This window comes from Coregonus lavaretus, assembly GCF_964263955.1.
Source record: "Coregonus lavaretus genome assembly, chromosome: 11".
In the NCBI taxonomy this organism is placed as follows: Eukaryota; Metazoa; Chordata; class Actinopteri; order Salmoniformes; family Salmonidae; genus Coregonus; species Coregonus lavaretus.
In genome coordinates, this window is record NC_139998.1 from 18961842 (window position 1) to 19097981 (window position 136140).

At 42.7% G+C, this 136140-nt stretch overlaps 2 protein-coding genes and 2 pseudogenes across 5 annotated transcripts; 2 read left to right on the forward strand and 2 right to left on the reverse strand.

The window, feature by feature from the left end:
* Positions 1-33902: 33902 nt before the first annotated feature.
* Positions 33903-43379, reverse strand: LOC311136927 (transmembrane protein 263-like). The gene is made up of 3 exons (XM_084171244.1): positions 43303-43379; positions 37483-37550; positions 33903-36704 (listed from the first exon to the last, which is right to left on the reverse strand). Exons 2-3 carry the CDS (start codon positions 37541-37543, stop codon positions 36406-36408), a joined length of 360 nt encoding a protein of 119 aa, XP_084027370.1. The 5' UTR covers positions 37544-37550; positions 43303-43379; the 3' UTR covers positions 33903-36405.
* A 1636-nt stretch (positions 43380-45015) lies between these two features.
* On the reverse strand, positions 45016-46998 carry LOC311137032 (tubulin alpha chain-like; annotated as a pseudogene). Its single transcript has 4 exons — positions 46981-46998; positions 46338-46560; positions 46044-46192; positions 45016-45961 (listed from the first exon to the last, which is right to left on the reverse strand). The product of its transcript is annotated as a tubulin alpha chain-like (transcript).
* A 5572-nt stretch (positions 46999-52570) lies between these two features.
* LOC311137033 (DNA-directed RNA polymerase III subunit RPC2-like) lies at positions 52571-84597 on the forward strand (annotated as a pseudogene). Its single transcript has 20 exons — positions 52571-52652; positions 52935-52948; positions 53048-53064; positions 53287-53397; positions 54501-54618; positions 65564-65665; positions 66165-66299; positions 69719-69880; positions 69985-70176; positions 70488-70650; positions 71365-71516; positions 71726-71788; positions 71997-72124; positions 73166-73365; positions 74967-75125; positions 75375-75492; positions 75755-75870; positions 80162-80320; positions 83893-84084; positions 84468-84597. The product of its transcript is annotated as a DNA-directed RNA polymerase III subunit RPC2-like (transcript).
* Positions 84598-91950: 7353 nt separating this feature from the next.
* LOC311136902 (transcription factor RFX4) lies at positions 91951-121629 on the forward strand (the record flags this gene model as incomplete). 2 transcript variants are annotated; one of them, XM_084171216.1, is made up of 18 exons in its annotated part: positions 91951-91993; positions 94327-94452; positions 94971-95031; positions 98638-98761; positions 100068-100129; positions 100550-100763; positions 102800-102877; positions 103247-103410; positions 104005-104105; positions 104224-104282; positions 104412-104556; positions 105330-105424; positions 106064-106181; positions 107474-107593; positions 107976-108137; positions 108482-108647; positions 109090-109228; positions 121357-121629. In XM_084171216.1, the coding sequence occupies 18 exons, from the start codon at positions 91951-91953 to the stop codon at positions 121627-121629; spliced, it is 2250 nt and encodes a 749-aa protein (XP_084027342.1). The 2 variants fall into 2 exon arrangements, with proteins under 2 accessions (XP_084027342.1, XP_084027343.1); XM_084171217.1 differs by having other exon boundaries at positions 94366-94452.
* Between the last annotated feature and the right edge of the window lie 14511 nt (positions 121630-136140).

The following is a 136140-nucleotide window of genomic DNA, read 5'->3' on the forward strand; positions in this document are numbered from 1 at the left end:
GGAACTCGAAAAAGGAAAAATTGAAGATAAAACATTTGAATGGATGAATACTCCACCATATGCAGAGCTAATATGATTATAATATTTTGTCTTGATGGAATGGAGGAGACACTGAAAAAGAAGATAGAGTTGGAGGGGGGAGTAGCCTACCCACCAATGATATTTTAGCTTGCATCTTTGATGTCATCAAGTGCACATTCATAACCATTTATACAATTAGAAGCATGATTTAAACCTAACTCTACTGAATTCAGACAGGGCACCATGGTTAATGATTTCCTCAGAGAAGTAATAGGCACAGGGTTATATTTTATGGATGGGATCTTCTTTGAGTTCCAGTACTTTCCCTTGGCATATGAATTTCAAGGAAACACATCAACGTTGGGTAAAAGCTCTCTTCTTGGCCATCTCTTCCGCAAACCTGCCTTCAACATCTGTGGTCCATACTTGAATGATCTTATATTCTCTTAGCAAAGACCCCATACTGTGACTCTGATATCCCTCTGCAAATAGCCTACATCTCTGAGCCACTCCCCCTCCCACACAGAGGGGCATCATTTATATCTTGCCATACCCAAATTACACCCCTGCCTAGATTTTGCTGAAATGACGCCCCTGCACAGTATACTGTACACACATACGCACAGCCTCTGGGCTTTCCACACAGATGTCGGATCTTAATTTGATCATCATGTTGCAGGAGGAACTTTCCTGCAATGCAGGGAATTTTCAACGTGTAGTGTATTTGAGATTAAAAAATGTTTCTGAAGTTTGTAATTTTCAAATTTTTCCCTTAAAAAATGTATCAACCCCTACAAAAATGTCCATTAATTATAATCCACATAATAATTCACATTTCCTGTTGCTGCAGAATTATTTTCCTGCTGAAGCAAACTGGTTTAAATTAAGATTCTACATCTGTACGAACTGTGTTGAGCGGTGACAAAGGTTGTTGGTTGTTCCATCCTGCTCAGGACTTTATTCAGCATAATGACCGTGCTGCTGGAGCACGACCCACACCATCGGCAACACGAGTCGGGAGGGCAACCGTGACTTTTCTGGAGGAGAAGCCTGCTGCTCTTCCCCAATTAGGCCACAGAGCCAGCCCAGACACCCGCTGCTCTGGAGAGAAAAGGGACTTGAAGCGTGTTTGCCACAGCCTCCTACTCATACAGTCCATTAAATGTTGAAGACAAGACAAGGGAGAAGACGAGATTGGGGGAACATGTCCTTATGCATAACAAGTCTCCCTGTAACAATGACTGAGGGTTGGTTCTCCATTACTAGTATGTGTGATGTGTGTGCTAAAGTGAAGGCTGGAACAAATAGGGTCTCCAGGGATGTCTGCACAACATAAACTGTCAGCTCTGCTCTATTGTTTTTTCCAAGGTAATCTAAAACCACAGACAGATTATTCAATGAAACCTTCGAGCAGCAGGTTGAATTAGGCCAGTTATTAGATCATTATTCATAACATGAGAGTAAATGAGACCTTTATACTGACAGGACCATGACCATGAGTGAAAGAAACTCAAATCAGTGCTATGGTACCTGTATTGTACTTTATTTTTCTCCAGATGGATATTGTTTATTGTATTCCTGGTTTGCTGGGCTTGTCAAGCAGGCTAACAGAAACAGTAAGATCATATCAATATCCTGAGAGCTGGACTGCATACAGCAGGGAAGGACCATGAATACATCAACATAACAACAACAAATAAACCTTTCAGAACATAATTCAAGAACCAAACTTTTATGATGACTTATGAGCTGTTGTGGAAATCAGATTTGGTGTATTTTCTACAAGTCTCAAGCAATCAGACAGCTAAAAGGACTCTGGGATTATCTCAGTCTTGAAATGTTATCTGGAAGGTTGTCTGAGAGAGTGGGTGCTAAAGAAATTGAATGCTGTGTGGAGTTTATACAGTGGTGGAGTCTACGTCTTCAGTTCATTTCATTGTAAAATATACAGTGAGGGAAAAAAGTATTTGATCCCCTGCTGATTTTGTACGTTTGCCCACTGACAAAGACATGATCAGTCTATAATTTTAATGGTAGGTTTATTTGAACAGTGAGAGACAGAATAACAACAAAGAAATCCTGAAAAACGCATGTCAAAAATGTTATAAATTGATTTGCATTTTAATGAGGGAAATAAGTATTTGACCCCTCTGCAAAACATGACTTAGTACTTGGTGGCAAAACCCTTGTTGGCAATCACAGAGATCAGACGTTTCTTGTAGTTGGCCACCAGGTTTGCACACATCTCAGGAGGGATTTTGTCCCACTCCTCTTTGCAGATCTTGTCCAAGTCATTAAGGTTTCGAGCCTGACGTTTGGCAACTCGAACCTTCAGCTCCCTCCACAGATTTTCTATGGGATTAAGGTCTGGAGACTGGCTAGGCCACTCCAGGACCTTCATGTGCTTCTTCTTGAGCCACTCCTTTGTTGCCTTGGCCGTGTGTTTTGGGTCATTGTCATGCTGGAATACCCATCCACGACCCATTTTCAATGCCCTGGCTGAGGGAAGGAGGTTCTCACCCAAGATTTGACAGTACATGGCGCCGTCCATCGTCCCTTTGATGCGGTGAAGTTGTCCCCTTAGCAGAAAAACACCCCCAAAGCATAATGTTTCCACCTCCATGTTTGACGGTGGGGATGGTGTTCTTGGGGTCATAGGCAGCATTCCTCCTCCTCCAAACACGGCGAGTTGAGTTGATGCCAAAGAGCTCCATTTTGGTCTCATCTGACCACAATACTTTCACCCAGTTTTCCTCTGAATCATTCAGATGTTCATTGGCAAACTTCAGACGGGCCTGTATATGTGCTTTCTTGAGCAGGGGGACCTTGTGGGCGCTGCAGGATTTCAGTCCTTCACGGCATAGTGTGTTACCAATTGTTTTCTTGGTGACTATGGTCCCAGCTGCCTTGAGATCATTGACAAGATCCTCCCGTGTAGTTCTGGGCTGATTCCTCACCGTTCTCATGATCATTGCAACTCCACGAGTTGAGATCTTGCATGGAGCCCCAGGCCGAGGGAGATTGACAGTTATTTTGTGTTTCTTCCATTTGCAAATAATCGCACCAACTGTTGTCACCTTCTCACCAAGCTGCTTGGCGATGGTCTTGTAGCCCATTCCAGCCTTGTGTAGGTCTACAATCTTGTCCCTGACATCCTTGGAGAGCTCTTTGGTCTTGGCCATGGTGGAGAGTTTGGAATCTGATTGATGGATTGCTTCTGTGGATAGGTGTCTTTTATAGAGGCAACAAACTGAGATTAGGAGCACTCCCTTTAAGAGTGTGCTCCTGATCTCAGCTCGTTACCTGTATAAAAGACACCTGGGAGCCAGAATTCTTTCTGATTGAGAGGGGATCAAATACTTATTTCCCTCATTAAAATGCAAATCAATTTATAACATTTTTGACATGCGTTTTTCTGGATTGTTTTGTTGTTGTTCTGTCTCTCACTGTTCAAATAAACCTACCATTAAAATTATAGATTGATCATTTCTTTGTCAGTGGGCAAACGTACAAAATCAGCAGGGGATCAAATACTTTTTTTCCCTCACTGTACATATATTTAACAATTCTCATATTATTATATTCCGTTTGACTAGTATTTTACAGACTTTATCAACATGAAGGTGGATGTAGATCAATCAAAGAGGGTAGAGACAATGGAGATACATTTTACATGGATACTGTGTCACAATCTGTCACTATAGCCACAGACAGAAGACACACTAAATGCACTCATTTGGTGGCAGGGTGGGATCTCTGTAACTGTTTGTTTTAATGACAGTGATACTGCGTCGCGGTCCTCTTTGACATAAATGCGTCATCCTGCTGTAATGTGTCCCAGTAACGAGGTTAACCCCTGAAACGAGCATAATGACGAGAGGATGGGGCCCCAGGTCCATTCTGATCTTTCAGAGGGCTCCTGACTCATTTTGTTCCAGAGTTAATGTGATTGAAGTCTGACAAACAAACACCATTCCCCCCAGGGAGACTAAAGGGTTGTGAGTTACACAATCCAACATCAACGACCTTGGCCCATTGGGGACTATGATACCTCACCAAATGGACAGAGGAAGGCTAAAGTTAAGGATACAGAAGGCCAGTATGTTCACTTACTTGGTATAAGGTGCTAAAAGTTTCCTTTATAAATTGAGTAATGTTTGTGTATAGCGGAGGAAAGACGTAAGCTCAAATGTCGCCGTTGGACTTGAAGGATGTCCTTTTAGTCAAATGGTTAAGACTTTGGGTTAGCAAGAAGGAAACCTATGTTTGATTTCCACTGGTAACACTGGCTACAAGACAACTCACCAATCAATGAAGTCCTAATGTCTCAAAGATATAATGTAAACTATCATGATACTATTTCTGAATCTGTATTGGATACCATCTCCATGTCTTTGCATGGAAGCCATTGTATACCTGTTCTACATTAGCTAGGTTTCCATCAAATTTTTGACAGATTTTATGTGAATATGATCAAATCTGCAAATCTGCAAACCAGAGGTATGTTTCCATCAGACCGACTAAGTTGCGGATAAAAGGCTGTGCGTGATGACGTAGTGCACATAACAAGCACTTTTGCGCTTAAGTTTTCATGTACCAAATAAAATACATGAGTTTAATGTGTTTCGCTGCATTTTCCACTCCACCACTTGTTTTGTCACACAAACTATTATGATAAATGGCAAACTTGCCCAATCTGGTTTTCACGCATGCTCTTTAGACAACAGTTTGCGGATAAAGTGGACACTGGACAGGTTAGATCATATGATGAGATGGATAACAGCAAGATCATTTTTATTTGTTAATTTGCAGCTAAGCACCGGTCATCATTTCACTAGCATACAAATTAAGACCCTTGATATTTACTGGAAAGGAGCATCAAGCTCATCACTGTGCACTTTCACCACCCTAGCCGAAACTGTGCATGCTTTTCCAATTCGCAGTGGGAGGGCCACACAACATAACATTGGGTGACTGCAAATGTACCTCGACATGATGGTTATTCTATCAACAATTGCGCAATAAATCGTTTCCACCGCAATAAGTCACATAATTAATTGTATCAACACATAAAGATCTGCCATGTCGAACGAACAAATTGTCGACATTTATAAAATTGTACCTACACTTCCTGTTTCCATCACACACACTTTTTTTTATACACCATGACTTTACTCAGATAAAAACTGTGGATGGGAACATGGTTTGTGAGGACATTCATTCACTAGATTGATTTGCAATTTGTTCTTTGTAAAAACCTATAAAGAACTGTCCAGGTGAAGTAAGCAGATACTGTACATTAGTATTTCAGGGTATCATCAAGATGTGGTAGCTGTTCCTATTAAAGCCCACAGGCAATTACTTTAATTAATATCATAATAGAAAGAAAAACATTTCCACATTGTTTTCCGAATTCACTGAAACAATTGGTCGACCGACCACTATGAATTTTGATTATCATCCCATTAATGATCCACATTTTCTATCATTATAGGACAATTTTTTAAGAATGAATATCATGTGACCACAGTCTCAGTCTTATCATGTATCACCATCACTCTGTGCTAAGAGTTTAACCTTGAACTGCCAGCAGGAACCTAAGCAGGTTCCATCTCTTTCCCTTCCAATACAAACAGTCCCTTCAAATCAAGCGGTGCACCGTAAAGCAGCCCACTCTCACAAACCTTCCCCAGAGACACTGAACACAGTCTCCCTGCTGCTGGGGGACTCAAAGCAGTCGACTGGTGGGGTGGAAATTGACATGGGGAATATTTAGGGAGGCACGCGAGTCTGCTGCTGCTTTACACTCCATCTTCCCTCGTACCCTCTGTTGGTGCTATCCACCAGAGAGCTCTGATGCCTCCTGCCTTTTGTCTCACCACTGCCTTTGGAACAGGAGTCATTTGATGGGGAAACAGTCTATTTCATTATATTGTTGTGGGGACATTTTTATGATTTAACAAGTCTCCAGGGGAAAGCAGCTTAAGCTCTTGGGTGTGTTGAGCCCAAACCTTCCAATGGAGAGGTAAAGTGTTTTGTATCATAGACACAGGGACTCTCTTTTTCTTTCTCCCTCTCTCTTCTCTCTTTCACTTTCTCTCCCTCTCCCTCTCCCTCTCCCTGAGAGCTGTGTATCACCCTTGCATAACAAAGTGCAGACCATGACCTGCTGTGATGGGACTGTGCTGTTGTCTCCTGATAGCTGTGGTGAGAAACCTTGGCTAATCACTGTCTGTGAATGTTTAAGTGAGTCCACAATCTATTTCAAATCAAATTTGATTTGTCACATACACGTGTTTAGCAGATGTTTTTGCGGATGTAGCAAAATGCTTGTGCTTCTAGCTCCGACAGTGCAGTAATATCTAACAAGTAATATCTAACAATTTCACAACATATACGCAATACACACAAATCTAAGTAAGGAATGGAATTTAAGAATATATACATACAGTGGGGAGAACAAGTATTTGATACACTGCCGATTTTGCAGGTTTTCCTACTTACAAAGCATGTAGAGGTCTGTAATTTTTTATCATAGGTACACTTCAACTGTGAGAGACGGAATCTAAAACAAAAATCCAGAAAATCACATTGTATGATTTTTAAGTAATTAATTTGCATTTTATTGCATGACATAAGTATTTGATACATCAGAAAAGCAGAACTTAATATTTGGTACAGAAACCTTTGTTTGCAATTACAGAGATCATACGTTTCCTGTAGGTCTTGACCAGGTTTGCACACACTGTAGCAGGGATTTTGGCCCACTCCTCCATACAGACCTTCGCCAGATCCTTCAGGTTTCGGGGCTGTCGCTGGGCAAAACTGACTTTCAGCTCCCTCCAAAGATGTTCTATTGGGTTCAGGTCTGGAGACTGGCTAGGCCACTCCAGGACCTTGAGATGCTTCTTACGGAGCCACTCCTTAGTTGCCCTGGCTGTGTGTTTCGGGTCGTTGTCATGCTGGAAGACCCAGCCACGACCCATCTTCAATGCTCTTACTGAGGGAAGGAGGTTGTTGGCTAAGATCTCGCGATACATGGCCCCATCCATCCTCCCCTCAATACGGTGCAGTCGTCCTGTCCCCTTTGCAGAAAAGCATCCCCAAAGAATGATGTTTCCAACTCCATGCTTCACGGTTGGGATGGTGTTCTTGGGGTTGTACTCATCCTTCTTCTTCCTCCAAACACGGCGAGTGGAGTTTAGACCAAAAAGCTCTATTTTTGTCTCATCAGACCACATTACCTTCTCCCATTCCTCCTCTGGATCATCCAGATGGTCATTGGCAAACTTCAGACGGGCCTGGACATGCGCTGGCTTGAGCAGGGGAACCTTGCGTGCGCTGCAGGATTTTAATCCATGACGGCATAGTGTGTTACTAATGGTTTTCTTTGAGACTGTGGTCCCAGCTCTCTTCAGGTCATTGACCAGGTCCTGCCGTGTAGTTCTGGGCTGATCCCTCACCTTCCTCATGGTCATTGATGCCCCACGAGGTGAGATCTTGCATGGAGCCCCAGACCGAGGGTGATTGACCGTCATCTTGAACTTCTTCCATTTTCTAATAATTGTGCCAACAGTTGTTGCCTTCTCACCAAGCTGCTTGCCTATTGTCCTGTAGCCCATCCCAGCTTTGTGCAGGTCTACAATTTTATCCCTGATGTTTTACACAGCTCTCTGGTCTTGGCCATTGTGGAGAGGTTGGAGTCTGTTTGATTGAGTGTGTGGACAGGTGTCTTTTATACAGGTAACGAGTTAAAACAGGTGCAGTTAATACAGGTAATGAGTGGAGAACAGGAGGGCTTCTTAAAGAAAAACTAACAGGTCTGTGAGAGCCGGAATTCTTACTGGTTGGTAGGTGATCAAATACTTATGTCATGCAATAAAATGCAAATTAATTACTTAAAAATCATACAATTTGATTTTCTGGATTTTTGTTTTAGATTCCGTCTCTCACAGTTGAAGTGTACCTATGATAAAAAATTACAGACCTCTACATGCTTTGTAAGTAGGAAAACCTGCAAAATCGGCAGTGTATCAAATACTTGTTCTCCCCACTGTATATGGACAAGCAATGACAGAGCGGCATGGACTAAGATACAGTAGAATATTATAGAATACAGTATATACATATGAGATGAGTAATGCAAGATATGTAAACATTATTAAAGTGACTAGTGTTCCATTTCATAAAGTGGCCAGTGATTTCAATAGGCAGCAGCAGCCTCTAGAGAACTGGTGATGGCTATTTAACAGTCTGATGGCCTTGAGATAGAAGCTGTTTTTCATTATCTCGGTCCCAGTTTTGATGCACCTGTACTGACCTCGCCTTCTGGATGATAGCGGGGTGAACAGGCAGTGGCTCAGGTGGTTGAAGTCCTTGATTATCTTTTTTTTGCCTTCCTGTGACATCGGGTGCTGTAGGTGTCCTGGAGGGCGGGTAGTTTGCCCCCGGTAATGCGTTCGGCAGACCGCACCACCCTCTGGAGAGCCCTGAGGTTGCGGGCGGTGCAGTTGCTCTACCAGGCGGTGATACAGCCCGACAGGATGCTCTCAATTGTGCATCTGTAAAAGTTTGTGAGGTTTTTAGGTGCCACTCCAAATTGCTTCAGCCTCCACAGGTTGAAGAGGCTCTGTTGCGCCTTCTTCACCACACTGTCAGCGTGGGTGGACCATTTAAGTTTGTTAGTGATGTGTACGCCAAGGAACTTTAATTTAACACCTCAATCAACCATGAAGATACCATTAAGACAATTCGAATAATGGAAATGTGGCTCTGACCTTCTTGTTGACATGTCCTGGAGGAATTGACCTGAAAAATAGTAAACAGGGACATTTAATTACCATAAGGACCATGCCAACCAATCACAACATTTACCAGAAAGAGATTATGGTGTAGGATCAATAATGACCTGAGTTGAGCTATTGAGTTGACCAATTAATTATTGGTCTGTACAGTACACCAACATGGATGGAAAAGAGTGGGACAACCATAAAAAAATCCAACCCTGTTGGAATGTCTAGTCCAGCTACCCTAGTGTCAATTAATGCATGTCGGTGTGTTTCATTTAATGAGACTTTAATGACTGTGTATAATGCACTGCACCTGGTTGCTGACGGCCTGGCACTGACCCAAACAATGAGACCGTACCAACACCATTCAGCGTCCCCCCGCCCAGAGTGTAGAACGTATTGCACTCTGAAATCAGGTTTAGAGGCAAATTCATTCAAAAGTTAACTTATTTTACCACAGAACAAGGAGGAAAAACTGATTTTCACAGGTACAACAGCCTCAGACAAACTATACTGAACTAAAATATAAACGCAACATGCAAAAGATTTTACTGAGTTACAGTTCATATAAGGAAATCAGTCAATTGAAATAAATTAACTAGGCCCTAATCTATAGATTTCACATGACTGGGAATACAGATAAGCATCTGTTGGTCACAGATACCTTTAAAAAAAAAGTAGGGGCGTGGATCAGAAAACCAGTCAGTATCTGGTGTGACCACCATTTGCCTCATGCAGCGGGACACATCTACTTCACTTCAGGCTGTTGATCAGGCTGTGGATTGTGGCCTGTCAAATGTTGTCCCACTCCTCTTCAATGGCTGTGCGAAGTTGCTGGATATTGATAAGAACTGGAACACGCTGTCGTACACATCGATCCAGAGCATCCCAAACATGCTCAATGGGTGACATGTCTGGTGAGTATGCAGGCCATGGAAGAACTGGAAGAATTTTCAGCTTCCAATAATTGTGTACAGATCCTTCCGACATGGGGCCGTGCATTATCATGCTGAAACATGATGTGATGGCGGCGGATGAATGGCATGACAATGGGCCTCAGGATCTCGTCACGGTATCTCTGTGCATTCAAAATGCCATAGAAAAAATGCAATTGTATTTGTTGTCCGTAGCTTATGCCTGCCCATACCATAACCCCACAACCATCATGGGGCACTCTGTTCACAACGTTGGCATCAGCAAACCACTCGCCCACACGATGCCATACATGTGGTCTGCGGTTGTGAGGCTGATTGGACGTACTGCCAAATTGGACGTACTGCCCCCCCCCCCCAAATTGTAAAGTGGTTATCCCACTGGCTATAGGGTGAACGCACCAATTTGTGAGTCGCTCTGGCTAAGAGCGTCTGCTAAATGACGTTAATGTGCCCTTGAGCAAGGCACTTAACCCTAATTGCTCCTGTAAGTCGCTCTGGTTAAGAGCGTCTGCTAAATGACTAAAATGTAAATGTAAATGTAAATTCTCTAAAACGACGTTGGAGGAAGCTTAAGGTAGAGAAATTAACATTCAATTCTCTGGCAACAGCTCTGGTGTACTATCACCAAGCAATTCGACTGATAAATAGCTAACAAAATAGCTACACAAACTATCTGAGTTAACCTTGTATCTTTATTGACCTTTTATTTAAATATTTGCACTGTCCCTATAAACACTCACAGGGCCCTACACACACACTGTCACCCCAACACACACACAAACACTCACTCCCTAATTTTCTCACTCACACATAATATGCACATACATTTATACTGACTCTGCACACCTGCACATCCACTCACATACAGTGCCTTCGGAAAGTATTCAGACCCCTTTACTTTTTCCACTTTGTTAGGTTACAGCCTTATTCTAAAATGGATTAAATTGTTTTTTCCCCTCATCAATAACCAATAATGACAAAGCAAAAACAGGTTTTTTAGAAATTGTTGCTAAACGGAAATATTACATTTACATAAGCATTCAGACCATTTACTCAGTACTTTGTTGAAGCACCTTTGGCAGCGATTAAAGCCTAGAGTCTTCTTGGGTATGACGCTACAAGCTTGACACACCTGTATTTAGGGAGTTTCTCCCTTTCTTCTCTGCAGATCCTCTCAAGCTCTGTCAGGTTGGATGGGGAGCGTTGCTGCACATCAATTTTCAGATCTTTCCAGCGATGTTCGATCAGGTTTAAGTCCGGGCTCTGGTTGGGCCACTCAAGGACATTCAGAGACTTGTCCAGAAGCCATTCCTGTGTAGTCTTGGCTGTGTGCTTAGGGTCGTTGTCCTGTTGGAAGGTGAACGTTCGCCCCCAGTCTGAGGTCCTGAAAGCTCTTGAGCATGTTTTCATCAAGGATCACTCTGTACATTTACATTTACAGTCATTTAGCAGACGCTCTTATGCAACTTACAGTTAGTGAGTGCATACATTATTATTTTATATTTTTTTCATATTGGCCCCCCGTGGGAATCAAACCCACAACCCTGGCGTTGCAAACGCCATGCTCTACCAACTGAGCTACATCCCTGCCGGCCATTCCCTCCCCTACCATGGACGACGCTGGGCCAATTGTGCGTCGCCCCATGGGTCTCCCGTTCGCGGCCGGCTAAGACAGAGCCTGGATTCGAACCAGGATCTCTAGTGGCACAGCTAGCACTGCGATGCACTGCAGTGGGAGACTAGTCAGGATTGAGGCAAAGATGAACTATACTTTGCTCTGTTCATCTTTGCCTCAATCCTGACTAGTCTCCCAGTCACTGCCGCTGAAAAACATCCCTACAGCATGATTCTGCCACCACCATGCTTCACCGTAGGGATGGTGCCAGGTTTCCTCCAGACGTGATGCTTGCCATTCAGGCCAAAGAGTTCACTCTTGGTTTCATCAGACCAGAGAATCTTGTCTCTCATGGTCTGAGAGTCTTTAGGTACCTTTTGGCAAACTCCAAGCTGTTATGTGACTTTTACTGAGGATTGGCTTCCGTCTGGCCACTGTACCATGAAGGCCTGATTGGTGGAGTGCTGCAGAGATGGTTGTCCTTCTGGAAGGTTTTCCCATCTCCACAGAGGAACTCTAGAGCTCTGTCAGAGTGACCTTCGGGTTCTTGGTCACATCCCTGACCAAGGCCCTTCTCCCCCGATTGCTGTTTGGCCGGGCGGCCAGCTCTAGGAAGAGTCTTGGTGTTCCATACTTCTTCCATTTAAGAGTGATGGAGGCCACTGTGTTATTGGGGACCTTCAATGCTGCAGAAATGTTTTGGTACCCATCCCCAGATCTGTGCCTCGACACAATGCTGTGTCGGAGCTCTATGGACAATTCCTTCGACCTCATGGCTTGGTTTTTGCTCTGACATGCACTGTCAACTGTGGGACCTTATATAAACAGGTGTGTTACGCCTTTCCAAATCATATCCAATCAATTGAATGTACCACAGTTGGACTCCAATCAAGTTGTAGAAACATCTCAAGGATGATCAATGGAAACAGGATGTACCTGAGCTCAATTTTGAGTCTCATAGCAAAGGGTCTGATTAATTTTTTATAAATTTCCAAAGATTTCTCAAAACCTGTTTTTGCTTTGTCATTATGGGGTATTGTGTGTAGATTGCAGAGGATTTCTATTTATTTAATCCATTTTAGAATAAGGCTGTAATGTAACTGTCACACCCTGGCTCTGGGGACTCTTAAATGTTGAGCCAGGGTGTGGATTTTCAATGTTTTGTTTTCTATGTTTTTGGTTCTAGTTCGTTTTGATCTATGTTGGCCAGGGTGGTTCCCAATCAGAGGCAGCTGTAGCTCGTTGTCTCTGATTGGGGACCATACTTAGGCAGCCTGTTTTCACTAGTTTATTGTGGGATCTTGTTCCGTAAGGTTTTGTGTATAACCTAGGACTTCACGTATCGTTTCATTTGTTGTTTTGGTTCGTGTAAGTACAAATAAAGAATGTACGCTTATCACACTGCGCCTTGGTCCGTATCTTCCTGTAACGATCATGACAGAAGATCCCACCACCAGAGGACCAAGCAGCGTGCCCAGGAGGAGAAGTTGGCGATGTCCCAGGTGGGCGAATGGTGGTCATGGAAGGACATATTCACGGGCAGAGGGCCATGGGCAAAAGTAAATGCCCAGGCAGGAGAGGAGAAACGGCTCCAACCGTGCCGACGACGGACACGCGAGAGGCAACCCCAATAAAAAAAATGTGGGGGGCACACGGCGTGGACGACGGGGCTGCTGGAGGCAGCTACAGGACTATTCGGCGGACTAGGAGAAGAGGCCACCAGGTTTGGGGGGCTGGAAGGGTGGTTGGCGGAGCCTAGAGGTAGAGCAGAGCCAACTCCCCATACTCAGGCTAGGCAGCGTGAGACTGGGCAGGTTCCGTGTTATGCGGAGCCACGTACTGTGCCGCGAGTGTTCCGGCACAGTCCTGTACGTCCTGTGGTAGCACCACGCACGTGTCGTGCTAAGGTGGGCCAGGACGGAGTGTGCTGGCTCAACGCTCGTGGCCTCCAGTACCCCTCCTCAGTCCCGGATATCCTGCGCCAGTGCCACGTGCTGTAGTGCCAGTACGAGTACACAGCCCTGTACGTCCTGTGCTGATGCCTCACACAGATTGTGTGGAAATAGGCATTCAGCCAGGACGGGTTGTGTCAGCTCTCCGCTCCAGACCTCCAGTCCATCTCCACAGTCCAGCCCGGCCTGTGGTGCGCGTCGCCAGTCCGTCTCCACAGTCCAGCCCTGGCTCCACAGTCACGCCTTGGCTCTGGGGACTCTTAAATGTAACGATCGTGACAGTAACAAAATGTGGAAAAAGTCAAAGGGTCTGAATATTTTGGTTATCTTATTTCCTGTTGCTTAGTCACCTTACCCCTATACATTTCTACCTCCATCACTCCAGTATCCCTGCACATATAAATATGGTATTGGAACTGACTTTTTAAATATTTCCTGTATATACTGTAGCTAATCAAATGGCTATCCGGACTACCTGCATTGACCCTTCTTTGCACTAACTCTCTTGCTCTGACTCTATGCACACACACTGGACTTAATCCACACACTCACACATACTTACACTGACACCCCAACACATACATACACACACATAACTGACGCCACACACACACACACCACATACGCTGCTGCTACTGTCTTATCTATCCTGTTGCCTAGCTCACTTACTTTATTGTGTATTTCATATTTTCTATTCTTATTTCTCGTGTGTTTTTTTTTCTAGTAATACATTGTTATTGATTATTTCAATATTGGGTTTCGAGTTTGCAAGAAAGGAATTTCACTGTACTTGTGCATGTGACATTAAAACTTGAATCTTGAAACTTCCTGCAGTCAGCATGCCAATTGTACACTCCCACAAAACTTGAGACATCTGTGGCATTGCGTTGTGTGACAAAACTGCACATTTTAGAGTGGCCTTTTATTGTCCCCAGCACAAGGGGCACCTGGGTAATGATTATGCTGTTTAATCAGCTTCATGATATGCCACACCTGTCAGGTGGATGTATTATCTTGGCAAAGGAGAAATGCTCACTAACAGGGATGTAAACAAATTTGTGCACAACATTTGAGAGAAATAAGCTTTTTGTGCGAATGGAACATTTCTGGGATCTTTTATTTCAGCTCATGAAACATGGGACCAACACTTTACATGTTGCGTTTATATTTTTGTTTAGTGTATTTTCCACACACACAAACACGCATGCACGCACACACACGCACACAAACACACACACCTGCACTAACAAGGTTACCCAACCCTCTTTGGCTGGGTTGTATTTCCCAAAGGCACATCCGTGCAGTTACTATGACTCCCCTCCATAAAGGAAATGACCAAGTCAGTCCTTCAGCAAACTGTTTACTTGATTTCCTAGATTCTATCCCACAGTTTCTCTAATGGGTATTTCACCATGCAAGGACTGTCTTTGTCTTTAGATCCGAGAATCAAAGTGGAGCTGTTATGTTGCTGCTGTGCTGCAGTAGTGGAAACCTGTGTTTTTCTGTGAATTAGGGTCAGAAGAAGAAGGAACAGAGGTGAGATTGACAAAGCCTTAGGGCCAGTTTTTTTTTCCCGATCAGGTCATGTGGTCAGAAAAACTCATGGGCCTGCAGATGTTACAGAGAAAATAAGGAACAAAAGCAGAGGTATCCAAGAATGTCTCAATAAGCCATGCACACTAGGGATTCATATTTTACAGAAAACCTACCAAGTTTAAATACTGGGAATAATTCATATTTATCCTGAGTCCCACAAAAATCGTAAGTGGCCATTTAAAGCGTTTAAAACCAAGATATGGTCACAATGGCAAGGTTCTCCCCAAATAAGAGGGGCGCTGCGCCACCTTGTCAGCTTGGCTGTGCCACTATGTAAAGATGTCAGAGCAAATTAAACTAATATTTAGTAATGATAAAATAACTATCTTTGATCGCCAATGACATTGTTGTGAATTGCGAAACAGGCAGTTCATAAATTCAGAGCGTTATCATGTTCCTCAATTAATTCAGCGCATTTTAGCATCTCGACACAGAACGCGCTCAGGATGCACAGAGCGCACCGCGAGCTATAGCGTTGTAACAGCAGTCAAACAAAAGTAAAATGACCAAAGTTGCTAAGCTTGTTAGATAACCTCCTTCAACAAATGACAGAACCCCTGGAGTTCCTCAAGGAACCATTGCTAATCAATGGTTCACATTTGTACCTTTGGTTAGTTGAGGGGTTCTTGGAGAAACAATTGTGTCAAAAATAGATTCACTACTCGAGGCTTTGATTAATAATGTGTACACTAGTGGCACTTGCTGGTCAAAATAATTTACAGCAGCCAAATTATTATAGATGACGTCCCACACTCCGTAGCGCGTGCGCAAGGTAGCCTTTTTGTCTTGTACAAAAACCAATACCAAACCAATCAGGTGGTTGTTCGACGAAACAAAGCTTCGGACGTCATTGATCACGCGCTTCTGATAAAGCGATACAGGCATCGGCACACTGCTTTGAAGTAAACTGCTTAGTGATTTCAATGCATGCCTCGGAGCTCTGGTATCAAACGCAACATCACTAGTAGCATGGAGCATACTGCTGTCATATCCTGTTACTGTTTAGACCTGGCCAGCCGAGTGCAGGTGGGCTCTCTGTCAACATGAGGCTCTTGCTAGTCCCGCCCCAAATACACACATGTACACACACATGCACGCACGCACGCACGCACGCACGCACGCACGCACGCACGCACGCACGCACGCACGCACGCACGCACGCACGCACGCACGCACGCACGCACGCACGCACGCACGCACGCACGCACGCACGCACGCACGCACGCACGCACGCACGCACGCACGCACGCACGCACGCACGCACGCACGCACGCACGCACGCACGCACGCACGCACACACACACACACACACACACACACACACACACACACACACACACACACTATTAGGAGTGTTCCCCTATGTACATATTTGAGTGTATGTGTGTCAGAGGAGAGGGATGATAAACCAGTGTTTGAGAAGTGGTGTCTGGTGTGTTAGGAGGACATGCAGATGCACTCCAAGTTCCTTGACAGAAAGGTGACATATTAAGTCTTTCCCTACACCCTACCCATTACCCCCTACTCTAACCCTGGCCTAGTCCCTTACTCTCAAACCACTAACCCCTAAGTTTCCAACATGACCTGACTTGTGTGTGTGTGTTACACATGGTGTTACAGGAGCACCTGGATCTCTGCACCATGATGGCCGACTTCTTACAGTTCCTGTTACTACGAAAACCGAGCAACATCATCAAGGACTTCTCCCCCTTCGCCTTCCGCCAACCCCCGGGGGGCACCTTCAACACCTCCTCACCTTGAAGACACACTTGGCTGCGTCTCAATAGTCTGGTAGCTTCCTCTCACAGACACTTTAGTGAGGACAATACTCTTCTGGTGAGTAGTTGACACTAGTATGCACAGTGGCCCTTGAGAGTAATTATGAAATATTAATGTTTTTATGGATTTTTTGTGATACTGTTTTTACTGTCTACTGTTTTGCATGAGCTGTATTGAAACAAATTCCAATCAACTCTGTTGATGTGGCAATCACAAGAGTTACAGTTATGTCTTGTATGTTTCCCATGATAAATATCTGTTAATCACTTTTTCCTCTAGTGAGAATTCCAGTAACTGCTACTTTGCTTTGGCTCTGAAGTGATTAACCCATATATTTGTAAGAATAAAGTTATAAATGAAATTATGCTCATGCGCTTCTGACTCAACAAGTAATGTTATTGTTTGTATGACTTTGCTGCCCTGATGGGAATGTGACAGCATTTGAATAACACAATTATGTGTGTTTTAATATTCCAGACCATCTTCCAAGGCAGACTGAGACAGCATTGACTTTCCATACCAAACTGTCTCTGCTTCTCTTATTTCCCCCTCATATAAAATAGCAGAAAGACAAAATCATATTTGAGAGCTTTTTGAAGGTAGAGGAAACATCTCAAACCATTTTGAGCACAAATGAAAAGCAACATTTCATCCATGTACATGTATCTACTGACACACTGGCACTTCAATGCACTTAAGAGGCAGGGTCAACTCAGTGGGGACAGGTCAGGATGGTGAGCACACATCAGATACAGCATCATTACACTCTTGCACTATACATTTTCTACATGCTTTAGTTTCAATGACCTAAAAACAAACTTGAGCCACCGGGAAAGGGACCCGAGTCAGAATGTACTGTAGCCTACACCAAAGTCTGATGAACTGTTTTCTTTTTGATTTGGTGTGATCAGGTCTTCAACAACAACAAAACATTTACAAAATCAAACACCTTTGTGATTTGCTGAATTAAGACTACAGTTCCCAGAGTACACCTGATGTTACCAAGCTATGTCTGCGTCAAGACATGATTGTTGTGATTGCGTTGTGTTAAACGGAAAATATCACACAACTGTCTTCTGAGTTGCACATATAGAGCAAGCTAGATCACAGTCCTCTTAGTCCTGAGTAACTTACTTACATACACAACATTTTCTTCATGTTTCCAGGGGTTGTGTCAAGGTTTTGTGTGTGATGGTGCTTTGTGCCTGCAGATTTCCCCTCCCCCACTAATTAAGATCCATGACCCAGCTCTAGCTAGCGCTGGAATGCATATCACTGCTCCTGCACGGCTGGGCTCCAGTGCTAGTGCGCATGTACTAATGGGCTCCTGAAACACGAACTAGCAAGATGTCAGCCCCCACGAATTGGCGTATGCGACCGTGAGAAGATTACGTTGAAAACAACGGTCGACCATCTTGGAGGCTGTATCTAGTTCTTATTATAGGTCAGTGGAATATACTCTTGCCCTTAAGAACAAATGCAGCATGCCAGTCCAATAGGAAGACAATAGGACATGATTGGACATCTAGAAGTATTTATATCTTGTTCCTTTATTGCTTTTTCAACCTCATTATGAGCTTTGGATAACAGTGTTGCTTTGAGGATTATCTCTTTGCCTTGTTCTCGCTCTCTCTTTGATAAAGACAGAAGGAGGAGTGTATTTTCAGGGGATGTTTTCGAGTTTACCATTGTGCAGTACTACGTTCCTCAGAAGTACTTTTTAATTGGCATATTTGCATAGAGCCGATACAATAACACTGAAGCTCAACTCAATTGTTAGTGATACAGAGTAACCAGGGACACAATTGATTATTTGTTATCAATTTCCTGTGGGCAACAAAGCGTATCACTCTTAGAGTGATCCTTTGGCAAAAATCATCATATGCCCTTTCCAAGATCAAAGCCAAGTGCATCCTTTGATTGTTTTACAGTTCCCTCTATCGAATATAGCAATGATTAAAAAGGAAGAAAATCAATTCAGTGCAGCTCATTGTTTTGGATTGCATTAATCAAAGTGTATGCACGCTCTCTAAATAAATTATGCTCCCCCCAATTTCCTGGCAAGTATTCCTCCCCGCTGTGTGATTTGTCTTATGAAAACAAACATGTTCAGATGCAAACTGAAATCTCTGATCTGGAACCCAGAGGGGGAATATGCCATTGTATATTCAGGGGTATTTATTTTTTTCATTTTCTGCCTTCTTACTTTAAGCGTTTCAAAAGTTTTTCCTGAAAATTATTACAGCTTCATCAAGGGACTTTCTTCACTGGGTTCCTCTATCATTTCAAGTGATGGAGTTTAATCAAACCCACACTGCGACATTCCACAGCTATGTGACATGACATTGATCCTACACTGTGAGGATGTAGGTAGGCCTGTTGTCTTCTCTACTGCACTAGGGTTACCTGTTCTCCTGTGTCCTCACAATGGCAGTATGATGCTCTCCGTCTCAGCCTGGAATACAATGAGTTTGTCATGTCTCTGTGAAGTAAGGTCACAGTCTGCCAGAGCCATTAGAATGAGCCATGTAACTCATGACAGAGCGGCAGCAGGACACAGAGTGAGAGTCTGATGCTATTTGAGGTGATCTCATTATCACAGACCTGTCAGTTAATCCCAGAGATGGAGATGGAAAGGCACTTGGCTCTTCACCTGTATGGTCAGGGTCCATATCCACAGTGTCTCAGAGTAGGAGTGCGGATCTAGGATCAGTTTAGCCTTTTAGATCATAATGAAGAATAAGATCATATGGACAGATCCTAGATCAACACTCCTACTCTGAGATGCTATGTGGATACAGGCCCAGGTTTCACTGAAGCTTCAGACTCATTGGTAAGTAGTGGGTTGACTTGGCTCTGTGAAATACTTATGACATGGAATGTCAAATACAAGTGCAGGATCCTCTGTCACCGACCATTTAATTCTGGCTTTACTGAACAACCACTTTGGAGAAGTGTTATTCCTTGAACCACATCTGTGTCTAGGGAATTGAATAGCCTTGTGGCATAGATCTCCCCTATTCTCTAGCTAGCTCTTTACTGATTTATATTCATGGAGTGGTATCTGCGGTAAGTGAATAGGGACAACAGTGAAAAGGCACCGCTCTGAATCTAGAACTAAAAGACAAAAAAAAAAAGACCACTTCATCTTTACCATCTATTATTCTTGGGCCGAAACAAGCTTCCAAGTCAGGTCAATTAAAAAAAATACGGCATTGTCTCGGACTCAGAGCATATTTTAATCAAATCAAATCAAATATAATTGAATTTGTCATATGCGCCTATTACAACAGGTGTAGACCTTACAGTGAAATGCTTACTTACAAGCCCTTAACCAACAATGCAGTTTTAAGAAAAATAAGTGTTAAGTAAAAAATAGATAAGTAAAAATACAAAATACAAAGAAATAACAATTAATTAAAGAGCAGCAGTAAAGGGGTACCGGTACAGAGTCAATGTGCGGGGGCACAGGTTAGTTGAGGTAATTGAGGTAATATGTACAGTGAGGGAAAAAAGTATTTGATCCCCTGCTGATTTTGTACGTTTGCCCACTGACAAAGAAATGATCAGTATATAATTTTAATGTTATAAATTGATTTGCATTTTAATGAGGGAAATAAATATTTGACCCCCTCTCAATCAGAAAGATTTCTGGCTCCCAGGTGTCTTTTATACAGGTAACGAGCTGAGATTAGGAGCACACTCTTAAAGGGAGTGCTCCTAATCTCAGTTTGTTACCTTTATACAAGACACCTGTCCACAGAAACAATCAATCAATCAGATTCCAAACTCTCCACCATGGCCAAGACCAAAGAGCTCTCCAAGGATGTCAGGGACAAGATTGTAGACCTACACAAGGCTGGAATGAGCTACAAGACCATCGCCAAGGAGCTTGGTGAGAAGGTGACAACAGTTGGTGCGATTATTCGCAAATGGAAGAAACACAAAATAACTGTCAATCTCCCTCGGCCTGGGGCTCCATGCAAGATCTCACCTCGTGGAGTTGAAATGATCATGAGAATGGTGAGGAATCAGCCCAGAACTACACGGGAGGATCTTGTCAATGATCTCAAGGCAGCTGGGACCATAGTCACCAAGAAAACAATTGGTAACACACTACGCCATGAAGGACTGAAATCCTGCAGCGCCCGCAAGGTCCCCCTGCTCAAGAAAGCACATATACAGGCCTGTCTGAAGTTTGCCAATGAACATCTGAATGATTCATAGGAGAACTGGGTGAAAGTGTTGTGGTCAGATGAGACCAAAATCGAGCTCTTTGGCATCAACTCAACTCGCCGTGTTTGGAGGAGGAGGAATGCTGCCTATGACCCCAAGAACACCATCCCCACCGTCAAACATGGAGGTGGAAACATTATGCTTTGGGGGTGTTTTTCTGCTAAGGGGACAGGACAACTTCACCGCATCAAAGGGACGATGGACGGGCCATGTACCGTCAAATCTTGGGTGAGAACCTCCTTCCCTCAGCCAGGGCATTGAAAATGGGTCGTGGATGGGTATTCCAGCATGACAATGATCCAAAACACACGGCCAAGGCAACAAAGGAGTGGCTCAAGAAGGAGCACATTAAGGTCCTGGAGTGGCCTAGCCAGTCTCCAGACCTTAATCCCATAGAAAATATGTGGAGGGAGCTGAAGGTTCGAGTTGCCAAACGTCAGCCTCGAAACCTTAATGACTTGGAGATGATCTGCAAAGAGGAGTGGGACAAAATCCCTCCTGAGATGTGTGGAAACCTGGTGGCCAACTACAAGAAACGTCTGACCTCTGTGATTGCCAACAAGGGTTTTGCCACCAAGTACTAAATAATGTTTTGCAGAGGAGTCAAATACTTATTTCCCTCATTAAAATGCAAATCAATTTATAACATTTTTGACATGCGTTTTTCTGGATTTTTTTGTTGTTATTCTGTCTCTCACTGTTCAAATAAACCTAATATTAAAATTATAGACTGATCATGTCTTTATCAGTGGGCAAACGTACAAAATCAGCAGGGGATCAAATACTTTTTTCCCTCACTGTACATGTAGGTAGAGTTAAAGTGACTATGCATAGATAATAAACAGAGAGTGTAAATAGTCCGGGTAGCCATTTGATTAGCTGTTCAGGAGTCTTATGGCTTGGGGGTAGAAGCTGTTAAGAAGCCTTTTGGACCTAGACTTGGCGCTCCGGTACCGCTTGCCGTGCGGTAGCAGAGAGAACAGTCTATGACTGTTAATCACACATAACTAATCAACCGCTAGTTACAGTGATCCCTATAGGCCTACTTAGATTCTGTTTCTACGATTGTCATCGCTAATACCTGTTGACCGTGTCGAGCTGAACAGTGAGCACCAGTGAGCAGTGAAGTAAAAAGACCAAGTGATTTATTTCTGCTCCAATCTCTGGGAACAGTCACCTCAGCCTTGCTCTCAACAGCCAGGCTGCCCACTACTTAAATTGGGTCTTTGAAGTGTAAAATCTCCAGCTCCTGGACTTGGCACCAATGGGCCTCATTATTGATTCCTCCAAAAGGTTGCCTGAATCACAACCTTGTTAGCAGCTGAGGAAAAGGCCGGGGCATTTCATCTCCTTTATCTGCCGAGTGTGAAAGGTTACAATCCCTGTGTGAAGCCGCCGCACGTCAATTCCTTCCAGGCACTGATAGGCAGTAGACACACAGGCCATCTATAAGAAGAACAGCCCCCAGTTAGACATTGATCTAGGTGGGTGAATTCTAGACTGTCTAGACGGCAGGGGAGATCAACTCTGAGTTTCTCACAACCTCCTTATAATCACTTATAATAAGTGAGAAACAGAGACAATCATTTTTAAGACATTAAAGGTTTGAGATTGAGAACATTCATTTGGACTTGAAACAGTTCATGTGGAGAGTCATGGACATATGGAGATTCTATGAGAAATCTAGTGCTATTTCACAGTTGTACTTTCCTACCATAATACATGTTTCGTCAATTAAAAAAACAGCTCAACCTGAACACTAGTCTTATCATAAAGCATTTGACTGTTCATTCTCCTGGAGTCATTTGTTTTTCTTTGAATGCCATATGATACAGTATATCAAATACTACAGTAAACACAACTGCTTTGGAAAGGCGTGAAATGTCTGTATTACCACAACGGTTTGCCTATGTCTATGTAGCGGAGTGAGGAATTAGTTCATTCCAGAGTGTGACAGCCTGAGACACTGGCTTTGCCTCTTCCTGACAGTAGACTGATATTACAGCTGGCCTCAGGAACTGTGTTGCAAGTGAAGGAGTGAACACACTCATTTCCTGCTCTGTTGCTCAAACACCTCAAGATGAAACGCATCACCAGTTTGTCTCTGAAAGTACCAAACACTACTATCTGTCATTGTTATCATCATAGAACCAGTTCCATTTCGGACCCTACCCACTGGGGAGACACTGGTTGAATCAATGTTGTTTCAACGACATTTGTCAACCTATTGTGACGTGGAATCTACGTGGAAAACACATTTGGATTTGCAAAAAGTCATCAACCTGGACCCAGTTTCCCGAAAGCGATGGAACTTAGGCTTGTGTTATACGATGTATCTTTCCTACAATGGCCGAAGATGTCCCCTTATCAAAACACCAAGTAGAGAGAGCGGTCGCTAAGTGCATTGTTGGAGCATGTCGATACTGATAGGATCAAAAGAAAGGGTGTGCTGCTCTCGGATCAGCTTTCTCCATTCTAAGCTTTCCTTAACATTATAATTATTTCACAATACTGACTACGGATCAGCTCCTAGAGAGATATTACCACCTACGGCTGCAAATATTGAGGAGGCTTATTCTTACGCTTACCCAATAAAAAGCAGTAAATTACCGATTTGGCACATCATTGCGTTAAAGCTACTCATCTGGAAATATATTGAGACAACTTACAGACAGTAGCATATAAGTAGCAAAATAGAACTGAATTGGTTGAACACGAAATGTATTTCAATATAAATGAAATAGGCCTGTAGCGTACTGTATTTATATTTTAATGCACTCATCTCGGTTTTCAGTTGAAATTTTTTTTGGTAATTTTAAGGGGACCTTATTACAGTGTAATTACGTATGTAATTACAATTTAACAAGTATTGTAATTCATTGTAATAATTCATAGATACACTGTAATAACATGTAACTGGTGGTAATTGCAGTCTAATTACATTTTAGTCATTTAGCAGACACTCTTATCCAGAGCGACTTACAGTTAGTGAGTGCATCCATGTTTTTTTTGTTTTTTTCATACTGGCCCCCCGTGGGAATCGAACCCACAACCCCGGCGTTGCAAGCGCCATGCTCTACCAACTGAGCTACACGGGGCCCAGCGAATACAGGGGTCTAACAGCGAATGCTTGTTACCATGCTTGTTACAAATGTTAAAGTTTCTGATAGCATCCCAATGCACCATATTTCAGCCTGCACAAACCATGTGATAAATGTTAGCCAATTGAAAACCAATCACCTCATTGACACAACTCTGCAATAAAGGGTTCTGTAGTCTGATGGCAAAAATGGATTCACAAACGGTTCATATTTTTAAAAAATACTTTAAATTGTTAAATCAATTAACGGTGCATTTGACAATGGGTCAATTACTTTAACCATCAATTAAACATTTGTAGACACATTAATAAAAAGTTATGGTTAAAATTGTGAGATAGTCATTTGCGCTTGTCAAATTGTGAGCCTATTAAGCTTGGTTGAATAATGGTTTATAAATGCACTTAAAATGGTCATAAGACAAACTCTTATTCCATCATGTCACCTTGCAAGGGTTTCACTGTTGAGGAAAATTCTCACTTTTGGATGGGATGCATTGGTACAATTATTTATTTATCCCAGAAATTCATCATGTCAAATTCTTATGGAGGTAAATCATTGACATAATGATTTACATTTACATTTGAGTAATTTAGCAGACGCTCTTATTCAGAGCGACTTACATACTTACTGGTCCCCCATGGGAATCGAACCCCATGTGATAAGCAGTTAGAATAGATTTGTAGTTGTAAACACAATTTGCAAGTGTGTAACTGATGAGTTGTGAACATGAAATAATAATCTGTAGTTGTAAACACATTCTCAAACTTATAACTTGTGAGTTGTAAATATGAAAAATAACAAATGTGTAGTTGCAATTGCATTCACAAACTTGTAACTTAATAATTGCGAGCAATAATTGCATCTGTACACCTGCGCATGTCAATTTCGCGCACTCAGACTTTTGGCAGCGCTTTAGCACCCTACCGTGACAAAAGGATTTGTATATGTGTAAACAGCAAATTGCAAGCAGAGAGCGAGAGAGAGAGAGAGAGGTGCAGGGCCTGTCGAACGACCTGTACAAGCAACTGTGGATAGTGCTGTAGCGCGCCATGGGCAAGGCTGGAGGCCACAGTGAGCAGTGACGCTGGTACATGGCCGCGGGATGATTTGGGGTGGGGGTGCTGTCTATGGCGCTCTGCTGACGAGTATTTATCTCCGTTCATACAGGAGTAATAAAGGCCTAGTAAATTAATTTGGTGGGGGAAAATTCATATTTTCTTTGTTATATATATACATTTTTTATTGTGATTTCTCAGGGGGTGCTGCAGCACCCTCAGCACCCCTACTTCCTGTGGCTATGCGCTGGTGCAGTGCTTCCCAACACATTACAACACCTTGACAGGTTCTTCAAGCTCCACCACAACACTGTCACCATGAGGGTGCAGGAACTGGCTGCAGAAGACCTGACGTCCAACAAGATTGTGTCTCTCCTCACCTGGGTCCTCAATCTGTACTGCCCTCTCTGTGACTCATGTAGTGTCAGTGATATCATCTTAGGTTGTAAACTAAATATGGTCGCTGCTGCTGTCATAAATGCCAACATAGAAATATCTTGTTTGTTTAGCCTGCCTGCATTTCATGGGAACCAATAAATTATAGATATTCTCTCAGATTTTCTATGAATGGTTGTGTTTCTGTATATACTGTAACAGTATTGCTTCCGTCCCTCTCCTTGCCCCAACTTGGGCTCGAACCAGGGACCCTCTGAATATATTGAAAATTGTCACCCACAAAGCATTTTTACCTATCGCTCCACAAAGCTGTGGCCTTTTCAAAGCAAGGGAAACTACTACTTCTAAGTTTCAGAGCGGGTGGTCACTGATTGAACACGTGTCTGCACTCGTGACGGTTTGTGAGTTTATTTGTGTGTAAAATGTAGATTCAGGCATTGTTGTGTGTGTGCGTGTCTGTGCATTGCTGTATGTGTAATTGTCCACCAGTGGAGGCTCCTCAGAGGAGGAAGGGGAGGACCATCTTCTTCAGTGAATTTCATAAAAATAAAATCTTGAAAACATTAAAAAAGTTATCAATTTTTTGATAAAAACTATACTAAATATATTCACATCACCAAATATTTGATTAAAACACACTCTTTTGCAATGAAGGTCTACAGTAGCCTCGACAGCAATCTGTAGGGTAGCACCATGGTGTAGCCGGAGGACAGATAGCTTCCGTCCTACTCTGGGTACATTGACTTCAATACAAAACCTAGAAGGCTCATGGTTCTCACCCCCTTCCATAGACTTACACAGTAACTTCCGGAGGACGTCTTCCAACCTTCCGGAGGACGTCCTCCAACCTATCAGAGCTCTTGCAGCATGAACTGACATGTTGTCCACTCAATCAAAGGATCAGCTAATGAATCTAGTACTGAAAGCGTAAGTATGAAAAATAAAAAAAAGAATGTATGCACTCACTAACTGTAAGTCGCTCTGGATAAGAGCGTCTGCTAAATGACTAAAATGTAAATGTAACGTAAATGTAAGCTACAGCTAGCTAGCACTGCAGTGCAAAGAATGTGGTGAGTAGCTGACTCAGAGAGAGAAAAACAATAGTTGAACAGTTTTGAACAAATTCATTTAAGAAGCAAGAGAGTGATTTTATTTTCTTCACTTTCAGTTTCACTTACTTAACTAGCAAATGCAGCTAGCTAGTTTAGCCTACTCAAACACCCTGCTCAACAGAGGGATGCTATGTTAGCTAGCTGGCTATGACTATCCAACACAACACTGAAACCTTTCCAAGTCAAGGTAAGCTTTACTAATTTACTAACTGCTAAACTGCTTACTGACTGACTGTACACTGTAACGTTAATGCATGATTGCAGCGGGTCTATTAACTCGTTAGTTCTATTAGCTATGTTGACTATGACGTTACTTGAGCTAATATGGTGACAATGATGTAGGCTGTGTGTAGCGGTTATGATATGGTTTGGTTTGGAAAGGTTTTTTCGAATGGTCTCCTACAGCTGATGTGTTGTGCATTGACATCCACAAGCGAAGGGAAAAGGTGAGAGGAGGAAAGCGCATAGATATGACAAGGAATACAACGAGGCTGCTATGAAAGTGAACTGTGTTTAAGCGTGGTCAGGGGTGTATTCATTCCGCCGATTCAGTTGAAAAAAAATTATTAAACGGAAGCAAACGGGGATAAACGGGGATAAACATACCTGTCCAAAAGAAACTCTCTGTTGGACTAATGATTACACCGTAGATCAGCTAGATGCAGGCAAGAGTGTGCAAGGTGGTATTGTATGTGTCACTGTTTGTTCATGTGTCACTGTCTGTCACCTCAAATTTCTCTCGACCTGTGTGCACCTAAGTTGTAAACGTTCATTCATAGGCTAGGTTGTAGAAACCTCATGATGGGTATAGGGAAAATTAGAGTATCATGTAGTAGCCTAAACCTATCTATGTTAAATTGTACTGGGTGAATGGAATATGAATTACAGTCTTATTAATATGCTGTAATAGAAATAAGGCCATGCCAAAATATATATATATATATTTTAAATCCTCTCTCATCTTAAATGGCACCGACCGCCACGGATGTCCAAAGTTCAGTACAGCACATACATAGTTCTCTCATTTATATATCTGACTGATTATGTGTTCCAGTGTGGAGATGCAGGGTCATCCAGAGCTATTATTATAGTTATTAAAGACGAACAAGTTTGAGTTGTGCAGAAAGACCAATTTATACTCGCTCACCCTTCCACAGTCCAACATCACAGAATGGCTGTACAAGGCTCTGCAGATGGACAAGACAAATGGACAAAAAGACAAGGAGCCAGAGGCTGATTAAGATGGGTACCACCAGACCACCGTCACAGCCATAGTCTTCCAGGTATCATATAGATCAGGGATGGGCAACTGATGGGGTAGGGGCCACAACAAATCTGAAGTCATCATGAGGGGCCGCAGTTGCTCGTGGGTCTGAGTACCCACATCTGCGTACCCACATACCACCTTGCGAGCTAAAGACATTTGCATCCCCCATCTTGAAAGCAGAGATTTGTAAAACAATTCTACACATTTTGCCATGGGGCGTAGAGAAAATGTTGCAGTTTTAAAGCAAGTTTGCTGCAATTCTATACTTTTTTTGCCATAGGGCAGAGAGGTACATTTGCTCTTTTACAGCTAATTTCCTGCAATTCTACACATTTTGTCATAGGGTGGAGAGAAATGTTTGGAGTTTTTAATATGATATCTGAGTGAGACTGACTAATAAAATCAATTGGGGCCCCCCGGCCGGTAATTCGACCATGATTACTAAGTTTAGATAGCTGGCCGCTAGACTAATTTACCAATCTAAAAAATGTTTGCTTACATGGCTAATTGAGTGACTATCAGTGACTGACATTAGAGAAAAACTGATGATGCACAACCATGTTTCGAAATCGCACCTTGCGCATTTTACTATTCTAACTTGCTACAGTAAGTCGAGACCCTGACTGAGTTTTGCTAAAAAAATTATATTGATCCGAGGGCCTTCAAAAGGGGGGCCGCCAGTTGATATAGATATACCATATCCCCGTTTGTCACATCAGCCTGAATTTCTTTAACCAACAACTGGGGGAAACTAAATGGTCTAGAGTTGCTGCAGTAAGGTGACACAATAAATTCCCACAATAAATTGGGTGAATTTTGGCCCATTCCTCCTGACAGAGCTGGTGTAACTGAGTCAGGTTTGTGGGCCTCCTTGCTCGCACATGCTTTTTCAGTTCTGCCCACACATTTTCTATAGGATTGAGGTCAGGTCTTTGTGATGGCCACTCCAATACCTTGACTTTGTTGTCCTTAAGTAATTTTGCCACAACTTTGGAAGTATGCTTGGGGTCATTGTTCATTTGGAAGACCCATTTGCGACCAAGCTTTAACTTCCTGACTGATATCTTGAGATGTTGCTTCAATATATCCACATAATTTTCCTTCCTCATGATGCCATCTATTTTGTGAAGTGCACCAGACCCTCCTGCAGCAAAGCACCCCCACAGCATGATGCTGCCACTCGCATGCTTCACGGTTGGGATGGTGTTCTTCAGCTTGCAAGCCTTCCCCTTTTTCCTCCAAACATAACAATGGTCATTATGGCCAAACAGTTCTAATTTTGTTTCATCAGACCAGAGGACATTTCTCCAAAAAGTACGATCTTTGTCCCCATGTGCAGTTGCAAACCGTAGTCTGGCTTTTTTATGGTGGTTTTGGAGCAGTGGCTTCTTCCTTGCTGAGCGGCCTTTCAGGTTATGTCAATACAGGACTTGTTTTATTGTGGATATAGATACTTTTGTACCTGTTTCCTCCAGCATCTTCACAAGGTCCTTTGCTGTTGTTCTGGGATTGATTTGCACTTTTCGCACCAAAGTACGTTCATCTCTAGGAGACAGAACGTGTCTCCTTCCTGATCGATATGACGGCTGCGTGGTCCCATGGTGTTTATACTTGCGTACTATTGTTTGTACAGATGAACGTGGTACCTTCAGGCATTTGGAAATTGCTCCCAAGGATGAACAAGACTTGTGGAGGTCTAAAATTATTTTTCTGAGGTCTTGGCTGATTTCTTTTGATTTTCCCATGATGTCAAGCAAAGAGGCACTGAGTTTGAAGGTAGGCCTTGAAATACATCCACAGGTATACCTCCGATTGACTCAAATGATGTTAATTATAAGTGAAATAATCTGTCTGTAAACAATTGTTGGAAAAATTACTTGTGTCATGCACAAAGTAGATGTCCTAACCGACTTGCCAAAACTATAGTTTGTTAACAAGAAATTTGTGGTGTGGTTGAAAAACTAGTTTTAATGACTCCATCCTAAGTGTATGTAAACTTCCGACTTCAACTGTATATAGTCAGCTAACTAGTTGGTCGTTAACCCTGTAGACCCCAATAGAATTCTAGAATGCTGCTGTAGATTACTGAGAATTTTCAAGATAAAGCTCATTTTCTCACACACTTCAAACAGACATAGCTCTTGCTTTCCTTTTCCAAACACAACCAATCAAAATGCTACACTTATTCACCAGGTCACACACACACTCCTCACATGTGCAAACACTAATTGCTTAACTGATCACTAACCAATCACTGCTTTACTGTAGTATAGGCCTATAAATAGGTCAAATGTCAGATTACCTGTTTTGAACAATGGATGCCAACAATGGACAGAGAGCAAGAGGAGTAGGAGGGAGAGGCAGGGGACAACAACGAGGACAAATTCAAAGATGAAGAGTTGGAGGAGTAGGAGGAAGAGGAAGAAGAAGCAGAGGACGAGGACGAGGGCAAGGAGAGCCATCTCTGATGAGATTAGGGCAACACTTGTTGATCATGTGATCAACCACGGTTTAACCATGAGAGAGGCTGGACTGAGAGTCCAGCCCAATTTGAGTCGATTTACAGCGGCGTCCATAATTCTTCAGAAATGAGAACAGGTATGCAAATATCTAATGACTATTTTAGCATTACAGTAATGTACTGTAAAATACGTATGACTTCATAGTATTGCATAAACATTTAACTCTAAGCCATCCATTGACTGCACTGCATTGAATGAATGAGGTTGGTTATTATGCTGTACTACATTTTTTGGTACATTGTTTACAGTTCCTATGCTGAACACATACTGTGTTTGAATTCTGTACAGAGTGGAAAGGCAAAGACATCATGGAGGACGCTTGTTTACAGATGTACAAGAGACTGCCATTATAAATATGGTTTTGGCCAAAAATACAATTAGGATTCGAGAGATTAGAGAGCATATCTTGAATAATGACACCATATTTAACAACATCAATGCTGTAAGCCTGTCAACCATACAACGCATCCTCCAATGGCACCAAGTGACGAAACAACTTTACAAGGTGCCATTTGAGAGAAACTCTGACAGTCAAGAATCTGCGACATGACTTTGTAGAGGTTTGTATGCAACACTACTTCCAGTACTTCAGACATACCATATTTACTCATCTGTATATATCCTTTTGTCTGTTACAGAGAGTTTTGGAGATGGATGCCCATGTAATTCGCCATTAATTTATTTATGTGGATGAGGTTGGCTTCAACGGAATAAATGTAATAGGACAGAGGGCAATTACCAATGTCCCTGGACAGCGTGGGGGTAATATAACTATGTGTGCTGCCATCACTCAAAACGGGGTCCTCCATCACAATGCCACACTGGGTCCGTACAACACTGGCCATATGCTCACTTTTCTGGATGCAATTCACACAATGCTTGTCCCTGATCCAGATCCTGCTAGATTTGTGGTTATATGGGACAATGTTAGTTTTCACCGGGCTGTTCTGGTCCAAAACTGGTTTGCCACCCATCCACAATTTGTAGTTTTGTACCTACCCCCATATTCACCTTTTCTAAATCCCATAGAGGAATTCTTCTCAGCCTGGCGCTGGAAAGTGTATGATCGCCAACCCTATGCCCGCATGCCACTTCTCCACACTGCCCCCCCCCTACCAATTCCTGGACTGCCCCCCCGGGACCCCACACACACAATTGTGTTCTTTACTGTATTCTAAAGAATATACTTTTGGTTTACATATGTTTATGGTTTTGTTGTATGCTACTGTATACAACAGTAATGTTTTGGCCTAATAAATATTTTCTGTTTCTACATTGCATTGGTGTTTACAGTGTACTTGTTACCCCTCTCAGCAGATTACTTTCACTGTAGAACATGGTATTCCAATGTAGATATAAGCCTATGAAAGACCAAAGAGCTTTAGATTTAGAACAACAGGGTTTACATGGTATATCCAAAAATTTACTATTATGAAAGAAGTGTTTGCCATTTGATGCAAATGCTTCATTCTGACATGTGTTTATGGCATTTTGAATTCAGTGTTACATTTTGCAGGAGATGTGAGGCATTTTGCATTTTGTGTGTGCAGTTTTGGGAATTGTGTGTAGAGTTTTGAAAAAAGGAGAGTTTTGAAAACGTGTGTAAGCAGTTGGAAAAAACTGTAATAACCACATGTTGAAAGGGGTAATCTCCTGAGGACCTACCAGTTCACCAGGAGCACCATCCTGTCGTAGGGGACCAAACAAGTCAGTACCCACTGCCCCATTAACGGCAGGACCTGGGGTCTAGGAGGGACAGACAGCCAGCCTTTCACGAGCCTTGGCTTGTGCGAGCTGGAACAGCATCTCCTTAATGCTGAGTGCCAAGCAGAGACACATTGGGTCCGATTTTTATTATTTGGTTAATTCAGACGGAGTTCGAAAGTCCAACCTTCCAATCGCAGGGCGGACACTAACCACAAGGCCACTAAGTTGGTAACAGACAGCCCCTACCCACTCAAATAATAAAAAACAGGACAAATTGATTATTTTACCCTTCATTTTGGCCCATTCGATCCCTTGCCTTTCATATTGTCAGTGTGCTGCTGTAACTAAAAACTAAGGTTTTAGGTTTTCTCCTGTGATTTTTACCTTCAAACAAGTTGTTTGAGGGCAATTACTTAGCGAAATTGTTAACCTAAACACAGGGCCTATACAGTGCATTTGGAAAGTATTCAGACCCCTTCACTTTTTCCACATTGTTACATTACAGCCTTATTCTAAAATGGATTAAATAAAAATAAAATGTCCTCAATCTACACACAATACCCCATAATGACAAAGCAAAAACAGGTTTTTTTGAAATGTATTACAAATAAAAAACAGAAATCCCTTATTTACAGAAGTATTCAGACCCTTTGCTATGAGACTCAATTGAGCTCAGGTGCATCCTGTTTCCATTAATCATCCTTGAGATGTTTCTACAACTTGATTGGAGTCCACCTGTGGTAAATTAAATTGATTGGACATGATTTGGAAAGGCATACATACCTGTCTATGTAAAGGTCCCACAGTTGACAGTGCATGTCAGAGCAAAAACCAAGCCATGAGATCGAAGGAATTGTCTGTAGAGCGCCGAGACAGGATTGTGTCGAGGCACAGCTCTGGGGAAGGGTACCAAAACATTTCTGCAGCATTGAAGGTCCCCAAGAACACAGTGGCCTCAATCATTCTTAAATGGAAGACGTTTGGAATCACCAAGACTCTTCCTAGAGCTGGCCGCCCGGCCAAACTGAGCAATCAGGGAAGAAGGGCCTTGGTCAGGGAGGTTACCAAGAACCTGATGGTCACTCTGATAGAGCTCCAGAGTTCCTCTGTGGAGATGGGAGAACCTTCCAGAAGGCTAACCATCTATGCAGCACTCTACCAATCAGGCCTTTATGGAAGAGTGGCCAGACGGAAGCCACTCCTCAGTAAAAGGCACATGACAGCCCGCTTGGAGTTTGCCAAAAGGCACCTAAAGGACTCTCAGACCATGAGAAACAAGATTCTCTGGTCTGATGAAACCAAGATTGAACTCTTTGGCCTGAATGCCAATTTGGAAGCTTTTATTTTAATATTTACCACTGCATATTAAACAAATAGGAGAATGGTTAAATTAGCATTCTTTAGAAGCATGTAGGGGAGCTAATGTCTCATTCAGGGGAGGTGAGCCCCCCCCTGGCTCCCCCATAATTCGTAACCTGCATGAAAGGATTGGATAGCTGTATCAGAGGGAAAAGGTGCCACTATTACCATACTGCTTAATTCAATCCTATGAAATCTACATGAAGTACCTAAGGGAAGGGTGCTAGGGGCAGATTTGGGATTAGGCATGATCTTATTTGCAGGCTAGGTGGGTCCACTGCTGTATTGGCTATACACACCTTTTAGATTAGTGAACGGAGGGGTAGGAGCTAAAGGAGGGGGCTACTGAAATTCATCTCTGCAGTGCTGACAAGCCAAACAAATAGGAACCACAATTGAGTAGCCTAGTTCTTATTCACATCGTCAAACCTTTAATGACAAACGGGCAAAACAACAGATCTGATGAAAAAGGCTTATTTATTATTAAATTATATTGATATACAAAGTTCAATTCCACCTTTAGCACATTAACAGGACACCCAAGAGGAAATCCCTTACAATGAAGCAGGATCAGCCTGAAATCCCACAGCCTTCCCTCCTGTATCCAGCAGTCAACGTGTGGAATGAATGAAAAGTTCATGAAATATTGAGGTGAAAACTGGAAAGGCAATTTATGGAGGAGACAAATCCTGAACAAAATAAATATCCATGCTGTTACAAAAGGTGTAACCTACACACAAATGTGTTGTGGCACAGAGCACTCCACTTGTAAGAATCCACTGATTAATAGTGAAATCCTTTGGTAGAGCACTATATTGAAAATATGAACATTGTATTTCTAATATCAACAATATAAAAAGGCAACACAACACCTTAAATGTATTCAAAAATGTATAATGCTAAAATAGCCTAGTACAATACACTGAGTGTACAAAACATTAAAGGACACCTTCCTAATATTGAGTTGCACACCCCCGCCTCCCTTTTGCTCTAAAACCAACCTAAATTCGTTGGGGCATGGACTCTACAAGGTGTCGAAAGAGTTCCACAGGGATACAGGCCCATGTTGACTAATGCTTCCCACAGTTGTGTCAAGTTGGCTGGATGTCCTTTGGGTGGTAGACCATTCTTGATACACACAGGAAAATGTTGAGGGTGAAAAACCCAGCAGCGTTGCAGTTCTCGACACAAACTAGTACACCTGGGACCTACTACCATATCCCATTCAAAGGCACTTAAATCTATTTTTTTGCCCATTCACCCTCTGAGTGGCACACATATCTCAAGGATTAAAAATCCTTCTAACCGGTCTTCCTCCCCTTCATCTACACTGATTGAAGTGGATTTAACAGGTGACATCAACAAGGGTTCATAGCTTTCACCTGGTCAGTCTATGTCATGGAAAGAGCAGGTGTCCTTAATGTATTGTACACTCAGTGTATGTGGACTAGAATCTAGTGGGATCAAAAAGGAATACGTTACTGTAGTTCAGGCTTTCTTGTTGGAATAAGGCACCTTGTTGTAAAGTGAAAGAACAAAAGAAAGCGAGAGAAAGGAAGGGCAGTGACAGAGCTCTGTGATTCAGCGCAGGATCAGTGAAAAACATTATTTCTATACCATTAAAGGGAAAACGCATCCTAAAACTACTCTCGGTCATTGAAAAACATGAGGGTACATAACTCGCACCAGAGAGCATTCTCTGAAAAAGATACATTTAAATGGAAAAATGTCCACGTTAGAAAATTTCCCTAGCGGATACTTTTTTCCCCCTACGGAATGAAAAAAAATCCTCATTACATCAGGAACAGGGAGTTTGAGATTCAAATCATATACTTAACAGCAGAAGGGAAAAAATGAAAACAATTTCCCCCAGCATAAACATCTAGCCAGGAACATTGACTTCCTGAGCAGAGTATTTAGTCCCCCATAGCGCTGGCAGGCAGCATTAAAATCCCAGAGTGCCGCGGTAATTCTCAGGGAGAGGAGGGAGAGTGATGAGTGTTGTTGTGGGAGAGGGCACCAAAGCTGGGCTGCTGGGCCCCAGAGGCACAGAGTCAGTAATCTCAGAAACAGAATCAATCAGAGAGATTGAGTGGAGCCATCAACTCCCCGCCGTTACCGACGCTTTTCGCAACAAGGCGTTGCCTCGGTTGTTGGAGCAGCCCGGTGCTGGCTTCTTCAATCTGAACCCCGCCACAGCCCGGGGATCACCGAGATAAACCCCCCTGTGCAGGCCCAGTACCAAACCCCCCCATGAGATCCTCTATATCTACTGTCAGAAGTGCCGGGCTAGTCATTGATCACGGATTGTCTGACTGCCAGGTGGAGTTCAAGTTTTCAACAAACACAGCAATGAACATGAACACCACCTAAGCCGGTTTCTTCAACAGCGGCCGAGAGATGGAACAAATATTACGCAATAAAATAGGCCTAATGTTTTATAAATAATAATAAAATAAATTGGTCATTTAGCAGACGCTCTTATCCAGAGCGACTTACAGGAGCAATTAGGGTTAAGTGCCTTGCTCAAGGGCACATCGACAGATTTTTCACCTAGTCGGCTTGGGGATTAGAACCAGCGACCTTTCGGTTACTGGTACAACGCTCTTAACCACTAAGCTACCTGCCATTTTCTTGGTTGGATTCTATCTACAGTAAATACAACATTCACAGTCAGTCATTTCATATTTCAACAGTTTGAGGCACTGGTTTATATCACAGACAAAGACGGGTGGGGTGGCCCCTGCACTGCTGAGCAGAAAAACCCTTATTTAATCTCCCCCTCAGTGGCCAGGCCACATAATTTGGGAGTGGTCCATAGACACTCGCGGATCAGAGCGTAGAGCCCTCCACAAAAAGTGAATACACACAACATTGTTGGATTCCGCCGTAGCCCTCCAGACTGTAGGCGGACCAGACACGACATGCACGAGCCCCAAAATGGCACCGCCGTCCGCCCCTCCTCAATCAGACTTGTCCTTTTTCTTGCCCCCTCCAATAGGAACTTTACTGGCCACCGCTGAGCCTACTGCGGACACGCCTCCGGCTACAGCACACACCCCTCCTTTCACCAGCCCCACCCCGATGCCGGGTACAGCGGCCACCGAGGTGACAGCGGTCTTGGTCAGGTCGAAGCTCTTCCCTCCTATCCAGGCCACCCCGCCCACAGTGGCTCCCACGGCACCTTTAGTGACACTGAAGAGGCCTCCGGTCACTCTGGAGAACATGCCTGGCTGTGGTACGGGGTGATCCTTGTTGCTGTCTGATGAGAGACAATAGGGTGTTAGTGTTGAGAGAAGTTAAGCAGAGGAACACAAAGTAACTTCCCCAGCTTATGGGGACTTCCATACCGTACAGACAGTGTCACCATAGAATGATGAATAGGCTACTACATGGAAGTTTGTGTCAAACCATGTCTTCTGCTTAGAATGGTCCATTATAGGGTAGTAGCCCCACTAGAACGCTAAAGCTAAATATAGGAATGACGGCCCTAAATAGCCCTCATTGCTTCGAATGACAGAATAATCCGTGTGTAGTGGGCTACAGACAAACTGTAGAACCACTAACAGTGTAGAAGATGGAACGGTACCGCCACCTGGTGGTACACAAATACAAACTCTTCAGAGAATTCTAATTTGTGAGGAAATTTAAAATCAGGTTTACTGTAGTTAGGCCTATTAGTAAGATCTTGAGTGATAGTTTAGCATTCAAGTAGCAGTTTGGAGCGTTGGGCCAGTAACCGAAAGGTCCCTGGTTCGAATCCCCAATCTAGCAAGGTGGAAAAATCTGCCGTTCCGCCCTTGAGCAAGGCAGTTAACCCCAAACAACAACTGCTGGACGTTGATTAAGGCAGCCCCCCGCATCTCTCTGATTCAGAGAGGTTGGGTTAAATGCGGAAGACACATTTCGGTTGAATGCATTCAGTTGTGCAACTGACTAAGTATTCCCTTTCCATTACTGAGAGTCAGTGTAAAAAATTATATAATTGTCCATTCAATGTTCATCAGCTGGTAAGTGGCCACTAAGGAGACTGAACTGACCTGCTGGAGGCTCATCTTTGAGGTATGCTGGGACTTCATCCTGCTGCTCACATTGATTCATCTTCCCTCTAGGCAGGAGAGGAAACAAATCAAGTCAACCAATTCCTCAATATTATCTCTTCAGTATTCCCAAATGAGGCACCACTCTGAAGGACTGTAGAGCAAATGTTTTCACTCTAGCAGTTATAATGGCTAGTTCTTGAAAAACAAGATGGAGAATGATTGCTCATAGGCCTAACCATTCCTCTGCCTGACTTCATGTGTGTGCCGCCTGCTTCTAACACCACCAAACAAGACCGACCTGTTTACTGTTGAAGCACAGAGGATAAGCAGATGTAGAACTGGGACAGGCAAATGTAACATCCATAGCGTAGTTTAGAAAATGTTTTTGTAAAACATGCACCCTAGGCTACATCGGATCAACTTGAAACTTTCTCTGTAAAGCTAACTTTCATCAAGGTTTTATATGGTTTATAAATTGGTTTCTCTTTTCATTGTCAGTATCCTTTCACGTTTAGCGTTATGATATCCGTAACATCCAAACGGTTGTGGATGTGATGGATATTGATGCATCATATCTTAGCTTTATAACTTGGTACATTCACCACATTGTGTGACTGTTCTGAGATTTAGGCTATTCTTCAGATTTTTACCACAGCAATTGTTGATATCTTGAAAATGATGTTTTCTTGCTAAGATTCTCTATGCTGAAATGCATTTCTAATACATGATAGAAAGATGAGAAGTGTGTTTACCAACAATCTGAATAGTCCTGAAGGTTTTTTTTCAAATGAAAGACCCACAAAATGAAAGACTTCATCCAGTGTCCAGAAAAGTGGATTGGCAGTATAGGCACATGTGCATATTTTGTTCCAAATTACAGAAAAATGTGTTACAAAAAACATTTTACATGTCTACATTCAACTGGTAAAGGTACACTTAGATATACAGTACCAGTCAAAAGTTTGGACACACCTACTCGTTCAACGGTTTTTCTTTATTTGTACTATTTTCTACATTGTAGCATAATATTGAAGACATCAAAACTATGAAATGACACATATGGAATCATATAGTAACCAAAAAAGTGTTAAACAAATCATAATATATTTTATATTTGAGATTGTTCAAAGTAGCCACCCTTTGCCTTGATGACAGCTTTGCACACTCTTGGTATTCTCTCAACCAGCTTCATGAGGTAGTCACCTGGAATGCATTTTAATTAATGGGTGTGCCTTGTTAAAAGTTAATTTGTGGAAGTTCTTTCCTTCTTAATGCGTTTGAGCCAATCAGTTGTGTTGTGACAAAGTAGGGGTGGTATACAGAAGATAGCCCTATTTGGTGAAAGACCAAAAACAGCTCAAATAAGCAAAGAGAAATGACAGTCCATCATTACTTGAAGACATGAAGGTCAGTCAATCCAGAACATTTCAAGAACTTTGAAAGTTTCTTCAAGTGCAGTTGCAAAAAACATCAAGCACTATGATGAAACTGGCTCTCATGAGGACCGCCACAGGAAAGGAAGACCCGGAGTTACCTCTGCTGCAGAGGATAAGTTCATTAGAGTTACCAGCCTCAGAAATTGCAGCCCAAATAAATGCTTCACAGAGTTCAAGTAAGACACATCTCAACATCAACTGCTCAGAGGAGACTGTTTGAGTCAGGCCTTCATGGTTGAATTGCTGCAAAGAAAACACTACTAAAGGGACACCAATAAGAAGAAATTTGCTTGGGCCAAGAAACACGAGCAATGGACATTAGACCGGTGGAAATCTGTCCTTTGGTCTGATGAGTCCAAATTTGAGATTTTTGGCTCCAACCGCCGTGTCTTTGTGAGACGCAGAGTAGGTGAACGGATGATCTCCACATGTGTGGTTCCCACCGTGAAGCATGGAGGAGTAGATGTGATGGTGCTTTACTGGTGACACTGGTCCTCTACGAAAGACTATCGAGAATAAATATGAGTTAATCATAGGAGAGCTGTAGCTCCGCCCACTGGTGATGTGGAGCAGAGTATGCTGAGCGATCGCTGAGGAGAAGGAAGTAACTAGAGAAAGTACACAAGCCGTGATAAGTTCCAGCCATCTCCTGTGATTCCCTTTAGTTAGCATTCTTTGTTTTAGCCATGGCCAGTGTGCGTCCTTCAGAAATGTGAGTTCATATTTCTTACAATTCATGTGTTGTGGACACACTCCTTTGCTATGCTAATTAGCGTTTTTACCACAAGCTAGCAACTGTAAACTTGCTAACCCTGTTGTTTGTCATCTCAATTCAGACATTTAGCATTTCAGTGTCTAGTCTTGGATGTATACTGTATAGATTATGTGGGTATTTTTTTAGCAATGAGCAATATACATTCAAGTTCATGCAGTTGTGTGAGGATGATGGTGCTGCTCAGTAGTGCTGTGTAGTTGCACTCCTCTGATCATTCATTAGTGAAGTCACAGCCATGTTGTTAGGTTGTATTGCCCTGTGCAGCAGATAACCTATTGTAGCCATATTATTTATAGTTTACAGTGAGGGAAAAAAGTATTTGATCCCCTGCTGATTTTGTACGTTGTAAACCTATTTGAACAGTGAGAGACAGAATAACAACAAAAAGATCCAGAAAAACACATGTCAAAAATGTTATAAATTGATTTGCATTTTAATGAGGGAAGTAAGTATTTGACCCCCTCTCAATCAGAAAGATTTCTGGCTCCCACTCTTAAAGGGAGTGCTCCTAATCTCAGCTTGTTACCTGTATAAAAATACACCTGTCCACAGAAGCAATCAATCAATCAGATTCCAAACTCTCCACCATGGCCAAGACCAAAGAGCTCTCCAAGGATGTCAGAGACAAGATTGTAGACCTACACAAGGCTGGAATGGGCTACAAGACCATCGCCAAGCAGCTTGGCGAGAAGGTGACAACAGTTGGTGCGATTATTCGCAAATGGAAGAAACACAAAAGACCTGTCAATCTCCCTCGGCCTGGGGCTCCATGCAAGATCTCACCTCGTGGAGTTGCAATGATCATGAGAACAGTGAGGAATCAGCCCAGAACTACACAGGAGGATCTTGTCAATGATCTCAAGGCAGCTGGGACCATAGTCACCAAGAAATTGGTAACACACTACGCCGTGAAGGACTGAAATCCTGCAACGCCCGCAAGGTCCCCCTGCTCAAGAAAGCACATATACAGGCCCGTCTGAAGTTTGCCAATGAACATCTGAATGATTCAGAGGAGAACTGGGTGAAAGTGTTGTGGTCAGATGACACCAAAATGGAGCTCTTTGGCATCAACTCAACTTGCGGTGTTTGGAGGAGGAGGAATGCTGCCTATGACCCCAAGAACACCATCCCCACCGTCAAACATGGAGGTGGAAACATTATGCTTTGTGGGTGTTTTTCTACTAAGGGGACAGGACAACTTCACCGCATCAAAGGGACAATGGATGGGGCCATGTACTGTCAAATCTTGGGTGAGAACCTCCTTCCCTCAGCCAGGGCATTGAAAATGGGTCCTGGATCGGTATTCCAGCATGACAATGACCCAAAACACACGGCCAAGGCAATAATAATAATAATAATAATAATAATAATAATAATAATAATAATAATAATATGCCATTTAGCAGACGCTTTTATCCAAAGCGACTTACAGTCATGCGTGCATACATTTTTTTTTTTTTGTGTATGGGTGGTCCCGGGGATCGAACCCACTACCTTGGCGTTACAAGCGCCGTGCTCTACCAGCTGAGCTACAGAGGACCACGCAGCAAAGGAGTGGCTCAAGAATAAGCACATTAAGGTCCTGGAGTGGCCTAGCCAGTCTCCAGACCTTAATTCCATAGAAAATCTGTGGAGGGAGCTGAAGGTTCGAGTTGCCAAACATCAGCCTCGAAACCTTAATGACTTGGAGAAGATCTGCAAAGAGGAGTGGAACAAAATCCCTCCTGCGATGTGTGCAAACCTGGTGGCCAACTACAAGAAACGTCTGACCTCTGATTGCCAACAAGGGTTTTGCCACCAAGTACTAAGTTATGTTTTGCAGAGGGGTCAAATACTTATTTCCCTCATTAAAATGCAAATCAATTTATAACATTTTTGACATGCGTTTTTCAGGATTTTTTTGTTGTTATTCTGTCTCTCACTGTTCAAATAAACCCACCATTAAAATTATAGACTGATCATGTCTTTGTCAGTGGGCAAACGTACAAAATCAGTAGGGGATCAAATACTTTTTTCCCTCACTGTATGTAATTGGAGGTTGTATTAAGCCTATACCTGCCATTTACTATTGTATTTAAATGTTGCCCTTTTCAGAACCACACAAACTCTTGGTTAACACAATTGTCTGTGCCGTTACTGCTCTGTGAATCAGCGTCATTAAACAACCTCAACTGGAATCCTACCGGTCTGTCATCTGTGCCCTTACAAGCACCTGGGAGAGAACACATAGTTCTAAGTAAAACCTAACCCTACAGAATATACAGTCCACCGAGTCCTCAACTACAGGCCCAAACACACCAAGACAGTCATGAAGAGGGCACGACAACACCTTCCCCCCGTTGTGAGGTCAGAACGCTCAGATCAACCCTACTCCTCAGCCAGAGCGTCCAGTGTGCGCTCTGAACACTGAGAAACGAATGGACAATCTGACAACGCTCTGAATTTACCAACGCCCAGAGCCACTCGGAGCACTCTGGCACTCGAGATTAAATTTGAGAAGCATTTTGCGTCACCTGCAATAACATCTGCTAAATATGTGTATGTGACCAACAAAATTTGATTTAGGAACACACCCTTAATCTACACAGGAAGGCTGTCCTACCCTAGTGCTTGCTTAGCTGTAAGCAAGCGGGTCAGATCTGCTGGCTAACACTATAGTAAACTATGCTAGTCTAGTTTAGTCTATTAACAAACGTTGCTCTCAATGTCCCTCCACAGTTCCACATAGCACACTCACAGATACATGATTGTGTAAACGTTTTCATTAGCTTATCCTTAGGCAAAGTACTAAACTGGAAATTAGAAATGGACCAACAAATATTTACGCGCTGGCTAAAGTACATTCATTTCACAATGAACGTGTTTGGTGTCCAGTAAGCTACAATTGAAGACCGCTTATATGGCCACCCGTTAGCCCTAGTTAAGCATATAACGTTAGTTAGCCATGCTGTCATGAATCTAGAGTCAGTAGACCCAATTTGTGGAATATCCCTCCGATATGGTTCTTGAAGTTGAAGGTGTGGAGCTGGAGTTAATTTAGTTATATTAGCTAAATATCAAAGTTGCAGTACTAACTGTCGTTAGCTAGCTACTTAAATAGTTTGGTGACCATAATAAACATCCAAATGATGTTAAATTTAAAATAGTTCAATAAGAGTTAGCTACGTTATGGATTACTGAGTAACGACGTGGCAACAGGCTGCCCAGTCCAACTGAGTTGACGTTTCACAAACTAGCTAAATAGCTAGGATAGCAACTACTAGCATAAATGGTTAGCTAAATTAGCGTTAGCTAACTATATGTTTTTGCAAAATATGATCTCTCATTCACTTCGATTTTAAACTCCACTTGTTATTTGAAACACCTTTATTTAGGAGCGCAAGGTAACGGCGAAAAACAACGTTAACCAACTTTTAGCTAGCTAATTTCACTCATCTTGACTGAAGCTGCATGGCTAACTAACGCTAATTTGTTAGTTGGAGATGGCTTAGTGTAGAATGCCTTTCTATTTTAATTGTGTGATAAATCAAAATAGTTGGAGTTTATATAAATCGATTGAAATGTTTTAGCTAAATAATATAGCTAGCGTTATGTTAGCCAATTTACCTTGCTTTTTCTGTGTCTGTTATCTCTGACGTTGCAGCTATCCAGCTGCCATCAGAAACTTTTCTTTTGAGAGTTGCCAGTAAACTAGCTTTGTCTCCACCCCCAGCCAGAAAGGTCACAATACCTGCATTTATACTGAACAACAATATAAACGTAACAATTTCAAAATGTTTAATGAGTTACAGTTCATAGAAGGAAATCAGTCAATTTAAATAAATTCATTAGGACCTAATCTATGGATTTCACATGACTGGACAGGGGTGTAGCCATGGGAGGGCAAAGGTCCTACCACTTGGGAGCCAGGTCCACCAACTGGGGAGCCAGGCCCAGCCAATCAGAATGAGTTTTTCCCCACAAAAGGGCTTTATTAGAGACAGAAATACTCCTCCGCACCCCCGCAGAAGCCGGATGAGGAGGTATGGGCTGCCGTGGTTACACATTGGTCTACGGTTGTGAGGCCGGTTGGATGTACTGCCAAATTCTCTAAAACAACGTTGGAGGTGGCTTATGGTAGAGAAATGAACATTACATTCTCTGGCAACAGCTCTGTTGGACATTCCTGCAGGCAACATGCCAATTGCATGCTCCCTTAAAATTTGAGACATCTGTGGCATTGTTTTGTGACAAAACTGCACATTTTAGTGGCCTTTTGTTCCCAGCACAAGGTGCACCTGTGTAATGATGCTGTTTAATCAGCTTCTTGATATGCCACACCTCTCAGGTGGAGGGATTATCTTGGCAAAGGAGAAATGCTCACTAACAGGGATGTAAACAAATTTGTGCACAATTAGAAATATTGTTTTGTGCATATGGAACATTTCTGGGATCTTTTATTTCAGCTCATGAAAAATGGGACCAACACTTTACATGTTGCATTTATATTTTAGTTTAGTAGTATTTTTGGTATTTCACTAGAAATTGACCTTTTTGGTAAATGTGAACACATTATAGGCTGGTGTGACCCAGAATCTGGGTTTACAGGAGACGTTGAATATTGCGATTCTCGATTCAACGACTCTTTTGTAAACCCATATTCTGGTTGGCAGTTTAATAAATTTTTTCATATGACTGACTGAACATGCTAAGTCTGGTGGCACAATTTTCCAACATAGGCCTATTAGCCATATGTTTTATGTATTGGTCTTTGAGAAAGGTTATGCTTATTTTAAGATCATTTATAATGTAGCTCTACAATGAACTGGGAAATGTATAATTGTTATTTACATATATTTCAAGATGTGCTGTCTAATGAAGTGTAAGTTCATGAATCAGAGTCAAATATTGGGCAGTGTAACACATACTCCATGGACAGGTTGTGTTCCCATTGACAATGCTTGATTTACATTAGTCAGGAAGTTGATCCTCCCCATTTACAGTTTAGATGTACCATTAGGCTTAAATACATTCAGGTACAGTCTGATAATGCACACAAAATGTTACTTACAGATGTACCAACAATTCTTGTTGCCATGTCAATTGCTAATCTTCCTTGAATAGGCTAATTTGCATACCACCCCCAAAGTTTAGAGACACCATGCTAGGACCTCCTCATTGCAATTATACACACCCACCCCTGCCAAGTTCCAAACCATCATACATTTATCAAGTAATAAATCTAAAGTAAAAATGACATGGAAGAATTCAAATGCGTGGAGTTTTATTATAGATTAGAAAAGGGGCTGAACAAGTATAAAAAATAATTGAGAGGCATATTTAGTATTCAGCTTCTTCTGCCTCACAACAATCACCAGTCTGCCCACACCTCTTCATAATCCTTCTCCAGAGCAGCCATGTCCTCTCTGGCCTCAGAGAACTCCCCTTCCTCCATGCCTTCACCCACATACCAGTGCACAAAGGCCTGCTTGGCATAAATCAGGTCAAACTTGTGGTCCAGGCGACTCCAAGCCTCTGCAATAGCTGTGGTGATACTCAGCATGCACACAGCTCTCTGCACCTTGGCCAGATCACCCCCAGGCACAACAGTAGGTGGCTGGTAGATGATCCCCACCTTGAATCCGGTGGGACACCAGTCCACAAATTGAATGGATTTGCGGGTCTTGATGTGGGCGATGGATGCGTTGACGTCTTTGGGCACCACATCACCACGGTACAGCAAGCAGCAGGCCATGTACTTGCCAAGCCTAGGATCACACTTTACCATGCGTTTGTGATCTCAGGAACAGAGAGTTGCTCGTGATAGGCCCTTTCTGCGGAGATGATGGCAGCGTAAGTGACCAGGGGGAAGTGGATACAGGGGTAAGGTACCAGGTTGGTCTGAAACTGTCAGGTCCACATTGAGTGCACCATAAAAGCACAGGGAGGCAGTGATTAAGGAGACGATCTGGGCAATGAGGCGGTTCAGATTAGTGTAAAATGGACACGCCACACCAAGATTACACTTGCATATGTCAAAGATTGCCCTTTCATGGTGGATAATGAGGCAATCAGAGTGCTCCAGAGTGGTGTGTGTGGTCAGGATGGAGTTGTAGGGCTCCACAACTGCCGTGGACACCTGGGGCGCAGGGTAGACTGAGAACTCCAGTTTGGACTTCTTGCCGTAATCTACAGACAGGCGCTCCATCAACAGCGAAGCAGAGCCAGTCCCACCCCCAAAACTATGGAAGATGAGGAAGCCTTGTAGTCCAGTGCATCGGTCAGCCTGAGGAGAAAATAACACATTAAACAGTTTATCCAAATTTCTCCATACATGGACTTGCTATTAGACATTCAGAGCCACTCACCATTTTACGCATTCTGTCCAGTACAGATTCCACAATCGCCGTACCAATAGTGTAATGGCCACGTGCATAGTTATTGGCAGCGTCCTCCTTGCCACTGATGAGTTGTTCAGGGTGATACAACTGGCGGTAGTGTCCATTCCTTATCTCATCTAGAATAAATTATTTTGACGCATGCAGAAAGGGAAGGCACAAAAGAAAACTATACAGTATGAACAAAATTCAAGACATTACATGCCAATGAACATCATGCCATTTGAGGTTGTAGATCATGCTATTCAACTATGTCTTCCATACCCACAACTGTAGGCTCCAAATCTATGAAGATAGCCCTGCGAACATGTTTCCCACCTCCAGTCTCACTGAAGAAGGTACCAAATGAGGAGTCAGCCAGGAAAGCAGTACTGGACTCATGGATTCTTCAATCTGTCTGGAAACCATGCTCCAGGCAATACAACTCCCAACATGAATTGCCCATCTGGACACCTGCTTGGCCGATGTGTACAGAAATGCACTCCCTCTGTCAAGACAATAAATAATTGGATTCAATGTCCATAGCTTCTACTTTTTTTCAAATGTGCTATACTGCATGTTGTAGCCCAACTATTGAGGATCAATGACAGGGAAAGTGGGTCTCATAACATTTTTGGGGGAGATTACCTAAATACTATAGTGCAAACATAACTCCAGAGAAAAGCTCAAAATAGGTCTCATTTGAAAATACCATTATATTTATTTTGTTATTAAACACTTCAGCTTACCATTGTTCAGCAGCTACAAATGGAATTTGATTTCAAAATGGGACACTTGACCAAAACCCTGAAACAGTTTAACAGATTCGACATGTAACCTACAAGTGCAAACAAAACAAATACATGTTCACGTCAACCTGGTAGTACTAAACGCTTCAGTCTAACGCATACCACAACAGCACACTCACCTTGCACAGATGGAGCATTGTTAATGGGCCTGGCTTATACATTATTTAGCAATCAAGTGTGGGGGTGTGGCTTTCAATTGACATTGATTTAAAGAGGTCATTTTTATTTTTAGCTACCAAATTATACCCAACAATAGGGTGATATCAGGCTATACCACAGATGGTGGATAAATGAAGATAGTTCACTCAGGCCGTTTAATATTTGAAAAAATTGTCAGTTCCTGTCTACTTAAGTGGGTGGCTCTCCTGTAGACGCCAATGCGATAGCAGCTGGGTCTGGCCTACTTAGTTAATTGACTTCCGTTGAAACAGAAAAAAATAATGAGTGGGATGTCTCGCTTCCTCTTCCATCTCTGGCTATACTATAGGGTTTTGGTTAGAAGGGATACAGCTTGTGTCAAAATTGACTTTTCGTAGCAGGTTTAGAATAACTTACGCAGCAGGTTAGGAAAAGGGTTAGGGCTACCTAAAAATAAACAACTTTAGACATCAATTTGACAAAAGTTGTTTCCCATCTACACATGACTGTACTATAGCTCAGGGGTATTAAAATCTTGCCCTACGAGGTCCGGAGTCTGCTGGTTTTCTGTTCTACCTGATTATTAATTGCACCCACCTGGTGTCCCAGGTCTAAATCAGTCCCTGATTAGAGGGGAATAATTAAAAAAAGCAGTGGAAATGACTTCAAGCGAGATTTGAATTTGCGGGATATAGCCTATCTATTTCATGATTCAAAGCCTAGTCCTGGACTAAAAGGCACTTTCAATAGAGGGTTCATTCTATGAATAGAGTGCCTTTTGGGTGGTGTATTTATTTCACCTAAAGAGCACATTTCTACCATCTCAAGAGGTTAAATAAAATCCACTTAAATCCATCTTAAATCAGCCAAACTCCCCTTGTGACAAGGGGAATGGAAGATTGAGAGGGGAAATTGAATGCAAGCTTAACAACAATATTTGAACTTCTTAAAACATGTTATGTTTACCACAAACCACCAGAAATGGGCCAAAAAGAGTAGTAGCAGCTCAACTGCTTTTACACTATAATTCCACTTCTAGATACTCAATGTTACTTTAGAAAAAATATTTTAAAATGAACAGTTTTACCATATTAAAATAAGAGTTCAGTTCATGTTACAAGGTTGACCTTAAACCGCAGGGACAAATGTAAAGTAATCACCAATCACAGAGAAAAAAGTGGGTTAAAATGTAATTCATTGAGGACAACTCAGTTATTTGAATGAAAACACACTACTAATGCACATTTTATATGGTTGTCACGACTTCCGCCGAGGCTGCCCCCCCTCCTGGTTCAGGCAGGGTTTGGCGTTCGTCGTCACCGGAGTACTAGCCACTGCCGATCCCATTCTCATCACTCCACTTGTCATGTCTTGTCAATCACACACACCTGGTGCTCATTCCCCTAATTAGTATGTGTATAAGTGTTCCCTCTGTTCCCCTTCCCCTTGTCTTTGTGAGTGATTGGTTTGTTGTGAGGGCGTGTAGGTCAGTTGAGCTACATTTCACTGTGTTATTGCCAAGGTGGAGGTTTTCCCTTGTATAGTTTCGTTTGGCGTTTGATTTATGCAAACCGATTAAACTCTGGTTTCGGTATTTGACCTCCTGCGCCTGATTCCTTCTTTCACACCTCGTCACAATGGTTTAGTTTGTAGATGTACAGTATGTGATCCAACTGTTCAATTGAGTGTTTTTTCAACATTTGCACACATGTCTGAAGGACATAAAAGGCACTCTATTGGTGGAATGAACCCGAGATTCTCCATAACAGGCCCTTACCTAACCTCCTGTCCGCCCATCTGCCAGTAATTAAAGTTGGAAATTAAAACATTGCAGATTGTCAAATGAATTTTCCATATAACAGAATACTAATCAGCTACCATTCGATTATTATTTTTTGAATATACAGCTGTCCTGTATAGACTACCTATACCTGCATGACAGGAGCGGTCCTCCCGCTCTCTCCCAGCTTGGATAGAAAGTTGTTGTGCGTAAAACTAGTCTATTAATGCCAAATAATACAGTCAGTCCACCCTCAAAATACTAGCTTACTAGGGATTGTTTTATTATGTAGTGTACTATCTATAACTATACCATCTTTAGCAGCGATTTAGGCGTTCTGTATAAACTTTTTATACAAATTTGACTACACATCAAATAGCATAACAATGAGGAAAAAGTAGTTGGCTTGAAGATAAATTCAGCCTCTATTTATTGTTGAACTCAGCGGGTTTTGTCTGGCTAACAGCCTACACAAATGGGCTGCAATATTCAAGGTAAAAATTAATTAGGCCTAAATCAAATCTAAATCAAATCTAAGTCTAATTTGAGACTCCCCTGGTGTATAAAAGGCTGTGAAGTATTTGTAGTTAATCATATCAATAATGTTAGTTCATCATATCAGAGCTGTAGTTCTGCGCACCGGTGAAGTGAAGCAGAGCATGCTGGGTGATCTCCAGCTCAGAGAAGAAGATCAAGCTCGAGAGAAGTCATGTGAGAGAAAGTTCCAGCTGTCCTTGTGTTTTCCCAGCAGTTAACGTTCATTGTGTTAGCCAAGGCCAGTGTGCGTCCTTGTTGATATGTAAGTAGACATTTCATATCTTTCAGGTGTTTATGTCTGAAGATGCACTCTGCGACAATAATGTCATATTTGTGGTCCTCTGTAGCTCAGCTGGTAGAGCACGGCGCTTGTAACGCCAAGGTAGTGGGTTCGATCCCCGGGACCACCCATACACAAAAATGTATGCACGCATGACTGTAAGTCGCTTTGGATAAAAGCGTCTGTAGCTCAGCTGGTAGAGCACGGCGCTTGTAACGCCAAGGTAGTGGGTTCGATCCCCGGGACCACCCATACACAAAAATGTATGCACGCATGACTGTAAGTCGCTTTGGATAAAAGCGTCTGCTAAATGGCATATTATTATTATTTTATTATATTTCAGGTTATGCTAATTAGTAGTTTTTACTGCGGCTAGCTATTGTCAGCTGGCTAGCTCTGTTTTGGTTGTCATATAATTTCGGACATTTAACCCTGTATTTGTATAGGATCATGTCCCCTGGGGCGTTGTTTATATGCCCTGTAATTGTATAGGTGTATGGTACATCATTATATGGGTATTACATTGTATTTCACTGTTTAGAGGTATTCAAGTTCATTGTGCAGTTGAAGCCCTGTACTGAAGATGATGGTGTTATGCTTTGTTGTACCAGTGTTGCCAGTGTTGTTTTTTTGTTGTTATTCTGTCTCTCACTGTTCAAATAAACCTACCATTAAAATTATAGACTGATCATTTCTTTGTAAGTGGGCAAACGTACAAAATCAGCAGGGGATCAAATACTTTTTTCCCTCACTGTACGTACATACGCACATACATACAGTTGAAGTCGGAAGTTTACATACACCTTAGCCAAATACATTTAAACTCAGTTTTTCACAATTCCTGACATTTAATCCTAGTAAAAATTCCCTGTCTTAGGTCAGTTAGGATCACCACTTTATTTTAAGAATGTGAAATGTCAGAATAATAGTAGAGATCATTATTTATTTCAGCTTTTATTTCTTTCATCACATTAACAGTGGGTCAGAAGTTTACATACACTCAATTAGTATTTGGTAGCATTGCCTTTAAATTGTTTAACTTGGGTCAAACGTTTGCGGGTAGCCTTCCACAATAAGTTGGGTGAATTTTGGCCCATTCCTCCTGACAGAGCTGGTCAGGTTTGTAGGCCTCCTTGCTTGCAAACGCTTTTTCAGTTCAGCCCACAACTTTTCTATAGGATTGATGTCAGGGCTTTGTGATGGCCACTCCAATACCTTGACTTTGTCCTTAATCCATTTTGCCACAACTTTAGAAGTATGCTTGGGGTCATTGACCATTTGGAAGACTCATTTTTAACATTTTTTTTTTTTTTTTTTTTTTAGTCATTTAGCAGACGCTCTTATCCAGAGCGACTTACAGGAGCAATTAGGGTTAAGTGCCTTGCTCAAGGGCACATCGACAGATTTTTCACCTAGTCGGCTCGGGGATTAGAACCAGCGACCTTTCGGTTACTGGCACAACGCTCTTAACCACTAAGCTACCTGCCGCCCTCATTTGCGACCAAGCTTTAACTTCCTGACTGATGTCTTGAGATGTTGCTTCAATATATCCACATAATTGTCCTTCCTCATGATGCCATCTATTTTGTGAAGTGCACCAGTCCCTCCTGCAGCAAAGCACCCCCACAGCATGATGCTGCCACCCCCGTGCTTCACGGTTGGGATGGTATTTTTCGGCTTGCAAGCAACCTCCTTTTTCTTCCAAACATAACGATGGTCATTATGGCCAAACAGTTCTATTTTTGTTTCATCAGACCAGAGGACATTTCTCCAAAAGGTACGATCTTTGTCCCCATGTGCAGTTGCAAACCATAGTCTGGCTTTTTTATGGCGGTTTTGGAGCAGTGGCTTCTTCCTTGCTGAGCGGCCTTTCAGGTTAGGTCCTCTGTAGCTCAGCTGGTAGAGCACGGCGCTTGTAACGCCAAGGTAGTGGGTTTGATCCCCGGGACCACCCATACACAAAAATGTATGCACGCATGACTGTAAGTCGCTTTGGATAAAAGCGTCTGCTAAATGGCATATTATTATTATTATTATATAGATACTTTTGTACCTGTTTCCTCCAGCATCTTCACAAGGTCCTTTGCTGTTGTTCTGGGATTGATTTGCACTTTCCACACCAAAGTACGTTCATCTCTAGGAGACAGAACGCATCTCCTTCCTGAGCGGTATGATGGCTGCGTGGTCCCATGGTGTTTATACTTGCGTACTATTGTTTGTACAGATGAACGTGGTACCTTCAGGCATTTGGAAATTGCTCCCAAGGATGAACCAGACATGTGGAGGTCTACAATTTTGTTTCTGAGGTCTTGGCTGATTTCTTTTGATTTTCCCATGATGTCAAGCAAAGAGGCACTGAGTTTGAAGGTAGGCCTTGAAATACATCCATAGGTACACCTCCAATTGACTCAAATGATTTCAATTAGCCTATCAGAAGCTTCTAAAGCCATGACATAATTTTCTGGAGTTTTCCAAGCTGTTTAAAGGCACAGTCAACGTAGTGTATGTAAACTTCTGACCCACTGGAATTGTGATACAGTGAATTGTAAGTGAAATAATCTGACAATTGTTGGAAAAATTACTTGTGTCATGCACAAAGTAGATGTCCTAACCGATATTCCATATGTAACTCTGTGTTGTTGTTTTTATCGCACTGCTTTGCTTTATCTTGGCCAGGTCGCAGTTGTAAATGAGAACTTGTTCTCAACTGGCTTACCTGGTTCAATAAAGGTAAAAAAAAATAATAATAATAAAAGAACAGGCCGAAAAGTAGACAAGAACAAACACTTAAAGAAAAACAGACGAAGAACTAACAAATCAAAGTTAACGAGTAAACACTGTTACTAAACAGGTACTAGGGAGAAGCGGCAGTCAAGCACGACGCCAGCAGATACTCTTGCCCGGGAAAATGACTACTCTTTCTGATTGTCCTACTAACGGTGCGTTGAACTGTATTCTACCCAGGATTCCCGTCATGCTGCGCAGCTCTAACTGTGTCCTCACAGGGAAGACGGCCATGGAGTACTCCAAACTCAACGAGTGCCCTCTGGACCCAGGTAGGCAAAACCTAGCTGAACACCTTACATGGGGGCCACTCTGCTCCTGGAGGGCTGCCTGCAGTACGTGCAGGCTTTTGTTCCAGCCCAGCACTGATTCAAATAATCAACTAGTGACGATTTTCAATTTAGACCTCCATTAGTCTAACCAAGGCTAGAACAAAAAACATGCACACAAGGTGGCCCATCCCTAGTACCCTGGAATGACTGCAGTAGTGCTGAGCATCAGAATGCATAGGAGTGTGTGTGTGTGAACATGTGTCCTTGTCTCTACATCCACAGGGGGCTACTTCAATGTCAAAGGTTAGGAGAAGGTCATTCTGATCCAGGAGCAGCTGTCAAAGAACCACATCATTGTGGAGCCTCTGTGACCATGTGCTGTCACTCATATCCAGAATGACTGGACCAGATTGTTAGTCTCCCTACTTAGGCTCTAGCTGCAGTTTGGTGTAAACACTTTGCTCCTATTGATATTTCCATACCTGCTTTCTTTCATGATTGATTCATTATATGAATGTTTTCTCATTTATTGCTTACTTTATCATTGTAAGACTGTATTCGCATGTCTGTTTATTCAAACGTCAGTTCACTTACCACCACACTCAATTCAAACAGCTGTGTAATGTGGTTATAGTTCAACCCATAAGAAGAAGAGCAGGACCAATACGATCGTTAAGCAGGGACGATTCTACCTGGACGATTCTTCTATCTGTCAGAGGACGCCCCCATTGCCAATATATTCAAGGTAAGAATATCACCTAAATCCACATGAGGGCGCTGTCTGACTAAAATATGCCTACAGAATACAGATAATGCAAGGCTCTACCATCTCTGCCCTGTTCAGCCTTGTTGTTCAATGTGTTGGTAGTGGAACCCACTTGTGCTACTCATTAAGAACTAATTTGCTAATGTAATATAAAATTAGCTAATCTAATATAAAAATCACTGTTTGTGAACATGATGCATCTATTACCATTATATAACAATTGCTACTAATTTTTGAGCTGAAAACTCTACTTTCAGTGAGTTGTCTTAGCTTTCAGTCATCCTCTACTGTTAAACATTTGGACATCTCTTTCACTCAGTAAGGTCCATAGATTAAGATTGCTATATTAACCTGTTGGCAGCAGTTTAATTGCTGATTACCTCTTGGCCAGCCCTCTACATGTCCAATGTGGCATTGTAGCATTTTGAATAATCACCAGTGTGGCGTGTTGGCCTGCCTGGTTTGTTTGCTCTACCTTCATGCATCTTGGGTGAATTTCTCCTGGCCTTCGCCGCGTTCTGCAGTGCTGCCAACCAGCACGGCCCCAGATGCATTGTGGTCCAGCCAGCCCCGTTCCCACAGCTCCTCAATAGCATTAGCAAATGTCAGAGAACCTTGTGACTCCTGCCTCACCTCTCCCTGACTTCCCTTGGCTGTACCTCTCACTTTATCTCTTCCACCTTTCACTCTGTGTACACCCACACAACCCCTTCCTCCACCCACTCCCTCACACCTCCATCTCCTGCCAACCTCTCTTTTCTTGCCCCATCCACCTCTCCCATGCTCTTTGTCACATCACATCCTTTATACCTCTTTCTCCTCCACTTAATCATCCATTCACTTATACATCTCCACCACATATCCTCCTTCCAATTCCTCCACCCCTCCATACTTCCCTGATACCTCTGCCATCCACTTCAATCCTTGCCCTTAAACCTTTCTCCTTTATTCTTTCCTTATACCTTCCCTCCATCCCTCCCTCCCACATGTAATCTCGTTCATACCTCACCCTCTAATAATGTCTTCCTGTACCTCAACACCCCCCCCCCCACACACATACCTCCCATCCCCTCCTCACACAGGCTATGGGTGGGTGTGGAGAGTGACCAGCAAATGATCAGGACAGAGGAGCACTTCATGGCTAACTTCTCCCCCAGCCTGGAAGAGTGCCAGAAAGCCCAAATCTTCACCCAGATACAGGTATATGATTCCATCTTTCTGCCCACTCTGGAACCTACTCCACCTGCGGTCTGGTGAAGCTATCGCAGAGGCACTTCCTGAATGAGAGGTACAGGTGATACATGTAGCTTAGCAGGTTGTCATCCCCAAACCAACTCAACATTAACTTCAAATCAAGTCTTTAGTTACACAATCCCTTTTGCAAGTTACTTTACAAGTTACTTTGAGAGGATTTAGGAATGAATTACATTTATAGCATGGTAATTTAGGGTACGTTGACAAAGTTAACGGTTGTTGACAGTGGCTAGGTAAACAAACCCAAAGCATGGATTGCAGTCTCTTCTCTGTCCATAGAATGCTTTCAAAGCAAGGAAAAGTGATTTTGTGATTTGGGTGAACTATCACTAGTGAACACTTGGCATTAGTAGGCCCCTTCTTTTTTTCTGACCATTTGACCTTATCAGGAAAAACTCTAGGCCCTGATTATATTCTCTGAGGACTAGGACTTTGACTGTAGAATATAACGTATTCTAACAAGAGGAGATGAGTCTTGAGTTTGGGACACAGCCTTTGTCTTGCCTAGTAATTAAAGCATAATCCTCAAATCATTTATCAATAGGACAACGTGTCCTCTTTGACATGTGTTGATGAATGCAATGCCCCAATTTGTCTGAATAAAGACCCTTATTTAGTAGGAGGAACCAGCAATGCATTGACGAGGGCCATATTAGCTTCGTAGCAACGGCCGTTGGATCAGATTTGAATGCATGTTGTTGTTGTATCTATTTAAGGTTCTCATTATACCTTTGATGTTTGATACGTCAAGCTATGCCTCAGTAGACATACAGCCTTAAATAGATATTAGACCAGGGGTGGGCAAACCTTTGGCTCGAGAGCCACATTGAGATTTGGAAATTCAACAGAGTATTTTTTGGGGGACTAATTTGTTCTTCAAAATCTATTTGTGGGCCAGGAAAAGGACATTTATTAAAACATATATAGGTCCATTATAATTTGTACAGTGAGGGGAATAAAGTATTTGATCCCCTGCTGATTTTGTACGTTTGCCCACTGACAAAGACATGATCAGTCTAATTTTAATGGTAGGTTTATTTGAACAGTGAGAGACAGAATAACAACCAAAAAATCCAGAAAAACGCATGTCAAAAATTGTATAAATTGATTTGCATTTTAATGAGGAAAATAAGTATTTGACCCCTCTGCAAAACATGACTTAGTACTTGGTGGCAAAACCCTTGTTGGCAATCATAGAGGTCAGACGTTTCTTGTAGTTGGCCACCAGGTTTGCACACATCTCAGGAGGGATTTTGTCCCACTCCTCTTTGCAGATCTTCTCCAAGTCATTAAGGTTTCGAGGCTGACGTTTGGCAACTCGAACCTTCAGCTCCCTCCACAGATTTTCTATGGGATTAAGGTCTGGAGACTGGCTAGGCCACTCCAGGACCTTAATGTGCTTCTTCTTGAGCCACTCCTTTGTTGCCTTGGCCGTGTGTTTTGGGTCATTGTCATGCTGGAATACCCATTTTCAATGCCCTGGCTGAGGGAAGGAGGTTCTCACCCAAGATTTGACGGTACATGGCCCCGTCCATCGTCCCTTTGATGCGGTGAAGTTGTCCTGTCCCCTTAGCAGAAAAACACCCCCAAAGCATAATGTTTCCACCTCCATGTTTGACGGTGGGGATGGTGTTCTTGGGGTCATAGGCAGCATTCCTCCTCCTCCAAACACGGCGAGTTGAGTTGATGGCAAAGAGCTCGATTTTGGTCTCATCTGACCACAACACTTTCACCCAGTTCTCCTCTGCCAATGAACATCTGAATGATTCAAACTTCAGATGGGCCTGTATATGTGCTTTCTTGAGCATGGGGACCTTGCGGGCGCTGCAGGATTTCAGTCCTTCACGGCGTAGTGTGTTACCAATTGTTTTCTTGGTGACTATGGTCCCAGCTGCCTTGAGATCATTGACAAGATCCTCCCGTGTAGTTCTGGGCTGATTCCTCACCGTTCTCATGATCATTGCAACTCCACGAGGTGAGATCTTGCATGGAGCCCCAGGCCGAGGGAGATAAACCGTTTTTTTGTGTTTCTTCCATTTGCGAATAATCGCACCAACTGTTTTGTCACCTTCTCACCAAGCTGCTTGGCGATGGTCTTGTAGCCCATTCCAGCCTTGTGTAGGTCTTCAATCTTGTCCCTGACATCCTTGGAGAGCTCTTTGGTCTTGGCCATGGTGGAGAGTTTGGAATCTGATTGATTGATTGCTTCTGTGGACAAGTGTCTTTTATACAGGTAACAAGCTGAGATTAGGAGCACTCCCTTTAAGAGTGTGCTCCTAATCTCAGCTCGTTACCTGTATAAAAGACACCTGGGAGCCAGAAATCTATCTGATTGAGAGGGGGTCAAATACTTATTTCCCTCATTAAAATGCAAATCAATTTATAACATTTTTGACATGCGTTTTTCTGGATTTTGTTGTTGTTATTATGTCACTCACTGTTCAAATAAACCTACCATTAAAACTATAGACTGATCATTTCTTTGTCAGTGGGCAAACGTACAAAATCAGCCAGGGATCAAATACTTTTTTCCCTCACTGTACATAGTGCATTCAGAAAGTATTTACACCCCTTGACTTTTTCCACATTTTGTTGTGACAAAATGGGCTTAAATTGATTTAATTGTCTACACAAAATACTCTGTCAAAGTGGAAGAAAAATTCAAACATTTGTAAATAAAAAAATATGCACAGTACCAGTCAAAAGTTTGGGCACAGCTACTCATTCAAGGGTTTTTCTTTATTTTTACTATTTCCTACATTGTAGAATAATAGTGAAGACATCAAAACTATGAAATAACACATATGGAATCATGTAGTAACCAAAAAAGTGTTAGAAGACCATTTTCAGGTCTTGCCATAGAATTCCAAGCAGATTTAAGTCAAAACTGTAACTCAGCCACTCAGGAACATTCACTGTCTTCTTGGTAAGCAACTCAAGTGTAGATTTGGCTTTGTGTTTTAGGTTATTGTGCTGCTGAAAGGTAAATTCATCTCCCAGTGTCTGGTGGAAAGCAGACTGAACCAGGTTTTCCTCTAGGATTTTGCCTCCATTCAGTTTCTTTCTTTATCCTGAAAAACACCCCAGTCCTTAACAATTACAAGCATATCCATAACACGATGCAGCCACCACTATGCTTTAAAATATGGAGAGTGGTAATCAAATCAAATCCAGCTTTATTTATACAGCACTTTGCAGACATGGAATGCAACACATTCACAGGAGAAAACTAATACAAAACAATGAAAATAAAAGTTGAAATATTTACTACATAACAAACATAAGATAAAAAACAAAATAATGACAAGAACTGAACGACATAACACATAAGTAATGTGTTGTATTGGATTTGCCCCAAACATAACACTTTGTATTCAGGACAAAAAGTTAATTGCTTTGACACATTTTTTGCAGTTGTGATGCTTGTGATAGAAGGAGTCAGGCGCAGGAGAGTAATACTCATCCAAAGAGTTTATTCCGTCGATAAACAGTTGCGCAAGCATGCGACAACAAAACTCAGGCACAGGGGAAATATCTACCCTGGCAACAACAAGGTAAGGGTAGCTCAACCGAGCTACACACAGCTCACTACAAACAATCACCCACACAGACAAGGAAGCAGAGGGAACACTTATACAATGACTAATTGGGGATAAGGACCAGGTGTGTGTGATTAATTAGACAATACAAGTGGAGTGATGATAAATGGATCGGCAGCAGCTAGTAAGCCGGTGACGACGAACGCCGAAACCTGCCCGAACAAGGAGGGGAGGCAGCCTCGGCGGAAGTCGTGACAGTACCCCCACTTTCACGCGCGGCTCCAGCAGCGCGCCGACCCCGGCCTCGGGGATGGCCAGGAGGACGCGGAGCAGGGCGAGCCGGATGGCGACGGTGGAAATCCCGTAACATGGAGGGATCGAGGATATCCCTCACCGGAACCCCGGAACATACCCCTCCCACTCCACGAGGTACTGAAGGCCCCCCACCCGACGCCTCGAATCCAGGATGGAACGGACAGACTACGCCGGGGCCCCCTCGATGTCCAGAGGAGGTGGAGGGACCTCCCGCACCTCAGACTCCTGGAGCGGACCAGCTACCACCGGCCTGAGGAGAGACACATGAAACGAGGGGTTAATACGGTAATCAGGGGGAAGTAATAACCTATAAGTGACCTCGTTGACTCTCCTCAGGACTTTGAATGGCCCCACAAACCGCGGGCTCAGCTTCCGGCAGGGCAGGCTTCCGGGGTGGAAACGGGCAGACCCCTACCAGGACATCCTCTGGCTGCCAGCAGGTTGTCCAACCGAATGGTCATGTCCACCATTTTATCGAAGGACAACATGGTGTCCCAGCAGGCTAGCTACCGTCGGACGTCCTCCCGCAGATGGCACCGGAAATGGTAGATCAGGGCCCGCTCGTTCCACCCGGACCCCGCTGCCAGCGTCCGGAACTCCAACGCGAAGTCCTGCGCGGCCCTCGTCCCCTGCCTCAGGTGGACCAGTCGCTCACCCGCCTCTCCGGAACTGCAACGCGAAGTCCTGCGCGGCCCTCGTCCCCTGCCTCAGGTGGACCAGTCGCTCACCCGCCTCTCGACCCTCGGCGGGTGGTCGAATACCGCCCGAAAAAGGCGAGTGAACTCCCTATAGTCCTCCAATCCGGCTCCTCCTTCGTTCCACACCGCGTTGGCCCACTCCAGGGCTTTCCCACAGAGGCAGGAAACGAGGACGGACACCTTCTCCCGCTCTGATGGTGCCGGCCTGATGCTGGCGAAGTAAAGCGCCAATTGGAGGAGGAATCCCTGGCACAGCGCCACTGTCCCCTCAAACGCCCGTGGTCGGGATATCTGGATCCCTGCTGGGGTGTAGGTGGCTGGATCCGGTTGGCCAGCTGGTCTCGACAGATCGGGTCTGCTCCTGTCCAGGCGTTGGACGACCTGAAGAACCCGATCCATCGCTTCCCCCAAGCTGGCCAGCATCGTGGAGTGCTCCTGGACCCGATCTGGATCAAATCCAGCTTTATTTATACAGCACTTTGCAGACATGGAATGCAACACATTCACAGGAGAAAACTAATACAAAACAATGAAAATAAAAGTTGAAATATTTACTACAAACAAACATAAGATAAAAAACAAAATAATGACAAGAACTGAACGACATAACACATAAGTAATGTGTTGTATTGGATTTGCCCCAAACATAACACTTTGTATTCAGGACAAACAGTTAATTGCTTTGACACATTTTTTGCAGTTGTGATGCTTGTGATAGAAGGAGTCAGGCGCAGGAGAGTAATACTCATCCAAAGAGTTTATTCCGTCGATAAACTGTTGCACAAGCATGCGACAACAAAACTCAGGCACAGGGGAAATATCTACCCTGGCAACAACAAGGTAAGGGTAGCTCAACCGAGCTACACACAGCTCACTACAAACAATCACCCACACAGACAAGGAAGCAGAGGGAACACTTATACAATGACTAATTGGGGATAAGGACCAGGTGTGTGTGATTAATTAGACAATACAAGTGGAGTGATGATAAATGGATTGGCAGCAGCTAGTAAGCCGGTGACGACGAACGCCGAAACCTGCCCGAACAAGGAGGGGAGGCAGCCTCGGCGGAAGTCGTGACAGCAGTATTACTTTAGTGCCTTGTTGCAAACAGAATGCATGTTTTGTAATATTTTTTATTACGTACAAGCTGCCATCTTTTCACTCTGTCAATTAGGTTAGTATTGTGGAGTAACTATATTGTTGTTGATCCATCCTCAGTTTTCTCAGCCATTAAACTATGTAACTGTTTTAAAGTCACCGTTGGCCTCATGGTGAAATCCCTGAGTGATTTCCTTCCTCTTCGGCAACTGAGTTAGGAAGGACACCTGTCTTTGTAGGGACTGGGTGTATTGATACACCATCCAAAGTGTAATTAATAACTTCACCATGCTCAATGGGATATTCAATGTATTTTTTTGTTGTTGTTGCCATCTACCAATAGGTGCCCTTCATTGCGAGGCATTGGAAAACCTCCCTGGTCTTTGTTGTTGAATCTGTGTTTGAAATTCACTGCTCGACTGAGGGACCTTACAGATAATTGTATGTGTGGGGTACAGAGATGAGGTAGTCATTATAAAATCATGTTAAACACTATTATTGTCCATACAACTTATTATGTGACTTGTTAAGCACATTTTTACTCCTGAACTTATTTAGGCTTGCCATAACAAAGGATTTGAATACTTATTGACTCAAGACATTTCAGCTTTTCATTTGTAATTAATTTGTAAAAAACATAATTCCACTTTGACATTACAGAGTATTATGTGTAGGCCAGTGACAAAACATCTCTCAATGTAATCCATTTTAATTCACGCTGTAACACAACAAAATGTGGAAAAAGTTGAGGGGTGTTAATACTTAAGAACGAGGGGTGTTAAACATTAAGAACACCTGCTCTTTCCATGATATAGACTGACCAGGTGAATCCAGGTGAAAGCTATGATCCCTTATTGATGTAATTTGTTAAATCCACTTCCATCAGTGTAGATGAAGGGGAGGAGACATGTTAAAGAAAGATTTTTAAGCTTTGAGACATTGATAGTATATGCGTGCCATTCAGAGGGTGAATGGGGAAGACAAACGATTTAAGTGCCTTTGAACGGTTTATGGTAGTAGGTGCCAGGTGCACCGGTTTATGTCAAGAACTGCAACGCTGCTGGGTTTTTCACGCTCAACAGTTTCCCGTGTGTATCAAAAATGGTCCACCACCCAACATACATCCAGCCAACTTGACACAATTGTGGGAAGCATTGGAGTCAACATGGGCCAGCATCCCTGTGGAACGCTTTTGACACCTTGTAGAGTCCATGCCACGATGAATTGAGGCTGTACTGAGGGCAAAAGGGGGGTGCAACTCAATATCAGGAAGGTGTTCCTAATGTTTGGTAAACTCAGTGTATATCGAAGGCTAATCACGTAACCACGGGTCTATGATCTAAGCGGCGCATTTAGTTAACCACAGTTTGTTTTGTTTTGATTTGTTTACACTAAATCCACCGCAGGCCGCTTTTAATCGGCCTTAGGTTGCACCCCTACTATATACTGTAGGTACAGTGGGGAGAACAAGTATTTGATACACTGCCGATTTTGCAGGTTTTCCTACTTACAGAGCATGCAGTGGTCTGTAATTTTTTATCATAGGTACACTTCAACTGTGAGAGACGGAATCTAAAACAAAAATCCAGAAAATCACATTGTATGATTTTTAAGTAATTAATTTGCATTTTATTGCATGACATAAGTATTTGATCACCTACCAACCAGTAAGAATTCCGGCTCTCACAGACCTGTTAGTTTTTCTTTTAAGAAGCCCTCCTGTTCTCCACTCATTACCTGTATTAACTGCACCCGTTTGAACTCGTTACCTGTATAAAAGACACCTGTCCACACACTCAATCAAACAGACTCCAACCTCTCCACAATGGCCAAGACCAGAGAGCTGTGTAAGGACATCAGGGATAAAATTGTAGATCTGCACAAGGCTGGGATGGGCTACAGGACAATAGGCAAGCAGCTTGGTGAGAAGGCAACAACTGTTGGTGCAATTATTAGAAAATGGAAGAAGTTCAAGATGAAGGTCAATCACCCTCGGTCTGGGGCTCCATGCAAGATCTCACCTCGTGGGGCATCAATGATCGTGAGGGGTCAGCCCAGAACTACACGGCAGGACCTGGTCAATGACCTGAAGAGAGCTGGGACCACAGTCTCAAAGAAAACCATTAGTAACACACTACGCCGTCATGGATTAAAATCCTGCAGCGCACGCAAGGTCCCCCTGCTCAAGCCAGCGCATGTCCAGGCCCGTCTGAAGTTTGCCAAGGACCATCTGGATGATTCAGAGGAGGAATGGGAGAAGGTCATGTGGTCTGATGAGATAAAAATAGAGCTTTTTGGTCTAAACCACTCGCCGTGTTTGGAGGAAGAAGAAGGATGAGTACAACTCCAAGAACACCATCCCAACCGTGAAGCATGGAGGTGGAAACGTCATTCTTTGGGGATGCTTTTCTGCAAAGGGGACAGGACAACTGCACCGTATTGAGGGGAGGATGGATGGGGCCATGTATCATGAGATCTTGGCCAACAACCTCCTTCCCTCAGTAAGAGCATTGAAGATGGGTCGTGGCTGGGTCTTCCAGCATGACAACGACCCGAAACACACAGCCAGGGCAACTAAGGAGTGGCTCCGTAAGAAGCATCTCAAGGTCCTGGAGTGGCCTAGCCAGTCTCCAGACCTGAACCCAATAGAAAATCTTTGGAGGGAGCTGAAAGTCCGTATTGCCCAGCGACAGCCCCGAAACCTGAAGGATCTGGAGAAGGTCTGTATGGAGGAGTGGGCCAAAATCCCTGCTACAGTGTGTGCAAACCTGGTCAAGACCTACAGGAAACGTATGATCTCTGTAATTGCAAACAAAGGTTTCTGTACCAAATATTAAGTTCTGCTTTTCTGATGTCTCAAATACTTATGTCATGCAATAAAATGCAAATTAATTACTTAAAAATCATACAATGTGATTTTCTGGATTTTTGTTTTAGATTCCGTCTCTCGCAGTTGAAGTGTACCTATGATAAAAATTACAGACTTCTACATGCTTTGTAAGTAGGAAAACCTGCAAAATCTGCAGTGTATCAAATACTTGTTCTCCCCACTGTATGTCTATTTAAATGGAAAATATGTTGTTTGTTGAAGCAAATAAGCTTTTATAAATGTCAATGTTCTATTGTACATGCATTTCATAAAGCTCACAAATGACAAGACCATGAGTTCTTTGGACTTCCCATTTACTGTTTTTACACATGATAATTGTGTTTGCCATTATTGTAGCGTAAAACACAGGACAGGACATGGTTGAACAGGCTGGCATGGTTGACTCTTCACTGGTTGTCCTCGGTAGCCAATGGTTATAGCCTGCAGGGTGGGTGGTCTGGGAGGACGCGCTCAGTCTCACTGACCTCTCTAGAGCACGACACAGACTATTGCTGACTCAGGTGTGACCGTGGTGTGTGTGTTGTATGCGTGTGTGGGTGTCGAGGGGGGTGGGGCATAAGGGCTGACACATCCCTGGTCGTGGCTTTTGTGATTCACTTGACCTGCTACAACTCTGATCCCTCAGAATGTTAATTTGTTTCCTTCTTTTCTTCTCGTGACAATGAACGTGCATCTCACATTTTCATTACTTTAGAATTACGCCTCCGGTTCTTTCTTTTAAAGTTTGTCACTTTGTGATCTGAGATACAGCTTGCCTGTTTTATATTGCTGTGCAGTTATAGATTTTGTATTCTCATATCCTTCTGTATCCATTCCCTAGGCTCTGAAATACAGTACCAGTCAAAAGTTTGGACACACCTACTCATTCCAGGGTTTTTCTTTTTACAATTTTCTACATTGTAGAATAATAGTGAAGACATCAAAACTATGAAATAACACATATGGAATCATGTAGTAACCAAAAAAGTGTTAAACAAATCAAAATATATTTTATATACACTTTTGGCATTCTCTCAACCAGCTTCACCTGGAATGCTTTTCCAAAACTCTTGAAGGAGTTCCCACATATGCTGAGCTCTTGTTGGCTGCTTTTCCTTCACTCTGCGGTCCGACTCATCCCAAACCATATCAATTGGGTTGAGGTCGAAAATTTGTGGAGGCCAGGTCATCTGATGCAGCACTCCATCACTCTCCTTCTTGGTTAAATAGCCCTTACACATCCTGGAGGTGTGTTGAGTCATTGTCCTGTTGAAAAACAAATGATTGTCCCACTAAGCCCAAACCAGATGGGATGGCGTATCACTGCAGAATGCTGTGGTAGCAATGCTGGTTATGTGTGCCTTGAATTCTAAATAAATCACAGACAGTGTCACCAGCAAAGCACCCCACACCATAACACCTCCTCCTCCATGCTTCATGGTGGGAACTACACATGCGGAGATCATCCGTTCACCCATACCGCGTCTCACAAAACCACGGCAGTTGGAACCAAAAATCTCCAATTTGGACTCCAGACCAAAGGACAGATTTCCACCGGTCTAATGTCCATTGCTCATGTTTCTTGGCCCAAGCAGGTCTCTTCTTCTTATTGGTGTCCTTTTAGTAGTGGTTTCTTTACAGCAATTTGACCATGAAGGCCTGATTCACACAGTCTCCTCTGAACAGTCGATGTTGAGATGTGTCTGTTACTTGAAATCTGTGAAGCATTTATTTGGGCTACAATTACTGAGGCTGGTAACTCTAATGAACTTATCCTCTGCAGCAGAGGTAACTGTGGGTCTGCCATTCCTGTGGCGGTCCTCATGAGAGCCAGTTTCATCATAGCGCTTGATGGTTTTTGCGACTGCACTTGAAGAAACTTTCAAAGTTCTTGAAATGTTCCGTATTGACTGACCTTCATGTCTTAAAGTAATGATGGACTGTTGTTTCTCTTTGCTTATTTGAGCTGTTCTTACCATAATATGGACTTGGTCTTTTACCAAATAGGGCTATCTTCTGTATACCCCCCCTACCTTTTCACAACACAACTGATTGTCTAAAACGCATTAAGAAGGAAAGAAATTCCACAAATTAACTTTTAAGAAGGCACACCTGTTAATTGAAATGCATTCCCGGTGACTATCTCTTGAAGCTGGTTGAGAGAATGCAAAGTGTGCAAAGCTGTCATCAAGGCAAAGGGTAGCTACTTTGAAAAATCTCTAATATAAAATATATTTTGATTTGTTTTAAAAAATGTGGTTACTACATGATTCCATGTGTTATTTCATAGTTTTGATGTCTTCACTATTATTCTACAATGTAAAAATAAATAAAAACCCTTGAATGAGTAGCTGTGTCCAAACTTTTGACTGGTACTGTACATTGGGAATAAGGTGCGGAGACGGTGCATGTGGGGAAGGCCCAAGATGGAGGGAGCCAGAGAGCTGTTGGCTTCCCTCATCCTCACTCATGTACCTGCAAGTGCTATCAGATTGACCACACCAAGAACAGCTTTATACACACCTGCCATGCCCAGTGTGGCATGGGATTTACTATGGAACTATCAGCAGTGAGATAGGTGTTGGTAGGGTTAACCACTGTGCTCACCATACCGTAAGATAATTTAGTTTTGTCACCTGTACCCTTACCTATTCTTTGTTAATATGGCTATAAGTGTGTTACCATAGAACCCATTCCATATCATTTAGTTAGCTGGATCAACCCTCTTTATTTTGTATATTGCAGTCAAAAACGTTCCTCAATGGTCCACTTAGGTTTGATCGAGTGACGTCCTACTACTACCAGGGTTGGGGTCAATTCCATGCCAATTCAGGAAGAAAACTGAAGTTCAAATTCCAATTTTCTTCATTGCTAATCTGAGAAATTGCAATTTTAATTTCAGTTTACTTCCTGAATTGACTTTGAAATGGAATTGACCCCCACCAACCCTGTATTTTATTCCACCTCCAGGTGAAGGAGTATAACTTCCGGGCCAAGTGTATTTACCTGGCGGTGATGGTGCGCAGGGTGATCCTGGCCCAAGGAGAGAACAAGGTGGATGACAGAGACTACTATGGCAACAAGCGTCTGGAGTTGGCTGGACAGGTAGCTCCATCGACAGAATCAGGGTCTGTTTTTCTCCATCCTAATATAACCTTTGTGTCCTAACATAACCTCTCTCTCCTAATATAACCTCTGTCCTAGTATAACCTCTCTATCCTAATAGTAAAATATTATTCCTGCGAACTTCCTCTGTGTGTGTTTAGTTTACTCCCTCAGTTAGTAGACTCCAGTACATTGTCTATGCAGACTGCACATTGGCCTATAGATTTACTTTATCACATTGGGATGCACAGACTTACGCTAGATATACAAAAGTATGTGGACATCTCTTCAAATTAGTGGATTCGGCTATTTCAGCCACACCCATTGCTGACAGGTATATAACATCGAGCACACAGCCATTCAATCTCCATAGACAAACATTAGCAGTAGAATGGCCTTACTGAAGGCCCTACCGTAAGTGCTGATATTGTGAAATGGAAACATCTAGGTGGAACAACGGCTCAGCCAGGAGGTGGTAGGCCACACAAGCTCACAGAACGTTGCAACACTCATTACCAAGTTCCAAACTGCCTCTGGAAGCAACATCAGCACAATAACTGTTGGTCGGGAGCTTAATGAAATGGGTTTCCATGGCCGAACAGCCGCACACAAGCCTAAGATCACCATGTGCAATGCCAAGCGTCGGTTGGAGTGGTGTAAAGCTTGCCACCATTGGACTCTGGAGCAGTGGAAACACGTTCTCTGGATTGATGAATCACGCTTCACAATCTAGGTTTGGCGGATGCCAGGAGAACGCTACCTGCCCGAATGCATAGTGCCAACTGTAAAGTTTGCTGGAGAAGGAATAATGGTCTGGGGCTGTTTTTCGTGGTTCGGGCTAGGTCCCTTAGTTCCAGTGAAGGGAAATCTTAATGCTACAACATACAATGACATTCTAGACAATTCTGTGCTTCCAACTTTATGGCAACAGTTTGGGGAAGGGCCTTTCCTGTTTCAGCATGACAATGCCCCCTTGCACAAAGCGAGGTCCGTACAGAAATGGTTTGTCGAGATCGGTGTGGAAGAACTTGACTGGTCTGCACAGAGTCCTGACCTCAACCACATCGAACACCTTTGGGATGAATTGGAATGCTGACTGCGAGCCAGGCCTAATCGCCCAACATCAGTGCCCGACCTCACTAATGCCGTTGTGGCTGAATGGAAGCAGGTCTCCGCAGCAATCTAGTGGAAATCCTTCCCAGAAGAGTGGAGGCTGTTATAGCAGCAAAGGGGGGACCAACTCCATATTAATGTTCATGATATATTGGAATGAGATGTTCGACTAGCAGGTGTCCACATATTTTTGGTCATGTAGTGTGCCTGAGTACATTAGGCTGTGCAGACTTCCTTTTACACATTTGCCTGTACAGACTTCCTCCAGCACAGAGGCCTATAGTTGGCTGCTCCACAGTGTAGATAAGCACAGCCTGGGTCTATCTGCACAGTAGGACTCACTCACGCTGTTCTGTAATTAAATTATGATGACTGTCAGCATTTAATGCTAATGTTTCAAAGGGGCTGGTTGTGTGACAGTGCTGTACATGCTCAATGCTGGTGCCCATGGGATGAATGGGTTGTATAGCTCCAAGGTAGAAGTTGCCTGCATTCACAGATCTTGGATCATTTTACCATCCTCTAATCCCAACCTTAATCTTTAGCGGTGAAACCCCAAACTGACTTTTAATCTGCTCCTCCTCCCCAGTCAAAACGATGGTCTCTATACGCAGTGCTAAATCTCTACGTACTTTCTACTTATCTGAGAACTGATCCCAGGCCGTTGGTAGTAGAGACCGACTCTGCACCATCCTCCCCATGCCCTGATCCCAGGCCTGTGCTAGTGGATATAGACTCCACACCAGCCTCCCCATGCCCTGATCCCAGGCTTGTGCTAGTGGATTTAGACTTCACACCAGCCTCCCCATGCCCTGATCCCAGGCCTGTGCTAGTGGATATAGACTCCACACCAGCCTCCCCATGCCTGATCCCAGGCTTGTGCTAGTGGATTTAGACTTCACACCAGCCTCCCCATGCCCTGATCCCAGGCCTGTGCTAGTGGATATAGACTCCACACCAGCCTCCCCATGCCCTGATCCCAGGCCTGTGCTAGTGGATTTAGACTCCACACCAGCCTCCCCATGCCCTGATCCCAGGCCTGTGCTAGTGGATTTAGACTCCACACCAGCCTCCCCATGCCCTGATCCCAGGCCTGTGCTAGTGGATTTAGACTCCACACCAGCCTCCCCATGCCCTCACCTGTGTCTTTATTCTCACCCCTCTCCCTCCTTTATTAATACCTTCATTATTTTCCTCCCGCTTTGTTGTTGCCTGTTTTTGTTTTCCTCATCCTCCCCTCATCCCTTCCTCCCTCCCCGCCTTGCTCTGTATTCCCGCCTTGACTGGCTTTGTCAAGGGGAGAGATACGCAGCAGCGGTAACAAAATCCCAGGGCCGGGGAAGCGTAGGGATTTTTCCGCGCTGTGACAAAAGAATGGCCGCCTTGACTGGAGCGATTGAGCTAATCCTGCAGGCCCCAGCTCTGATAATGTAATTACGGCTGTCTTAAGGCCTTTAATTTCCCCCCGCCCCGACCTGCTCTGGCTGAGGAGTGGGGACGAGGTGGGGGTGGAGGGGGGTACAGGGCCTCCTTTCAATAGGGGGCTTATGCACTTAGAACGCCCAGCAATCTCCTCTCTCTCCAATTATGATTCCCTGACATTCAACTAATTGGCCCGGCTGCGCAACGGAAGCTTAATTTCTTTATTATTAATTTTGCCGGTGCTGCTTGTTTGTTTTGATGTATGCAAATGTGTCGGGAGGGTTGGTGGGGGGTTGAGCGAAAGAGAGAACGAAAGAGAGAGGTTCCATAGTGAAAGCCTTACTGGGTAGAGGAAAGGAGAGAAGAGAGACCTGGGAGAGAAGCCAGGTCAGGCTTATCTCAGGGTTGGCACACCTGGTTATTAAATCTGTCTCTTTGGTCATTTTCTCTGAGCTGATAATGGAGAGGAACAGAACAGCTGGCAGCAGAAGCCAAGAGAACTGGGAGAACAGAGGGTTTGCCTTGCCTGTGGCTCCAGGGGATATGACTATCTCTCTGAGTATTGTTGTTTCACATCTAGTTTGTTGCATCGGAGACTCGGTCTGTAACTTCCAGTGTTGAGTTTTGATGTTTCCACTGTGTCCGTTTTGCCTTTTGGATCATAATTAATCAGATTGTTATGGACAGGGAGGACCTGATCCTAGATCAGCACTCCTTCTCAGAGACACTTAATAAATATGAGCTCAGACACACCAGTAGTGTTTGCTGGTCGAGACCTATTTTACAGGGTGGTCCCTGAAACACAGCGCACTGAACGATCGGCAGACGAACGCTAGAACTACATTCGGTGCGAGCCTTAACACTCTCTCTCCCCCTCTGGCTAGCTGCTGTCTCTGCTGTTTGTGGATCTCTTTAAGAAGTTCAACTCGGAGCTGAAGAAGATATCAGACCAGATCATCCCCAAGCAGCGAGCGGCCCAGTTCGACATAGTCAAACACATGCGCCAGGACCAGATCACCAACGGCATGGTCAACGCCATCTCCACCGTGAGTGCTGTATCAAGATCTGGTCCCTTATGCCAGACAGAGCATGTGGTATCCACATGGATTGACATATGGCAAAAGGGGATTTGACCTGTCTGTGCCCCCAGGGGAACTGGTCCCTGAAGATGGACCGTCAGGGTGTGACACAGGTGCTGTCCCGTCTCGCCTTCATCTCGGCTTTAGGCATGATGACCAGGATCTCCTCCCAGTTGGAGAAGACCAGGAAGGTCAGCGGACCCCGCTCCCTGCAGCCCTCCCAGTGGGGCATGTTGTGCCCCTCCGACACCCCTGAGGGAGAGGTGAGTCAGAGAGAGAGAGAGCGAGACACGGACAGACAGACAGTCACATATATACATATTGGCAAGCACGCACACATAATTGAGCAAACACACACACCATGGCCCCCATAAACCCCATAACATCCATGCACACGCACACTAATGCAAAAACGCCTACTGTGTAAAACCAACATGTCTGAATATTGAACTGCTGCTCATAAAATGATATATATTTTTAGTCCTGGACAACCCTAACCCTAATGCCAGTTCTAGATGGTGTTGCCTTGGCCTGTGTATATCAGCTTCTGACCAGTGGTTGTGTTGTGTCCTAGGCCTGTGGTCTGGTGAAGAACCTGGCCCTGATGACCCACATCACCACAGACATGGAGGACGGCCCCATCATCAAGCTGGCCTTCAACCTGGGAGTGGAGGACGTCCACCTGCTGTGTGGAGAAGAGCTCTCCTACCCCAGTGTCTTCCTGGTCTTCCTCAATGGTGACCACACATACGCACACACACAGGCGCACATGCACGCCCACATGCACACACACCAGACATCCAAAGGCATACGCATAAGCACTTGATACACATAACCAGCAGTATGCTCTCAAGCCAGGATTGTTACTGGTGGCTTTTCCCTTGTGTTTGATTCCTTAAAAACTGCTTCTCTTCTTAAGCCTTCCTCTGATTTTCAATACAGTGCCTCAAACATGAAGGGAAAGAACATGGAATGTCCAGTTTACAGACAGCATATGTTGTTCTTCATACAGTGTGTCTGATGAGCTATTAATTTAGTGCTACTAATGTGCAATGAAAAAGTCTGGACTGGGTCCATTAATTAGTGTATATGTTTTTCAAGCCACTGATAACTGTCAAATTATGTTGACTGTCTGCCACCAGGCTTAATTAATTAGTAACAGCAGGTGTCAAAGCGCCACAGAGCGTGCGCAAATCCTCCCACACACACATGGAGCCAGTTCACTGTGGCTCCTCCATTTCCTCACGTTCAATATGTACAGAACCCCTGTTGGAGTCTGTGGCTCTGCACACTGTGATAGATACAGTAGTTAGCTGGACGTTTTGTTTTATGCATTATTTCTGTGTACGTTGATCAAATAACCCCTAATAAAGTCACGTCAGTAAGAATTGTGAGTAAGAAACGCTGTGCCTTATAGTTGGTCTCTCTCTGTGTGTCCATCCTGTCCACAGGTAACATCCTGGGGGTGATCAGGGACCACCAAAGGCTGGTGTACACCTTCAGACTGATGCGCAGGGCCGGCTTTATCAACGAGTTTGTGTCCATCTCCACCAACCTGACCGACCGTTGTCTACATCTCCTCAGACGGGGGACGCCTCTGCAGGTAGGGGACACCAGCGAGGACATGACACCCATCCACTGTCTATGCACGGAGTAAAGTTATGACTCAGCCTGGGTTCTGCACCCAAAACGGTTTCAACAGATGTTTTAAAGCTAGTTCACTCCTTCATCTCGCACTAGCACCCCCCTTCAACTAATTAAAAAAAACTCTTGCTCTTTTTTCAACTGGTGCTTTTGCTCCTGGCAGACCAGACCGTACATCATTGTGAAGAAAGGACAGCCGATGGTCAAAAACAAACACATCAAGGGATACAGGTGGGTTCCATTTCATCAGCTGGGTTCCATTTCATCAGCTCATACAGCTAACGTTATTCAATACAAAGAAACTACCGCCAATGAATTTAGCTGGGATTTTAAGCTCAGCCAAGTGTACTTTTTAGGGGGGCAAAATGTTTACATTAGTGGTGGAGGTTGTGGATTTTTTAAATGCTCGTGTGTTTATCTTTTATTTTGTTGCTGTCAGGGACACTACACACTTAGAGATTGAGCCTTTCACACTACTAGGGGTCTGTGCTGGCTTGATCCCCTACCCCCATCACAACCAGTCCCTCAGGAATACATACCAGTGTGCTATGGGCAAGCAGGTCATGGGTGAGACACCTCTCCAGTCCTCTGCTACTGTCTGTAAAGAGTGGCTGTTTTAAGCTGCACCTTTGAAGATCACGCATCAGTACTCATCAAACATCCTCCACAGGAGCAACGTGTACTGCTGTGAACACACACACACACACATTTATTGTCAGAATGCATTTTGTGTGTGTGTGATGGAGTGTTTGTGTGTGTGTGTCAGTGTGTGTATGCGCATGGACATCAAACATGGGGTGCTTGCGTAGGCCCTCCTTTGTGCCCTGTGTGTGCGGAGGCCCTTTCCCTGCCAGTCACCAAGAGTGTCATTAGCAATTCATTGTGTCTGCTGTTCGCTGTGCTCAGGGGGTCAGTGTGCTCAGCTGCGAGGGAGAGACCAGAGTGCACACCCAGGAGCTCCCTGGTAACCAAAACTTCTCCAAACGACACCACTAACATTCGCAAACGCCCAGTCACCCCCATCCCCCTCCCTGTCTCCATCCAACCCCTCCTTCTCCCTTCCCCCATCTTTACACAAAAACACTGCGAGTGGAACTATATTTGGCCCAATATCCTCTGCCGTGTCTGTTTTGTGTGGCCAGGCCTATACATGTGCAAATGTGGCTGTATGGGCGGGGGCCTATTATCACAGGGCTCTGTTGCTTGTAGCCTGATTGTGAAGTAATAGCATCTGACAAATGTCAAGGCCTCCAGGGAGGGCAGCCATTATGCCATAACCTGCCCTGCCCAGCTCCTCTCCCCTGCCTGTAGCACAGAGCTGGCCCTGTTGGCCCTGGCTCAACCCCAACCCATGGAGAAGCAGGATTAAAACAACTCAGCCACCCTAGGATATTCTCTGAGACACTGCTTGGTTAAGTGGCTCAAGCATTGACATTGAGAAAAGTTTCTTGGTGAAAATGTGTTATTATTTTTGCTTTGTCTTTGCTCTGAACTGAATGAGTTTTTAAAGATTTCTCAGACAATTGATTAATCAAATACTTTGGAAAGTTTTAAAGACTTGAATAGGTATGTCCATTCTAATTTTATTTCTATGGTTGCTCCTGTCAGATATGATTGGCTACAACCAGAGGAAGCGTATAGACACTCTGATGTACCTGCTGGGTTACCCCCAGAAGCCCATGGTGAAGACTAGGACCATAGAGCTGATAGACTTTGAGAAGCTGCCTGCAGGACAGTGGCTGTGATGAGCTACAGCGGCTATGACATAGAGGATGCTCTGATCCTCAACAAGGCCTCTCTAGACAGAGGTGAGTTACTGATCTACGTTAATTTATGTCTATGGGCTGAGCAGGCAAATTGTATTGTATTCTGCAGGGGTTAAAGTCACAATTCTGTTTGTACATTTGTTTACATGGATATGCTTCTTAGTAAAAGCGATTACACTTCGTTATTATCATGTCATTTAATTATTATTATTCTGTTTATTACTTATTAATCAACACATTAAGAAATGCCAGTTTGGAGAGGATCTGTCTGTTTGTATTGACCCAACATTAACTGAGTAAAAATGAAGATATGCCTACCTTGTCTTTATCTGTTGGCTTTTCTGCATATCATTTATTTTAATACAGATTCTATTTCGATGCAAAAACCATTCAAACGAAGTCCAATGGGTTTTCTCCCACTTTTCCCGAAATATTTGCATAATGTCACAAATCCTGCTGCGGTCATTTGACCGTTCTTCAAAGAGAGGAAGCCGTAATGAGAGAAATAATGTAGCCTAAGCTACTGAAAATTGGCCTTTTAGAAGATTAAATCATGACAGGAGCGTTTGATTCTTATTAAAGAGATGGAGTCCAGACAGGCTACTTTAGGATGCTTTCTTGATGGACATATAGGCCTACAGAGAGAATCAGCGAACTCACACACGCACACCCCCGTAAAAGCACCTGTCAATCAAAGCCACCAGCATATGTCAGGCACAAGCAAACATTTATCCTTTCCTTAAAGCGTATAAAAAAAACCTAGGCCTACCTTAGGCTTTCCGAAAGTAAGCTATAAGATAATCAATTGACAAGGAAAGTATGAAAGGGACCGCTATGCTATAGTGTGAAGATGAAATTGACAATCATTAAAATAGAAACAAATACATAGCCTATTTATCAGCAACGCTGATTATCGATGGGGGAGAGTGTAGGAAATATTTTTCAAATACTGTGACGAACTATTATAATTTGAATGGGATGTTAAAAAAAAACGGACTTTGTTGACTTACTGTGTGAGGTGAAGAAAAAATGCAGAAGAAGCCCAGCTGGGCACTTTCCCACATTTGCGAGAAACAGGCCAGGTACTTCTATATGTGCTCAGGCACGCGCGCTCTGTCAACATTAACAGGACAGAGAAACCATTGCTCACATGGAGGGTGTAAATGATGGTATGAAACAATTTTCTTAGTGAAGTGCCATAGTCTATAGCGCTCTACACCCCCGCACATCATCAGTTGGAAAGGGGAGGAGATGTAGAACGTTTAATGGACAGACTTAGTTAGCAAAACAATTCCTTATAATCATTAGTAAACACTCCCGCTAATAGGTGAAGTTTATCGACATGAAAACAAAGTAAAACAAAACAAAAAATCAAGCCTAAAATGAATAAAGACAGTTATTTTATTTTCATGACTGTCTTCATCCATAACCGTCAGCTACACGGTTATTCAATTACCATCACAGCCCTAATCACCGACTTCTGAACATAATCACTGATTTCATTTTAGTGCTCTTGTTACTCTACTGAAATACAAAGAGTTCACTCTTCTGGTTCACTTTTTAGTGGCAGTCTAAAGCCATCAGACTGATACTTATTTGCGATACTGAACTCTGTCCCTCTTCTTCCATTCATTCCTCCCCAGGGTTCGGAAGGTGCCTGGTCTACAAGAACGTCAAGTGCACGTTGAGGCGCTACACCAATCAGACCTTTGACAAGGTGATTTGTCCCATGCTGGACGCAGCTACACTCAAGCCCATCTGGAGGCACAGTATCCTAGACGCTGACGGCATCTGCTGCCCAGGTGAGTAACACCCTCCAGCAGGATTTTTGGAAAGGGAACCAACAAGCTCTATTACTAGAACCTCACTGTCACCCATTTTATTGTTACAACCTGTTGGTTATATCCATCGCCATATAGAAATGTGTTGAAGGATGTATTTATTTTATGCGTGTAATATATCTGAGATTTGACATTCATACATACAGAATTAGCAAATATGGAAATCATGTGAGAGATGCATAAGTAATTGTGTGTGTTTGTGTGTCCCAGGTGAGAAGGTGGAGAACAAGCAGGTGCTGGTGAACAAGTCCATGCCCACCGTCACCCAGACACCACTGGAGGGCAGTGCCCAGCCAGGACAGCCCCAGTACAGAGACGTGCCCGTCAGGTGGGTGTGCCAGCCTCCTCCCCTCACCACTCATACACCCCTGCCTGCCCCCAAACACCACTCTCAAGTAGCAAAACCCCAAAATCCCTGAACTATTAATATAACGTTTGTTCCTCATCTACTATCTCTTCTGACCTTTGAGCAAAATACTTAGTTTCCACCATATCGCAGCAAACAACCAAGTCCTTTCAGGTCTTTTTCGCTTATTCAGCCTTGTCAGATCAGGTTAGCTGATGCCTGTGCTTCACTCTCCTCCCTACAGTTACAAGGGCTCCACAGACTCCTACATCTAGAAGGTGATGATCTCCAACGCAGACGATGCTTTCCTCATCAAGGTCCTGAGACAGACCAGGAGACCAGAGATAGGAGAGTTCAGCAGTCGGTACTACTGACCCTCCCTGATCTGCCCTCTCAGGACCATATGATACTTATAATCGGGAAAGCAACTGATCTGTTGCAGGCCTGAAGTGTCTGATGTCTGCATGAACTGCAGCGCCTCAGTGCCCCATGTCAACCTTTAGTGACGGGAGAATATACAGATGTAATCACAACACACTGTTTACTAACTGAAATGGGAGATTCCTGTGCAAGACTTTGTGTGTGAGCGTGTGCGCGCATGAGTGTGTGTGTGCACGTGTGCGTTTGTGTGTGTTGAGTCAGGCCCCAGTGTTGCCAGTAGTTCCAGTAAGGGCCTCTCTCCTCGTCTTTTGAGGGGCTCTGCTTTTCAATTAATTGGCTCTTTGTCCTGCGCCAGACTATGTAAATGTCTTACACCCCAGCAGTACACTGCTGCTCCTGGGAAAAGTGTTTACAACCGCCATTGTTTTGCTGCTGCACCTCCCTCTAGAAGTGAGGGTCTGTATGATGTTTTAATCGGAAAGCTAACTGGCGCCATGCATAATTTACTCACTTCATTAAACGGGGTCGCTACTGGGGCTGGCTGGTCAGTATAGTCATGGGACAATGTCCTCTGTCTCTTACAGGAGTGAGGGGTCGCCAAGGGGTTAGGCATAGCAGGAGAGGGGGAATGCTAGAGCTGGGGAAAGGCCCGGGATGGAGCTACAAGTCAACAACCTGATGGTAAGGCTGTACTGTAGCAATGCTGGAGTGTGTTCTAAGGTTGTTCATGTTGGTGTACTGAAGAGTTATCTGGATTTTTTTTCCTGCTGCCATCCAACAGTAACGGACTGTTGTATATACTGTAGGGATGGTATAAGTGTTGCAAATGACTTTGTTTATTGTGAAGCAGGCTATTTATTTGTTATATGTAATACAGAGAATCCACTTTCAAAAAGCAATTCTGTATTAGTTAAAAAAAATTGTTTAGCTGAGTTTTGGCAAATTTATTAAATCCTACGTCTAGCTGTTCATGACTAGTATCATAAGTTATGGTCAGAAGAGCAGAATAAGTAAATGATTTAGCGCATGCGCGCGCGCGCACACACACACACACACACACACACACACACACACACACACACACACACAGCTGCAGGCCAGGGGTGGCGGGCGGGGGTTGGTGTGTGTCGTTGTGAGTGCTGGGGGCCCATTGTCCTTGCCGCCTGTGTGGAGCTGTATAGGGGGTGATGGAGGGCTCTGTACCCTCGCTGTTGTCTTGGCTTTCTCTGCCGATTTCATGCCTCTTTTATCATTCACTTTCACACAAAACAAACAACACAGAGGACGTCTGCTATGGGAACTAGTCTCTCTCTCTCTCTTTATCTTGCCTGCTCCTTCTCTCCATTTTCCCTCTCTCTTTTCATGTCTCTCTCCTTTGCCCTCTGGTCTATTTTTTCCTGTCTGTTGCTCTGCCCTTTTCCCTCCCTCACACTTCTCTCCACTCCTGTTTGTCCCTCCAATATCCTCTCTCTCTCGCTTTCTCTCTGTATAGCCTATTAGACGTTTGCCCTTTCTTGGTTTTCTCTCTTCCTGTCCTCTCCTTCCTGCTGTTGGATGGGGCTCACTCTCGCACAGCAAGGACCTCCTTAGTCCTTAGAAAAGCACTGCTCTTGTTCCCAATCAAAACATTTTACATTTACATTTTAGTCATTTATCAGATGCTCTTATCCAGAGATAGCTAAGAGGGACAACCACATATCTCAGTCATAGTAAGTACGTTTTTCCTCAAAGTAGCTATCAGCAAAGTCAGTGCTAGTAGGGGGGAAAAGTCAAGTGCGAGTAGGGAGGATTATTTAAGATACTCTTTGAAGAGGTAGGGTTTCGGATGTTTTTGGAAGAGGGGCAGGGACACTGCTGTCCTAGCTTCAGGGGAAAGCTGGTTCCACCATTGGGGTGCCAGGACAGAGAAGAGGTTTGACTGGGCTTAGCAGGAGCTGCCCTCTTGTAGGGGTCTATGGCACTAATGCACCACTTAATGTGGCTAACACTAACAGATTTGCCTGAACTTTGCTCATGACTATCTGTAGAACAGTGACGCCAGCAGAGGTGACAACCATAGAAATAGAATGTAGACCTATGGAATACACATTTTTATTTTATGATACCACATTCAGAAATACTGCTACCCATCATCTTACTGGTATATGTCACTGCAGGGAAATGGGTTGAAGGGTAAATCCATTTGAATTCAATCACTTATTGACGGCAACACTTTTGATTTAAACAAAACGTTCCATACATGTTTGCCCATGGAAGAAGTGGTCAGAAAGTCACGTTTTGGACCTGAATGCCAAAACATCCAGGAGATAAAGTGGATTAAAGTTGACCCATTTTGCATACCCCACCCTACCATGAGACATCCATGTCTTCATCACTGGAAAAGATAAACGGTTGAGTTTGATACCATTTAAAAGGGTTGTCAAACTATTTGATAATTTATTGAAAAAAAGGTTTTTAATAGATTTTTTTTTTTTTTTAAACCTTTAACATCAGTTATCTAAAATTGCGTCTGTTGTAGCTTAGATTTTACATCATCTGAGTTTTTTGTGTTGTGCCCGCAATCGGTTGAGACACAACATGCTCCACAGGGTGGGTGTCATTTCAATCATAGAAATATAATTCACAGAATGGATCTATCCCTTCAGACCACTACAATGTAGCGGGTACACCATTGAAATTAAAATTTAATTGAGAAAAATGTACTTCTAATTACTACCACAAAGATGGCCGCCGGGCCCACCCACCGTTGAATATCAACTTAAATGGTCATGTCTAGTTTATTATCTATATTTCTATGATTTCAATAGGTTTCCTATGGAGGATTGACATTATTATTTAAAATAGATATTCCCATTCAAGTCAACATTCTCTGGTGGCTGGACCGCTAACCATCTTTGTGGTACCGTTTGAAAGTTAACATTTCAATTTGATTCCCATTTTAGTACATTTATCAGACATAACATGACACCCACCTTGTATTCAAGAGCATGTTGTGTATCAACCGATGGCGGGCACAACACAAAAACCTCAGATTATGTAAAATAGGATATAATTTGGTGGGGGGGGGGGGAGTTTACGCATTTTTAGATAATTGCTATTTAAGGTAAAATGTTTTTTGTTTTGTTTAAATTATAAAATAGTTTGACCACCTTGTAAGCTTTTTAAATGATATCAATCTCAACCGTTTGATCTTTTCCAGTGATGGTATGGTGGGGTATGCAAAATAGGTCAACTTTGACCACCCTTTACCTCTTGAATGTTTTGTCATTCAGGTCCAAAAAGTTACTTTTTGAGCACTTCTACTATGGACAAATATGAATGGAAGGTTTTGTTCAAATCAAAAAGGGGTGCTGTCAAAAAGTGATTGAATTCAAATGGATTTACCCTGAAGGCATTTTATGTCAAATTATAACTATTTTGTTATCCTCACATATAGTATACACAAAACTACAGGAAAATTTGTTTGGGTGATGTTAGGCACAGCGTATTTAGGGTTGATCATTTAGCATTCCCAATCTAGTGACCAACAGGTCCTACAGTTCCAGTGTATTGTTAGACAGAATTTTCCCACATGCACTGATTTGATTTCCCCTCTCGAGTTGAGTTGATCCCCCTCCACTTCCTCTCTGGGCTGGACTGACTGAAAGTCATGTGTGTGTAATCCTGGTCTCACTGTCAGGCTAAGCACCTCTCTCCACTTCCTGCTCCCTTTCTTTTAACTTCTCTCGCTCTCTTTTTTCATTTGCAAATGGGCCTACAATCTGTTTGCAATAGCCAGGGATGGAAGAGTGCCTCGGCCCCTAGGCAAACATTTGCGCTCACACTTAAGGCCTCCAGTCCCAGGCAGCTACCGGAGGCACGGGGCCCTTGCCTTTCACATCATGTGAATCTAAAGAGGGCCCCACCAGACCACAGCAGCATGGCAGTGTGTGTATGCTGCACTGGGGGTAACTGTTAGTGTGGGACGTGCAAGGGTCACGGTTTCCTTCAGTTAGTGTTTTTAGCATGCTCCACCAGAAGCAGCAAACTGAGGCAGAAATCAAATCCTCAAGCCACTATCAATTGATAACGCTTCAGAGATGTGCATAGAAACTCTTGAAATAAACTTGGAATGTTTAAAGACACTTCAGCATCGCATGCTTCACTCACTCGCAGCTGTAGCATGCCTCATTGATTACAGTGGGTCCTTTTAATCTCCATGTCCAGTATATAATTTGTACCTGCACTTGGGCCTCTTTAACTCTATCTCCCTCTCTGTGGTGTATGACAGGTGTGTTTGTGTGTGGCCTGATCGTTCCTCAGGAGGACATGCCTTTCTATGACTCGGGCATATGCCCTGACATCATCATGAACCTTCACGGCTACCCCTCCAGAATGACGATACGGTACCTCCACACAATTCAACATGACCTATTCTTTGCTTTGGGGGGTACAAAGTCACACTCAAGGGAACTGGTAGCTAGCAGATTGTAACAGGCTAATGTGGACGAAGATAGTATCGGCAAGTTAAGGTTGGACTAAAATTCTCTGTGCTACGCCAAACAGTACCTATCCTGTAACGGCTAATGGAGCGTCACATTAGCCCATTATATAATCTGCTAGCTAGAGAACTGGATGTGGAAGATCAGACTTATCAAAGTATCCCAAGTTTCACATGGCTTCTTCTAACTCATGAGGAAAATGAATTAACTTTTGTTTTGTTAAGATTCGATACAGTTTGAAACCTAGCCCCTGAACCACTTATAGAGAAAATGAATCAACTTTTGTTTTGTTTCGAGTTGATAGTTTGATACCTAGCCCCCAAATCCTTCGATAATTCTCACTCACTTTCTCCGCTTTGCTCTCTCTGATATCCAACAGAAGCAGAAGCCCAACAAGACTGCTGTGTTGACCCTCACTCTTCACAGGTTTCAATTGGCCCTTCTGAGACAAAGCGCTCATTATCCCCCCTACTCCATTGGCTGGGTTATCATGGGCCTCCAGAACACACGTCCATTGACAACACTAAGCAGTCAATGTTATTGTTCACTAACAGATATCTGTTGCTGTGGAAACCGCTGTTAAGGAAGTCACTAGCTTAGTAGCTACTGGAATTAAGACATTTTTTGTTTTCTGAGTTTAGAATAGAATAGAAAACTAGATTTTACAATGGACCTAAAAACGCTGAATGATACACGATGAAACCTTTGTCATATGTTGCAAAGGTATTTATTTTATATAAAGGTGTGGACTGTTCACCAGCATTAACAACGTCCCAGCCATTGATCTGTCAGTGTACTTACGGTCTCTGTTACAAATACATTGTTTTAGATACAGTTACATTTAATCCGTCTTTTTGACAGTGGTTCCTTATCATTGGCTAGCGTTGTCTGAGGTTGTCATGGACAGGACACAGCAATGTTTGGCAAGAGAGGATGATCATGTGTGCTAAAGTCAGAGGTTAGAGGTCAGAGCTCTTCCTTCCTGTGACCTTAGTGGTGGCTACTGCTTTTCAGTGGAATGGTCTGGAGTAGGGGGTGCACTGTACACTACCCTCAACAGCAACACTCATGCTGAGTTTTTGTTTCTCTCTGGTACTTAATTGATCAATCAATGATATTGATTAGCTAGAGAATGCACACACTGGTTAGCCTGTTCTAAATGTTTCTCATTTAAAATACAAGGACATAAACCACTGAATCAGTAGGCCTGTTCAGATCAAATCAAATTGTATTTGCCACATGCGCCGAATACAACCTTACAGTGAAATGCTTACTTACAAACCCTTAACCAACAATGCAGTATTAAGAAAATAATAAAAAATAGATAACAAAAAAATAACAAATAACAAATAACTAAAGAGTAGCAGTAAAATAACAGTAGCGAGGCTATATACAGGGGGTACCGGTACAGAGTCAATGTGCGGGGGCACAGTTTAGTCGAGGTAATTGAGGTAATATGTACATGTGGGTAGAGTTAAAGTGACTATGCATAAATAATAAACAGAGTAGCAGCAGCGTAAAAGAGGGGGTGGGGGTGGGGACAATGATTAGCTGTTCAGAAGTCTAATGGCTTGGGGGTAGAAGCTGTTAAGCCTTTTGGACCTAGACTTGGCGCTCCGGTACCCCTTGCCGTGCGGTAGCAGAGAGAACAGTCTATGACTAGGGTGGCTGGAGTCTTTGACAATTTTTAGGGCCTTCCTCTGCCACCGTCTGGTATAGAGGTTCTGGATGGCAGGAAGCTTGGCCCCAGTGATGTACTGGGCCGTACGCACTACCCTCTGTAGTGCCTTGCGGTCGGAGACCGAGCAGTTGCCATACCAGGCGGTGATGCAACCAGTCAGGATGCTCTCGATGGTGCAGCTGTAGAACTCTTTGAGGATCTGAGAACCCATGCCAAATCTTTTCAGTCTCCTGAGGGGGAATAGGCTTTGTCGTGCCCTCTTCACGACTGTCTTGGTGTGTTTGGACCATGATAGTTTGTTGGTGATGTGGACACCAAGGAACTTGAAGCTCTCAACCTGTTCCACTACAGCCCCGTCGATGAGAATGGGGGCGTGCTCAGTCCTCTTTTTTTTCCTGTAGTCCACAATCATCTCCTTTGTCTTGATCACGTTGAGGGAGAGGTTGTTATCCTGGCACCACACGGCCAGGTCTCTGACCTCCTCCCTATAGGCTGTCTCATCGTTGTCGGTGATCAGGCCTACCACTGTTGTGTCGTTGGCAAACTTAATGATGGTGTTGGAGTCATGCCTGGCCATGCAGTCATGGGTGAACAGGGAGTACAGGAGGGGACTGAGTACGTACCCATGAGGGACCCCCGTGTTGAGGATCAGCGTGGCAGATGTGCTGTTACCTACCCTTACCACCTGGGGGCGGCCCATCAGGAAGTCCAGGATCCAGTTGCAGAGGGAGGTGTTTAGTTCCAGGGTCCTTAGCTTAGTGATGAGCTTTTAGGGCACTATGGTGTTGAACGCTGAGCTGTAGTCAATGAATAGCATTCTCACGTATGTGTTCCTCTTGTCCAGGTGGGAAAGGGCAGTGTGGAGTGCAATAGAGATTGCATCATCTGTGGATCTGTTGGGGCGGTATGCAAATTGGAGTGGGTCTAGGGTTTCTGGGATAATGGTGTTGATGTGAGCCATGACCAGCCTTTCAAAGCACTTCATGGCTACAGACGTGAGTGCTATGGGTCGGTAGTCATTTAGGCAGGTTATCTTAGTGTTCTTGGGCACAGGGACTATGGTGGTCTGCTTGAAACATGTTGGTATTACAGACTCAGTCAGGCACATGTTGAAAATGTCAGGTGAAGACACTTGCCAGTTGGTCAGCGCATGCTCGGAGTACACGTCCTGGTAATCCGTCTGGCCCTGTGGCCTTGTGAATGTTGACCTGCTTAAAAGTCTTACTCACATCGGCTACGGAGAGCGTGATCACATAGTCTTCCGGAACATCTGATGCTCTCATGCATGCTTCAGTGTTGCTTGCCTCGAAGCAAGCATAGAAGTGATTTAGCTCCTCTGGTAGGCTTGTGTCACTGGGCAGCTCGCGGCTGTGCTTCCCTTTGTAGTCTGTAATAGTTTTCAAGCCCTGCCACATCCAACGAGCGTCAGAGCCAGTATAGTACGATTCAATCTTAGTCCTGTATTGACTCTTTGCCTGTTTGATGGTTCGTCGGAGGGCATAGCAGGATTTCCCCCCTACTCCATTGGCTGGGTTATCATGGGCCTCCAGAACGGACAACAAGCAATGGCTATAGTATATCAGAAAATGATACAGGGTTCACATAAGGTGCTTAAAGTACTTGAATTTGACACTCTGAAATTCAAGTACTGGAATACCTTGAAAATCAGACATTTTCTCAAGTTGGTACTTGAAAAGTATTTGAATTAAAATGAGAAGAACAGAAAATTATCAAATATGTTAATATGAAAAATATTAGAAATGTATTGGTCTTGCGAATTAATTTCCAGACAGACTACTGAGTTTTATTTCTTCACGTGTTTCGCGCTCTGGTTGCCAGGCGAGCTCGCTCATTCAAACCACCCCAGACAGCCCACGGAGGGGTGCTCTAGAGACTGAGGCCTGCGTCTGGGGAAGATGGAGCGCGACTGTCTGATTGGCTACGGGGCCAGCATGCTGCTGCTGGACGCCTCATGATCTCCAGTGACTCCTTCAAGGTGGACGTGTGTGGCCTGCTGGCATACTCTTGGTGGTGAGTGTCCTTTTTGGTCCATCTGTAATACCGGAGAATAGTAGTTAGAATCAAAGTTGATACCAAAGGTTCGGTTTCCTTGTATTGCAGCTGCAGATTCTATTGTGCTTACAACCAATAAAGTATTTGATGTGTGTGTGTCTGCTCTGAATGTGATTAGCATAACCAGTTGACTTAAAGGGATACTTTGGGATTTTGGCAATGAGGCTGTTTATCTACTTCCCCAGAGACAGATGAACTCTTGGATACCATTTGTATGTCTCTGTTGTAAGGGTTGTTTATGCAAAGACCAGTAGACTGAACTAAGCACCTTTTCTATCCTCTGATATACAGTAATATAGAGGCCCCTCACTCCCCTGTCTCTCGCCCTCTCTCTATTCCAGGTGCCACTACTGTAAGTCCTCTTGTCACGTGTCCTCGCTGCGGATCCCCTACGCCTGCAAACTGCTATTCCAGGAGCTGCAGTCCATGAACATCGTCCCCCGCCTTAAACTAGCACGCTACAACGAGTAACCTCATGCCCAGGCTTATCGCTACCACATATAGGGTTTGACTGAGAGGTAAAGCCAGCTGGTGGACGAGACTATAAAAAGGGTGAACTAGAGATGGACTGATGGAGGGTGGAGACCCTCACTCTTCACAGGTTTCAATTGGCCCTTCTGAGACAAAGCGCTCATTATCCCCCCTACTCCATTGGCTGGGTTATCATGGGCCTCCAGAACGGACAACAAGCAATAGCTATAGTATATCAGAAAATGATACAGGGTTCACACAAAGTGCTTAAAGTACTTGAATTTGACACTCTGAAATTCAAGTACTGGAATACCTTGAAAATCAGACATTTTCTCAAGTTGGTACTTGAAAAGTATTTGAATTTAAATGAGAAGAACAGAAAATTATCAAATATGTTAATATGAAAAATATTAGAAATGTATTGGTCTTGCGAATTAATTTCCAGACAGACTACTGGAGTTTTATTTCTTCACGTGTTTCGCGCTCTGGTTGCCAGGCGAGCTCGCTCATTCAAACCACACTGCCACTCAGCCAGGCAGGTACAGAACTCACTGATTAGGAGCCACCAAATGTCACATCGATAGCTAAAAGGTTATTGAGGTTTATGAATGGGATTTGCCAGACCCAACCAGGGATGTACTGGAGGGTAAACGCCGTTTACGCAGCTTTTTATTTCTGAAATAGCGTTTATTCAACCTTTTTATTTGGTTAATTATCGTTTAGCCACTTATTGCGTTCATCAATGCTCAGAAGGCTTCTTGATCGGAGTTCTAATCACGCCTACCTCTGCGAACGAGTGGAATCATGAATGATTCATGTATGCTCGTTATGTTCGTCTGCTACCCCCGGATTTGCCTTTGTTAGCAGTGCATTCATTCACCACTCTGTCCAATGGGAAACTCTGCCCACGACATAGGCCGAGAAGTGAAACGAACTACCTCAGCCCAGACCTACAGTGGCAAGTAGCAGAGCGACACCGCTGACAGTGGGAATTATTTTAACATCCCTCGACTTCCCCCCTGGCAAATAGTCGCTGATATTTCAGTCAGATGTCTAGCTAGCTAAGTAGCTCAAGGGCTCTGGCTATTAGCCAGGTAGCTAGCTATAACTAGCTGGCTAGAAGGATGAAGTTAGAAGCTAACGTTGAACGGAGCCTAACCTCAGCAGGAGCAGTTGACTGAAATTAAGCTAGCTATAATCAAAAGATGGGCTACTATAAGTTCTCATAACAAAATACCTTTTCTTTATAGAGAGTAGTGAGACAGACAGTGGTGAGTCAGGCTGCAATGAAGGAGGCAAAGGAGATACACAGAGAGCGGAAGCATTGAAGCAAGCAGGGAGAGTACAGTTGTTCTCAAACTTGGGGTCCGGGACTCATGTGGGATCCCCTAAAATTTAAATAGGGTCCCCTGAAAGAGTCTTTAATATTTTCAAACACATTGATAACGTGTTTCTCTTCAAATGGGTATAGAATACAACATTTTAGAGTCAACTAAGGGCCTTTTACACTGTTAGAAGACACTTTCATGTCATTATGTGTTGGGACAGCCTGTGGGACCTAACATTTTGTGAAATGTTAAGACAATTTAAGTATACAGACAATTTAATATTATGTAAACTGAACAAAACTATAAACACAACAATTTCAAAGATTTTACTGAGTTACAGTTCATATAAGGTAATCAGTCAACATCAGTCCTGACTTACCACTCATGTGTGTAGTAAATAAGTAGTGAAACACATAGAATTTGTAAGGTAGTGATGAATAGTAAGTTAGATGGTTTTTTTCACGAGGTTGTGACTATATACTGCCATCTGTTGGCGACTAGAAACAATTGCATGATAGGAACTATTACAAATTGATGGTCTTTGAAAATAAATATTACTACTGGAAAAGGTACTTGAAAGTCCTTGAATTTGATTTGCCACTGTCTGTACGAACCCTGATGATAATGAGTTAAATGCCAAAGCATACAAAAAGCACTTGTTTGCAAAAATAACCAAATGTAGGCTACTGTAAGTGGGATACAGGTATTCCTTTTTTGGTTGGCTTTTGTTAATTTTTTTTAGGGTTAGGGTTAAAGAGTTTTGAATGTATGTTTAGCTACATTTGTGCTTTTCACTCGTTTTCTTGTGTACATAATAAACAACATTATTTAATGTTTTGTTTTTTTTCATTTTTGTTGTGGACCTGAGAACGACTTGTCAAATAGTTGATAAAGACATTGTTGAAAAATACATGAGCAAAACTAATCTGAATGTATATTGGAAATTACATTTTGAAGACTTTGTAATTGCAGGAAGTTATGGACACTAAAATATAGCCAGGATTCATCAACAAAAGCTACAGTAGAAATGAGAATTGGATAATGTCATTTAGCAGTCTTTTCTTACTGATGTTAACAGAACAGTGAAGACAAACCATTTACATTTCAGAGACACAGAATGACCCAACATGTATGGGTAGATGAGTTGGACACTTCACACTGAATACCAGACACCGCTGAGGACGTGTTCAGTGTATGAACGCTAAAGAAAGGTATTGTCCTTCTCTGATTGTGTTACCGCAACACAGTAATACATTGACAGCAGAAAAAAAGGCTATTTTGTGTAATCCTCTTTCCCCTTTCACTCCAAAGCTTTAACACCACCAATACACAGCTCAAAGCATGTCCCCACCCACAAAGCTGAATTGGAGCTCTTTGATTGGACAAAAGCAGCGCACATCAGTAGGACGACGTGGAGGGTAGAGTGGGCTCTTTTGGGGCGGCTGCACCTGTCCTAGCTAATGAGGCTCTAATGAGCCAGTGACGGGCAGGATGGGAAAAGGATGTCTGCCGCATCCTCGTTCCTTTTTTAACTAAAATTAATTAGATCCTCATTTGGGGCCATAGCTTCCCGTGACCCATTCTCTGGGCCCGTTTGATGTGGATGTGTTAGACTGTCCTAGGATGTTCTGACAATGCTGCAGCCTTGTACGAGCTCCTGTAGACACCTTAATTAGGAGTTACTTATTGCTAATGGGTTATTTACGATTCTCTCCTCAGAACAGACTGCTGACCGAGCAGATATTCTCTCAATGACTGTGATTGAATGCAGACTACAAATACATACGTTGATTTCTATAGTAGCCCACTCCTTATACTGTCCTATGGATTACTTGGAGATCTGTAATCCCATCATTATCTGTACATACATAGCGGTTTTGCTTCATATACTATTGTGTTGCAACTCACTTAGTGTCTGGGATCTATATACATTCTGATCTGTATGTCCTGTATAGGTATTTGTACAGTGCATTCGGAAAGTATTCAGACCCCTTGACTTTTTCCACATTTTGTTACGTGACAGACTTATTCTAAAATGGATGAAAATAATAATCCTTATCAATACCCCCAAGCGAAAACAGGGTTACCTTATTTACATAAGTATTCAGACCCTTTGCTATGAGACTCGAAATTGAGCTCAGTTGCATCCTGTTTCCATTGATCATCCTTGAGATGTTTCTACAACTTGATTGGGGTCCACCTGTGGTAAATTCAATTGATTGGACATTATTTGAAAAGGCACACACCTGTCAATATAAGGTCCCACAGTTGACAGTGCATGTCGAAGGAATTGTCCGTAGAGCTCCGAGACAGGATTGTGTTGGCACAGATCTGGGGAAGGGAACCAAAACATGTCTGCAGCATTGAAGGTCCCCAAGAACACAGTGGCCTCTATCATTCTTAAATGGAAGAAGTTTAGAACCACCAAGACTCTTCCTAGAGCTGGCCCCAAGGCCAAACTGAGCAATCGGGGGAGAAGGGCCTTGGTCAGGGAGGTGACCAAGAACCCGATGTATACTCTGACAGAGCTCCTTTGTGGAGATAGAAGAACCTTCCAGAAGGACAACCATCTCTGCAGCACTCCACCAATCAGGCCTTTATGGTAGAGTGGCTAGACGGAAGCCACTCCTCAGTAAAAGGCACATGACAGCCCGCTTGGAGTTTACCAAAATGCACCTAAAGGACTCTCAGACCATGAGAAACAAGATTCTCTGGTCTGATGAAACCAAGATTGAACTCTTTGGCCTGAATGCCAAGCGTCACGTCTGGAGGAAACCTGGCACTATCCCTACGGTGAAGCATAGTGGTGGCAGCATCATGCTGTGGGGATGTTTTTTTTATGTATATTTTTTTATAATTAAATGCATTATTTTCCAATAAAAAAAGAAGACGGAGATACAAACATTGACATTCATTGTAGTGTTGAAATGAGAGCCCAGTAAGCATGTAACTTACGACATGTCCAAAATAAGTGGGTCAAAGTCCCCTGTAGCACATCATAAAGTCTAGAGACTGACCCTTTTGAATGAGGTTTGACAAGGATAAGGCTATCTAATGTAGGATTATTTGGCTTAATGCCATACTGTGGGATGTCTGTCCTTAAGAAATTCCTGATTTGGAGGTATCTGAAAAAATGTGTTGCTGGCATGTTAAACTTACCCTGTAATTGTTTAAATGAAGCTAAATAACCATCAATGGGTAAGTTACTGATTGTTGTGAGCCCCTTCTCCCTCCACTGTGAAAACGCCATATCATCCAATGCAGGGTGGAAAGCATGATTCAGGCAAATTGGGCTGTCAATGTATACAGTGGGTATGTTAAGAAAATACCTAATCTGTTTCCATATCCTACAGTGAGGGAAAAAAGTATTTGATCCCCTGCTGATTCTGTACGTTTGCCCACTGACAAAGAAATGATCAGTCTATAATTTTAATGGTAGGTTTATTTGAACAGTGAGAGACAGAATAACAACAAAAAAATCCAGAAAAACGCATGTCAAAAATGTTATAAATTGATTTGCATTTTAATGAGGGAAATAAGTATTTGACCCCTCTGCTAAACATGACAGATGTTTCTTGTAGTTGGCCACCAGGTTTGCACACATCTCAGGAGGGATTTTGTCCCACTCCTCTTTGCAGATCTTCTCCAAGTCATTAAGGTTTTGAGGCTGACGTTTGGCAACTCGAACCTTCAGCTCCCTCCACAGATTTTCTATGGGATTAAGGTCTGGAGACTGGCTAGGCCACTCCAGGACCTTAATGTGCTTCTTCTTGAGCCACTCCTTTGTTGCCTTGGCCGTGTGTTTTGGGTCATTGTCATGCTGGAATACCCATCCACGACCCATTTTCAATGCCCTGGCTGAGGGAAGGAGGGTCTCACCCAAGATTTGACGGTACACAGCCCCGTCCATCGTCCCTTTGATGCGGTGAAGTTGTCCTGTCCCCTTAGCAGAAAAACACCCCCAAAGCATATTGTTTCCACCTCCCATGTTTGACGGTGGGGATGGTGTTCTTGGGGTCATAGGCAGCATTCCTCCTCCTCCAAACACGGCGAGTTGAGTTGATGCCAAAGAGCTCGATTTTGGTCTCATCTGAACACAACACTTTCACCCAGTTCTCCTCTGAATCATTCAGATGTTCATTGGCAAACTTCAGACGGGCATGTATATGGGCTTTCTTGAGCAGATAGATTGATCATTTCTTTGTCAGTGGGCAAACGTACAAAATCAGCAGGGGATCAAATACTTTTTTCCCTCTGTAAGTGTGACAAATTACTGGGTTAGAGTCATAAGTGGCTTTTTTCGTGGGGATGTATTTCAGTGGCAGGGACTGGGAGACTAGTCAGGATTGAGGGGAAAGATGAACGAAGCAAAGTACAGAGTTCCTTGATGAAAACCTGCTCCAGACCGCTCAGTACCCCCTTCCAACAGGACAACGCAGGAGTGGCTTCGGGACAAGTCTCAATGTCCTTGAGTGGCCCAGCCAGAGCCTGGACATGAACCCGATCTAACATCTCTGGAGAGGCCTGAAAATAGCTGTGCAGCGACACTCCCCATCCAACCTGACAGAGCTTGAGAGGATCTGCAGAGAAGAATGGGAGAAATTCCCCAAATACAGGTGTGCAAAGTTTGTAGCGTCATACCCAAGAAGACTCTAGGCTGTAATCGCTGCCAAAGGTGCTTCAACACATTTGTTTTTTCTAAACCGGTTTTTGTTTTATCATTGTGGAAAAAAAACAATTTAATACATTTAGAATAAGGCTGTAACGTAACAAAGTGTGGAAAAAGTCAAGGGGTCTGAATACTTTCCGAATGCACTGTGTAGTGTTGTGCTGCATGTCAGTCAGTGTCTCATGTATGACCTGTGCTCTCATGGGCACCTCGTCTTCTATCCCAACTGTCCTGGACGCATGGTAAGAGCACCAACACCGACGGTGTCTCCACGCCTGCGCACTGGCAACTCTGAGGAGGAGCAGAGTCTTCCACTGCCATCCACAGTGTGGTGGGGAGTAATTCAGCCATAATCCCCCTTTCTCCTCACTCCCCCTCTCCCCCCTCTCCTGTGGTTCCATTCATATTCTAATCACAGCTTTCCCTTCTCCAGCTCACAGGCACTCCATCAGAGCCCTCCCAACTTCCCCCCTTTGTGGCCAGTGCTCTCCTTCGAGGCACACTAAAATAAGGTTGCCTCAAGGAGAGGGGGAGTAGGGGGGTGAAATGACCCCCCCCCCGTACAAAGTTTGCACTTGTGCCGTTTTAGACTAGGCAACGTTGTGTTTAAAAAATATATAAAGGCATCATAGTAAAGATGGGGTTTTGAAATAAGAAAGTGATCGGAATGTGTGGAAAAAATTTAAGATAGTAGGACTCCCTTTAAGTAGTTTCCTAAAAACCTGCCCCAGTGGTCATGTTGCAGTTCCCATGGCCAATGGAGGAAGACGGACATCAAAAAAGTTCTGAAACGGGCCAACAAGTGTTCGTGGGAGCTGGGACTTTAAATAAGGGGGGGGGGGGGGGGTGTATAAAAACGTATTAAATGCTATAATAGAAGACGGGGAGGCCACAGTGCTAGGATTGCATAGATCTAAGCCTCTTTTTTTTTCTTGGGGAGGGAGCCTTTCTTATTCAAAACAGCCCCACAAAAGACTTCCAGTGAGCCTTGCCACATCCCCATCTGACTTGAGGCCATTCATCAGCCTTCTGAGCCTATCAATGACATGTCCCCATCAGGGCTCCTATAAAATCAGACCCTTTCCCATGAAACATCAGCAAACATTTTGACGGGTCTGGCTTTCCCCCCGCTGGACTTCTGGAGTCTCTACCCCCCCTCTCCCCTCACCCCCACCACCTCCCCTCACCACCAACATCACCCCTCTCTCGGCGGAGCCCAGAGCCTCACCATCTCCTGCCACGGATAGGCAGTGGTCACGGAGACACGGAGCTAGACAAGAGGAACCTACTGAGGAGGGGGAGACGTGCACAGAGCCATTTTCTTGGAGGAGCCAGTGTGCCGTTGATGGGAAGAGGATGCATTGTGGGCTGCTGGAGGAGCCTGATATGGATTCCACAGGTTGGTCCTCCTGTCCTGCAACACTGCAGACTTGCCTTATCAGGATGCATGGGGAACCACTCTGTTGTGGATCACTATAGCCACTGGTCCCCTGGGAATTTGTGACTTTCTCGACAGCCAGTTTAGAGCCATTTGTTAGATTTTAGTTTCTTTAAGATGTCAACAAAAGAGGCATTGTGGTTTTGTGCCATTAATTCATGACAAATATATACCAACAAAAAGCTGGTTTAAGGGATGGTTTGATTATGGAATGACATTAGGACATTTATTTTGTGCCTTAACCTTGATTAAGGAGCAGTAATCAAATTTAAACTATTAGACTACATTCAGCAAATTAAAGCAGGATTCCTAAACGTTTTCAATCTCTTTGGGTAAAAAGTATCTTCCAAGCCTTCGAGGCGCATGTAGCCTGTCATGCACCTGCTTCTTGTAAACAACTTCTGGGGGAAATAAGCGGCCAGTCGCCCGCAGCAGGATAAAGTCGCACGGCATGACGCAAGAAGTAGCCTAAAGTAAATTCGATTTAATATCAAAAACGAAATGTTTATGGTAAATGTATTGTATCGCAAAAGTAACGGAGATCGCCTGCTTCTGAAAAGTGCGCTTTTAAAAATGTTCAGATAAGGCGATTATAGAAACATAGCCATAATATGCAGATGTAGGATATAATTAGTTATAATGAATGTCGCGGCTTTAGCTATGCGTTTTTCTACTTGTGCTCTCAATCTAACGTCATACATAATTTTATTAGGCTATAGGCTCGCGCATTTATTTACTTTACTGAATATTAATCGGGGAGTTTTTCCCACCTGCTGTTTATGGTAATTCACTGTCTGGTGGGGAGTTGGTTAACATGAAAGAGTGTGCCTATAAAATTATCAGAGATCCGTTTAGCCCGTTGATCGAATTTAATCCAATTATTTAGAGCTCTACCTTATCTGTGCTCATGGCAAATGATTCAATTACAACCTAAGGATCAGTGCTACAATGGATAATTATTTTCACCTCAGTGGACTAACTTCATCAATGACTGGGGAAACATTTTAAAGTATCAGCTAGTCTAGTGCACAAGACAATGAAATAAATTACACTTCTGCCTAATAATGTACTGGTATTAATTGTGATAATTGGTCTAATAATAATAATCTATGATGGTGATATTATTATAAATAATGATGATGATGACAATAATGATTATTTTAGTTTATTAATCTGATAATTCCTTTAAACTTGATGGACCTGATGACAGCACGTGTTCTCTGGTCAACTTGTGGATTGTAAACAATGTTAGGTAGCCTAATCATAATGTTCTGTTCTTACAAATAAAAACGAATGCCTGACCTAAGGCTATTGAATAGGAGGGCTTTGCAAAGATCATAGTTGATAAATTAGGCATAGACTACACTTTTGCTTTTATGCATGAGATAAAGCATTCTAGCTTATTTCTTAGGCTATTTATTGTAACAGCGCGTGCCACTCATCAACCAAAAGGTGTCTAATATTCATTTATTCTGATAGTTCAGAGTCTCTAAACTTTTCCATTTCCATGACCAATTCTCTAACCCCTTCTGATGAGATGGAACAGGTTGCCTTGCCAACAGTAAAACCTGGTAACTGCTACTATGGTGATTGTTGTCGTGCGGGAAACAGGATCTACAGGACTACGAGAAATATTAGAAGGGTTTCTGTCCCAAGAAAGGACACCAGTTGAGCTATTTCTAAGTAGAAATTAGAATGGGACAAAGGCTTCTGTGTCACGAGGCTGCTCTAGCAATGAGTGCGGGCTCAATTTGGCAAGTGTGCGCGCTTGTAGTCCCCCCAAGAACAAGGAATGATTCCTGCAGTTGTGGTGAAAACATTTCAAATAGAAGCACAGCTGCGCTAGGCCCCAACAATCGATTGTAGTCGAATTGCTCTGTCACATTAGTGACCAAATGAGTGTGTGTAGGCAGTGATATGCAACTGGTTGTGCACTGTTTAGATATGAGATAGACTGAGTTTATGGCCATTTATTTTGCATTTGGCAAAATGTGTTTTAAAATGAAGTTTTAAAAAGGCCACCTGTTGCAGATGCAGCTTTAGCAAAGTCAACTTTTGATAAACCTATCCAAATTTGATTGTTAGATTTAGATTTATTTAAGTTACTTTTTTTGTGAACCACATCTTAAAATAGGCCCTATATTGATTAGGGCCAATAGAGTAGGCTAACCAAATATTGGACAAATCTGACCACCCAATTGTTGCCACATTTTGATGGGCCATAGCCCAAATGAATAAATAATTAATCCTCATGTGGGCCACAGAAAGAAACCTACAATTGTAAATTCCTGTAGGCTTTTCCCTGATCTGTGGGCCATCTTGCCATTTTCTAGAGAGCTGGATTGAAAGATGCCTCAACGAGAGCGAGAGCAAGCGGTATTCCAGTCACACGTCCCTGGGGAATACGTCCAATGACGAAAGTAAGCAGTGACTGTGTAACGCTATAATGTTGTATTTATTATTCCAACTCATAAAGTAATGGATAAATATCTCTTGAAATAATCTATTGTCATGGGCCTAAATTAAGAGTGCTATTGATTAAACTAAATTGATATTTGCTATAATAAGGTGCGCAATAATAAAATGCGCAAAATATGGCAAAAGTCAGTGCACTTGTAGGATTGGAATTTGTGCAAATAAAGCACACACCTTTATTTACAAAACGTGTCAATAACAGATGTCCCTGATAATCCACTGATTTACATTAATCATAATATTGTTGCAGAGTAAAATAGTTGGATAAAGAGAGAAATTATCACTTTTTTTTTTAGTTTTAGCGTCAACCTTTTAGCCTTGTTCAGTTTAGATTGAATTTTTTATTTTTTATTCACAGCAATTGGTTATTTTTTATTTTCTTTATATTGCTCTGCCTAAGTACTTAATTGAAGAGGTGTGATGGTTGAAAATAGTTGACACATTCATTTTTTGTCTGTGAAAGATGAGGAGAAAGAAAACAACAGGGCATCTAAACCCCATTCAACACCAGCTACCCTACAATGGTAAGTGTTTGTGTATATTCACCTCTTTCCTAACCTGTTTATTATGTTATGTACTTTTTTGTGAAAGTCTGTAACTTGGTCCAACAACATCCAATCAGATTTGCATAATGTTGCATTGTCCTAAAGCTGTAATTCTAGAGATATAATGCTAATTCAATGTCTTCAATGCATGAACTATTCTGCACATTTATTTTTTATTATTTTGGGCATTTGCAATTTAGCTTTTTGTTTGTTGATCAAGTTTACAAGAGCATTCCCCTATTTTGTTCTTATATTGTTTGCAAAAATATGTTTGAGGATTCTCTGTATACAGTCTTCTCATGTAATGGCCTATATCATTGAATCATGTAAAGATGAAGGACATAATTGTAATATATTTTAATGCATTCATAGGACCAGAGACCTGTGTAGTTGCACCTGTTATGTTCAGAAGGGAATAATATGCATTAGACAAAATTAAAACAGGAAGCTGGCTATACAGCGGCTTGCGAAAGTATTCACCCCCCTTGGCATGTTTCCTATTTTGTTGCCTTACAACCTGGAATTAAAATTGATTTTTTGGGGGGTTTGTGTCATTTGATTTACACAACATGTCTACTACTTTGAAGATGCAAAATATTTTTTATTGTGAAACAAACAAGAAATAAGACAAAAAAAACAGAAAACTTGAGCGTGCATAACTATTCAACCCCCCCAAGGTCAATACTTTGTAGAGCCACCTTTTGCAGCAATTACAGCTGCAAGTCTCTTAGGGTATGTCTCTATAAGCTTGGCACATCTAGCCACTGGGCTTTTTGCCCATTCTTCAAGGCAAAACTGCTCCAGCTCCTTCAAGTTGGATGGGTTCCGCTGGTGTACAGCAATCTTGAAGTCATTAATTTTTTAAAACATTTTGAGTCATTTAGTAGACGCTGTTATCCAGAGCAACTTACAATTAGTGAGTGCATACATTTTCATACTGGTCCCCCGTGGGAAACGAACCCACAACCCTGGCATTGCAAGCGCCATGCTCTACCAACTGAGCTACAGGGGACTACACAGATTCATACCACAGATTCTCAATTGGATTGAGGTCTGGGCTTTGACTAGGCCATTCCAAGACATTTAAGTGTTTCCCCTTAAACCACTTGAGTGTTGCTTTAGCAGTATGCTTAGGGTCATTGTCCTGCTGGAAAGTGAACCTCCGTCCCAGTCTCAAATCTCTGGAAGACTGAAACAGGTTTCCCTCAATAATTTCCCTGTATTTAGCACCATCCATCATTCCTTCAATTCTGACCAGTTTCCCATGGTGGTGGCAGCATGATGCTGCCACCACCATGCTTTCACTGTGGGGATGGTGTTTTTGGGGTGATGAGAGGTGTTGGGTTTGCGCCAGACATAGCGTTTTCCTTGATGGCCAGAAAGCTCAATTTTAGTCTCATCTGACCAGAGTACCTTCTTCCATATGTTTGGGGAGTCTCCCACATGGCTTTTGGCGAACACCAAATGTGTTTGCTTATTTTATTCTTCAAGCAATGGCTTTTTTCTGGCCACTCTTCCGTAAAGCCCAGCTCTGTGGAGTGTACGGCTTAAAGTGGTCCTATGGACAGAGACTCCAATCTCCGCTGTGGAGCTTTGTAGCTCCTTCAGGGTTATCTTTGATCTCTTTGTTGCCTCTCTGATTAATGCCCTCCTTGCCTGTGTGAGTTTTGGTGGACGGCCCTCTCTTGGCAGGTTTGTTGTGGTGCCATATTCGTTCAATTTTTTTATAATGGATTTAATGGTGCTCCGTGGGATGTTCAAAGTTTCGGATATTTTTTTATAACCCAACCCTGATCTGTACTTCTCCACAACTTTGTCCCTGACCTGTTTGGAGCGCTCCTTGGTCTTCATGGTGCCACTTGCTTGGTGGTGCCCATTGCTTAGTGGTGTTGCAGACTCTGGGGCCTTTCAGAACAGGTGTATATGTACTGAGATCATGAGACAGATCATGTGACACTTAGATTGCACACAGGTGGACTTTATTTAACTAATTATATGACTTCTGAAAGTAATTGGTTGCACCAGATCTTATTTAGGGGCTTCATAGCAAAGGGGGTGAATACAAATGCACGCACCACTTTTATTTTTTTTATTTCTATTTTTTTTCCTGAAACAAGTTATTTTTTTCATTTCACTTCACCAATTTGGACTATTTTGTGTATGTCCATTACATGAAATCCAAATAAAAATCCATTTAAATTACAGGTTGTAATGCAACAAAATAGGAAAAATGCCAAGGGGGATGAATACTTTTGCAAGGCACTGTATCAAGACATTCTTCTTCTTTTAATTATTTGTTGTCTGTATTTTATATTTAATTCCTTCTGGTGAAAGCACACTGGTGAAAACACTTGATCAGTCTGTTTGTTGGAGATGTACTTTTTTGAAGGGTGGTGAATATGTGTTTATCAGTCATTTTCATGCCACTGTAGTCGAGGCGGGATGGTTTGTGTAGTGTTCAATCAATCAAATGTATTTATAAAGCCCTTTTTACATCAGCAGATGTCACAAAGTGCTTATACAGAAACCCAGCCTATAACCCTAAACAGCAAGCAATGCAGATGTAGAAGCACGGTGGCTAGGAAAAACTCCCTAGAAAGGCAGGACCCTAGGAAGAAACCTAGAGAGGAACCAGGCTCTGAGGGGTGGCCAGTCCTCTTCTTGCTGTGCCGGATGGAGATTATATGAGTACATGGCCATTAAGGCCAGATCGTTCTTCAAGATGTTCAAATGTTCATAGTGTTGTTGTCATATACATAGATTCCTATTTAGATAGACATACCTGGTCTACATGAATATAGAGGAGCGTTTTAGGTCCCCAGGGATTACACAGTCATTCACACTTCAACAGCAGTGAGGGAACTTCCCATTTTCATCTCACTTCTGAAATGGCCCTTTTTGTTTTGGTTTATTGCTTGAGGGAGGTGTTCATGAGACATAATATTGAGGATTCTTGTGAAATGTTCTTATTTAACACTGCTCTGTAATAAGACAGATAAAATAACAGTCTTTGCTTTATTTTGCACTTAAAATACAGGTGTACATAGTCTCTTGATACTAATGAGTAATTGCAGACATCGCAGTTCATTTTATGTTCATGAGATGTTCAAAATAACTTTTTTATCATCCAGAATTTTGTATGCTATAACATGTATGCTATTAAGAGTGCTTCATCACAACTTTATATGCCCCAATTTATCGTCTATTTTCAATGTATTATTGGAGCAACCGATAAGTGTTTTCTAGTACTTTGAAGCATGTTGTAATGCTTAGTTTTGTGATGTATTTATGCTATACAGTAGAGATATTATGTAGTGAACTGATGGTTGTAGTTCCGTCTTTCCCAGATGTTGTAAAATAAATCCACGTGTAATTTCCCAAAGTAGCTCCTAATTTAGGTTAGATTGTTCATCTAATATGGTCCACTAGAAAATAACCTGCTGTTGACTGAATAAGTAAAGGAGTAAACTGGGTAACACTTTATTTGGATGCCGGTAGATGCCAGACTAGAGATGTCTTTGAGGTCAGTAAGAAGTCCATGTTATTTTGTGGGGATTGATTGACAGGTCTGCTTTTCACCTACAGGCTGGAGGAGAACTATGAGATTGCAGAAGGGGTTTGTATCCCCCGCAGTGCTCTCTACATGCACTACCTGGACTTCTGTGAGAAGCACGACACACAGCCTGTCAACGCCGCCAGCTTTGGGAAGGTAGGACACAGCACTCTGCCCCGTCACTGACCAGTTTAACAGGAAACTTAGGAGGGACTGCTTGGTTGAGCCCAAACTAATTTTGTGAACATAATACTTCACAGAAAGTGCAGTAGGCTATACCTGCGTAGGAAGGTTACCATCTATTAGAACTATCTTCTTCATAGACATTAGTAAAACATGAAGGGGGGAAATAAGCAGCATTGAACAAGTATGCTTACTGATTGTGTATGTAAATCAGGCTCATGGCTTGTTACGGTATATTTGGAAAGTAAAATCCACATGTAGTTATTGAGAGCCAACGGAACAGTCCACTGATGGTTCCTCTGAAAACCGCTGGACTGGTTACACAGCTAGAGAAAACAAGCCCCTCTACCCACCTACTCCCAGCCACCCCGAACACCCGGACCCTGACCCCCAGCCCCATCCTCATCCCACCCCTGGTCCCCCACCCCCCCAGCTCCTGTCGGAGGATATTGAAAAAAAGAAGGGGCCTGGATTAATGTGTAATTAAAGGAAATTTGGAAGGGTGAGATGTTGCGGAATGTTAGATCAGTGGCTGGAGCAGTGTGGGGTGTCCTTTAGGAAGGCTTCATTGATTCGGGACAAAAAAACAAGCGAGGGCCCAGGCTGCCTCCCTGTCTGCTCATTTATCAAGCGGGGCCTGACAGAAACTTCACAGCTTGGCCTCTTTTTTCATCCCGCACAATGGAAAGCTCCACTGTTTGCTAAAGTTTCTGCACCGGGAGCTGAACCAAGGAGCCAATATCATGGACAAAAAGAAAGAGGGAGAGGGGGAGAAGGAGCGAGGGGGAGAGATTTTGGAGAGGTTTTTAATATATAAAAAATAATACCTCTGAACATGTAAAAATGTATGGTTCCCAAAGCCTTTTTTTTTCCAGTACAGACCTCCCTGAGGTTAAGGCTCTGGGAACTTCACAGCTCTTCACGTCTAGAACAGACCTCATTGAACAGATACTGGCCCAAAACATTTGAGATACTTTCACTTGATTCATTGATATGTTCAATATGGATTTTCCTGTCATTCTTTATGAGCTGTACATGAATATTAATAATTCTGGATGGGCTAGTTACTTCAGCCGCTAGCTGAGGAAATTGTGGACTTTTTTCTTGGGTTGTCCTTTTAGTGTATCACTTCCTTTACATCTACAGTATGATATCACTGTCAAGAGTGATACTTCATTTTTAACAGGTCCTTTACATGGGGGATATACACCTCAAAAAGCATGAAAAATCTGACAGAGGAAAAATAATTGATACACTTCTAATTCTCTGATTCTAACAGATTATTAGACAACAGTTTCCACAACTGACCACAAGAAGACTGGGGACCAGGGGCCAGTCAAAGTAAGTCAATGTTGTTTTCTACTTTTCTGATCAAAATACCTCAATGCATAAGCTGTCATGTCTTTCTTTGTGCACATTGGTTTTGATCATTTTTTCATTAATTCAAGAGAAGTATAATTGTATTGTATGATGAAAGTTAAAACCTCAACCTTTCAATGTAAAAATACTCAGTATAGGAGAATGGTAATTGGATGGAGATAGTGGAAAGCGAGAGCCTGCTTTTAAGGATTCTTCAAGCCAGTACTCTTCACCATATGAGGATGCAACCCCTCAAAATCATATGATGACAGGCCACGCCCTCACACCCTGATTAAGGCTCTTTAGTGGAAATGTTGGTCATATAAATCCACAGCAAGAAAAGATGACTGCAACTTTCTTTACCATTTATACACCTCTTTAACTATCAACTATTCCCTAAAGGTACCACTACTATGGCATCGCTGTGAAGGAGAGCTCCCAGTACTACGACGTGATGTACTCCAAGAAGGGGGCGGCGTGGGTGAACGAGACGGGCAAGAAGGAGGTCACCAAGCAGACAGTGGCGTATTCACCACGCTCCAAACTGGGGACGCTCCTGCCAGACTTTCCAAATGTCAAAGACCTAAATCTGCCTGCCAGTCTGCCAGAAGAGAAGGTAAACAGGACTCTAAAACATCCCAGCCCCACAACCCCCTCCTCTCTCATCCAACCAACCTTTTGCCCCTCTCGCACCCTCTGGCTCTCTCCTTTTATCTGGCCCGGACCTTCACTGAGTCTGGGTTTAGAGAAGAAGGACCTTGAGGATTTATATGCTGCTGGCTCCTCACTAACTCTTAATCTTGTGGGGAGATAATAAGATCCAGTGCCGGACAAAGGACAAGCTCTAGCTGTCCTGCTTTTAAAAGAGGGGGCCATCATTTTCAATGGTTTGTGAGTTGCTGATCTCTAAAGCCGGTTTTATGTAACATAGTTTTGGTGTGGGACCTGTTGCAGGTATTTATTGGTGCTGATGCTTTTGGAAGGGATTTATTGTCTTGTTTTTCGTATCAATCCCTTTGTGTATTATAATCACTTGAAAACACTAGCTACCGTATATATACTGTACAGTTGAAGCCAGTTCACTGATTAGAATGTATCCCAACTGAAGCAGCATCCTGGTCATTCACTAAGAATGTCACTAAGAAACAGGATGTCCCTTTGATAAGTAGCAATGTGATACAGACTTGAACTCCGTTACTGCCATGCAGTTACAGTGCTTTCGGAAAGTATTCAGACCCCTTTACTTTTTCCACATTTTGTTACGTTACAGACTTATTCTAAAATGGATTAAATACATTTTTTCCCTCATCGATCTACACACAATACCCCATAATGACAAAGCGAAAACAGGTTTTTAGACATTTTTGCAAATTCATAAAAAATTAAGAACAGAAATACATTATTTACATAAGTATTCAGACCCTTTGCTATGAGACTCGAAATTGAGCTCAGGTGCATCCTGTTTCTATTAATCATCCTTGAGATGTTTCTACAACTTGATTGGAGTCCTCCTGTGGTAAAGTCAATTCATTGGACATTATTTGGAAAGGCACACACCTGTCTATATAAGGTCCCACAGTTGATAGTGCATGTCAGAAGAAAAACCAAGCCATGAGGTCGAAGGAATTGTCCGTAGAGCTCCGAGACAGGATTGTGTCAAGGCACAGATCTGGGGAAGGGTACAAAAAAATGTCTGCAGCATTGAAGGTCCCCAAGAACACAGTGGCCTCCATCATTCTTACATTGAAGAAGTTTGGAACCACCAAGACTCTTCCTAGAGCTGGCCCCCCGACCAAACTGAGCAATCGGGGGAGAAGGGCCTTGATCAGGGAGGTGACCAAAAACCTGATGGTCACTCTGACAGAGCTCCAGAGTTCCTCTGTGGAGATGGGAGAACCTGCCAGAAGGATAACCACCTCTGCAGCACGCCACCAATCAGGCCTTGATGGTAGAGTGGCCAGACGGAAGCAACTCCTCAGTAAAAAAGGCATATGACAGCCCGCTTGGAGTTTGCCAAAAGGCACATAAAGCACTCTCAGACCATGAGAAACAAGATTCTCAGGTCTGATGAAACCAAGATTGAACTCTTTGGCCTGAATGCCAAGCGTTAGACAGGGGTGAAGGTTCACCTTCCAACAGGACAACGACCCTAAGCACACAGCCAAGAGAACGCAGGAGTGGCTTCGGGACAAGTCTCTGAATGTCCTTGAGTGGCCCAGCCAGAGCCCGGACTTGAACCTCGATTGAACATCTCTTGAGAGACCTGAAAATAGCTGTGCAGTGACGCTCCCCATCTAACCTGACAGAGCTTGAGAGGATCTGCAGAAAAGAATGGGAGAAACTCCCCAAATACAGGTGTGCCAAGCTTGTAGCGTCATACTCAAGAAGACTCGAGACTGTAATCGCTGCCAAAAGTGCTTCACCAAAGTAAACGGTCTGAATACTTATGTAAATGTGATTTCAGTTTTTTATTTAAAATAATTTGCAAAAATGTCAAATTAACTGTTTTTGCTTTGTCATTATGGGGTATTGTGTGTAGATTGATGAGGGAAAAAAACAATTTAATCCATTTTAGAATAAGGCTGTTACTTAACAAAATGTGGAAAAAGTCAAGGGATTTGAATACTCAGTGTTCGTTACATTTTCCCACAGGTGTCAACGTTCATCATGATGTACAGAACTCACTGCCAGAGGATACTGGATACAGTAATACGCGCAAACTTTGACGAGGCAAGCCACTTATATATCTGTCGATCTTATGCCCCTTTATTTACCAGCCCCAGTAAATGTAACAGGACTTTGTGGTTATTTTTTTTGTGGACTTTTTTAACTCTCTTGTTGAAATTGGTAACAGAAAAGATTATGAGCTAAATGTTCTTGGACTTCCAAATTAAAACCTCCCATTTTCATGAGATACAGTTTAGTTTGAACCTAATCTCAGAACCCTTAACCAAATGTGTTATGTTACCAGTCTGTCACAAAAAACGACTTCTAACCTGAATTAATCTCATGAGAAATATTGTTTTAGTCTCTCTAGTCTCTTTAGTTGTATTGTATGTGACATTAAGACAATAACCCTCCTCTCTTGGGTGTCTCCAGGTCCAGAGCTTCCTGCTGCACTTTTGGCAGGGCATGCCCCCCCACATGCTCCCTGTCCTGGGCTCCTCCACTGTGGTCAACATCGTTGGCGTCTGTGACTCCATCCTCTACAAGGCAATCTCTGGGGTTCTCATGCCCACTGTCCTTCAAGCACTGCCTGATAGGTGAGTGCATGTGTTGTGTACTGTAGCTCCTATCCACTCCCCAGCGATCACTAATGCCACAATCCTGTGTTTCAGCCCAACATCTACAATTCATGGACACAGTTATGAATGCAAAGACTGACAGTCCATGAGAGCCACATAATTGTTTTAAACATACTTTGACGTGTGAATTGTTTGTTTAAAAAGACTGACATGGCAAACTTGCCATTTCGAGAGCTTCCCACTGGGCACACACTGGTTGAATCAACGTTGTTTCCACGTAATTTCAATAAAATTAAGTTGACCCAACGTGGAATAGAAGTTGAATTGACATCTGTGCCCAGTGGGCATAAGGTTCTATGATTCTGAGATATTTGGCTTTAAAGTTCCGAACCCTCATTGGTTTGAATGGTGTCAGCAATTTTTTTCTTATTTTTAACTTAACGACATTGGGGTATTTAGAGTATATATGGGTAGAGAACATTGAACAGAACAAGACTATGTCAATAACTCATTTTTAGCAAAAATACAGATAGAACCTTATAGTCCCAAGCTCTTGATTTGCCTCAGTTATTTGTGATGTAATTTAGGTGTACTCTACATGTGTTGATCCAGTTTGACCCAGGTGATCCGGAAGTTTGCCAAACAGCTGGATGAGTGGCTTAAAATAGCACTTCACGACCTGCCTGAAAACCTGAGGAATATCAAATTCGAATGTAGGTGTCTGCATTGAAAAATAAAATCGTTACAGATTTTAGAAAATAGGTTCCGATAGCTAAATGGTATTCTGTATAAACCATAACAGTTAATATTTCCTCTCCCTTTTATCCACAGTATCTAGAAGATTTTCTCAGGTTCTCAAGCGGCAGACATCTTTGAACCATCTATGTCAGGTAGCTACATCACTGTATCAATGTAATGAAGTCAATATGAAGATATGACTGATAAAGGTATATGCAGTGTGTATCACTATCTAATAATGTACTATCTGATAATGTGTGTGTTGATGTGTCTCCGGAAAGGCATCGCGGACGGTGATCCACAGTGCAGACATCACCTTTCAGATGATGGAGGACTGGAGGAACGTGGACCTGAACAGCATCACCAAGCAGACACTTTACACCATGGAGGACACACGGGAGGAGCACCGGCGGCTCATCATCCACTGTAAGGGCAAGACAAGCACACGCGTAGGGACGCAGACACAAATGCACACACATACACAATCCCTGTAGCAGCATTCATATTAAGTTACGTTTAGTCAAGAAGCCTAGAATCCCCATTCTAAACAATCCTATTGTGCTCCAATACACTTTACTTAAATTCCTTGCTCTCCTTCATAGCATTGTAGGAGAGAAATGCACTTCACTCCCACACTCTCACACACACAGCCGCCAATAACACACAGTAGATGTCAGCCATTGGACAATCATTCCCACGGCCAGGAAAGTCAAGCCTTAATGATGGAGGCTGAAAGGTTAAGCAAGTTGACTCTGCTCTGAAACACCCCGTGGAGCATCTCAAATTCATTTCAGCGTCAACCCCCTGAAATGGCCGTGATAGGGTCACAGGTCACAGATTGGCTGGTGTTGTTGCATAAAGAAGCTATTTCAATGTCCCACTCTCATTCTGTTCTGTTAGACAGAGAGAAATGATGCACTATAACAACAAGTAAGAAACATAGCCACATACAAGACATACTGTATAGGCTGCTGGTTTTGGTAGTTTGATTGATTTAACTAATGGTAATTTAGGTCCACACACTACAACTTTTCCACCTCTTCATTTGATCCAAATTGCTATCTGTCAAGACTCTCATCTGGGTAGACAAGTATGGGACATCCTCCACCAGTTACAAATGTATGTGCCCTGAATGATGACATAGGCTATGTGTTGACAAACTGTGGCTAAATGCAGGTCTCGTCTCCTTCCCCTCTCAGTGTACCAGGAGTTTGACCATCTGCTGGAGGAGCAGTCTCCTATAGAGGCCTACATAGAGTGGCTGGACTCCATGGTGGACCGCTGTGTTGTCAAGGTCAGTTAAAGAACTCATTACTTCATTTTACCACAAAAACATATTTTTTTTATGCCCTGTTAAGATCTAGGATGTATCATCAGAAAACTTCCAGAAATCCTCTTGAGGCATGTGCTTTCTACATCGCTACAGGTGTATACTGTTCGTAAGTGGAAACTATAGAAATAACCTCTTAAATTGTCCCCTAGAAATGTCCACACTGACGTATGTGTTACATTTACCAAGGCCATTCTGGACGACGATGTGTTATTTTATTGTTGAAGTATATTTATACAGCAAATCAGTAAGGATTATGGCCCTTTAAAAATAAACGATGCATTTGAATGACATCCGTTTCTCCATGACTTGCTGACGCAGAGCCACTCGCGCTGCCATCCTCCTAGTTAATGATGTCTTCATGGCTCCCATTTGCGCCATTATGCTCCAGATATGGGCTTGTAAAATGTTGTTGCCTTGGCAACGTCCTGGACTCCCCAGACAATGGTTCAATGGGAAGGCTTGTCCCCAGGGGCAAATTAAATAGTTGACTTGTTGACGTGTTTTTCATTCCTGAGGGTTAAGCCCCAATACGAACCCAGGGGTTAATTCTCTCCCTCCCCAACCCTTCCCCTTCTTTTCTCATGGAAATGTCCCCTTAAGGTGGCAGGGAAGAGGCCTGGGTGCCTGAAGAAGGTGGCCCAGCAGTTCCTGCTCATGTGGTCGTGCTTCGGGACACGAGTCATCCGGGATATGACCCTCCACAGTGCGCCTAGCTTCGGTGAGTGGTTGGATCTAACATTGGGCTGGGGCATGTATCAGCCGACACAGGAAATACGTTTGCTTTAGTGGGGTTATGTAACGTTATTGGAGCATATTGCTGGTGTCACTAGTGTCAGACAGAAGTTGACTAGAATAGACTTTGAAGAACACTAACAGATTACCCAGGGCATTGCCCCATAACTTGCTGAACTGAGATGTGAATATACTACTATGCACATAGGTCCAAAAGTAGTTTAAGCCCCTCACCCCATTTTTGGGAAATTATAATAAGAAAAGTTATGCACAGACTCGGCAGAGAATCCCCTTCGATTGTTCTCCCAATCCAAAACGGGGAAAGTGTGGTCGTAAAATGGCTGCCTTGCTGGCATGGCCCCCCTAGCCTTTACTTTACTATCTAGCGGTGCATGACCAAGGCACTGAAAGATATAGGGGCCATGCCAAAAATGGCTTCCCTCTCCTCTCCTCTCCTCTCCTCTCCTCTCCTCTCCTCTCCTCTCCTCTCCTCTCCTCTCCTCTCCTCTCCTCTCCTCTCCTCTCCTCTCCTCTCCTCTCCTCTCCTCTCCCCTTCAGGCCTGTCTGTGAATATCAAAGCCACAGCTGGTTGCAGTGTTTTGATAAAGCAGCTCTCTGTGCAAAAACAGCTAATTAACAATGGCTACCCCATCCTCCCTTCCCCAATCTGTTTGCCTATCTTTTCCATTTTATGACCAGGCAGGATTGCACTGCTCCGTTCCCTGAATAGCCACTGGTGTTTATTATGCGCACGATGGCTGGAGTGACCAGCACAATGTCACGATTGTGTCACACTCCTTTCCTTCCCCAGCGACAGTCTCAGTCATCTCCCATACCAGACCCAGGGGTCAGTCGTCATATTGGGGGCAGTGACTTTGTACCCGGAAACAAGAAACAGCCCCCCTGTCTCTTTTGATGACAATGACTGCCCAGTCGTTCTTCTCCTTCACACTGCCTGTTCAGTTGAGTGTGCTGCTATGATGCAGTCAATGGTGTACTGCAGTTTTGCGAAGCCTGCCCGAAAGGTCAGAGCAAAGGTGTGTTCAGCAGTAGTTATATCAGATGAACCATGACTATAATACAGTATATACATATAAAGTGGGTAAAACAGTGACCAGTGTTCAATGACTCTATGTACATAGGGCAAAGCAGCCTCTAAGGTGCAGGGTAGAGTACCGGGTGGTAGCCGGCTAGTAACAGTGACTAAAGTTCAGGGCAGTGTACTGGGCGGAGTAACTTGAATCTCACCTCTCTCTCTCTCTATCTGTCTGTGTGTAGGCTCATTCCACCTGATCCACCTGATGTTTGATGACTATGTGCTGTACCTGCTGGAGTCCCTGCACTGCCAGGAGAGGGCCAACGAGCTCATGAGGTCCATGAAGGCAGAGGGCAACACAGGTCAGACCACCACCCTGTCAACAACTACTACTGGAACTGCTTCCAATACTGCTACTACTGCTACTACAGCACTGCATTGCCACTGCAACTATTAGTATTACTACAATCACAACAACTACAATTACTAGTACTACTACTACTACTACTACTACTACTACTACTGATAATAATATTACTAATACTTCTGTATAGGACTTTGGAATTACCTATCATACTACCAATCAGTATTGCTGCTGCTGCTGCTACTAAAACAACAACAAAAATAACTAAATGTATTTTGACAATACTGAAATTGAATGCTGTATAAGGTACATTGACTCTTGAGTACATAAGAACCTCATGTCTCTCTAATAGTTTATTGACCTCTGACCCCTTCTTATAGCTGAGCAAGAAGAAGAGATGATGCTGACGGAGACCACGCCCACCTCCACGTCCCCAGGGCCCTTCTCGCCGGCCAAGTCTGTCACCTCAGTGGGGGTCCCAGCCGCCAGCTCCCCCACTGCTGCCCAGTCCCCAGAGTACACAGGGGCCACAACCACCACAGGTGAGAGAGACAGACAGCAACACTGGGGGCCTGGGGAGTGAATCTGTAAGTGGGGAGAGTTGCTTGGATATTGAGCTAATACTAGACTGGAGCTACAATACTATAGAAGCAATCCCACTTGTCTGTGGTCATGTTCTGTAGGTAATGTTACGATCATGTCCAACAAAGTACATAATGTAAGATACATTAATTAATACATAACAGTTGAATTAAATGATTTATTAGAATGGGCCTATCTGCCTGTGCTCATGCATTGGGTTGGTTTCTAAGGGTCACGGCAAGGTAGATTCCTCTGTGCCAATCCCTTTGTCTCTGTGTGTGTATGTGTTACCTGTGTGTGCCAGGAGCTGTTCAGTCATATACCTGGTCCCTTACGTACACAGTGACAACGTCAGGCGGCACCCCTTCTGAGGGCGGACAGCAGCAGCCTTGCATGCGCAGTGGTGCCCCAGTGCCCCCTCCCTCCTCTGCCCATCGACTGCCAGTCTACGCACACAGGGATGAACACGGGTGAGCTGTCATATAGGGATTATGAGCTGTCATAGAGGGGTTATGAGCTCTCATAGAGGGGTTATGTCATAGAGGGGTTATGAGCTCTCATAGAGGGGTTATGAGCTGTCATAGAGGGGTTATGAGCTCTCATAGAGGGGTTATGAGCTCTCATAGGGGGGTAGTGAGCTCTCAAAGGGGGGTTATAAGGTCTCATAGGGGGGTTATGAGCTGTCATAGAGGGGTTATAAGCTCTTATAGAGGGATTATGAGAGCTCTCAGAGGGGTTATGAGCTCTCATAGGGTGGTTATAAGGTCTTATAGGGGCGTTATGAGCTGTCATAGAGGGGTTATGAGCTCTCATAGAGGGGTTATTTGATTTCTTACAAAACAATTGATGGAAAACATTTGAAGTACTACATTGAATACATGATGTTGACCTGTTTTTGTGCGTGCTCTCCAGGTTCACTGGGAGCTATAACTACGGAAGCTACTCAAACCAGCACCCCCACTCCATCCAGAGCCAGTACCCCAGTCTGGCCCATGAACCGGGTATCCCTGCCCCCCTCCACTATCCCGCCTACCACCGCACCTCTGCACAGGTCAGTCCCAACAAATCAGGCCATAGCACCTACATTCACCTGAGAATCTGCTAACGGTTTATACAGGATGGAATCACAGTGGAGAAAATTCAGTAACTTTATACTACGCACATCTAGTCGAAAAGTGTTAGCTTACATTAGCTTTATATTAGTCTCTCAGCGCACACACAACATTTGGTTCTGGGTGCCGAGATTGGCTTTATATTTGCTCAACCCTTTTAGACCCTTTGTCATCCAACATATCAAATAAAATAAAATATTTGCCACATGCGCTGAATACAACAGGTGTAGACCTTACAGTCAAATGCTTACTTACAAGCCCTTAACCAACAATGCAGTTAAGAAAAAGAAGTGTAAAGTAAAAAAAATAGATAAGTTAAAAAAATTAATTACAAAAATAATCAATGAACAGCAGTAAAATAAGATAACAGTAGGGAGGCTTTATACAGGGGATACCGGTACAGAGTCAATGTGCGGAGGCACCGGTTAGTCGAGGTAATTTAGGTAATATGTACATGTGTATAGAGTTAAAGTGACTATGCATAGATAATAAACAGAGTAGCAGCAGCATGCAAATAGTCAGGGTAGCCATGATTCGCTGTTCAGGAGTCTTATGGCTTGGGGGTAGAAGCTGTTAAGAAGCCTTTTGGACCTAGACTTGGCGCTCCGGTACTGCTTTCCGTGCGATAGCAGAGAGAACACTCTATGACTAGTGTGGCTGGAGTCTTTGACAATTTTTAGGACCTTCCTCTGACACCGCCTGGTATAGAGGTCCTGGATGGCAGGAAGCTTGGCTCCAGTGATGTACTGGGCTGTACGCACTACCCTCTGTAGTGCCTTGTGGTCGGAGGCTGAGCAGTTGCCATACCAGGCGGTGATGCAACCAGTCAGGATGCTCTCGATGGTGCAGCTGTATAACTTTTTGAGGATCTGAGGACCCATGCCAAATCTTTTCAGTCTCCTGAGGGGGAATAGGCTTTGTCATGCCCTCTTCACGACTGTCTTGGTGTGTTTGGACCATGATAGTTTGTTGGTGATTTGGACACCAAGGAACTTGAAGCTCTCAACCTGTTCCACTACAGCCCCATCGATGAGAATGGGGGCGTGCTCAGTCCTCTTTTTTTTCCTGTAGTCCACAATCATCTCCTTTGTCTTGATCACGTTGAGGGAGAGGTTGTTATCCTGGCACCACACGGCCAGGTCTCTGACCTCCTCCCTATAGGCTGTCTCATCGTTGTCGGTGATCAGGCCTACCACTGTTGTGTCGTCGGCAAACTTAATGATGGTGTTGGAGTCGTGCCTGGCCATGCAGTCATGGGTGAACAGGGAGTACAGGAGGGGACTGAGCATGCACCCCTGAGGGGCCCCCGTGTTGAGGATCAGTGTGGCAGATTTGTTGTTACCTACCCTTACCACCTGGGGCTGGCCCATCAGGAAGTCCAGGATCCAGTTGCAGAGGGAGGTGTTTAGTCCCAGGGTCCTTAGCTTAGTGATGAGCTTTGAGGGCACTATGGTGTTGCACGCTGAGCTGTAGTCAATGAATAGCATTCTCACGTAGGTGTTCCTCTTGTCCAGCTGGGAAAGGGCAGTGTGGAGTGCAATAGAGATTGCATCATCTGTGGTTCTGTTGGGGCGGTATGTAAATTGGAGTGGGTCTAGGGTTTCTGGGATAATGGTGTTGATGTGAGCCATGACCAGCCTTTCAAAGCACTTCATGGCTACAGACGTGAATGCTACGGGTCGGTAGTCATTTAGGCAGTTTATCTTAGTGTTCTTGGGCACAGGGACTATGGTGATCTGCTTGAAACATGTTGGTATTACAGAATCAGTCAGGGACATGTTGAAAATGTCAGTGAAGACACTTGCCAGTTGGTCAGCACATGCTCGGAGTACACGTCCTGGTAATCCGTCTTGCCCTGCGGCTTTGTGAATGTTGACCCGCTTAAAAGTCTTACTCACATCGGCTACGGAGACCGTGTTCACATAGTCATCCGTAACAGCTGATGCTCTCATGCATGCTTCAGTGTTGCTTGCCTCGAAGGGAGCATAGAAGTGATTTAGCTCGTCTGGTAGGCTCGTGTCACTGTGCAGCTCGCGGCTGTGCTTCCCTTTGTAGTCTGTAATAGTTTTCAAGCCCTGCCACATCCAACGAGCGTCGGACCCGGTGTAGTATGATTCAATCTTAGTCCTGTATTGACTCTTTGCCTGTTTGATTGTTCGTCGGAGGGCATAACGGGATTTCTTATAAGCGTCTGGGTTAGAGTCCCGCTCCTTGAAAGCGGCAGCTCTACCCTTTAGCTCAGTGCGGATGTTGCCTGTAATCCATGGCTTCTGGTTGGGGTATGTATGTACGGTCACTGTGGGGACGACGTCATCGATGCACTTATTGATGAAGCCAGTGACTGATGTGGTCTACTCCTCAATGCTATCGGAAGAATCACGGAACATATTCCAGTCTGTGCTAGCAAAACAGTCCTGTAGCTTAGCATCTGTGTCATCTGACCACTTTTTTATTGACCAAGTCACTGGTGCTTCCTGCTTTAGTTTTTGCTTATAAGCAGGAATCAGGAGGTTAGAGTTATGGTCAGATTTGCTAAATGGAGGGCGAGGGAGAGCTTTGTATGCGTCTCTGTGTGTGGAGTAAAGGTGGTCTAGAGTTTTTTTTCCCCTCTGGTTGCACATTTAACATGCTGGTAGAAATTAGGTAGAACGGATTTAAGTTTCCCTGCATTAAAGTCCCCGGCCACTAGGATCGCTGCCTCTGGATGAGCGTTTTCCTGTTTGCTTATGGCCTTATACAGCTCATTGAGTGCAATCTTAGTGCCAGCATCGGTTTGTGGCGGTAAATAGACAGCTACGAAAAATATAGAAGAAAGCTTTCTTGGTAAATAGTGTGGTCTACAGCTTATCATGAGATACTCTACCTCAGGCGAGCAAAACCTTGAGACTTCCTTAGTATTAGATTTTATGCACCAGCTGTTGTTTACAAATATACACAGACCGCCACCCCTTGTCTTACCGGAGTCAGCCGTTCTATCCTGCCGATGTAGTGTATATCCCGCCAGCTGTATGTTATCGATGTCGTCGTTCAGCCACGACTCGGTGAAACATAAGATATTACAGTTTTTAATGTCCCGTTGGTAGGATATCCTTGATCTTAGGTCGTCCATTTTGTTTTCAAATGATTGTACGTTGGCTAATAGGATTGATGGAAGAGGCAGATTACTCTATCTCCGTCTGATCCTTACAAGGTACCCCGACCTATGTCCACGATATCTCTGTCTCTTTCTCATGCGAATGACGGGGATTTGGGCCTTGTCGGGTGTCTGTAGAATATCCTTCGCATCCAACTCGTTGAAGAAAAAATCTTCATCCAATACGTGGTGAGTAATCGCTGTCCTGATTTCCAGAAGCTCTTTTTGGTCACAAGAGACGGTGGCAGAAACATTATGTACAGAATAAATTACAAATAACGCGAAAAAACACACATAAAAACACAATTGGTTAGAGGGCCGTAAAACGGCAGCCATCTCCTCCGGCGCCATCTACTGTATCTTTCTGGCCTGTTTGATAATGCTGAAATATAGCCACAGCGTCAACAATTCCAACTTTTCACACAGTTCACCACACCTGCAAGACTTGGTGACAATAGTTGTTCTTGGCTTGGGTCTCCATTGTATTTCATTGACGTCAGAGCAGAGAGGGAAGAAAGCCAGTGCAACACTGTATCAAATCCATTACAAAGAGAACAATTAGACAGTCTGCTGGGTTATTTGACATAGAAAAGCTGGGAAATCACCTAATAACCTTAGTACATCATTACAGAGGCGCTAGACCCACTGAAATATGTGGCATTGAATCAGGCAGATTGAATCAGAAGGCATACTTCTTTAACGTGCCACTATAAAGACCTCCCTCTGATATCTATTCACATCCCTATATAATATAGATGTGATATTCCCGGTTGTGTTGTAGGCGAGGCGTAAATTCCATCCTAGCTTTTGTAAGGTTGAATTTTACACAAGGTGGTAAATCAGAGAGGAAAGTTAATGCGAACAGGAAGTGTAAATGAGAACGGGGCTTGTTAGTATGCAAAACACACTCTATAGCATGGCATGCTCGGGGGGGAATACAAGAGTGAGTGTGAAAGAAGAGAGAGTGAGGATTCCAACAAGAGCAAGAGCAGGCGAGAGGAGGAGGGTGCTGCAGCATTGTGGTGGTGGTGGTGTCAGTGGAGCTCATACACTGTAATGGCGTCCGTAAGCTTCCCAGCTGAAACAGTTCGGAAGAATTTGTGCATATATTATGACGACATTTAGTGACATTTCTTTGTTAGTTTTGGACTTCAGTGAGGGTTTCTTCGGCTGTTCGGGCACAAGTTTTTTTCTAGAGGCAAGCCGAAGTCGGTAGCCAAAGTCAGTAGCCGAAGTCTACGCCCCTTCGTCGGTGATTGGTGAACAGTAGGGATTCTTCAATAAAGTCTTTGTTGTCATTCAATGAGAGACAACTCATTTTCATGCAAATTTTTTCATTGAGAAATACTGCACCAAAAATCTTAGTTAGATGTAAAACTGCGCGACTAAGATCTCCTCTGCAGAAACGTCCAAATTAATGACAGATTTCTTGAGTTATCTTAGATTAATTCTGACTATTTTGAGGAACTGGCTACGGCATCTCAAAATGGACAAACTACTATTGCTCTATTTTTCTCGTTTTCCAAGCAAAGATCTTTAAAGGGAGTATGCAAGCACACTTGTTCGGTTCTGCTAGCCGACTTCAGCTAGGCGCCAGCCGAACTGAAGCATACTGACGCCTTTAGCCATAGCAGCGAGTGGCGTGAGTTGACTTTTCTGATGGTAATTTCCTGTCAAGGGTCCTCCAGCCTCCCCTGTCTTTGTAGTGGGAGGAGATCAGCTGGTCCTCAGCAGTCTGAATCCCCCTCTCCTCTCTTATCCAGGCGACTTAAGGAGTCCGCATGCTTCCCAGCCGAAACAGTTCGGAAGAGTTCATGCATATATTATGACAACATTTTGTGACGTTTTTGTTAGTTTTGGACTTAGGTAAGGTTTATTTCGGCTGTTCGGACACACAACATTTTTTCCTAGAGGCAAGCCGAAGTCGGTAACCGCAGTCTACGCCCCTTCGTCGGTGATTGGTCAACAATAGGGATTCTTCAATAAAGTATTTGTTGTCATTCAACAAGAGACAACATTTATGGGAGAGCATGATGGGAGAGCATAATATACAAGGAAATTCTCAAAGCTGCTAATGAGAACCTTGATGACCTTTTACCTAGCCGGTGGGGATTCCAGTGGGGTACGCCCACCCAGGTAGTGGCAGTGCTGGCAACACTGGCTGCAGTAACCCATGGGGAGGGGGTCACACTCGGACAATCAGAGAGGGGGTTTATCATTGTGGCCCAGGTGGCACAAAATAATCAAAGGTCTGACCGCATGGAGATGCTTGGGAAAATGGTTACAACAGGGGATCAGAGTGTTTGTGTCTCAGGTGAAGAGGGTGGATCTGATCTCCATCACCTAGGACTTGACATAGATTAAGTAGATTCATCAAATCTCACATTGTTATCAATTTCTGCTCAATTTGCATGCTTTCTCAATCAGCTTTAACTGTATGTGCACTCGTAGATCAAGTTATTTCTCGAGTTGGGCTCTGGGATATAACAGCCGTTGAGTATCGGATTTTATGGTGGATTGTGGAGGAGGGGGGTTGAGTGTGTTGGAGTATGTGAGTATGTGCGTGTGTACTGGTCTGGCATCTGTTGTGGGGGGGGGGGGGGGGGATGTTGGGGGGGGGGGGGTATGGGATGGACCGCAGGAATTATTTGCTAGGATAATAATTGCTTGTCAATGAATTAAATGTAATACAATGGCAATCCTGGTTATATGTTAGAATCCTATGCGTGAACTGCCGACATTATTACGCATATTAATTGATAATGATGGAAAATAGGATATGCATAATAAAAATAAAAAAAATAGTTATATAGATATATATATATAGAGGTGAAAGCATTGGAAATGCTTTTGGCGGTTAACCTGCTTCTGTTTTGTGGGTGGCACTGTGTGCTGTTTTCGATGGATGGGTCCTGGCCTCTCGGGGCCTTAGGGATACGGAGGGACGTGGGGGGGATGCTGATCACTGGGATGACGGCTCAACTTGGGATGGGGAGGGGCTTTAGCGGGGGAATTAGTGGAGAACAATTGAAGGGTTACTCCTTAGCAATGCAAATATCACGGTACAGCTATATGGACACTCAATCATTACGCTATTTTTTATTGGTAAATTTACAAACATATATAATGATAAATAGACTTGAAACTTGTATCTCATTATGGTGTATGGTGAAATAAGTATAGCCAGTTATAATTGTAATGGCTTAGCTGATAATAACAAAAGAAGAACAATATTTACATGGCTCAAAGAGAAGGAATATGATATATATTGTATACAGGAAACTCATTCAACAATTCGAGATGAAGTAGCGTGGAAAAAAGAATGGGGGGGGGAAATATACTTCTCCCATGGGCAAAGAAATTCAAAAGGGGTGATGATATTAATTAATAGTAATTTCGATCCGAATGTGCAAATTGTCCAAATAGATACGCAAGGTAGATGGATTATTTTAAATATGGTATTGGACCATAAACAGATATGGCTCATTAACCTTTACGGACCAAATAATGATGATCCACAATTCTTTGACAATATATATAATAAATTATCAAGCCTGCAAGCAACTCAAGACAATATTATTATGGTGGGGGATTATAATACTGTTTTAAATAGCTCAATGGACCGAAAAGGAAATCACACCACAAACAATCACCCACATGCCCTTAAGGAAATTGTGAATGTCATGGATACATTAGAACTAGTAGATATATGGAGGCTTAAATATGCTGATCTAGTGAGATATACATGGCGGAGACTGAATCAAGCTAGTCGTCTTGACTTCTTTCTTATCTCATTCTCGTTGGCACCAAAAGTAAAAAAAGTGTTGATAGGGGACAGAATGCGGTCGGACCATCATATAATAGGCATATACATTACTCTGACTGAATTTCCACGTGGGCGAGGATATTGGAAATTTAATCAAAGCCTATTAGATGATAATTTATTTATAATTAGAACAAAGGAATTTATAACTGACTTTTTCCAACATAACATAGGTACAGCGAATCCCCTTATTGTATGGGACACCTTTAAATGTGCCTTTAGAGGCCATGCAATTCAGTACTCATCTCGAAAACAAAAGCAATTTAGGTCAAAAGAGTTTATACTAAGAAAGGAAATAGAAAGTCTAACAGAACAGATAGATGGCAATAAAAACTGTAACATAGAGGCTCAGAATAAATTAGAGGAAAAACAAAAAGAAATGGAAAAACTTATTCAAGAAAGATCAAGTGTAATATATTATAAAAATAAAGCAAACTGGATGGAATATGGGGAAAAATGCACCAAATTCTTTTTTAATCTTCAACATAGGAATGCTACCAAAAAGAACTTAATGAAACTGGTTACAATTGACGGAGTCACCCATAATTCACCTAATGATATTTTGAAGGAAGAAACAAAGTATTTTAAGCATATGTTTTCTTTTCAGTCGCCTCCATCTCCTCTAACTGAAGCTAATTGTAGAGATTTTTTTCCTATTGATAATGTCAAATTAACAGCCACACAGAAAGACTCATGTGAAGGTGAAATTACAGAGGAGGAACTTCTGGATGCAATTAAAGACTTTAAGTCCGGGAAAACTCCAGGGTTGGATGGCATACCAATCGAGGTATACCAAACCTTTTTTGATATACTAAGAGGACCGTTATTAGCATGTTTTAACCACTCCTATGTAAATGGTAGATTATCTGACACTCAAGAAGAAGGTCTGATCTCATTATTACTGAAACAGGATACAAGTGGAAAATATAAAGATCCAGTCCATTTACAAAATTGGAGGCCCCTTACACTTCAGTGTTGTGATGCAAAAATCCTAGCAAAATGTATAGCGCATAGAATTAAAAAGGTATTGTCGGATATTATTCATTCTAATCAGACAGGTTTTTTACATGGAAGATACATTGGAGATAATATAAGGCAAGTATTGGAAACAATAGAACACTATGGAAAATATGGGAAACCAGGCCTGCTATTCATAGCAGACTTCGAAAAGGCATTTGATAAAGTTCGACTGGAATTTATATATAAATGCCTGGAGCATTTCAATTTTGGAGAATCTCTTATAAAATGGGTCAAAATCATGTATAGTAACCCTAGGTGTAAAATAGTAAATAATGGCTATTTCTCAGAAAGTTTCAAACTGTCAAGAGGAGTGAAACAAGGTTGTCCACTATCGGCATATCTATTTATTGTGGCCATCGAGATGTTAGCTATTAAAATCAGATCCAATAATAATATCAGAGGATTAGAAATACAGGGCTTAAAAACAAAGGTGTCATTGTACGCAGATGATTCATGTTTTCTTTTAGATCCACAACTAGAATCCCTCCACAGCCTCATAGAGGATCTAGATACATTTTCTAACCTCTCTGGATTAAAACCAAATTATGACAAATGTACTATATTACGTATTGGATCACTAAAAAATAACATTTTTACATTACCATGTAGTTTACCAATAAAATGGTCTGATGGTGATGTGGATATACTCGGAATACATATCCCAAAGGAAATAAAAGATCTCACTTCAATACATTTTAATAGAAAGTTAGCAAAAATAGATAAGATCTTACTACCATGGAAAGGAAAATACCTGTCAATTTGTGGAAAAATCACCCTGATTAACTCTTTAGTATTATCCCAGTGTACCTATTTGCTTATGGTCTTGCCTACGCCTAGCAAACAGTTTTTTATATTATATGAGAAAAAAATATTCAATTTTATTTGGAACGGCAAGCCAGACAAAATTAAAAGAGCATATTTATATAATGAATATGAATTCGGAGGACAGAAATTATTAAATATTAAAGCATTAGACCTATCACTAAAATCTTCAGTCATCCAAAAGTTATACTTAAATCCGAACTGGTTCTCAAGCAAATTAGTAAGATTGTCTCACCCACTGTTCAAGAAAGGCCTTTTTCCCTTTATTCAGATTACAACCTCTCACTTTCAGTTATTTGAAAAGGAAATAATCTCCCAAATGTCACTATTTCTAAAACAAGCCATAGAAAGTTGGTTGCAATTTCAATTTAATCCTCCAGAAACGACAGAACAAATAATGCAACAAATATTGTGGTTAAATTCAAATATACTAATTGACAAAAAACCTTTATTTTTTGACAGAATGTTTAAAAAAGGTATAATCTTCGTAAATGATATCATCGGTAGGACTGGTGGAGTTATGTCGCACATGCAGCTAACAAAAACATATGGAAATGTCTGCTCTACCCAAAATTACAACCAAATAATTGCAGCCTTACCGCAAAAGTGGAAGAGGAAAGTTGAAGGGGGAGAAAGTAAGGAACTTGTCTGTCGGCCTTGCATTAAAGAACATAATTGGTTGAGGAAAACTGTGATAAATAAAAAAGTATATCAGTTTCACTTAAGGACCAAAGGATTGACAGCAGTCCCATATAGATTGCAAAATAGTTGGGAAGAGATCTTTGACGTACCGATCCCATGGCATAGTGTTTATGAACTGACACGCAAAACGACACCGGATTCAAAAATTAGAATCTTTCAATTTAAATTATTATATAAAATTCTTGCTACCAATAGAATGTTATTTATATGGGGGATACAATCTTCCCAGCTCTGCAGATTTTGCTGTGAAGAGATAGAATCATTAGATCATTTGTTTTGGTTCTGTCCATTTGTAGCTTGTTTTTGGACACAGGTCCAGGAATGGCTAAAGGATTGCAATATTTACCTGGAACTAACCTTGCAGATAGCATTACTGGGTGATCTGAAAAGTCATAGTCAATCAATCAATAATATAATAATACTTTTAGCAAAAATGTTTATTTTTAATTCACAATCTGTAGAAGCAATGAGAATAGAAAGGTTCAGAACTTTTGTAAAACATCACAGTACGGTTGAAATATATATGGCAAATAGAAATCCTATATGGATGGTGTTAAGAGATAGATGGGAGGTATTGAATAGAGTTGAAGGATGGGACTAATAACAAATAACAACAAATAATAACAAAGATAGCTAATAATGTAAGCATACTGTGTCCATAATAAGTATATAGGTTGTATGTTGGGAGCTTTTGGGAAAGAGCACAGTTAGAAGATATGGCATTTAGAAGCAAACCGGATGGACATCATGAAAATGATCGGAGAGGTTGAGAGTAGAAGAAGTTCAGGAGCAAAAAAATAAATAAATATATATATTTTTATATATATATAGATATATAGAATTATTGTAAAATTAACTCTGTCCATAAGGTGTAGATAGTAAGTATAGACCGGAAGTAGAGGCCTGGGCGTTGTTGTTCACTAATTTACTCCAAGTAGGGAAAGGATGGTGGGGTTGAAAAGTAATAAAGGGGAATATATATATAAAAAATAAAAATAAACATGGGGGATTGGAAGTGATGCAGACAATTACATTGATAGAAGATACAATCTATCTGCAATATTAAGCTGATCCATCCCCCCAAGAAAAATAAAAAATAAAAAAAAAGAGACAACATTTAATTATGTGTTTCGTTTCCTTAGGGAGACAAGATTATTGGGTAGGATTTAGACCTTCACTGTCTCTGGTCCACACTCCAGTCCAGTTGGTGGTGGTAATGCACCTTAAAGTTGGTTGCCAACTGCCATATAAAATCCACAGAAGAAGAAGAAGAACAACAACAACAACAACAACAAGAGACGACTCGTTTTCATGCACATTTTTTCATTGAGAAATACTGCACCAAACTTCTTAGTTAGATGTAAAATTAACGATTAAAGATTAAAGATTTCTTGAGTTACCTTATATTAATTCGAACTATTTTGAGGAAGTGTATACTGGCTACGGCGTCTCAAAATGGACAAACAGTACTATTGTTGCTTTTTTTCTCGTTTTCCAAGCAAAGATCTTGTTCGGTTCACCTAGCTGAACTGAAGCATGCTGACACCTTTACAGGAGCAATTAGGGTTAAGTGCCTTGCTCAAAGGCACATTGACAGATTTTTCACCTAGTTGGCTTGGGGATTCGAACCGCTAAGCTACTTGCCGCCCCACCCCTCTCCTCCCCTCTCCTCTACTCCACACCAGCGGAAGCAGCAGACAGTGAAAGGTGGTCTAGCCTACTCTCTGCTCTGCTGTGCCTCCCCTTCCCACCACTCAATAGTCTCTTCACCTCTCTGAGCCAGTGGCCATAGACCCCATAGACCAGGGCAGGGGGTATTTATTAAAATATTGTTATTCAATGGTCTCTTTTCTGCACGAACAAGAGGTCGCTGAGAAACCCTGACCCGTGATGACAGCCTTTTTCCGTGCCACCATTCCTCATAATAGAACCGACTGTTGCATGTGTGTTTATATTTAGTGGGATAAAGAGCAAAGACTTTTACTTCCACTTTTTTCCGCCCTGGTCTCAACTTAAATCGGGCACAATGTGTGCGCTTTGTCTGAGAGGATCTCAAGAGGAAAGGAAGGAGAAGACACCAATGGGACACTTTGTTGGATTTCCTGACCAGTCCCAAATATTTTGTAAGAGGAGCTGATTCTGTCCGCGCTGTTAGTCGTCAGTCACCCTGGGCAACGAAAATACTACCGGCTGACCACTTATCCTAGTCCAACGGTCAGCTCAGTTCCAGGAAGTGTCTTATTTATGTCCACCATGTACAACAGTTTGGTGTGCATAGGGGTTCTAAAGTTGATGTTCATTATGAATTATAAACCTCATAGTGTTACAGAGAAATCAAGGATTTGTGTTATGTTACACATAATTTATTATATCAGGGCCAGTAGTTTTGCCCAGTAATGTTATGTGACCAGGAAAAACTCTGGAGTTCAGCTATAGCCTAATTAGGGGCTGGGGGTTTCTCCTAGTGTTCAGGGAAAAACCCAGCCCTAGATATGATAAATACAGTACATGTTACATACAGTATAATACCATCACCTTAACACCCAAGATTCTCTTCTGTTTGCCAGTACCCACTCAACAGCCAGATGTCACGGATGGAGCCCTGCTTGATGGGAGGTACTCCTCGGCTGCACCCTACGCCCGTGGCCCCCCGGTGGGCTGATGTCTCCCCGGCCAACAGCTGTTACACCAGTCCCCCTATACACTCCTCCCGCTACGCTGCCTCTGGAGACATGTACTCCCCCCTGGCCCCTCGCAGGAACTCTGAGTACGAACACTCACAACACTTTCCCGGCTTCGCCTACATCAATGGAGAGGCCACCACAGGCTGGGCCAAGTAGGCTTCCTATTCAGCCCTCAGAGAGAGGATCTCCCCTGGGCACAGTCATGCCCATGCAGCCTGCCTGCCAAGCCTATGGATGCAAATGTCCCACTGCCTTTCCCCAACACGACCCATAGGCACCTAATCAGGAGTATCAGTGTAATGGTAGGGGAGAGACGCTGGAGAGTAGCAACACTGGGTTACCTGAGCCACAGGCCACAGCACAGACAACCAAGCTAAGATTCAGGACTTCTTCTCACATTACACAATCAGAATATTGTGGCGTAGGCCTAGTCTGTTCAGGGCAGCAAACGTCTCAACGGTGGGGCTGTTTGTTGTTTGCAGAAAATGGCCATGCAAACGGAGGCAGTCGGAATAATCTCACATATGGAAGTATGCAGTGTGGACTGCCCAGCTGTGCCTTTGCAATCGATGAACACCCATCCCTGCAGTCGACCTACAGATGTAGGATCTTAATTTTATCACCCTGTTGTTTCAGGAAATATCCTGCACAGCAGGAAATGCAAATGTGTAGTGTATTCGAGGTTTAAAAAGGCTTCTAGAATTTGTAATTTATCAAACCCTACAAAAATGCTGCAGGATTCACCTGCTGTAAGATCCCACATCTGTACCAAATAAAAAAACACTCATCACCCCTCCCTCCCTGTACTCAGCCACTAATGTGTACGCAACCGATGGAACTCTGTTTACGTTGTCCACTGTGGGTGACATCAGTACAGTCTCTTAACAACATACACTATTTTCTCTTGGTCAGCACCACCTCATTGCCTGTCTGGGCTCAGAGCAGGCCTCTCAGGCGCTGTCCAGAAGACAAGCTCCAGCCTGCTGCAGAACCAGGGTCGTATTCATTAGGGCACAACAGAGCAATACATTTTGCAACGGAAAATGAACATTGTGTTTCTTATTGGGTTCAGGTTGTCGTTCCCTATTTCAGTCTGTTTTATTCAGTTTGCTGGCTAATGAATACAACCCAGGATGGATTGCCTTATTGTTTCACAGCTGGAGCCAAGTCACGTCAATCGGCATACAGCCAAAAAACAATGAGAGATGTTTATGGCTGAGACAAAGCTAAACATGTGGAGAGCATGGAGAGTTATCAGCTTGTCAGTTTCACATGAATAGTTTTGAGTGCTGTGCCTCAGCCAGATTATTTGTGTGCTTTGTCACAAGCTCTGTTGCTGTATTTGTGGGAGGAGGAGGACATACTATAGATGTATTTTCTGTAACTTTGTAACATGGTGTTATTTTTGGTTTGGTTTTCTGTGTTACAGTTGGTATTTTGTTTTCATTTTTGTATGGATAGTGAAGGAAACATTAACCTAGGTTTGTGTGTTTTATAATGCACTCAAAGCTACTGTGGACCTATTACCCTATGGGTAGGAATAAAAAGGAACAAATATCAAAGTGTAACATATATGAACTCTAGTCACTTTTTTCTGTAAATAAAAGCACTCAGCAACTTCTGTGGTGACAACTGTTACAGTTTAAACTGATATGTATGTGGAATTATTTCCTGCCACATAAATAATTTTAAAAACCCCAATCAAAATGTGGACAGTGTTCTCATTTCTTCCTTCTTCTCTTCTCTCAAACCCATACCATTGGTTATAAACATGTCACTGTTCTGCAGTCCGTTTGTGTATAGCCTACAAACCTTGTTCAACCTCATAGTTTTGGCAAGGCTAGTATCTTTCCAGTGGAATTGTCCAAACTAACTTGTCTGACTGATAAAATGTCACTATTATTTATTGATATTGATGATACACTGATTGTGCTTTGGAAATGTTGATCAATAACTTTTAAGAGGAGTGTTCTGTATTAAAATGCAATGACATCACACATCTTAATTGACTTGCCGTTTGGCTTGTGTGAAAGTATCACCACATAGTACCTCTTGGTTCAATATTTGGAGTAGCATGTCATTGCACAACTCCCCCTCCCTTAAAGCGGCAATCATTTACATTACATTTTAGTCATTTAGCAGACGCTCTTATCCAGAGCGATTTACAGTTAGTGAGTCGTACTGGTCCCCCGTGGGAATCAAACCCACAACCCTGGCATTGCAAGCGCCACACAGGACTACAATCAGCAGATGAAACAATAACAAAGCGTTCTCCACGCCCATGTTTCGGTAAAAAGCTGAGAGATGGGGCAGGAGAAATGTAACCACTCTCAAATTCATAGACAAAGCTATGGATGTAAACCATCCATGATATTAAAATGATAGTTTTAACCATGTTTTGAGGCTATTTAGTGTTTGTTTGTATTTACTTTAACATTGGAGTAAAACAAGCTTATATTTTGTGTTGTAATGGGGTATGGCAGTTAAACTGAGATAATGACGCGTTTATAAGTTATATTCTAAAGAATCAATGGGTACATATCATTAATTTATAAATCTAAAATTGGATGTAACAACTGCAGATTGCCCCTTTAAACCTCTATTTTGAGTTTGATGTCAACAAAGGAGCCCAAATCTTTTCAAATCCTCAGAGCTGATTTTTACTCCAATCACTTGCCAGCAGTGGGAAGACTGGGAACCCAGTGGGGTCTGGGCGAGAAGTGAGAGGGACACTGCGGAAATAATTAAATGTCTATAGAGAGCAGATCCTGCTGGGGTCATCGCACCTCAGTCCCTTAACCTTTGACCTCTAACCCTTTCAAGGTTTCTTTTATTTATTTGAACGCAGATCCCCTGTGCTGTGAGCCCATTTTCCTGCACACCATAAAAGTTCACAACCAAGGCTCTGCATGCTGTAGGTCCGTTCGGTACAATGGATACAAATGCAATGAACATGGGAAAAGCACACAGTCCTGAAAGACTATAAGCCTGATCAGAAACACTTGATACCAGCTTAGACCAATCTAGGCAATTGGAGAAGTGTCAGAATAAAAAGGAGGATAGAACTATAATATCATACCCCCTTGGCCTATGCTCACCATGTCTAATATCCCTTCCCCTTTGTCCCCTGTCAGGTTCAGTTAATTATGAACATTGTAATTTCAAATTCAAGATTTAATGTAGGCCTTAGAGCTGTAAGAATTTCTATTTCCAGTTCCAGAATGGGGATTCAATTCAGTTTCCAGTGCTTTGAATGATTCATGACTGACTATACATCTTGCCAATAGACCGCAAGGAAAGAATTAAGGCATCAGTTAACTTGAGCCAGAGGTGGCACCACAGGTCCCAGAGTGGTGTGGCGAAAACAACATTCTGGGGCCTGTAGTTTTTCCTGATCTGGTAACCTAACCAGGTAAAACTCTGGACCTTATACGGTATGACGATTCATCTGTTTTAAAAAGGCTTATTATGGGCTATGATGGGACCAGAGTTTTTCTAAACAGGTCACATGGTTTTAAAAACTCCTAGAAAAACTCCTGGCCTTGGGGAGGATCAAAACACTGTCAAACTGCACCAACCTTGTACTTGTTCATATGAATTATATGTTAAAGGAATAGGGGGGTTTCCTATACACAGACACAGAGAAAGCAACATGATTGGACAATAAAACACAGGGCTGAGCTTGCTTTATGCAGGTTTTCATTGTGTAGTCTACTCCTGCCCTATGCAACTGTACGTCTAATGAAAAATTAACTCACAATCTATGTACAGTGGGGAAAAAAAGTATTTAGTCAGCCACCAATTGTGCAAGTTCTCCCACTTAAAAAGATGAGAGAGGCCTGTAATTTTCATCATAGGTACACGTCAACTATGGCAGACAAATTGAGAAAAAAATTCCAGAAAATCACATTGTACGATTTTTAATGAATTTATTTGCAAATTATGGTTGAAAATAAGTCTTTGGTCACCTACAAACAAGCAAGATTTCTGGCTCTCACAGACCTGTAACTTCTTCTTTAAGAGGCACCTCTGTCCTCCACTCGTTACCTGTATTAATGGCACCTGTTTGAACTTGTTATCAGTATAAAATACACCTGTCCACAACCTCAAACAGTCACACTCCAAACTCCACTATGGCCAAGACCAAAGAGCTGTCAAAGGACACCAGAAACAAAATTGTAGACCTGCACCAGGCTGGGAAGACTGAATCTGCAATAGGTAAGCAGCTTGGTTTGAAGAAATCAACTGTGGGAGCAATTATTAGGAAATGGAAGACATACAAGACCACTGATAATCTCCCTCGATCTGGGGCTCCACGCAAGATCTCACCCCGTGGGGTCAAAATGATCACAAGAACGGTGAGCAAAAATCCCAGAACCACACGGTAGTTCACCTAGTGAATGACCTGCAGAGAGCTGGGACCAAAGTAACAAAGCCTACCATCAGTAACACACTACGCCGCCAGGGACTCCTGCAGTGCCAGACCTGCAGTGCCAGACGTGTCCCCCTGCTTAAGCCAGTACATGTCCAGGCCCGTCTGAAGTTTGCTAGAGTGCATTTGGATTATCCAGAAGAGGATTGGGAGAATGTCATATGGTCAGATGAAACCAAAATATAACTTTTTGGTAAAAACTCAACTCGTCGTGTTTGGAGGACAAAGAATGTTGAGTTGCATCCAAAGAACACCATACCTACTGTGAAGCATGGGGTGGAAACATCATGCTTTGGGGCTGTTTTTCTGCAATGGGACCAGGACGACTGATCCGTGTAAAAGAAAGAATGAATGGGGCCATGTATCGTGAGATTTTGAGTGAAAACCTCCTTCCATCAGCAAGGGCATTGAAGATGAAACGTGGCTGGGTCTTTCAGCATGACAATGATCCCAAACACACCGCCCGGGCAACAAAGGAGTGGCTTCGTAAGAAGCATTTCAAGGTCCTGGAGTGGCCTAGCCAGTCTCCAGATCTCAACCCCATAGAAAATCTTTGGAGGGAGTTGAAAGTCCATGTTGCCCAGCGACAGCCCCAAAACATCACTGCTCTAGAGGAGATCTGCATGGAGGAATGGGCCAAAATACCAGCAACAGTGTGTGAAAACCTTGTGAAGACTTACAGAAAACGTTTGACCTGTGTCATTGCCAACAAAGGGTATATAACAAAGTATTGAGAAACTTTTGTTATTGACCAAATACTTATTTTCCACCATAATTTGCAAATAAATTCATTAAAAATCCTACAATGTGACTGTTTGAGGTTGTGGACAGGTGTATGTTATACTGATAACAAGTTCAAACAGGTGCCATTAATACAGGTAACGAGTGGAGGACAGAGGTGCCTCTTAAAGAAGAAGTTACAGGTCTGTGAGAGCCAGAAATCTTGCTTGTTTGTAGGTGACCAAATACTTATTTTCCACCATAATTTGCAAATAAATTCATTAAAAATCGTACAATGTGATTTTCTGGAATTTTTTTCTCAATTTGTCTGCCATAGTTGACGTGTACCTATGATGAAAATTACAGGCCTCTCTCATCTTTTTAAGTGGGAGAACTTGCACAATTTGTGGCTGACTAAATACTTTTTTCCCCACTGTGTGCTATTGTGTTTATTGCTTATTTCCAGTTAATAATTTTGGATTGAAAAAGTCTAGGTACCCTAGTCAGCCCAAGTTTGAATATAAACAAAATTTGATCCCATTCGCATTTTCTCACAAATAAATGGGCTATAAATACACAACCTCACCTCTTCATTAATATGGAGTGAGATTTGTTTCTTTATTCTGTAAATGTGTCTACCACAATCCATGCGTATATTCAACAAAACTCTCAAATAAAACTGTGATCTGTGAATATATAAAAATATTTTGCAAATAAAACCATAATCCGTAAATATTTAAAAATATTGCACAAATTAAACCATGATCTGTGAATATGTAGAAATATTTTACAAATTAAACCATGATCTGTGAATATGTAAAAATATTTCAAAATTAAACCATAATTCATGAATATGTTATACTATTTAGCAAATATTCACCATAAGTCACATATAAATTGATGGTCTGTAAATATATTCAACATGGCTGACAAATAAAACTACAATTTGAACAAATGTAGAACGATTTGTGAGCAAATGTTCAGAAATCCCTAACATTTACAACAGCGCATTCAAAAAGTGCTTGTGGATCTGTATTCTGTGCTAAAAATACCTTTTAGACTTCTTTTTTTTCGCCTGTTGATGTATTACAATCCACAAATGTGGATTCAGATAATCTTTGTGTCACAGAGTGAAGCAAAGTGTCTCATCTTCTTCGGAGAATGCTTTCTAGCTAGAAAAATAAAGAACAACTTCATGAAATGTGAGTATAACGTTTATTTATTCAACCAATTATGTTCAAATGTTAAAACAAATTACTTTGATATGAATGTTACATTTGACCACTGGGGCATGTAACGCCGAGTGTGCGCTTTCGACAACAGCCCACTAGCCAAGCTAGCTACAGTGCCTTCAGAAAGTATTCACACCCCTTGACTTTTTCCACATTTTGTTGTGTTACAGCCTGAATTTAAAATTGATTAAATTGAGATTTTGTGTCACTGGCCTATACAAAAAAAAACATAATGTCAAAATGGAATGTTTTTTTATGTTTAATTAATTAATTAAAAGCTGAAATGTCTTGAGTCAATAAGTATTCAACCCCTTTGTTATGGCAAGCCTAAATAAGTTCAGGAGTAAACACGTGCTTAACAAGTGACATAATAAGTTGCATGGACTCACTCTGTGTGCAATAATAGTGTTTAACATGATTTTTGAATGACAACCTCATCTCTTTACCCCACACATACAATTATCTGTAAGGTCCCTCAGTCGAGCAGTGAATTTCAAACACAGATTCAACTACAAAGAACAGGGAGGTTTTCCAATGCCTCGAAAAGAAGGGCACCATTTGGTAGATGGGTAAAAAAAAAAAAAATAGACATTGAATATCCCTTTGAGCATAGTGAAGTTATTAATTACACTTTGGATAGTGTATCAATACACCCAGTCACTACAAAGACACAAGCTTCCTTCCTAACTCAGTTGCCGGAGAGGAAGGAAACCGCTCAGGGATTTCACCATGAGGCCAATAGTGACTTTAAAACAGTTACAGAGTTTAATGGCTGTGATAGGAGAAAACTGAGGATGGATCAACAACTTTGTAGTTGCCTAATTGACAAAGTGAAAAGGAAGCCTGAAGAGAATAAAAATATTCCAAAACATGCATTCTGTATGCAACAAGGCACTAAAGTAATACTGCAAAAAAATGTGGCTAAGCAATTCACTTTTTGTCCTGAATATAAAGTGTTATGTTTGGGGCAATTCCAATACATTTCTGAGTACCACTCTCCATATTATCAAGCATAGTGGTGGCTGCATCATGTTATGGGTGTGCTCGTAATCATTAAGAACTGAGGAGGTTTTCAGGATAAAAAATAAGGAATGGAGCTAAGCACATGCAAAATCCTAGAGGAAAGCCTGATTCAGTCTGCTTTCCACCAGACACTGGGACATGAATTCACCTTTCAGCAGGACAATAACCTAAAACACAAGGCCAAATCTACACTGGAGTTGCTTACCAAGAAGACAGTGAATGTTTCTGAGTGGCCGAGTTACAGTTTTGACTTAAATCTGCTTGAAAATCTATGGCAAGACCTGAAAATGGTTGTCTGGCAATGATCAACAAATAATTTGACAGAGCTTGAAGAATTTTGAAAAGAATAATGAGCAAATGATGCACAATCCAGGTGTGGAAAGCTCTTAGAGACTTACCCAGAAAGACTGGGTAAGGTAATTCTAACATGTATTGACTCAGGGGGTTGAATACTTATTTAAACAATATTTGAGGGTTTAATTTTTCATATTTTTTTTTTTACAGATGTTAGAATTTGTCTTGCACTTTGACATTACAGAGTATTTTGTGTAGACCGTAGAGAAAATATTTAATCAATTTTAATCCCACTTTGTAACACAACAAAATGTGGAAAAAGTCAAGGGGTGTGAATACTTTCTGAAGACACAGTATCTAGCTAACTAGCTAATGTTGGACACTACCGTTAGCTAGCAGGCAATCTTGTCAGCTTTGTTAATTCAGGAATTTGTCAATTATGAAGAACCACTCAGTTTAAAAATCCTGAATTGGTGATCTGGCTAGCCAGCTAATGAGAAGTGTTGCAAATCATATTTTTCTATCTGTTTTCTTTCAGGGACTAAACAAAGCAATTGATGCTTTGGCAGGACAAAGGACTCTTTCCAGACTGGTGTGGAGGTAAGAAATCGTAATATTATCTGATTAAAAACATTATAAATTCAGCTAGCTGTTTTCGGTTCCATTGCTAGCTAGTCAAGTCATTTGTTGTGCATCCTTAGCTACATTTGTTTCCTAGTTAATGCTGTATTGTGTTGCACCATTGGGTTGAGGGCATGGGCGGCTTGTTCAATAGGGCGATATGGGCGACGCACTGCCAAACGGGAAAAGGAAGGGAATTTTTTTCTAATCAATTATATCACGGCAACAGTAGTTATCAGTGTTCACGTCTGATCTGCCAGCCACTAAATATCAAATCAGGCTAAAGTCGTGCTTCAAATGGCCCCGCCCGTTTTTGGGGCGATTTCAGTCAAGTTGAAAATCGCCCAGAAGTCTCTCATAGCCTGTCATGTAAAATCTATTTTTTTCAAATTTCAAAGCTTTCAATACATTCTCTATGGGTGTCTGTGGGCTTGCACTTACGCGCTTTCGTCATACGTGACGTAACCATGAACGTAACTAAGACAATGGCGGCTAGCAGCGTCTCTGTTGTGACCTGCAGTGTGGCGTTATTTTATGTTTTTAATTTGTAGACTTAGTTTACAAACATTCTGCAAACATTCTGCTTTGAACTGATCTTTCGGTTTTGGACTGATCTTGTTGATCGTGTACATACCCGCTACGAACGGACTAAATAATGAAAACGCTGCAGGCAGCTGTAATCCCAATACAGCTGGGAGACTTGGCTGGATGACAGAGTCCCGGACAGAGAAGTGGAGCCGGCCACCTTCACCCTGGTCAGAGCGGACCGCGATCCTGGTAAGAGAGCGACTCTGTACCCCGACATTGAACTGCTTTCTGTGTCATTGCGACCTTACTATCAATTCAATTCAATTTAAGGGCTTTATTGGCATGGGAAACGTGTGTTAACATTGCCAAAGCAAGGGAAGTAGATAGTAAACAAAAGTGAAATAAACAATAAATATTAACAGTAAACATTACACTCAGAAGTTTCAAAAGAATAAAGACATTTCAAATGTCATATTATGTATATATACAGTGTTGTTACAAAGTGCAAATAGTTAAAGTACAAATGGGAAAATAAATAAACATAAATATGGGTTGTATTTACAATGGTGTTTGTTCTTCACTGGTTGCCCTTTTCTTGTGGCAACAGGTCACAAATCTTGCAGCTGTGATGGCACACTGTGGTTTTTCACCCAGTAGATAAGGGAGTTTATCAAAATTGGGTTTGTTTTCGAATTCTTTGTGGATCGCTGTAATCTGAGGGAAATATGTGTCTCTAATATGGTCATACATTTGGCAGGAGGTTAGGAAGTGCAGCTCAGTTTCCACCTCATTTTGTGGGCAGTGTGCACATAGCCTGTCTTCTCTTGAGAGCCAGGTCTGCCTACGGCGGCCTTTCTCAATAGCAAGGCTATGGTCACTGAGTCTGTACATAGTCAAAGCTTTCCTTAAGTTTGGGTCAGTCACAGTGGTCAGGTATTCTGCCACTGTGTACTCTCTGTTTAGGGCCAAATAGCATTCTAGTTTGCTCTGTTTTTTTGTTTGTTCTTTCCAATGTGTCAAGTAATTCTCTTTTTGTTTTCTCATGATTTGGTTGGGTCTAATTGTGTTGTTGTTGTTGTTGTTGTTGTTGTCCTGGGGCTGTGTGGGGTCTGTTTGTGTTTGTGAACAGAGGCCCAGGACAAGCTTACTTAGGGGACTCTTCTCCAAGTTCATCTCTCTGTAGGTGATGGCTTTGTTATGGAAGGTTTGGGAATCGCTTCCTTTTAAGTGGTTACTATCTGCCCCGTGAGTTCCCCCAATTGTTTGTTACCGTTGTGTACTGTTGATAATCACAAGTTTACTGGAGAACTGAGACCAAGTAGAGACTTTGGACAGGGTGGATATGGTATAATAAAGGCAGTTTATTCAGAGGTAAAGATATCTGGAATCGCGTGCACGGACTCGTTCGTGCACGCGAGTAAAGTAAAAGTGTCCTGTCTTAGGTCAGCTAGGATCACCACTCCTTGGCCACCTGCTGACAAGGCTGACAAGATAGGACTCTTTTGTCCATTGTTATAGGATAGGAACAGAAACAAACGCCCAACACAAAATGGGTCATGCACAAGATTTTAGTCAGACCAAGCTATAACATTATATATTTACTACGACAGTACATTCAACCAAAAGCTAATATAACAAAGGCATAAGAGATTATTTATAATCTGTCACAGAAACTGGAATCCATCTCCCCAGATCAGTCAATAAATGCTTCTGGTATTGACTTATATGCTGCCCCTGTCTTCATGTTGTTGCTGGACATATCTTTTTTAAAATGTGTGTAGGTCACCTAAATCATCAGAAAAATTGCCCCTCCTGAGAATTTTTTCAGGAGCCGCCACTGGTTGAGGGGCTGGGCAATGTTACCAGTTAAATAAAAGGCAAAGTTATACTGTAAAGACTTTTATCAGTAAAAATGATTAACCTGACAATAATAACGTGATGATGGTTCAAGATAATCTGATAATTGTTATGAAGAAAATGTTTTAAAGTATGAAATTACCAATTAAAAGTAAACCTGTGACAACTTGATTAAGCTTATGAATATGTAAAACTGCTTAATGATGGCATATTGAAGTCCAGAAACACTACATGCACTGATTCACACACATTGACACACTCAGTCATCCATTCACACACTCACAAGGAAGGAGTTAACAAGTAATCAGGAACAGCAACTGTGTGCTATTGGCTTGGGTTCCAGCATGTAGTCCTCTTGCCTCCTTTTATTGAGTGACTCCTGTTCATAAGCTTGATGAAATAGCTTAATAACATGCTATTTCAAATGTCTTGTTCTGTGTAACATGTGGTTTGGGCTGCCCAGTTGACATCTAACTCATCATTGTTATTATATTCCTACTGTTCCCACAGAGCTGTCCATTCTGAGTCAACCTAGAACTATGACCCCGCTTGGCATGTTCTACCACTGACCAGCTGCTTTCGGACCCTACTGCAACTCCCCACTAGTCAAGTTCCTGTTTCTTTCAGGCACTCCCTGAGTTGTTTGATCTGACTGCTGACTCGGCCAAGGACCTATAGCGGCGTTTCTCAAACTCGGTCCTGGGGACCCCAAGGGGTGGACATTTGGGGGTTTTGCACAAGCACAACTACACAGCTGATTCAAATAATCAACTGATAATCAAGCTTTGATTATCTGTGTAATCAGATTGCTAATGTTTAGGTGTATAGGCTGCTACATTTATGTACGTTTTTTACTTGTCTGTCAGGAGTAATGTTTTATCACGCTTGCTAAATAAATACCGGAGGAAAATAGAGAGCGCACCTTTGTGCATTGTGCCCCGCCTGCACAACCTGTGATTTCCGTGAATCTGGTTGGTCAAGACTCGCAAAGAGCCTGCAGCAGCACTCTGATGTGAAGGACAGAGAAATGATGTGCACAAGTTGACAAATGGGTCATTCCTCCTACTATGCAGTGCCTTTTGGACCACATAACTTTTGGAAACTGGCTCTTCTCAGAAATCAGTCCGTAGATCAGCATGTTTCTCCACGATCTTATCGTTGGGTCAGCTGAACAGAGCAGCTGACTCGGAAGGCTACTGCAAAGACCCGTGGCAGAAGAACAGCTGCTTCATGAAAACTCGTAATAATGTAAGCATTAGCACTACTAGCTATAGTAGCTTACTAACTTCTGTTGGAAGATTCAACATTGTGTGTGCAGCACTAAGTAGGTAGCTGGTTGGATAGCAGCATCGTTTTAGTCAAAGATGATTTCAGTGATCGGATCAGCTGTTGGACAAAGTTATGATGTAAGATAATGGGTGGAACCCAAGGGGCCAGGGTTCCGGTCTGGTAGCACACTTTTGACTGCACCTACAGTATTGCTTCTGTACTGCAGTTTAACTGAATCACGTCTGAGAAAGACAATTCCCATTAACGGCCCCATAGAAAAGTCAAATTTGATAAATCCTAGTAAGACACTTTAGTCATCACCTTTGTGCACAAAATATCCATTGAATTATTCAAATTATTGTCGCAGAGGCCGATTTTTTTTCCATCACTCACAGCCGAAGATATTAACATTTTATATTCATGCTCTGAGGTCATGACCCCGCTAGCCAGGGGAAGTGCCGGTTGGCTTGTTTAGCTGTCCACATGCACTGACAGAGTTCCCGGAGCACGTTCGCTAGATACTGCTGTCTGTCCAATGCGCACTGACGGCTAGTGTGCAGGCTGATTAATCACAGTAAGAAAGATGGCAGCAACCACAAAACGGCGTATGCAAACGTGTGTAAATTATGTTGAAAACAAAGGTTTGCCATCTTGGAGGCAGTCTGGTTCTTATTATATCTCAGTGGGGGAACCTAACAGGGTGGAAATGTGGAGCCTAAATTAGCCATAGCTCTGTGAGTGAGCAAGATTGAGCTAGCATAATGGTGAACACTTGAACAGAATTTTAACTTCTCTATCAAACATATTTAACTTATTTTTTTTTATATTTTTTTACAATTTTCTCTATAATTTAGCCTAACAGGGGGGACATTTATGAGTGGGACATACAGACTAACAACATGAAACATGGACAAATACATAAAACGGAGTGTTTATGTTTATATAGCTTTGCACCATTGTTTTCCCACCAAGGAAATGAAGACAATTCCTGAATGTGAAGTCATTCTAGGAAGGGGCTGTTTTCTTAAATGGAGAATTACAACAAACTAAAAGGGTGGAAAGTGATATCAGGGACACACAGCAAATCTTAAATAAAATAATAATAAATACAATAATCATGAAAAAAAAAGTTATTGATGAGGGAGAATTTAACTAGGACTACAAAATAATTAAGAAATATTTTTAATATTGTATTATTTTATGGCTTATATTTCTCCTGGAAAAACACCGACATCCACTGAAAAAAGTGCTCAAAATGCATAGAATTCTCTTTCAAGATCCATATGTTTGTGTTTTTAAGGTAAAGGACACCTGACCTTATATTTAAAGCCTTTTGGAATCCACATTTTACATTAAATAAGAAGTGATATTTCCTGGGGACAGAAAAAAACTGCACTTTGTAACTCTTTAACACTTTGCGTCGATATATTCTATTAAACATTTTACATTTACATTTTAGTCATTTAGCAGACACTCTTATCCAGAGCGACTTACAGTTAGTGAGTGCATACATTATTTTTTTTATTTTTCATACTGGCCCCCCGTGGGAAACGAACCCACAACCCTGGCGTTGCAAACGCCATGCTCTACCAACTGAGCTACATCCCTGCCGGCCATTCCCTCCCCTACCCTGGACGACGCTGGGCCAATTGTGTGCCGCCCCATGGGTCTCCCGGTCGCGGCCGGCTACGACAGAGCCTGAATTCGAACCAGGATCTCTAGTGGCACCACTGCGCCACAAACTAAATCAAAGTTGAAAAGTGCTGGGGCAAATGCCGCCTCGCCACACGTTTTCCGTTTACGGCAGCCCTGACTTGAGCCCTTAATCATAAAAACTAACATAAAGCTGTAATTAATGACAGCTGACGTAAACCATTATCATGCTTGGCTATCATAAACTACACAACTGTCTATGTGTCCAAGGTGACAAGTGTAAAGTTGACTTTGTTCAGACATTTTGAATGATTATGTGTTATGCCCTTATGATTCAGTGGTCTACTGACCTGTATTGGAAATGCCAATGTGTAGATAGACAAAGAAAATGACAATTGATCAAATCTGATTGGACCTTCAGTGAACATAGCTGCAGATAACAGGACATTCAGAAATAAATCGTAGACACATAGGCTGCTTGTCTCTCATGTAGGTCTGCCAACTGGAGTTGTGCATAAAGGGTGTGAACATTGAGCAAGTTGAGGAAGCTAATCTCCTAGGTATAACATTGGATGGTCAATTATCATGGTCAAGTCATATTGACAAAGTTGTTGTGAAGATGGGTGGGATATGTTTGTTATAAAAATATGTTCTGCTATTTTGTGTGTGTTTTTTGGCACTGCAGTGGATAGCAGCCGTTTTACAGGCTCCTGACCAATTCTGCTATTTTGTGTGTTTTTTTACGCTGATCTTAACTTTTTTTGTACATAATGTCTCCGCCATCATTTCCTATGAACGGCTTCTGGACATCAGAACAGAGATCACTAACTTCGATTTGGATGAAGATTTCTACTTGAACGAGTCAGCAGCTCGGGACGTGCCGCTTACTCCGGACCAGGCCCTAATCCCTGGGACTCGAAAGAGGAAGCAGCGGTGAAAAAGAGACAGGTGAGGCGGCCTCCTAACAAGATTATGTCGGCGAACAAATAGACCGTAATTTCCCTCTGTTCTGTTGGCGAATGTGCAGTCACTGGAGAA

What these genes read in the sequence shown, in the direction of transcription:
- LOC311136927 (XM_084171244.1), bottom strand. Translation starts at nt 37,543, where the DNA reads ATGAATCAATGTGAGCAGCAGGATGAAGTCCCAGCATACCTCAAAGAT. An exon ending in CAAAGATGAGCCTCCAGCAG is followed by an intron (nt 36,705 to 37,482) that starts GTCAGTTCAGTC and finishes GTCTCTCATCAG; the next exon opens with ACAGCAACAAGGATCACCCC.